The sequence below is a fragment of the Theropithecus gelada genome, chromosome 20 (assembly GCF_003255815.1).
Source record: "Theropithecus gelada isolate Dixy chromosome 20, Tgel_1.0, whole genome shotgun sequence".
Lineage (NCBI taxonomy): Eukaryota > Metazoa > Chordata > Mammalia > Primates > Cercopithecidae > Theropithecus > Theropithecus gelada.
In genome coordinates this window covers 70,956,951-71,100,212 of record NC_037688.1, presented here as the reverse complement: position 1 = coordinate 71,100,212, position 143,262 = coordinate 70,956,951, and the positions used below count along the sequence as shown (strand labels likewise).

Here is a 143,262-nt window from a genome sequence, read left to right as displayed (position 1 = left end):
GCTTATATTCCACTTTCCCTTTTTTTTTTTTTTTTTTTTTGGGACAGTCTCAGTCTGTTGCCCAGGCTGGAGTGCAGTGGCATGATCATAGCTCACTGCAGCCTTGACTTCCCGGGTTCAAACCACCCTCCTGCCTCAGCTTCCTGAGTAGCTGGAACCACAGGTGCATGCCACCACATCTGATTACTTTTTAAAAATTTTTCTTTTGTAGGGATGGGGTCCTGCTATGTTGCCCAGGTTGATCTTAAACTCCTGGCCTCAAGCAATCCTCCCACCTTGGCCTCTGATATAGTTTGGATATTTGTCCCAGACTACATCTCATGTTGAAATGTAATCCGTGGCTGGGTGCAGTGGCTCATGCCTGTAATCCCAGCACTTTGGGAGGCCGAGGTCAGTGGATCACCTGAGGTCAGGAGTTCAAGACCAGCCTGGCCAACATGGTGAAACCCTGTCTCTACTAAAAATACAAAAATTAGCCGAGTGTGGTGGCGGGCGCCTGTAATCCCAGCTACTTGGGAGGCTGAGGCAGGGAGATTGCTGGAATCTGGGAGGCAGAGGCTGCCATGAGCCAAGATCGTACCACTGCACTCCAGCCTGGAGGACAGAGTGAGACTCCATCTCAAAAAAAAAAAAAAAAAAGAAAGAAAGAAAGAAAGAAAAGAAAAAGAAATGAAGAAATGTAATCCTCCACAATGTTGGAGGTGGGGCCTGGTGGGAGGTGTTTGGATCCTGGAAGTGGATCCCCCATGATTGGCTTGGGCCATCCCCTTGGTGATGAGTGAGCTCTTGCTCTGAGTTCACAGGAGATCTGGTTGTTTAAAAGAGTGTGGCCCTCTTACCGGGTGCAGTGGCTCATGCCTGTAATCCCAGCACTTTGGGAGGCTGAGGCGGGCGGATCACCCCGAGGTTGGGAGTTCAAGACCAGCCTGACCAACATGGAGAAACCCCATCTCTACTAAAAATACAAAATTAGCCAGGCGTGGTGGCTCATGCCTGTAATCCCAGCTACTAGGGAGGCTGAGGCAGGAGAATCGCTTGAACCTGGGAGGCGGCGGTTGCAGTGAGCCGAGATCGCATCGTTGCACTCCAGCCTGGGCAACAAGAGCAAAACTCTGTCTCAAAAAAAAAAAAAAAAAGTGTGGCCCTCCTCCCAACACTCTCTCTTGCTCCTATTTTCGCTATGGGACATGACTGTTCCCCCTCTGCCTTCCACCATGACTGTAAGCTTCCTGAGGCCTCTCCAGAAGCTGAACAGAGGCCAGCATCATGCTTCCTGTACAGCCTGCAGAACTGTGAGCCCAGTAAACCTCAGTTCTTTATAACTTATCCAGTCGCAGGTATTTTTTTGTTTGTTTTCTTTGGGGTTTTTTTTGTTTTGTTTTTTGTTTTTTTTTTGAGATGGAGTCTCTCTCCATTGCCCAGGCTGGAGTGCAGTGGCACGATCGCAGCTCACTGCAAGCTCCACCTCCCAGTTCACACCATTCTCCTGCCTCAGCCTCCCAATTAGCTGGGACTACAGGCGCCCACCACCACGCCTGGCTAATTTTTTGTATTTTTTAGTAGAGACAGGGTTTCACCCTGTTAGCCAGGATGGTCTCGATCTCCTGACCTCGTGATCCGCCCACCTTGGCCTCCCAAAGTGCTGGGATTACAGGCATGAGCCACCGCACCCGCCTACCCAGTCGCAAGCATGTTTTTACAGCAATGCAAGAATGCCTAAAACAGCCTCCCAAAGCACTGGGATTACAGACGTGAGCCACTGAGGCCGGCCCACTTTCCCACTTTTGAAGGTGATGTGGAAAAATAGGTCATTTCTATTCTGTGGAAAGAATTGGCAGCACAAGTATGACGATATTAGGAACTTATTCTCAGCCTCTGGTCACGGAGACAGACAATAGGGAGTGGTGGGGACTGTGACAAACTGAAGGGCAAGGCCCCATGTAACAGGCGCAGCAGGCACTGTCATGGTCCCGCCCACATCTCCCTCAGCAGCTGCTGCTCCAGGACATGTCAACACTGCACGCTTGGCTCGCCATTTGTGACTTTTCTTTTTTGAGATGTTCTCACTCTGTTGCCCAGGCTGGAGTGCAGTGGTGCCATCATGGCTTACTGCAGCCTCAACTTCCTGGGCTCAGGTGATCCTCCCACCTCAGCCTCCTGAGTACCTGGGACTACAGGCACACTCCACCACACCCAGTTAATATTTTTTTTGAGATGGAGTTTCACTGTTATTGCCCAGGTTGTAGTGCAATGGCGCAATCTCGGCTCACCGCAACCTCCGCCTCCCAGGTTCAAGTGATTCTCCTGCCTTAGCCTCCCGAGTAGCTGGGAATATAGGCATGTGCCACCACGCCCAACTAATTTTGTATTTTAAGATAGGATTTCTCCATGATGGTCAGGCTGGTCTCGAACTCCCGACCTCAGGTGATCCGCCTACCTCGGCCTCCCAAAGAGCTGGGATTACAGGCATGAGCCACTGCACCCAACCCCAGCCAATTTTTATATTTTTTGCAGAGATGGGGTCTTGCTATGTAGCCCAGGCTGATCTTTAACTCCTGGGTTCTAGCCATCCTCCTGCCTCAGCCTCCCAAAGTGCTGGGATTACAGGCGTGAGCCACCGAACCTGGCCCACCCATGACTTTCTATTTGAAGTTTTCTTCCTGGCCTACGTGCAGAACAGACTGATATTAACTCCCCCCAGAAGCAGCCCTCCACCAAGGATAGACAGGAGTCAGAAGAAAACATCCCAGCCCCCTTTACCCCTCAGGAAGCACAACCCGTGTTCTACACAGCTCCCCTGAAGTCCCCGGCAGGATGCAGCCCCAGCTGCCCACAAGAGGGGCCAGCTCCCTGACACTCTGTAGTATGTGTTGATTCCTTCCCTGCCCGGACTCTCTTCCCAGCTGCTTGTGAGTGCTTCCTGAGATCCCCTGCCTAGTAAACCACTGGCGCCCAGATCCTAAGATCCTGCTCTCAGAGCCTCTGAGGCAATGCAAACTAACATAAGACACCAGCTGCTACATCTCTGCAGCCCATTTTTGCTGGGTGGGAAGGCAAGACCTTCCCATTTTTTTCCAAAAGAAACCAAGATCCAAAGTTTCCCGTGAAACCTTCTGAGGGTTCATTGCCAGCTCAGATTAAACAGTGCAAAACAAAATGAAACAAAACATGTCTGCAGGCCCGCTCCAGCCCTTGGCCTTGCCAATTCAGAGCTGCTGGTGGCTGATGAGGGTGGAGGCAGTGGGGATGTGGACAGAGGGTGTGCTTGGGAGACTCGCCCTGGCAGCCTGGTGGGGACAGCCCAGAGGAGGTACCACCATAAACCAGGCCGTGTGGCTTGCTCATGGGACCCCAGCTGGAAGCATCTGGACCGCCTGGCACGGCCGCCCTCGGGCTGTCAAGAGACCCAGAGTAAACACAGTCTGAACGCTTTCTCAAACACGCAGACCCCAAGCCGCCTGCGGCCTCCCCCTGCTCCCTGGGTGGAGAGATATCCCAAGACCCCTCTGCCTGCCTGACATCTGAGCTCAGGCCCAGGGAAAACAAACCCGGGGCAGCTGGAGTGCCCCAGGGAAGAGGCAGCAGTCGCGGGAGAGTCACTTCTAGACCGCACACTTGTGAACTTCGTTTTAATTCTGTGCAGATGGAGGAGGCTGTCTTTACAGATTTCCACCTCCCTACACAACCCCCTTCTTTCCTCTTGCAGAGAAAACAAAAACGGTATCTCTTGAGATTGCTTTTGCACCGTTTCACGGGGTTATTTAAAGTCATTGCTTTTCTGCTGTCTTTTCAGAATGTAAATTAAGAATACAAGGTGTCCTGAAGGATACTGGAGGGGTAGGTGGTGATGTGAAATTTCAGTTCTCTGTGTTTATTGTTCTGAACCGCCCATACCCACCCATGCCTGCTCTAAACTGTGGAATACGCTTAGTGGATTTTCAGTTGGAGCTACATTCACGAAAGAGAAAGAAATTTCTCAGAGCAGACCTTTCGTGGGCCTCTGTGAACCAGGTATTTCGTATATCATTAGTTCATTTAACCGTCATCATGACCCAATTAGTTGTATAGTTTCATATAATGAATATATATATATTTTATATATATATATATTTTATATATATATTTTTTTTTTGTAGTGGAGTCTCACTCTGTTGCCCAGGCTGGAGCGCAGTGGCATGATCTCAGCTCACTACAAGCTCCACCTCCAGAGTTTACACCATTCTTCTGCCTCAGCCTCCCGAGTAGCTGGGACTACAGATGCCCGCCACCATGCCTGGGTAATTTTTTGTATTTTTAGTAGAGACAGGTTTTCACGGTGTTAGCCAGGATAGTTTCGATCTCCTGACCTTGTGATCCGCCTGCCTCGGCCTTCCAAAGTGCTGGGATTACAGGCGTGAGCCACTGCGCTCGGTCGAATATATTTTTTAGATAGCAAAGGGAATTTATTTGCTCATATAGTTGGCAAGTCTGTGGTAAGGACTTCAGGCATAGGTGAATCCAGGAGCACAAATGCCATCATCAGGAATTTCTCAGGCTGGGCGTGGTGGCTCACACCTGTAATCCCAACACTTTGGGAGGCTGAGGCGGGCAGATCACGAGGTCAGGAGTTCAAAATCAGCCTGGCCAGCATGGTGAAACCTCGTCTCTACTAAAAATACAAAAATTAGCCAGGCAAGGTGGCGCACACCTGTAGTCTCAGCTACTCAGGAGGCTAAGGCAGGAGAATCACTTGAACCCAGGAGGCAGAGGTTGTGGTGAGCTGAGATCGCACCACTGCACTCTAGCCCGGGCGACAGAGTGAAACTTTGTCTCAAAAAAAAAAAAAAAGATCTCTCTCGGCCAGGTGCAGTGGCTCACCCCTGTAATCTCAGCACTTTGGGAGGTCGAGGTGGGCAGATTACCTGAGGTCTGGAGTTCGAGACCAGCCCGGCCAACATGGTGAAACCCCGTCTGTACTAAAAATACAAAAATTAGCTGGGTGTGGTGGCAGGTGCCTGTAATTCTAGCTACCTGGGAGGCTGAGGCAGGAGAATCTCTTGAGCCCAGGAGGCGGAGGTTGCAAAGAGCCAAGATTGTGCCATTACACTCCAGCCTGGGTGACAAGAGCAAAACTCCATCTCAAAAAAAATTTTTTTTAAATTTTTTTAAAAGAAGAATCACTCTCTTGGCCAGATGTGATGGCTCACACTTGTAATCTCAGAACTTTGGGAGGCCAAGGCAGGAGGATCACTTAAGCTCAGGAGATCAAGACCAGCCTGGGCAACACAGTAAGACCCCATCTTTACCAAAAAAAATAAATAAATAATTTCTCTCTCTCCATTTTTTGCCTCTGCTCTCCTCTGTGATTATATCATTCATTATCAGGTAGGCCTTTCCCTCAGAGGGGCAAAGAGGGCCTCCAGCAGTTCCAGCCTTATCCCCAACCAACTAAACATTTTTGGTGGAAAGATAATTTTTTTTTTTTTTTTGAGAGAGAGTCTCGCTCTGTTGCCCAGGCTGGAGTGTGGTGGCGCGATCTCGGCTCACTGCAAGCTCCGCCTCCTGGGTTCCCGCCATTCTCCTGCCTCAGCCTCCCGAGTAGCTGGGAGTACAGGTGTCTGCAACCGTGCCCGGCTAATTTTTTGTATTTTTAGTAGAGACAGGGTTTCACCGTGGTCTCCATCTCCTGACCTTGTGATCCGCCTGCCTCGGCCTCCCAAAGTGCTGGGATTACAGGTTTAAGCCACCGCGCCCGGCCTAGAGAATATTTATTTTCCAATAGTTCCAGCCAAAATCCCACGACTGAATCTCACTGGTCCAGTGTGGGTCACGTGCCAATCCTCTGGTCAATATCTATGGTTACAGCGATAGAATTCATGATAACAAGCCCCTCCCTGGAGTCTGAGACTGTCAGGCTCACTAGAATAGAAATGGAGATGGGTAGTTTACTGTCCTCAGAAGGAGCACTAGATGCTGACATTCAAAAATAACAGATGCCTACCAAAGTGGGGCATGTGAGAAGAATAGGTGAGTCCCACGACATCTTGCACAGCAAGGCTGCCGTGACAGTTGCACAGGTTGTGCACTGCACATCTCTAGAGGGGCTCCATTTATGTTCACTGTCACCCTATGTTTATAGATTTATCATGATACATTTCCAACAGACTGCAGTAAACATCTTCAGGAAGGGAAGTGTGATCAACTAAAAATGAAAAACATGGCCACAGTATTTTGCAACTCTTCCCGTCAAGAGGTAGAGTCTATTTCCTCACCCCTCAAATCTGGGTGGCCTCAAGACTTGCTTTGACCAATAGACTATGGTGGAAGTGACACTATAAATTTTGAGGCTAAGCCTTAAGAGGCTTGGTTTCCACTCTGACCCTCCTGGCATGCTGCCTGAGACTGCCCCATAAGACTACCCCACAAGAAGGCAAAGAGCCCCCAGGAGGGTGAGAGGTCACGTGAAGGAGACCCAAGGTGTCCCAACCAACCAGCTCTAGACTGGAGGACCCAGGAAGGTAAAACGAACTGCTGGCGTGAACTGTGCTGTGTCAACTCATCGAAGCTGATAACTCAATTTCCCAGAACTCCCTCCCCATGTGGTTCCGGTTAGAGTTGTCCAAAAGAGGAAGACTGGTGAAATTTGGAGGGTGGAGATGAAGCAGTGGCCATGACTCTCTGAAGGTCAATGTGGTCTGGTGTGATGATGGTGTCTCCCGAGATCACCTCCCAAATAACCGTTTTTTGTTTGTTTGTTTTGTTTTGTTTTTTGAGACCGGGTCTCACTCTCTCACCCAGGCTGGAATGCAGTGGTGTAATCTTGGCTCACTGCAGCCTCTGCCTCCTAGGCTCAAGCAATCCTCCCACATCAGCCTCCTGAGTAGCTGGGACTACAGGCACATACCACCATTCCCGGCTCACGTATGCATTTTTAGTGGAGACAGGGTTTCGCCATGTTGCCCAGGCTGGTCTTCAACTCCTGGGCTCAAGCAATCTGCCCACCTCCACCTCCCAAAGTACTGAGATTACAGGTGTGAGCCACCATGCCTGGCTCCAGATAAACTACTTGTGCCCAAATTTCTGTCTCAGTATCAGCCTCTAGGGGAACGAAATCTAAGACAGGCTTCTTAGGAAACTCTGAGTTCCCCTAGGTTGTGTGCTGAAGGAATGCAGTGACAGAAATCAGAGCAGAAAGAGATCAACCTTCCCTTTTAATCTTTCATTTATTCATTCATTTTACAGTCAATGAGCCACTGCCGTGTGCCCGCGCTGGAGACAGAAAGAGCTCAGAACTTGGAGTCAGCCAAGCTAGTTCTAACTCCAGCCCTGAGACACAGACAAGTCCCCTGAGCTCTTGGAGCCTCAACGGATCCTCACAATGGTCCTACGAGACAGGAAACCTCATGATCCCCAGTGCCCATGAGGAAATGGAACCACAGAGAGGTTGGGTGACCTGCCTAAGGTCACACAGCTAAACAGTGGCAGAGCCAGGATTTGAACCTGGGAGTCAATTCCAGATCCCATGCGCTTAGTAACTTTCTCAGGAGTTCCAGAGACTGGGCTGACTGATGAAAGTTCCAGAAATTAGGACTTGTTCCAATAAATGGTATGAATTAGTTCCCCAATGCTTATGAGAAAGATCCCACTACTTTACTTTAAAAAACAAAACAAAACAAAAAACTTCTTTTTATACAGTGAGTCAGAGTCTTGCTGGAGTGCAGTGGTGCAATCTCAGCTCACTGAAACCTCTGCCTCCCGGGTTCAGGCGATTCTCCTGCCTCAGCCTCCACCTGCGACTACAGGTGCCTGCCACCACGCCCAGCTAATTATTTGTGTGTGTTTTTAGTAGAGACAGGGTTTCACTGTGTTCGCCAGGATGGTCTTGATCTCCTGACCTTGTGATCTGCCTGCCTCAGCCTCCCAAACTGCTGGGATTACAGGCATGAGCCACCGCACCCAGCCTTTTTTTTTTTTTTTTTTGAGACAGAGTCTTACTCTATCGCCTGGGCTGGAGCTGCTCACCTCAGCTTTGACCCCCTTGACCCCCTGGGCTCCAGTGATCCTCCTGCCTCAGCATCCCGTGTAGCTGGAACTACAGGTGCACACCACCACACCCGGCTAATTTTTCTGTATTTTTTGTAGAGAGGGAATTTTGCCATGTTGCCCAGGTTGGTCTTGAACTCCTGAGATCAAGCAGTCCACTGACCTTGGCCTCCAAAAGTGCTGGGATTTACAGGCGTGAGCCACTGCACCTGGCCGAAACAATTTTTGTTTTGTTTTGTTTTGTTTGAGTCGGAGTTTCGCTCTTTTACCCAGACTGGAGTGCAGTGGTGTGATCTCAGCTCACTGCAGCCTTTACCTTCTGGGTTCAAGCGACTCTCCTGTCTCAGCCTCCTGAGTAGCTGGGATTACAGGCACTTGCCACCACATCGGGCGATTTTTTTTTTATTTGGCATTTTTATTAGGGATGGATTTTACCATGTTGACCAGGCTGGTCTCAAACTCCTGACCTCAAGAGATCCGCCCGCCTCAGCCTCCCAGTGTTGGGATTACAGGTGTGAGCCACCACGCACAGCTGACAAATTATTTTTAAAATCCAAAATGTTTCTATTTCCTATTTTAATGCAGAAAAGTGTTACCCTGAACACTGACCTAATGCATCACGTATAACATGGTTCTAGGTCAACTACAAAGGGCCTCTCCACTTTGATTTTTTCATGCGTCTTACATTTCAGTATCTTTACTCTTCCATGGAAACTTCGCTTCTTTAAGCCGGATGGAATCGGAGCGAGCCCCCCTTGCTACAGGGGGAAAGCCCTTGCCTCTCAGATGCCTACCTTCCCAGACACCCCCTGCCAAGCTTCTTTTTTGTTTTTGAGTCAGGGTTTGCTCTGTCACCCAAGCTGGAACACAGTGGCACAATCTTGGCTCACTGTAGCCTCTACCTCCCGGGCTCAGGTGATCCTCCCACCTCAGCCTCCCAAGTGGCTGAGGCTACAGGCATGCACCACCAAGCCTGGCTAAACAAGCTTCTTCCAGCCTGATCCCATCCCCCTAGGAACCCAGGTGTAGACGGCCTCTCTTACCTTTGCTGCAGATGCGTCCCTCCTTCCTAGCCCCAGGGGCTGTGTCATGCACATGACCAAGGCTGGCCAGTCGCTACCCAGCATCTCCTGAGCCTCAGTGATTGCTCCAGTGATGGGCATGTGATCCAAGCTGAGCCAGTGACAATCAACCCCAAGACCCTTGCTGGAGCTCCTTGAATAAGACGAATTGTTTACAAGGCTGGTGAGATGAAAGCCTGGAGCTGTCCGGCACCATCTTTACCAGCAGGTAGAGCAAGCCCACTGGAGAATGAATCCAACATGGAGAACAGCAGGGCTTGGAGATGGAGACAGATCCCTGACAGCATGGTCCGAGCTTCTGGATCCAGCCAGGCCTGAAGCTCTTGCCCTCCCCACTTCCCAGTGACACAATACATTCTGCAATGGCATAAGCCAATTCCAGTGGGATTCTGGTTTTTGCAGCATTCTGCTATTCATCCTGACTAATGTACTAGACTTAAAAAAACACAAGGCCTGGGTGCGGTAACTCATGCCTATAATCCCAGCATTTCGGGAGGCAGAGGTGGGCAGATCACCTGAGGTCAGCAGTTCGAGACCAGCCTGGCCAACATGGCAAAATGCCATCTCTACTAAAAATACAAAAATTAGCCAAGTATGGTGGTGCACGCCTGTAGCCCCAGCTACTCTGGAGGCTGACGCAGGAGAATGACTTGAACCCGGGAGGCAGAGGTTGCAGTGAGCCGAGAACGTGCCACTGTGCTCCAGCCTGGGTAACAGAGCAAAACTCCATCTCAAAAAATAAATAAAAATTCAAAAATTAGCTGGGCGTGGTAGCACACGCCTGTAGTCCCAGCTACTCGGGAGACTGAGGCAGGAAATCATTTGAACCCAGGAGGCGGAGGTTGCAGTGAGATTGCATCAGTGTACTCCAGCCTGGGCGACAAAGTGAGACTCTGTCAAAAAAAAAAAAAAAAAAAAAAAAAGCCTGTGATTCTTCATTGGCCCAAAACAAGCACAGTCCTGCAGAACACAAAGACACAGTTGCTCCTTGAAAGATTCACAGGAAGGGAAAAATACTTCCCATTCTGTTGTAATGAATCAATACCCAAATAAGACCTGGTTCGTTTCTCAAGCAGGTAACCCTGCCCAACAGCCATGACTCATCCCAGCCCCAACCAGCCCTGAGGTTGGTGGGGCCCCAGATAACTCGCTATACCCGGGGCCGCCCCAGATTTTCCATGTTTGCGTGTCTTCTCTCCTTTCTCTTCTAGCTAAGAGTCCTGGGAACTCTTTCTAGAGTTCCAAGTAAACACTTTGCAGAACGCCCAACCCAGATCAACACCCAGTAGATGCTCTCAGCGCACAAGGAGACATCCGGAGATCTTGCTTTTACTGAAAGGGAAAGGGCTTTTTCTTTGAGTAAAAGCCCTTTTACTGAAAGGGCTTTTACTCAAAGGGAAAAGGCAAAGTTGGTCTTGACCCTTTGTATTTTTCTAATTTTTTTTTTCTTTTAGCCAAGATCTTGCTCTGTTGCCCAGGCTGGAGTGCAGTGGCACGATCATAGCTCATTGCAGCCTCAAACTCCTAGGGTCAAGGGATCTTCATGCCTCAGCCTCCAAGTAGCTGAGATTACAGGTATGTGCCACCACGGCTAGCTGTTATTTTTTCTTTTTTTTACTTTTTATTTTTTGAGACTGAGTCTTGTTCTGTCATCCAGGCTGGAGTACAGTGGCGTGTTCTCGGCTCACTGCAACCTCCACCTCCCGGGTTCAAGTGATTCTCCTGCCTCAGCATCCCTAGTAGCTGGGATTTCAGGCACACACCACCATGCCCAGCTAATTTTTGTATTTTAGTAGAGATGGGGTTTCGCCATGTTGGCCAGGCTGGTCTCGAACTCCTGACCTCAAGTGATCTGCCCGCCTTTGCCTCCCAAAGTGCTGGAATTACAGGCATGAGTCAACGCTCCTAGCCTATTTTAGTTTTTTTAGAGAATGGCATCTCACTATGTTGCCCAGGCTGGCCTTGAACTGCTGGCCTCAAGTAATCCTCCCGCCTCACCCTCCCAGAGTGCTGGGATTACAGGCATAAGCCACGGCACCCGGCCTCACCCCCTCTTACCAAGTGCTGGGCTGGCACCCAGGACCTCAGCAGCAAAGGGAGCTTCACAGACATCAGATGAGGAAGGCTCAGAAGGCTGAGCGCAGGGAAGGAGGCTCTGTCTGCAGGACACTGAGGACTTTGGGGAAGGCACTCAGCCGGGAAGTCAGACATGACCTCATCCTAGTAGAGGTTCCCTAGAAGCAGAGCCTGGGATGGAGATGTGGGTGCATGTGGTTTTCTGGAAGTGAGGGTTCTCGGAAGAGGGGAGTAAGGAGACAAGGGGCAGGAGGAAGAACAGCAGACAGGTCCCAGCTGGAGACCTGATCCCAGGGCAGGTCTGAAGCATGAGTTTTCTGAGTCAGTCTTGCCCGGAGGCAAGGGGGCCCTGCTGAGGACCTGTCCTCGGTCAGTCGGTCCCTCTGGGCTGCCAAGAAGGGTGAGTGAGGGGTGGGAAACAGCTGTGAGCAGTGTGCGGCTACACTCGAAGCCGCCGGCCCCTTCCTTCCTCTTCTTGGCTGCACACCTGCTTTTGGGGAGGGAGCTCGTGAACCGGTTGCAGCCGGGGTGGGAAGAATTAAAGAGATACTCCCGAGCTCAGTGCTTGAGGGCCCAGGGCTTCAGAGGCAGAGGCAGCTGGGTTCGAATCTTGATTCTGGGTTGACTCAAGTGTCCTGCGTGGAGCTCCAGGGGCGCACAGCTCATGGGGTGCGGTACGGATCACCATGGCCATGTGCTAGGCGCTTTTTCCCCAACAGCCCGGCGCATGGCAAGTACTCAACGAATCATGACTTTGCAAACATCTCCAAGTGTCACAGGCCTGGCCTCTATGGTCGGAGATTTACCATCAGTCGCCAGGTGTTGGGGAGGGAAGAGAAGGAGTTCGGGTGTCTTCCTGAACTCATTCCAGCACCCATAGGCGCTGAGTGCACTTCTACCTGGGTCAGGTCTTGCTCCTTCTCATCGAGTGCGAAGCAGGCACACAGGACCCCGGCAGAATGGAGGTCATGGGAGTCCAGATAGGAACCAGACCCGTGGCCTTGGGGGGATCCAGACCTCTGTGTTTGGGAGTCCTGGTTTCCCCAACTTCCCCTCCTAGCCTCAGCCCCTATGGATGGGAAAAGTACTCCCAACTGGCATGACCAATCGATTGGTTTGGGGCACAAATCTGGGTCCTCTCTGAGGAGCAACTTGGCAGGAGGTACAGGCAGTCTGGCCTTGGCCTTGGCCAGAGTGCTACTTTGAAAGTGCTTCGAACTCGCCAATGATGTCCTAAAGCCCTGATGACAAATCCCAGCCTTCCACAGGCCCTGATCTGGTGGGGACACCCCTTGGGCCTCATTGCAAACCACACGACCCACCTCCTGTGCCCCGCCTGCTTCAGGCACACGGGAGTCCCTGTTGCTCTACAGCTTCAGGTCTCTCGGGTGGCAGTGCCTTCCCCTACCTGTCCGTGGCCAACTTTTTTTTTTTTTTTGGTAGTCAGACAGGGTCTCATTCTGTTGCCTAGGCTGGAGTGCAGTGGTGACATCAAAGCTCACCTCAGCCTCACCACAATCCTCCCACCTCAGCTTCCTAGATAGCTGGGACTACAGGCACCCACCACCACATCCAGATAATGTTTTTATTTTATTTTTTTTCTAGAGACAGGGGTTGGGGTGGTCTCACTATGTTGGCCAGGCTGGTCTTGAACTCCTGGCCTCAAGTGATCCTCCCGCCTCAGCCTCCCAAAGTGCTGAGATCACATGCATGGGCCACAGTGCCCGGCCTGCCATTACCTTTGACGCATGGACAAGAGGTAGCCTCCCGTGAGTAGCAGTAGCCACGATAATAGCAATCATTTCTCTTTGCACCCGACTCATTTAAGCACTGTCTGCTTATTTTTGATATTATTGTCCCTGTTTTACATTTGCAGAAACCGAAGCTTAACAAAGTTAAAGTCACCTGCCCGTAGCATGTGGTGGACTTGGGGTTTGGACTCAGGGCTGCAGAAAATAAATAACCAGGTTGCCATGGGGTAAGTGCACTGCAGGAGAAGTTGCTTACAGGTGAGGTATCAATGTCCTGGGGCTGCAATTATCACATTACCACAAACTGAGGCGCTTAAAACGACAGCAGTGTATTCTGTGTTCTAGAGTCTAAAAGCTTGAAATCAAAATGTCATCAGGACCACCTCCCCCTGGAGGATCTGAGGAGGGTCCTTTCTTGCTTCTTTCTGCTTCTGATGGCTCCAGGCATCCTGGGACAGGGGGCTGCATCACTCTGCACATGGCCTTTTTTTTTTTTTTTTTTTTTTTTTGAGATAGGCTCTCACTCTGTTGCCCAGGCTGGAGTGCAGTGGCGTCAAGACCTGGGTCAGGTCTTGCTCCTTCTCATCGAGTGCGAGGCAGGCACACAGGACCCCGGCAGAATGGAGGTCATGAGAGTCCAGATAGGAACCAGACCCCTGGCCTTGGGGGGATCCAGACCTCTGTGTTTGGGAGTCCTGGCTTCCCCAACTTCCCCTCCTAGCCTCAGCCCGTATGGATGGAAAAGTACTCCCAACTGGCATGACCAATCGATTGGTTTGGGGCACAAATCTGGGTCCTCTCTGAGGAGCAAGTTGGCAGGAGGTACAGGCAGTCTGGCCTCGACCAGAGTGCTACTTTGAAAGTCATTATCAAGCTTATATTATTTAGACGGGGAAATGCTATGTCAGGGGCGCCAATTATTAGGGGTACTAGTCAGTTCCCGAAGCTTCCAATTATGATGGGTATGACTATAAAGAAGATTATGATCACCTCCTGAGCTTAGGTGACCCTCAGCCTTCTAAGTAGCCAGGACTACAGGCACACGCAACAGCTGGCTAATTTTTTTGTATTTTTGGTAGAGAGGGGTTTCACTACATTGCCCAGTCTGGTCACGAATTCCTGGGCTCAAATGATTCACCCTCCTCAGCCTCCCAAAGTGCTGGGATTACAGGTGTGAGCCACGGTGCCCGGTCACCACATGGCGCCTTCTCTCCCGTGTGTCTGTAGCTTAAAGGTCCTTCTTCGTTTTTCTTAGGCAGACACCTGTCATTGGGTTTAGAACCCACCCTAAATCCAGGATGATCTCATCTCGAGATTCTTAACTTGATGACATCTGCAAAGACCGTATTTTCTTTCTTTTCTTTTCTTTTTTTGTTTCTTTGTTTTTGTTTTTTTTTTGAGACAGAGTCTCGCTCTGTCGCCAGGCTGGAGTGCAGTGGCACAGTCTCGGCTCACTGCAACCTTCGCCTCCCAGGTTCAAGCTATTCTCCTGCCTCAGCCTCCCGAGTAGCTGGGATTACAGGTGCGTGCCACAATGCCCGGCTAATTTTTTTGTATTTTTAGTAGAGATAGGGTTTCACCATGTTAACCAGGATGGTCTTGATCTCCTGACCTCGTGATCCGCCCGCCTCAGCCTCCCAAAGTGCTGGGATTACAGGCGTGAGCCACTGCGCCCGGCCTGGCAAAGACCCTACTTCCAAATCAGATCACTTTCACAAGTGCTGGGAGTAAGGACGCGGATGTGTCTTTTGGGGGAGGCGTCATTATCAAGTCACTACAGCTGTGCTGGGGAACATGATTAGGCAATCTGCTGCCCACCCTCCCCACCCCCCATGCACTGAGAAATGTGAGGACGATTGGCTCAACCCTGGAGAGAAGGTGAAGGAGGCACCGAGATGATAGGGACAGAGAGAGCTACCATACTCCACTCTCTGCTGGAAACCCTGTTGACAAAGGAGGAAGCAGCCCAGGGAAGCTCCCGCAGGTCCTAGCTCAGAACAAAACAGCTACGCCTCACTCTGTGGGCCCAGAGCAGATCACTGCCAGCCGGCCCCTGCAGGCTCTCTGGTCTGAGCTCCCTGGCATGTGGGATCCCTTGGCCCCATCTGGAGGAAGCCCCACCGAGCCAGAGCCAGGGGAAGAGCTGCTGGCTGGACCCCAGGCCCAAGGCAGACACCACCCAGGCCCTTCTTTCGGTTCTGCAAACGCCACTGGCTCTGCTGGCTCTGAGAACAAAGAGTCCAGCCCCCATGCACATGACTATGCGGTGCCCTCAGCCCCCGCATGGGTCAGAGTTTTCCGTGTGCCGCCTCCTCGTCCTTCTTCTGCCGAATGCCTGGAATTCCACAGGAATTTCCACAGAGGCCCACCCCGCTCCGAGCCCCCTAGTGAAGGAAACAAAGGCCAGCTCTGAGGCCCGGGGCTGGGAGGGCTGTGCTGGCGGCCACTCCAGAGATTTGCTGTCTTAGATAGGAAAGGACGGCCTGGGATCCTGTACCCCAGGGATCCTCTTGGAGGCCCTACTTTGGGGCCTGGGAAAGGAGGTCTCTCCAGCTCCCTCACCCCTGCATACACATAAGTGCATCCCCCAACACACGGGCACACAGGAACCAGAGACATGCCTGGCCACACAAGCACACATCACGCTGGAGGCAAGATGGGTAGACCTGTTCCCAGGGTGCCCCCATCCCCATGGACCTGGAGCAGCCCAGGGCCACCTGAACAGGGAAGTGGCACAGCCTGAGTATTGCCTTGGAGTAAGCCAGCCAGGGCTCCAAACTCAGCTCTGCAACCTCAGGCAAGTTACTCAACCTCTCTGTGCCTCCCTCACCTCATTTGCAAATAGTCATGTCAGAGGGGTTTGAACCAGAGCAACTCCATCTTGAATAGGGGCTGGGTAAAATGACGCTGAAACCTACTGGGCTGCATTCCCAGACTGTTAGGCATTCTAAGTCACAGGATGAGATAGGAGGTCAGCACAACATACAGATCTAAAGACCTTGCTGATAAAACAGGTTGCAGTAAAGAAGCCGGCTAAATCACACCAAAACCAAGATGGCGACGAGGGTGAGCTCTGGTCTTCCTCACTGCTACACTCCCACCAGCGCCATGACAGTTTACAAATGCCATGGCAATGTCAGGAAGTTCCCCTATATGGTCTGAAAAGGGGTGGCATGAATAATCCAGCCCTCGTTCGTTCAGCATATAGTCAAGAAATAACCTTAAAAATGGGCAACCAGCAACCCTTGCATGGGGCTTCTCTGTCTATGGAGTAGCCATTCTTTATTCCTTTTCTTTCCTAATAAACTTGCTTTCACTTTACGGACTTGCCCTGAATTCTTTCTTGCACGAGACCCAGGAACCCTCTCTTGGAGTCTGGATCAGGACCCCTTTCTGGTAACAGTAGGACCCACCTGAAAGGGTTGTTGTGAGGATTAACTGAGTTGATGCATAGATAGCACTCAAACCCTGGAACACAGGAAGTGCCACGTATGTGTTTGCTGTGATTAGCAGCACCACACACACAGACATGTGTAAGGCCACTTAGCGATACACAGACACATGCAGAGGGACATGCGGAACCTCAACAACTCACACACAAATAGACACACAGACATGTGGGACATAAGGGGCATTTCTGAGCCACGCGCCCAGTACCTACATGCAGAGACACAGGCACTTATACGCACATGCACACAGATGAGACCATCTTTGCAAAAATTATAACAGTGAGAAAATTGTGACAGTGAAGGGGATCTGATCTAACTGACTCCCATCTTGCCTTTCACCCCCAAACTGCTCCTCATCATTCCTGGGCTTGGGCCACACTAACTCTGGGGAACACTTAGTTGATAGTTTAAGTGATAACTTTTATTTTTAGTGCATAGTTTAATGATAATGATTCCCTTCCTCCAAACACAACCGCCTTTGTGAAGCTAACAAAAGGCCACCAGGTTACGAAGCTAAGAAATAAGAGAAAGCTAAATTCTGCTAAGCTATAGACATACATGATTACCAGCCATTATTCCAGAGGCCACAAGATTTGTAACTTTCCCTATTGCCCCTGCAGATAACATCACTATTGTGAATCTAAGGTCAGCCTTTTGAAACGTCTTCTCAGGTTTTTGCATTTCTGACAATCCACTGAGGACTCAGTGCACATGAGGACCGTTTTCCACAACCCTATGATTGCATCCCCTGCCAATCAGCAGCACCCATTCCCTGGCCAGTCAAACCATCCTTGAAAAACCCTAGCCTCTGAATTTTCAGGGAGACTGACTCAAGTCATAAAACTCCAGTCTCAGTCAGGCACAGTGGCTCATGCCTGTAATCCCAGCAATTTGGGAGGCCAAGGTGGTGGGTCACTTGAGGTCAGGAGTTCAGGACCAGCCTGGCCAACATGATGAAACCCCATCTCTACTAAAAATGCCAAAATTAGCCAGGCATGGCGGTGGGCGCCTATAATCCCAGCTACAGCTACTCGAGTGGCTGAGGCAGGAGAATCGCTTGAACCTGGGAAGCAGAGGTTGCAGAGAGCTGAGATCACACCATTGCACTCCAGCCTGGGTGTCACAGTGAGACACCATCTCAAAATAATAAAATAAAATAAAACTCCAGTCTCCCATTCAGCCAGCTCTGTGTGAATTAAACTCTTTCTCCCTTGCAAATTCCCATCATGATAAATTGGCTCTATCTGGGCAGTAGGCAAAATGAATCCATTAGGTGGTTACACAGATACACAAATGCATATTCAGAGCCTAAAGACAGATGCACCCACAGTGATTTCGCAAACACTTGCATAGACACACATTCATGCATGCATGCAGATACCAAGCAACGCTGGGGCGATGTCTGCAACCAGCCCTCCAGCCAGAGCCAACCCCTGCAGTGGTTCATGATGGTTCCCGTGCTTCCTCTCCCTCTCCCCTCCCTTACGCCCTCCACCCTGGCTCACCTTTGTCCAGGACACACCTGGGAGTGGCCATGGGAACAAGAAGACTTCCATGTCCCTCAACAGGCTCCTTTGTCACCTCTCGGGTTATAATACACCGGCTCACACACAGGCCAGTTTCTGTCTGCCTGACTGCAGATACCCCCAAAGCGCCCACTTCAAGGAGGAAATGAAACCTGGGCTCCAGTAGCCTCTGACCCCATATCTGTCTCTCTGACCAAGGGGAAGAAAAACGCCCAAACTGCAACAGCTCCCACCTGTCTCCCCTCCTCTGGGCCAGCGTCCCCAGAGGGACCCTTTTTGTCATCAGCGCCTCAACCCAGACCACGTGGATTAAAAGCTTTCTTCTGTGGGACATACGGAGCATGTCTGAGCCCCGCTCCCAGTACCTTTTTGACTCCTCCCAGACCTGTGTCGCAGGCGGCAGGGTTCCACACCCACACGGGCACATGGGGCCAGACTTGGGCTCTGGGTAGCACAAAGACACGGGGCATTTACAGGGGAGGTGGCTGGAGGCTTTGGAAGACACTCGGGCCATCACAGGCTGGGTTCTTTTTCCTCCCCAAGGCTCAGTCTGCTCATCTGTAAAAGGGGGTGAGAAGAACTGCCATCTGCATTGGGCATGAACATTGTGTGGGGCTACCCAGGCTCTGAGCTCCATCCCAAGCATGGAGAAATTTCCCTCCTTAGAAGGCTTGCAATTCTCCAGCCTCCTTGGAGCCAGGCTGAGGCAATCAGGTGTGCCTGCTCCAGATGGAATGGGTGCTAGTGAAGCAGCATTGTTGTCTGACGTAAATACGCGAGATTTGTTGTCTCACAGCCATGGAAAACTAGGACGCGGACGCACCACAGTGAGGTTAAGAGCAGAGGTTTAGCAGGCGAAAGAATGAGCTCTCTGCGCAGACACAAGTCCCAGAGAAAATGGGTTGCTGCTTCCGCAGTGGAATGCAGAAGGTTTTATAGATGAGCTTGAGAAGGCAGAGTCTGATTTACATAGGGCACGAAGATTGGTCGAACCAGGTGTGCTATTTGCATAGCACGTGAAGAACTGGTTAGGACTAGGTGTGCCGTTTGCATAGTGCATGAAGAAGCTGGCTGTCCCACCCTAATCTTTCATTATGCAGATGAGCTCTCTACCTGGCCAACGCCAATGTTGCCTGTTCCTTTACTGTACACACAGTGACGAAGAAAAGGGAAGATAGAGCCCCCGTTTTGAACGTACCTGGCCTTCAGGTAGCCCTTCCCTATTGGCACAGCTGCCGGAACTCACCTGTGCAAGCTTCCAGCTTGCTTAACTATGTCTGCAGCTCGATTTTCCAGCCTGCTCTTTGTTAGAAAAGAAATGATTTGGGGGCTACTTTTTATTAAAATGGAAATTCTACCAAGGACTCTGTTGCCCTTACTATCTGCCTAAATATATATTTTTTCTTTTTTTTTCTTTTGAGATGGAGTCTAGCTTTGTTGCCCAGACTGGAGTGCAGTAGCACAATTTCAACTCACTGCAGCCTCCGCCTCCCGGGTTCCAGTGATTCTCCTGCCTCAGCCTCCCGGGTAGCTGGGATTATGGGCACGCACCACCAGTGTGCTCATGTGTAAAAGTGAGCCCAGCTAATTTTTGTATTTTTAGTAGAGATGGGGTTTCACCATGTTGGCCGGACTGGTCTCGAACTCCTGATCTCAGATGATTCACCCACCTCGTGCTATGATTGTAGGCGTGGGCCACCATGCCTGGTCTGCCTAAATAATTTCTATCTCCTGTATCACTAGCAGCACAGAGAAGTGGAGAAGGGGCCTCGCGGTAGGTGGCAGGAACACCCACCTCTTGGGGCCAGTGTGGCTGCCATAGGTCCAGGACTGCAGCCTGGGAATGGAGCCCCAGTAGAGAGGTCCGGTTCCGGGCATTCATTGGCGGCTCACTCTCTATCCCATCTTCAGCGCTGGGGCAGAGCTACTCAGTCCTCTTTCTGTAAATTATTCTTCTTACATCAGCCAAGTCTATTTCTGCTGCTGGCAGCTGGGGACCAGGGGCTCATCTATGGCCTCGTAAAACTGCCGTGAGGAGCAAATGAAACAATCCACCAAAGACTCAGCACAGTGCCTGCCCACGAGGGGCACTCAGCACGTGGACAAGCCTGCTATCCACAACATAGGCTGCACGCAGCGGCTCACGCCTGTAATCCCAGCGCTTTGCAAGGCTGAGGTGGGAGGATCACTTGAGCCCAGGAGTTCAAGACCAGCCTGGGCAACATAAGGAGCTCCTGTCTCTACAAAAAAGTTTAAAACTTAGCCAGGCATGCTAGTAGTGCCTGTAGTCCCAGCTACTCCAGAGGCTGAGGTGGGAGCATCACTTGACCCCAGGAGTTTGAGGCTTCAGTGAGCCATGATTGTGCCACTGCACTCTAGTCTGGGTGACAGAGTGAGACCCTTCCTCAAAAACAAACAAACAAAATATATATAATAACATATATGATCATATATATTACAATATATAATATATAATCATATAATCATATATAATCATATATTATATATTGTAATCATATATATTATATATTATATATGATTATATATTATATATGATCATATATAATCACATATATATGATTAGCCTAGCTCTGTCACCTGCCAGCCAGGAACCTGAGTACGTCACATCACCTCTGGGCCTCAGTTTTCTCAGCTGTGAGATGGGAACAGTAATAGTCCACTTCCCCATGGGTTTGGGGTGATGATTAAATGAGATAATGCACATAACAAGTGCTCAGTATTTCCCATTGATGATGGTGCTTTTGCCTTAACTTGGTAACAGCATGATTTATTTGAGTTTTATGAAATAAGAACTGAGTAGGTGTCCTCAAATTCAGAGGAAAAAAATACATTGGGGCTGGGTGTGGTGGCTCACGCCTGTAATCCCAGCACTTTGGGAGGCAGAAGCAGGCGGATCACGAGGTCAGGAGTTCAAGACCAGCCTGACCAACATGATGAAAGCCAGTCTCTACTAAAAATACAAAAATTAGCCGGGCATTGTGATGAGTATCTGTAATTCCAGCTACTCAGGAGGCTAAGGCAGGAGAATCACTTGAACCCGGGAGGTGGAGGTTGCAGTGAGCCGAGATTGTGCCACTGCACTCCAGCCTTGGCCAACACAGTGAGACTCTGTCTCAAAAAAAAAAATACGTTCTGTATTTTCACTAACCTGCAATTACAATTTAGCATCTAACTGTAATTTCTACTTTTTTTTTTTTTTGAATCGGAGTCTCACTCTGTCGCCCAGGTTGGAGTGCAATGGCACAATCTCTGGCTTAATACAACCGCCGCCTCCCAAGTTCAAGCAATTCTCCTGCCTCACCCTCCCGAGTAGCTGGGATTACAGGCACCCGCCACCACGCCCGGCTATTTTTGTGTTTTTAGTAGAGACAGGGTTTCACCATATTGGCCAGCCTGGTCTCAAACTCCTGACCTTGTGATCCGCCCTCCTGGGCCTCCCAAAGTGCTGGGATTACAGGCTTGAGCCACCGCGCCCGGCCTCTAACTGTAATTCCTAATGGAGCAATTCTCGTGTTAGTATTAGCAAGATTCCAATAGGAATCACAGGTATTTTTAATCCCACAATCTCATTTTAGGTATACATACCTGGCTACCTTTGTAACCTGTGTATTTTTTTTTTTTTTGCATTGAAAAAATATTCTGGATAGTAAACTTTAGTTATTTAAATGCACAACAAAGCTGGGCGTGGTGGCTCACATTGTAATCGCAGCACTTTGGGAGGCCAAGGTGGGCGGATCACGAGGTCAGGAGATGGAGACCATCCTGGCCAACATGGTGAAACCCCGTCTCTACTAAAAATACAAAAATTAGCTGGGCGTGGGGGTGGGAGACTGAGCCAGGAGAATTGCTTGAACCCGGGAGGCGGAGGTTGCAGTGAGCCAAGATCGCGCCACTGCACTCCAGCCCGGTGACAGAGCAAGACTCTATCTCAAAATAGAAAAAAAAAAAAAAAAGATCATAACAAAGTGTTCAAGGAAATGGGTACTGACGTCAACAACTTATTGTGAAATACATCCAAAAAGTAAGATGTGTAGAGTGATGGATGTATCACTCTCACATCTCATAATGTGCATTATGAGATTGGTGAATGATTAGGTAGAGAGAGGGATGGATGGATGGACGGATGGATGGATGGATGAATAAACAAATGGGTAGAGTTTAGAGGTATGGTTAGAGGGAGACAGGAATGGATGCATAGATGGTCAGAGCTAGGGATAGATGGATGAATAAATGGATGGGTAAATGGATGAATGGGTAGATGGATGAATGTTTAGAGGGAGAGAAGGATGGATGGGTAAATGGTTAGAGGGAGGGATGGGTGGATAGATGATTGGAGGGAGGGATGGATGGATGGATAAATTGATGGATGGATGGGTGGTTAGAGGGAGGGAGGGATAGATGGGGCCTGGATAGACGGGTAGATGGATGAATGATTAGAGGGAGGGAAGGATAAATGGGTGAGTGGTGGATGCATGGGTAGATAGATGGATGGATGGCTGGTTAGAAGGAGTGAGGGATGGATGGGTGGGTGGGAGGCATGCATGGATGGATGAATGGATGGACAAATAGGACAAAATATTATCTGGGTGATGTGTACATAGGTATTCACCATGCTGTTCTTTCAACTTTTCTTTATATTTGGACATTTTCACAACAAAACTTTGGAAGAAAGATTTAAAAAAGAAAAAAGAATAAAACAGAGAGAAAAGGACATTCAAAGTCTAGGCAAAGAAAAAAGATTCATCTTTAAAATAATCTTTATAGGCCACGTGTGGTGGCTCATGCCTGTAATCCCAGCACTTTGGGAGGCAGAGGAGGGTGGATTACTTGAGATCAGGAGTTCAAGACCTGCCTGGCCAACATGGTGAAACCCCGTCTCTACTAAAAACACAAAAATTAGCCGGAGCCTCTGCCTCCTGGGCTCAAGAGATCCTCCCCTCTGAGCCCCCCAAGTAGCTGGGAGTACAGACGAGAGCCACCGTGCCTAGTTAATTTTTGTATTTTTTGCAGAGATGTGGTTTCACCATGTTGCCCAGGCTGGTCTTGAACTCCTGAGCTCAAGTGATCCACCCGCCTTACCCTCCCAAAGTACTGAGATTATAGGCGTAAGCCACCGCACCCGGCAAACAATGTGTCCATGTAGATAACCTTGTTTGTTGACTGTCCTCTCACTAGAAAGGGAGGTCCACTCTGCCAGGGCTGGGTCCTTATTAGGCACTCATGGCTGGATCCACAGGGCTGAGCACAGCATCCAGCACATAGTAGCTGCTCAACACATGTGGGTGGCATGATTGAGTGCGTAAGTCAGTGAACGGACAAACGAATGAAGGGATTCTCGCCCTGATACTCGTTCTGCAGCCTGGGAAACTGAAGCTCAGAGACGAAGTGACTTCACCGAGGTCACATGGACAGTGGGCGGCAGAGCTGGAGCTACCTACACGATTGGGATTACGAAATATTTCACAAGTGCCAAGAAGTGCACGTGATGCAGGGCTCCAGAAAGCTTCCTCTTCGATTTGCCGCAGTCCCTGCAGCAGAGAGGCAGCCCAAGGCTCTGCAGATCACTGCCCCTTCATCAGAGGTGTAGCCACCCTTGTGCAGGCCCCGGCTCGAGGTCTTCCCACTCGATGCTGGTATGGGGGTGATGATCATCCATCTGGCAGGTCACAAGGACAACCCTCGGGATGGGAAATCTGATCCTAACTGCTGAGTCACAGCTAAACGGCAGAATGACGTCATCTGTAACCAAGGCATGCATTCCAAACTCAGCCCCAGCTTGTCTTCTCCTCAAGTCCGAGTGAGACCCTCTCAATCTACACCACCCCTCCTCGTGTTCGGCTGTTTTCAAGCCCACACACTGGCAAAGACGCTGCCAGGAAGGAAGCAAGCCAAGCCCAGGGAGAGGAGAGAGCTGGTTTGCTGTGGGTGGCCGGGAACAAGGTCCCGGGTGGGAAGGAGACAGAGCACAGTCATGATACCAGGCCGGGAGCAGTGGTTGACTCCCGTAATCTCAGCATTTGGGGAGGTTGAGGCAGGAGGATCGCTTGAGCCCAGGAGTTCAAGACCAGCCTGGCAAACATAAGGAAACCCATCTCCATTTAAAAAAAAATTAGACAGGCATGGTGGTGCATACTTGTAGCACCTGCCACATGGGAGGCTGGGGCAGGAGGGTCGCTTGAGCCCAGGAGGTTGAGGCTGCTGTGAGCCGTGATTATGCCATTGCACTCCAGCCTGGGTGATGGAGGGGGACCCTGTCTCAGAGAAAGAAAGAAAAAGGGCGGGGGGGGAAGGGTAAAGGCCCCATACTGGCATGTACAGCCTCCTGCCCGACCGCCATTTCCAGGAGCCCCTTTCAGAGAGTAAAGAGAGCTGGAACAAGGGCACAATGCTGACGGAAGGACAGACGGACAGATGGACAGACTGCGTGGAGGGCAGAAGGGCCGGCAGCCTCCAGAGGAACACGATAAGCAGGAGAAAGCAGGCCATGCACAGGTGATGTGCGTGCCAGAAGCAAGCTAGCAGATAGAGAAATTCCAATAACCGCACAGCACTCAAGTGAGATTAACAACACCCTGACTTCTCAGCAGGCCAGCATGGCCCCCTAGAGGCCAAGGGCAGAATTTTATTTTTATCTCTCTCTCTCTCTATTGTCTATTTATTTTTGAGACAGAATCTCGCTTTGTCGCCCAGGATGGACTGCAGTGATATGATCTTGGCTCACTGCAACCTCCGTCTCCAGGGTTCAAGTGATTCCCCTGCCTCAGCCTCCCAGGTAGCTGTAATTATAGGTGTGAGCCATCACAGCCAGTTAATTTTTGTATTTTTAGTAGAGACGGGGTTTTACCACGTTGGCCAGGCTGGTCTCTAACTCCTGGCCTCAAGTGATTCATCCGCCTTGTCCTCCCAAAGTGCTGGGATTACAGGCATGAGCCACTGCGCTGAGCCTGTTGAGGCAAAGCATAACCCCAGATCTTCCTAGCCAATGGACCCCTCGCTTCTGAAACAGTTCCGGTGGTCAAGTTCTGGGCATGGCCTGGACTTCTTGGTTTTGTGGGGAGGAATCACTAGTGCTGGGTGTTGATAGACACCAAAGCTTTTCCAACTGTGCATGTCCGGGATACCTGACTTGCTGCGTTGGCTCAGGTGTATCTGCCAGGTAACATGACCTTCTGTTATCAACAGAGTAGGGCCAGTTTGGGCTGGTCTTGCAGTTATGTTTTCTCGAGGAACAGTTTGGGCTCACCCTGTCTTTCCAATCAGCTGAAACTGGAGCATCCCTCAGCCTCAGTTTCCCCAATATCCTGAACTCTGCTCCCTTCATCGTGCACAAAGGCCAGATTTCCTTTGAAATCTGTTTCCTGTGAAACCATGTGGTGCAGGGTTAGGAAGAGACAGCCCTGGCTGGGCATGGTAGATCATACCTGTAACCCCTGCACTTTGGGAGGCTGAAGCAGGCAGAGCACCTGAGGTCAGGAGTTTGAGACCAGCCTGGCCAACATAGGGAAAGTCCTTCTCTACTAAAAACACCAAAAAAATTAGCCAGGTGTGGTGGCCCATGTCTGTAATCCCAGCTGCTCTGGAGGCTGAGGCAGGAGAATCTCTTGAACCTAGGAGGCGGAGGCTGCAGTGAGCCAAGATCCCAGCACTGCACTCCAGCCTGGGCGATATAGGGAGACTCTGTCTCAAAAAAAAAAAAAAAAAAAGAAAGAAAAAAAAAAAAGAAAAAAGAAAGAGACAGTCCTTCCATGCCCCCTGCCTGGGCAAATGACACCTCCACCCACATAGGCTCAAAGCTGGGGAGCAAGATATCCTCCTTACCACTGCCCTCTCCCACCCCCCACCTTTCCCAAACCCTCACAGAGCACAACACAGACTACTCTGCACCCCAATATCCACTCTCCCCTTCTTCCAAAGCAATAGGACTTCCAATACATAGCTGGGCATAGCCAGCCAGAAATAAGACCACATTTCCCAGCCTCCCTTGCATATAGGTGTGGCCAAGGGGTTAAATTCTGGCCAACAGGGTGTGCGAAAAAGTGACCTGCGCAGCTCCCTGGATGTGTCTTTAAGGGAAAGGGCAGGTCTGCCTCCATCATTACCTTCTCTTCTCCTTTCCCCTTCCTGGTAGTTGGAGTGCAAGAGAGGGTGATCATCTGATTTGGACAATAAGAGCAAAGACAATCGTTTAGGGATAATGGAGCAATAAGGTAGGAGGAGCCTGGGTCCCTGATGCCTTGGAAGAGCCAAACCAGAGCTGGGACACTTACTTACACCAGGACTGACTTGGTGTTAAAGGGAAACAGAGGCCAGGTGTGGTGGCTCATGCCTGTAATCCCAGCACTTTGGGAGGCCTAGGAGGGCAGATCACTTGAGGCCAGGATTTCGAGACCAGCCTGGCCAACATGGTGAAACCCCGTCTCTACAAAAAATACAAAAATTAGCCAGGTGTGGTGGTGGGCGCCTGCAGTCTCAGCTCCTCAGAAGGCTGAGGCAGGAGAATCATTTGAAGGAGACTGAGGCTGCAGTGAGCTGTGATTGTGCCGCTGCACTCCAGCCTGGGCAACAGAGCAAGAACCTGTCTCAAAAAAAAAAAAAAAAAAAAGAAAGAAAGAAAGAAAAGAAAAGAAAGAAACAATCCTTTCATGTTTAAACCAGTTATTTTATGTCTTCAAAATGGCAGCTGAACCAATATCCCAACTAATAAAGTCACCAAGTTCTGTGCATTTTGCCTCATGCTGGTCACCTAAATTCATCTACTTCTTTTCTCCTGCTTTTTTTTTTTTTTTTTTTTGAGACAGAGTTTCGCTCTTGTTGCTCAGGCTGGAGTGCAATGGCATGATCGGCTCACTGCAAACTCCGCCTCCTGGGTTCAAGTGCAATTCTCCTGCCTCAGCCTCCAGAGTAGCTGGGATTACAGGCCTGTGCCACCACACCTGGCTAATTTTGTATTTTTAGTAGAGACGGGGTTTCTCCATGTTGATCAGGTTGGTCTCAAACTCCTGACCTCAGGTGATCCACCCGCCTAGGCCTCCCAAAGTGCTGGGATTACAGGCGTGAGCCACTGTGCCTGGCCATCTACTTCTTTTCATCTCCACTGACCCCAACCCAGGCAAAGATATGGTCCCCTCCATCCCTTCCCTCACTTCCTGAGCTGCAGCCTCACCAGCTTTCTGTCAAATGTATCAGGCTCACTCGGGCAGCAGAGCCTTCACACATGCTACTGCCTGCTTCTTTCTCTCTTCATCTAATCACCTGCTATTTTTCCTTCAGATCTCAGCGTGACCACCAGCTCCTCTTCAAGAACAGCCTTCAGTGACCACCCTGATAGGGCAGAGCCCCTGTTTTGAAATCCCAGAACACCATGAACCTCTCCTGCATAATATATATCATAGTTAGGATTTAAAATCCCCTGAGGGCAACTAGGAATCCATTCCCCACATCACAGACACACAAGGTTTTTTATGGCGGCACTAGTAGTGACAGCAAAACACCAGAAACTCAAACATCCACCAAGAAGGAACTGGTTGAATAATCTATGGCAGAGCCATACAAAAGAGTACTATGCAGCAATATAAAGAAATGAGTCTGGGCATGGTGGCTCACACCTGTAATCCCAGCACTTTGGGAGGCCGAGGCAGGCAGATCACGACGTCAGGAGATCCAGACCATCCTGGCGAACACAGTGAAACCCTATCTGTACTAAAAATACAAAAAATTAGCTGGACGTGGTGGCACACACCTGTAGTCCCAGCTACTCAGGAGGCTGAGGCAGGAGACTCCTTTGAACACGGGAGGCGGAGCTTGCAATGAGCCAAGATCGTGCCATTGCACTGCGGCCTGGGCGACAGCGGCAGAGTGAGACTCTGTCTCACAAAAAAGAAAGGAAGAAAGGAGGAAAGGAGGAAAGGAAGAAAGGAAGAAAGGAAGAAAGGAAGAAAGAAAGAGAAAGAAAGAAAGAAAGAAAGAAAGAAAGAAAGAAAGAAAGAAAGAAAGAAAGAAAGAAAGAAAGAAAGAAAGAAAGAGAAGGCCAGGCATGGTGGCTCACGCCTGTAATCCTAACACCTTGGGAGGCTGAGGCAGGCAGATAGATCACCTGAGGTCAGAAGTTCCAGACCAGCCTGGCCATCATGGCAAAACCCTGTCTCTACTAAAAATACAAAAATTAGCTGGGCATAGATGCCTGTAATCCCAGCTGCTCAAGAGGCTGAGGCAGGAGAATTGCTTAAACCCAGGAGGCAGAGGTTGCTGTGAGCCAAGATCACGCCATTGCACTCAAGCCTGGGCAACACAGTGACACTCCGTCTCAAAAAAAAAAAAAAAATAGTTTCCTTATCCTACAATGGAGTGGTCTCCAGGATATATGGTTAAGCAAAAAATAAATAACTGGTCACGTGTGGTGACTCACACCTGTAATCCCAGAACTTTGGGAGGCCAAAGCAGGTGGATCACCCGCGGTCAGGAGTTTGAGACCAGCCTGACCAACATGACAAAACCTTATCACTACTAAAAATACAAAAATTAGCTGAGCATGGTGGTGGGTGCCTGTAATTCCAGCTACACAGGAGGCTGAGGCAGGAGAATTACTTGAACCCTGGAGACAGAGGTTGCAGTGAGCCGAGGTTGCAGCACTGCACTCTAGCCTGAGTGACGGAGTGAGACTCTGTCTCAAAAAAAATTTTAAATAAAATAAATAAATAAATAAATAAATAAATAAATAAATAACAGTATCCAAGGATCAGAACTATGAATGCAAAGCATGCTACCTACCTTCTGAATATGCCTGTGGTTTGTATATGTTTGTTCATATTTTCTTTTTTTTTTTTTTGAGACAGAGTCTCACTCTGTCACCCAAGCTGGAGTGCAGTGGCATGATCTCAGCTCACTGCAAGCTCTGCCTCCCGGGTTCGCGGCATTCTCCTGCCTCAGCCTCTCAAGTAGCTGGGACTACAGGCGCCCGCCACCATGCCGGGCTAATTTTTTGTATTTTTGGTAGAGACGGGGTTTCACTGAGTTAGCCAGGGTGGTCTCGATCTCCTGTTCTTGTTATCTGCCCGCCTCGGCCTCCCAAAGTGCTGGGATTGCAGGCGTGAGCCACCGCGCCTGGCCTGTTCATATTTTCCAAAAAAAAAACAATGAAATAATAAAGCCAACATGGGCATTTAGGGGCTAAGAGGTGGGAGACTGGTGATGGGGGGTGGAAGCCCAGCTTCTCTGAGTGTGTCGTGTTTTAGAGTTCCTATTTGGTAAATGTAAATATTTTACAAAATTACAAAGTCAAATCAAAGACTAAAAGACCAATCCCTTAAAATAAAAAAAATTAAAAGTAAAAAACCGAGAGTATATGCCAACTTGGCATAACCACACTAAGAAGCATTATTGGAAGTGACTTTTTTTCCCTTTTGTTTTTTTCAGACAGAGTCTCACTCTGTCGCCCAGGCTGGAGTGCAGTGGCACAATCTTGGCTCACTGTAATCTCTGCCTGCTGGGTTCAAGCAATTCTCATGCCTCAGCCTCCCGACATAGCTGGGATCACGAGCAGGCATCGCCACGCCCGGCAAATTTTTTTGTAATTTTAGTAGGGACGGGGTTTCACCATGTTGGCCAGGCTGGTCTCGAACTCCTGACCTCAGGTGATCTGCCCGCCTTGGCCTCCCAAAGTGCTGGGATTGCAGGTGTGAGCCACCGCACCCAGCCTCTTCTTTTTTTTTTTAACTTTTACTTGAAGTTCAGGGATACAAGTACAGGTTTGTTACATAGGTGAACCTGTGTCATGGGGGTTTGTTGTACAGATTATTTCACCACACAAGTATTAAGCCTAGTACCCAGTAGTTATTTTTCCTGATCCTCTCCCTCCTCCTACCCTCCACCCTCCAAAAGGCCCCAGTGTGTGTTGTTCTCCTCTATGTGTCCATGTGTTCTGTCATTGAGTTCCCAGGAAGTGACTTTAAAATAGCATTTTGAGGCTGTGCACGGTGGCTCATGCCTGTAATCCCAGCACTTTCGGAAGCCAAAGCGGGCACATCATGAGGTCATGAGTCTGAGACCAGCCTGGCCAATATGGTGAAACACTGTCTCTACTAAAAATACAAAAATTAGCCAGGTGTGGTGGCACGTGCCTGTAATCCCAGCTACTCGGGAGGCTGACGCAGAAGAATCGCTTGAATCCAGGAGGTGGAGGTTGCAGTGAGCAGAGATCACACCACTGCACCCCAACCTGGGCGACAGAGCGAGACTCTGTCTCAAAAAACAAAAATAGCATTTTGAGCCAGGCACAGTGGCTCATGCCTATAATCCCAGCACTTTGGGAGGCCAGGAGTTCCAGACCAGCCTGGCCAACGTGGTGAAACCCTGTCTCTATCTACTAATAATAAAACTAAGCTGGGAGTGGTGGCACACAAATGTAATCCTAGCTACCCAGGACGCTGACACAGGAGAACTGCTTGAACCCAGGAGGCAGAGTCTGCAGTGAGCCGAGATTGTGCCACTGTACTCCAGCCTGAGTAACAGAGCGAAACTCTGTGTAAAAAAAAAAAAAAAGCACTTTAATTGTATTATATCAGATATTATATATCTCTAGTGGGTTTTACCCTAAGAACAAAAGAACCACCATAAAAGAGAACCACAATGAAATCCTCACCTGTACTCAGTTATCTTACAGGTAGTGATTATATTAGCATTGTGACATTGAAGCTGTCAGGTGTTTGCCATCTCTTGCTTCCTCTCTCACCACATGATCTCTGCACATGCCTGCTCCCTCTTTGCCATCCACCATGAGTGGACACAGCCCAAGGCTCTCACCAAATCCAGCTACCCAATCTTGAACTATTCTTTTTTTCCTTTTTTTGAGATGGAGTCTTGTTCTCTTACCCAGGCTGGAGTGCAGTGGCACGATCTTGGCTCACTACAACTTCTGCCTCCTGGGTTCAAGCAATTCTCCTGCCTCAGCGTCCCAGGTAGCTGGGATTACAGGCACCCACGACCACACTCAGCTAATTTTTGTATTTTTAATAGAGATGGGGTTTCACCATGCTGGCCAGGCTGGTTTCGAACTCCTGACCTCAAATGATCCACCTGCCTCGGCCTCCCAGAGCGCTAGGGTTACAGGCATGAGCCACCACACCTTGTCCCAATCTTGAAGTTTTAAGCCTCTTTTCTTTGTAAATTTTAAAAAAGAAATGATTATCTTTGTAATATAGGATAAAGAAAATAGGAAATTGGGGGAGCACTGTGGCTCACACCTGTAATTTCAGAACTTTGGGAGGCCAAGGCGGGTGGAACGTTTGAGCTCACAAGTCTGAGATCTTGTCAAACTGGTGAAACCTTGTCTCTAAAAAAAAAAATACAAAAACTAGCCAGGTTTGGTAGTGCATGCCTGTAGTCCCAGCTACTTAGGAGGCTGAGGTCTAAGGATGGCTTGAGCCCAGGAGATAGAGGTTGCAGTGAGCCAAGATTATGCCACTGCACTCCAGCCTGGGTGATACAACCAGATCTTGACTCAAAAGGAAGGAAAGAAAGAGAAAGAAAGAAAGACAGAAAGACACAAGGAAGGAAGGAAGGAAGGAAGGAAGGAAGGAAGGAAGGAAGGAAGNAGAAAGACACAAGGAAGGAAGGAAGGAAGGAAGGAAGGAAGGAAGGAAGGAAGGAAGGAAGGAAAGAAGGAAAGAAAGGGAAATTGTGTTAATGCTGATAGAAACCCAGATTTTCTACGTTAGAAAAAAGAAGATATATGCCAGGCATGGTGGCTCACACCTGTAATTCCAGCACTTTGGGAGGCCGAGGTAGGTGGATCACCTGATGTTACGAGTCTGAGACCAGCCTGGCCAATTTGGTGAAACCTCATCTCTACTAAAAAGTACAAAAACTAGCTAAGCGTGGTGGTTTGCACCTGTAGTCTCAGCTACTCAGGAGGCTGAGACAAGAGAATCCCTTGAACCTGGGAGACAGAGGTTGCAGTGAGCTGAAATCATGCCACTGCACTCCAGCGTGGGTAACAGAGCAAGACTCTGTCTAAAAAAAAAAAAAGAAAGAAAGAAAGAAAAACAAAAAAGGCCAGGCACAGTGGCTCATGCCTATAATCCCAACGCTTTGGGAGGCTGAGGTGGGCAGATCACAAGGTCAGGAGTTCAAGACCAGCCTGACCAACATGGTGAAACCCTGTCTCTACTGAAATTACCAAAATTAGCTGGGTGTGGTGGTGCACGCCTGAAATCCCAGCTACTTGGGAGGCTGAGGCAGGAGAATCACTTAACCCCAGGAAGTGGAGGTTGCAGTGAGCCGAGATCATGCCATTGCACTCCAGCCTGGGCAACCGAGCGAGACTCAGTCTCGGAAGGAGGGAAGGAAGGAAAGAAGGAAGGGAGGGAGGGAGGGAGGGAGGGGAGGGGAGGGGAAGGAAGGGAAGGAAGAAAGAAGAAAAAACAAAAGGAAAGAAAACAAAACAAACTCTCAGAGACTACTGAGGTCCCATCAAAGGTAAAGGACATCATGCAAAGACGTTCCTGTACTGACTATGATTCTGAGTGCTTTACAAGTTTTTATTTATTTATTTATTTTATTTTTTGAGATAGAGTCTCATTCTGTTTCCTAGGCTGGAGTGCAGTGGCATGATCTCGGCTCACTGCAACCTCTGCCCCCCAGGTTCAAGTAATTCTCCTACCTCAACCTCTGAGTAGCCGGGATTACAGGTGCACCACCACACCCAGCTAATTTTTGTATTTTTCATAGAGATAGGGTTTCACCATGTTGCCCAGGCTGGTCTTGAACTCCTGGCCTCAAGTGATCCATCCACCTCAGCCTCCCAAACTCCTGGGATTACAGGCATGAGTCATTGCACCTGGCCCTTTACAAGTATTAACTCACCCCTAGGAACATTATGCTTAACCTCATTTAATCCTGGTAATGTGCCTTCTAGGAGGGCACGTGATTATGCTTCTTTTATACATGAGGAAACAGAGTCACAGGGAGATTACTAAAAAAAACTGCCCAGGACCATGAAGCCGGTGGGTGGCTGAGCCAGTATTTACATTCGGAAAGTCTGACCCTAGAGTCCAAGGCCTTAACCATTTTCTGAGCTAACGTAGGTGATTTCACATTGAAGTAGAAAAGGAAAACAAAGGAGGCCAACTATAGGAGCTCATGCTGGCCATCCTAGTGCTTTGGGAGGCCGAGGTAGGAGGATCACTTGAGGACAGGAGCTTGTGACCAGCCTGGGTAACATAGCAAAATCCTGTCTCTATGAAAAAAAAAAAAATTTGACTTAGCCAGGTGTAGTGGGGCACACCTGTAGTCCCAGCTATTTGGGAGGCTGATGCGGGGAGGATTGCTTGAGCCCACGAAGCTGAGGCTGCAGTGACCTGTGATCTCACTACTGCACTCTAGCCTGGGCAACAGAATAAGACGCTGTCTCAAACAAAAATTTACAAATAAAAATTTAAAAGAAAAGGAAAATAAGCTGGGCACAGTGGCTTCATGCCTATAATCCCAGCACTTTGGGAGGCTGAGTTGGGCGGATTGCACGAGCTCAGGAGTTCGAGACCAGCCTGGGCAACATGGCAAAACCCCATCTCTACTAAAAATACAAAGATTATCCAGATGTGGTATGTGGTGGTGCACACCTGTAGTCCTAGGCACTCGAGGGGCTGAGGTACTAGAATCGCTTGAAACTGCAAAGCAGAGGCCTTAGTAAGTCAAGACGGCCCCACTTTACTCCAGCCTGGGCAACAGAGTGAGACTCTGTCTCCAAAGAGAAAAAGAAAAAGAAAAGAAAAGAAAGGAAAGGTCCATCCAGAGACTTGACAGAAACTGGGGAATGGGGGGTGGTAAAGGGGTGGAGTTCAGAACCATGGACAGCACCCTCCCCCCGTCCCCCCCTTCGCTCCCCCCCCCACCTCCCCCAACCCCGCTCCCATCTTACCCACTTGGTAGCACACAGTGCCTATAATCAAGGCTTTCAGAGGCTGACACCAATGGGATCAGAGACCAGCTGGGATGTACTCGGCCCCATATCTTTTTTTTTTTTCCCCTGAGACGGAATCTGGCTCTGTCGCCCAGGCTGGAGTGCAGTGGTGCCATCTTGGCTCACTGCAACCTCCACCGGGTTCAAAGAATTCACCTGCCTCAGCCTTCCGAGTAGTTGGGATTACAGGCGCCCGCCACCACACCTAGCTAGTTTTTGTATTTTTAGTGGAGACTGGGTTTCACCATGCTAGCCAGGCTGGTCTGGAACTCCTGACCTCTGGTGATCTGCCCACTTCAGCCTCCCAAAGTGCTGGGATTACAGGCGTGAGCCATCGCGCCCGGCCTCGCTCCTCTATCTTGATTAGTTGCTGACCAAGCTTCCATGACACCCAGCCTCCCTGCCAGTCACGTCTCACCTCCTCCTGACCTGCCTGGGGCCACCTAGGCTCTCTTCCTCAAGGCCACCCCTTAATAATAGGGGTCACCATTTAATTCCTGAAAATGCTCAGCCAGGTGGGATTGAGTATTCCCACTTCCCAGATGGGGAAACTGAGGCTCAGAGATGTATCCAACTGCCGAGTTCATGCACCTGCGAAGCGGCTGCTTCTGGTACTGGGCTCTTGTGGCTCCCCATTGCCTCCCTCTTGTTGGCTCATGCTCCCCAGGAGGGTGAGCGTGGTGTGCTGCTGGCCCTTGCTGAGAAGTGAGTCACCCTCATTTTGTGTCTGTGTCATCCCCACAGCTGCAGCTGGGAGCTGGGAGGAGGCATCTGAGCCGATAAACTAGGGGTAAGAAGGCTGCTTCTCCCAGCGAGAAAGGATCCAGCTCTCACAGCACCTGACAATTCTACCTCCGGAAGATTCCTGGAACCTGTCCCTATTCCCTCCTCCCCGAAGCCCCAGGCCATGATCAGCTCTTGCCCACACTGTAAGGAGCCACCTCCCCAGTCTTCCTGCCTCCTCCTCACCTCCCCAAATCTGCTTCCTGCAGGAGAGATGCAGACAGATTCCAGATACACTTTGAAAGTGGAATTGACAGGGCTTGTGACGAAATGGACAAATGAGTATATTTAGCTGCCACCAACGACAGTGTGACTCCCTTCTCTAACCAGGCCTAATTTTGTTTCTTTCAAGATAGTTACCCAATAAAGCGGGATCCTCAGGCTCACCACAAGTCCCAGGCTGGAAGCCTTTCTGCTGGAGGCCATGTCAGGGGCAGCAAATCAATGATTATGAGTGAGGATTCCGTACTTTCTCTAACAATTAACAGGCCAGGAAATACAAAGGAGGGAATCATCATAGACCAAAGGGGCTCTAAGAGATGTAGCAACCAAATGTGACATTTGGACTTTGTCTCTTGCTTTGACCCAATGAACCATAGAAATATATTTAGGAAACAACGGAGAGGAGATGGCATTTTTAGACAATATTGGTGAGTCATATCAAATGATACAATGCTGGAGACCTGAAATAGAATGATTCAGCAAGGGGCAGGTGAGGAAGTGGGTGAGGTAGAGCTGAAAAAAGGTTGTCCAGAGAAGGTTATACATTTCTCAAAAGACACACTTCAGGCCAGGCTCAGTGGCTCATGCCTGTAATCCCAGCACTGTGGGAGGCCAATGTGGGAGGATCACATATTCATTACAGTGGTTCATGCCTGTAATCCCAATCCTTTAGGAGGCTGAGGCAGGATTATCTCTTGAGGCCAAGTTCAAGAACATCCTGGGCAACATAGTCTCTACAAAAAATAAAAATTAAAAAAATAAATTAACAAAAAGAAAAGATTGCTCTCAAACCCTGTGCGGCAGTGTACACCCGTCGTCCTATCTACTTGGGAGGCTGAGGCAGGAGGATCACTGGAGCTCAGAAGTTTGAGGCTGCAGTGAGCCGTGATCTTACCACTGCACTCCAGCCTGGGCAACAGAGTAAGACTCTGTCACTAAAAGAAAAGAAAGAAAAATAAAATAAGATACACTTCCCATGATCACAGTAAATAGAGTATGTCTGGAAACTGGGCCAGCCAGCAGCTCACCGGTGCGAGAATATGGGGGTGGTCCACCCCAGCGTAGTGTTACTTGTTGATTATTGTTTTTTTGTTTTTCTATGGAGTGCAGCAGTGTGTGATCTTGGCTCACTGCAACCTTCACTTCCTGTGTTCAAGTGATTCTCCTGCCTCAGCCTCTCAAGTAGCCAGGATTACAGGCGCCTGCCACCACGCCCAGCTAATTTTTGTATTTTTAGTAGAGACAGGGTTTCACCATATTGGCCAGGCTGGTCTGGAACTCCTGATCTCAGTTGATCCGCCTGCCTCAGCCTCCCAAAGTGCTGGGATTACAGGCATGAGCCACCGGGCCAGGCCAAGAGTGAAGGTTTTAGAGCCAACCTGCTTGGTTCAAACCCTGCAGTGAGACCTGTGGCAACTCACGTTCCCACTCAGTTTCCCCATCTGTTAAATGGAGGGACAACAATCTCTGCCTGACAGGGTTGTGGTGAGGGTTCCAGGACTTGAAACTTAGAACAGGGCCCAGCAGGTCAAAAGCACTAAAGAAATGTCAGTTCTGATTCTTGCTATTAGGAAATATTGGGGTGTTTTTACGATTTTTTTTAAACTTTGTGTTCATCTGAACAGATTCAGACCCCCTCCCTTTCTGGGGGAACATACAGGGAACCTGGGGGGATTGCTTATTTATAACAGATTTATTTAGCTATAATTCACATAGAATTCACCCATGTAAAGCGTACACACCAGTGGTTTTTAGTGTATCTCTGGAGTGGTGTAAACTGCGATTTCATTTTAGTTTTGAGACAAGGTTTCCCTTTGTCACCCAGGCTGGAGTGCAGTGGAGTGATGATAGCTCATTGCAACCTCGATCTCCTTGGCTCAAGTGAGCCTCTGGCCTCAGCCTCCCACATAGCTGGGGCTACAGGCATATGCCACCACACCCAGCTAATTTCTGTGGGGTTTTTGTTTTGTTTTGTTTTGTTTGTATTTTTTGTAGGGACAAAGTCTCACTGTGTTGCTCAAGCTGGTCTCGAACTCCTGAGCTCAAGCAATCCTCCCGCCTTGGCCTCCCAGGCATGAGCCACCGTGCCTGGCCCATCATTGCAGCTTTAGAACATTACCCAAAGTAGGGTATGGCTTCAATGTGGGTAGGTGGCTAGTGATTCTGATCTCTCTCTCTCTCTTTTTGTTTGCCTCGACCTCTTGGGCTAAAGCAATCCTCCAGTCTCAGCCTCTCCAACAGCTGGCATTAAAGGTACCACCATGGCTGGATAATTTTCTTATTATTTTTTGGTAGAGACAGGGTCTGGCTATGTTGCCCAGGCTGGTTCCAAACTCCGGACCTCAAGATATCCTCCTGCCTTAGCCTCCCAAAGGGCTAGGATTACAGGGGTGAGCCACTGCATGCAGCCCCCTCAGCCTTCTTATGATTTCTCTTATGGCCAAAAGTATGGGCCATGGGGGCACCATCTGCCCACTGCTCCCCTGGGGTGGGACCAACAGGCAGTTTCCACAATATTATTATTATTATTATTATTTTTTATTTTTATTTTTTTGAGAGGGAGTCTGACTCTGTTGCCCGGGCTGGAGTGCAGTGGCCGGATCTCAGCTCACTGCAAGCTCCGCCTCCCGGGTTTACGCCATTCTCCTGCGTCAGCCTCCCGGGTAGCTGGGACTACAGGCGCCCGCCACCTCACCTGGCTAGTTTTCTTTTTTTGTATTTTTAGTAGAGACGGGGTTTCACCGTGTTAGCCAGGATGGTCTCGATCTCCTGACCTAGTGATCCGCCCGTCTCGGCCTCCCAAAGTGCTGGGATTACAGGCTTCAGCCACCGCGCCCGGCCCCCACAATATTCTTTAAGGCACCCGTGGGCTGCCAGCTGGCCCAGCTTCCAGGTGCATTTAGTTACTGCAACCACGTGAAGAATGTCTTTAGAGAAAGGTGCCCACAGACCTCAGTGTGGCTTTCTCTAGATCAATGATAACCTGCCACAGTTTAATTTCCTTCTTTTCTGTCTCAAGGGAGGGAAAAATGATTACAGCCTACATGGCCAGTGTTAAAGTCACTGGAAGGCCCATCGAGGGCCACTGAGTGATTGGCACGCCATTGACTGCCCTGGAATAGAGGGCAGCAGAAGAGAGGAATCAAGAATGGCTCTGGGGTCGGCTGGGCACTGTGGTTCACACCTGTAATACTAGCACTTTGGGAGGCCAAGTCGGGTGGATCAGTTGAGGTGAGGAGTTTGAGACCAGCCTGGCCAACATGGTAAAACCCCGTCTCTACTAATAATATAAAAATAGTAGGCCGGGCGCGGTGGCTCAAGCCTGTAATCCCAGCACTTTGGGAGGCCGAGACGGGTGGATCACGAGGTCAGGAGATCGAGACCATCCTGGCTAACACGGTGAAACCCCGTCTCCACTAAAAAATACAAAAAACTAGCCGGGCGAAGTGGCGGGCGCCTGTAGTCCCAGCTACTCGGGAGGCTGAGGCGGGAGAATGGCGTGAACCTGGGAGGCGGAGCTTGCAGTGAGCTGAGATCCGGCCACTGCACTCCAGCCTGGGCGACAGAGCAAGACTCCGTCTCAAAAAAAAAAAAAAAAAAAATAGCCAGGTGTAGTGGCCACGCCTGTAGCCCCAGCTACTCAGGAGGCAGGAGGCTGAGGTGGGCGGATCTCTGGAGCCCAGGAGGCGGAGGTTTCAGTCAGCTGAGATCTCACCACTGCACTCCAGCCTGGGCAACAAAGTGAGACTCTGTCTCAAAAAAAAAAAAAAAAAAAAAAAACGCCGGGCACGGTGGCTCATGCCTGTAATCCCAGCACTTTGGGAGGCCGAGGCAGGTGGATCACGATGTCAAGAGATCAAGACCTTCCTGGCCAACATGGTGAAACCCCGTCTCTACTAAAAATACAAAAGTTAGTTGGGCATGGTAGCACGCACCTGTGGTCCCAGCTACTCGGGAGGCTCAGGCAGGAGAATCGCTTGAGCCTGGGAGGCAGAGGTTGCAGTGAGCTGAGATGGCGCCACTATACTCCAGCCTCATGACAGAGCAAGATTCTGCCTCAAAAAAAAAAAAAGAAAAAGAAAAAATTGAGAATGGCTCTGGTGTGTCTGGCTCAGCAGCCAGTGGCTGACGGTGCCATTTACCGAAGGGGGCAGGTAGGAAAGGGGCAAGTGAATCCACAACCCCAATTTTCACAGAGTTGCTGCGAGGCTCAAATGAGATCTCACAGGCCTTTGGGGTCAGATGGAGCTGGGTTCAAATCCTGCCTCCCGCCTTCTGAGCCATGTGGTCCTGAGCGAGTCACTCTGAGTCTGGGTCTCCCGGTCTGTGAAATGGACCGTGAATCCTGCCTCCGACAGTTGCGGTGTGAGCGGCAGAGAGGTCCAGGCCTGCGCTGCCCCCAGCACAAGACCTGGCGCGTGGTAGGTGGTACATGCCTGGCGCAGAGTACGAGGTCCGTGGCCTTAAGGGAGATGAGTATTCGTATCTCACACTGGCCGCAGATCCTGCTCACACCCTTGGGGGAAATTCCAGCTCAGAGAGTACCTGTCTTGCGGCTGGGAGGGGCAGAGACCATGGAAAGACCCCGAGAGACAGGGAACTGCCCGTTAGGGGTTTTCCAGGCTGCGGGGAGAAGAGTCTGATGGGCGAGGGGAGGTGAACACACCACCCCCTGCTTGAAACCCTCCATGCCTCCCCAACCAGGGTCACACTCCCCAATGTCACTCACCTTCCCGGCCTGGCCCACATCTTCCAACCCCAACTCCTCGCCCTCCCAGCCACCCTAGCCCTCTATGTTCCACCTCAAGCCTTTGCACTGGCCCTCCCTCCTCCAGGAATGTTCTTTCTCTCTTTTTTTCTTTTATTTATTTATTTTTTTTGAGATGGAGTCTTGCTCTGTCACCCAGGTTGAAGTACAGTGGCACAATCTCAGCTCACGACAACCTCCACTTCCCAGATTCAAGTGATTCTCCTGCCTCAGCCGCCCGAGTAGCTGGGACTACAGGTGCAAGCCACCACGCCTAGCTAATTTTTGTATTTTTAGTAGAGACGGGGTTTCACTATGTTGGCCAGGATGGTCTCTAACTCCTGACCTGAGGTGATCTGCTCGCCTCAGCCTCCCAAAGTGCTGGGAATACAAGCGTGGGCCACCACACCTGGCCTTTTTTTTTTTTTTTTTTTGTCCTTTTAATGAGATGGGATTTCACTCTGTTGCCCAGGATGGAGTGCAGTGGTGCAATTATAGCTCACTGTAGCCTTGACCTCTTGGGCTCAAGAGATCCTCCCACCTCAGCCTCCCAAGGACTGGTAGTGCTGGGACTACAGGCACACACTGTCATGCTTGGCTCGTATTTTCTTTTTTTTTTTTTTCTTTTTTTTTTTTTGTGGGGATGGGGTGGGGGGGGGTCTCCCTATATTGCCCAGGCTGGTCTCAAACTCCTGGCCTCAAGCAATACTCATGCCTCAGCCTCCTAAAGTGCTGGGTTTACAGGTGTGAGCCTCTTGCTCTGGGCCCCAGAAATGCTCTTTCCATGACTGGCTTCTTGGTGCACTTTAGGCTCTACATCCTCAGGGAGTCCTACCCTGGCCCCTTCGCTATTGAAGTCCCAGCCCCACACACCAGCTGTGCCTCTCTGAAACTACATTACACAATGTATTAATTAACTTACACGTTCCTATGCTGACGACCTCCCCCACCAGAAGGTCAGTGCCGTGGGGGCTGGAATCTCACTCTGTCGTCCAGGCTGGAGTGCAGGCACCATCTCTGCTCGCTGCAACCTCCGCCTCCCAGGTTCAAGCAATTCTCCTGCCTCAGCCTCCCGAGTAGCTCAGATTACAAGCGCCTGTCACCACACCTGGCTAATTTTTGTATTTTTAGTAGAGATGGGGGTTTCACCATATTGGCCTCGAACTCCTGAACTCAAGTGATCTGCCTGCCTTGGCCTCCCAAAGTGCTGGGATTACAGGTGTGAGCCACCGCGGTGGGGAAGGGGGTTTGGAATCTTGTCTTGTGCATGGCTCCATCTGTAGGCCTTTTCTTGTGCTTCCCCAGTGGCTGAGCCTGGGCTGGGGCTGCCTGGGAAGAATCCTCCAGGAGTCCCAGGTCCCCAACGAGGCCTTGGGAGGGCACCTAGGCTCTGAGTGACCCAAAGATGGTCACTCCACAGCTCCAGGGCAGGGCGGGGCTCAAACCTCTCCTCTTAAAGAATTCCATGGGCCTATTTCCTGCCTGTTTCCGGGAGGCAGAATGGTCTTCGTTCCTGGAATATGTTTTCATGTTGTCACCTCCAGTGTCCCCAAGTCCATGGCTCCGCCCATGGCTTCACTGACTGCTGGCCACTAGATAGGACTTGGAGGCTCCTCCGACCCTGTTCCTGGGATCGCCTGCAGCTGGCCTCAGCCTGATCCCCTGCTCTCCTCTGCACAGCGACTCCACCACTCGTTCTGTTGGCTCTTTGCTACCAATCCTCCTGTATCTATCAGCACCTCTTCATCTCTGCCTCAGTCCAAGGAATCAACCTTGCTCACTCAGGGACTCCAGGGGCCTCCACCCTGCTCTCCTGGCCTTGCTGTACTATTTTCTATACAGCAATCTCAGCCAGCTCTTTCAAATTTAATGTGGGACTGGCCACAGTGGCTCATGCCCTTAATCCCAGCACTCTGGGAGGCCGAGACAGGGGTATCGCTTGAGTCCAAGAGTTTGAGACTAGCCTGGACAACATAGAAATACCCCGTCTCAATTAAAAATAAAAAAGGGGCCAGGCACAGTGGCTCACACCTCCCAGCACTTTGGGAGGCCCAGGTGAGCAGGTCATTTGAAGTCAGGAGTTCCAGACCAGCCTGGCCAACACGGTAAAACCCCATCTCTACTAAAAACACAAAAATTAGCCAGGCTTGGTGGCCCGCACCTGTAATCCCAGCTACTTGGGAGGCTGAGGCAACAGAATCGCTTGAACCCAGAAGGCAGAGGCTGCAGTGAGCCGAGTTCTCGCCACTGCACTCCAGCCTGGGTGTCAGAATGAGACTCTGTCTCAAAATAAAATAAAATAGAGAGAGAGGATGGGTAGAAGGCCACATCACTGGAGAGGGACCGACTCCCCACACCTACTAAACATGAACCTGCATTTATTGAGCGCCAGTTACAGGCATCACCCTGTGTTAGAGACAGATATGGTCCTTGCCTTCAGAGACAAAGTTTGGGGCTAGGGGGCACCTTCCTTGTTTGTTTCCTCTCTGCCTGCCTACATCCATTCATTCGTTTCCTTTCAATAAGTATTTACCAAACAGGCATGATGGCTCACGCCTGTAACCCCAGCACTCTAGGAGGCTGAGACGGGCAGATCACTTGAGTTTGAGACTAGCCTGGCCAACACGGTGAAACTCCGTCTCTACTAAAACTACAAAACTTAGCTGGATGTGGTGGCATGAGAGTGCAATCCCAGCTACTCAGGAGGCTGAGGCAGGAGAATCGCTTGAATCCGGGAAGTGGAAGTTGCAGTGAGCTATGATTGTACCACTGCACTCCAGCTTGGGTGACAGGGTGAGACCTCGTCGCAAAAGATAAATAAACAAATAAAAGCCTTCACCAAGAATCCACAGTCCCTGGGTTACAGAGCTGGCACAGACTAGCAGACTTTTTCCCAGCCCTCAGGGGTCTCAGAGCCTGTTGGGGTCCACAGGTGAGATCTGGGCTGGGCTGTGGGAACACAGAGTGGGGTTGTGGGGCTGGTTTTTCCAGGCAGACTCTTGACTGGTGAGAAGGAGTCTGCAAGGAGGGGGCAGGAAATCCCAGGCCTCGGGAGCAGCTTGTGCAAAGGCTGGCAGCCCAAAGGAGACACAAGGAGCAGGGGACCGCGTGGCTGGCATGGAGTGAGGAGGCAGGAGGAAGAAGACAGGGCACGAAGGCAGTTGGAAATGCTGTGGGAGCCTCAGTGGCCCCACGGATCTCAGAGGGAACCAGGGACCTGGAGCTGCTGTCCTGGTCCTGCCCAGCCTCCCAGCCAGGACAGGCCAGGGCCTGCCTGAGACAGCTCACCAGGCTCCAACCCTTCCCTCAGGGGCCAGAGCAGAAGGGACAGGGCTTGGCAGGGTGCCCCGAGCAGGGCGGGCCATTCTTCCTGAGTCAAGAATTGCCCTCCCGGGGAGGCCTTGGCTCTGCTTGGAAGGGGTTCTCATTTCGTCCCATGCTCCTCCCCGCCAGAGTTCTAAGCAGGCGCTCAGTCTGCCGACGCACCAAGCCCATGCTACAGATGGAGAAACAGGCGCAGCGGAGTTGAGCTCAGAGCCAGATGCGGCAGAGCCAGGCTTGAACCCAGAGCCTGTGTGGCTCAGAGCCCAGAAAAATGTTGCCTGGAGAGCTGGTCCCAGGCGGGGCAGTCTGGTTCTAGAGCAAAGATCTCTCCCTGAGCCTTGCAGGGCCTGGCAGGCTCGTCGGGGCTCAGGAAGATCACAAAAGCATCAACATCAGCTCCCTTGCTTTTTCCCTTTCTTTTTGTTGTTGTTGTTGCTGTTGTTGAGACAGGGTCTTGCTCTGTCACCCGGCTGGAGAGCAGTGCTGCGGTCTCAGCTCATTGCAGCCCTGATCTCCCAGGCTCAGGTCATCCTCCCACCTCAGCCTCCCGAACAGCTGGGACTACAGGTGCTCAACCACGCCCAGCTAATTTTTTGATTTTTTTTGTAGAGATGGGGGTCTCGCTATGTTGCCCAGGCTAGTCTCAAACTCCTGACCTCAAGGAATCCTCCTGCCTTAGCCCCAAAGTCCTGGGATTATAGGCGTGAGCCACACACCTGACCTATGTCAGTATTTTAGTATAAAATGCTAATTATTTACTATCAACCATCAAGAAGAGCTCGCCTACCATTTGGAAGTGCCAAATTCCAGGGCTTGACATTCCTTCAAGCTAGTAGTTTTGATTTTTTACTTTTTTGAGACAGGGTCTCTTACTCTGTCACCCGGGCTAGAGTCCAGCGGCACGATGATGACTCACTGCAGCCTCAGGTTCCCAGGCTTAAGTGATCCTCCTGCTTCAGCCTCCCAAGCAGCTGGGACCATGCCCTGCTAATATTTAAATTTTTTTGTAGAGACAGGGGTCTCACCGTGTTTCCCAGACTGGTCTCGAACTCTTGGCCTCAAGCATTCCTCCCACCTTGGCCTCCCAAAGTGCTGAGATCACAGGCATGAGCCACCACACCTGGCCCTCAAGCTAGTCATGTTTATTATCCACCTGTTTACAAATGCTGTGTGTGAACCTGAACCGTTTTTTGGAAATGGCCTTACATCACAGGGTTGTGGTGAGGATCAGATGTTGGAGTAAACTCCAGCTTCTGTTATTCTAGCTCAGCAGTACCGAGTCTTTATATGTTTCCAATTATTTGTTAAAATCTGAAATCTATGTGTGCCGATGGGGAGTAAGTTTCAAGATATATTTTCAAGTGAGAAATGGAAGGAACAGAACAGCATGTATGGAACATGGCCATCTGTGTTTTTAAAATGGGAATATATATATATATATATATATATGTATTCTATATATGCCTGTGTTTGCGCAGATCTCTGGAAGGATGCACAGAGGAAATGGATTGTGTATCCCCCTACCCCCACACCCACCCCTTCCTCTCCTTCGCTCTTCTCCCCGGAATGTATGCAGCATACGGTGCATTTTCCTCTTTCTTTATTGTCTGTCTCTTCCAGGAAAATGGACGCTCCATCAGGGCCGAGGGGTTTTGGGGTGTGTTTGCTGCTGACTCCAGCACCTAAACTTGCGCAGCCCAACCCAGCAACCCCAGCCGCGTGTGGTGACCAAGCGCTGGAAACATGGCTGGTCTGAATTGAGAAGGACATGAGAGTAAAATACATGTGAGTTTGTTTTTGGTTTTTGTTTTGTTTTGTTTTTTGAGACGGAGTCTCACTCTGTTGCCCAGGCTGCAGTGCAGTGGCACGATCTCAGCTCACTGCAACCTCTGCCTCCCAGGTTCAAGCGATTCTTCTGCCTCAGCCTCCCAAGTAGCTGGGATTACAGGCGTGCATGTGCCGCCACACCTGGCTAATTTCTGTAGTTTTAGTAGAGATGGGGTTTTGCCATGTTGGCTAGGCTGGTCTTGAACTCCTGACCTTGTGATCCACCCGCCTCAGCCCTCCAAAGTGCTGGGATTACAGGCGAGCCACTGTGCCCAGCCTATACCTGTATCTATGTACTTATACATGAATACATAATGTGTGTGTGTGTGCGTGTATATACATATATATATAGAGAGAGAGAGAGAGAAAGTCTAAATACCATATCTGTAAATGTGACCTTATTTGAAAATAGGGGGCCATGCATGGTGGCTCATGTCTATAATCCCAGCACTCTGGGAGGCTGAGGTGGGAGGATCACTTGAGTCCAGGAGGAGTTAAGACAAGCCTGGGCAACACAGTGAGATCCATCTCTACAAAAATAAAATAAAATTAACCATGCATGGTGGCATGCACCTGTACTCCTAGCAACTTGGGAGACTGAGGTGGGAGGATCGCTTGAGCCCAGGAGTTGGAGGCCACAGTGAGCTATGATGGTTCCATGGTGAGAGAGAGAGAGAGAAAGAAGTTACGTAAAAAAATAAAAATAAAAAGATTCCAGTCCAGTCAGGCACAGTGGCTCATGCCTGTAATCACAGCACTTTGGGAGGCCAAGGCAGGGGGATCACCTGAGGTCAGGAGTTTGAGACCAGCCTGCCCAACATGGTGAAACCCCATCTCTACTAAAATACAAAAATTAGCCAGGCATGGTGAAGCATAGCTGTAATCCCAGCTACTCGGGAGGCTGAGGCAGGAGAATCACTTGAGCCCGGGAGGCGGAGGTTGCAGTGAGCCGAGATCGTGCCACTGCACTCCAGCCTGGGTGACAGAGTGAGACTCTGTCTCCAAAAAAAAAAAAAAAAAAAAAATTCCCTTCCCAGGACCAGCTCATTGTCCATCCACCTCCACACCTGTGAGCTTCTCTGGTTCCAGCACTAGGCTGTATCTATCTGGCGCCTGGCATCTTCTCAGAGAGGCCCTACCTACCTCTGTCCTGCAAGGGCCCCCTCACCTCTTACCTTACTCTTTCCTTTTCTCCATAACATGTACACCTGTTTCTGCATTTATCATCTGTCTTCCCTCGGGAGAATGTAAACCCCACAAAGGCTGGGTTTTGCCTGCCTGGCTCATGGCTATCTCCCCAGCACCTAGCACAGTGCTTAGAACATAGTAGCTGCTCAGTTAAAACCGACAGAAAAGGCTGGGTGCGGTGGCTCACACCTGTAATTCCCACACTTTGGGAGGCCGAGGTGGGAGGACTGCTTGAGCCTAGGAGGTCAAGACCAGTGTGGGCAACATAGAAAAACCCTGTCTCTACAAAAAACATACAAAAGTTACGTAGGCGTGGTGGCACGCACCTGTGGTCCTAGTTACTCGGGAGGCTGAGGCAGGAAGATCGCTTGAGCCAGGAGGTGGAGGTTGTAATAAGCCAAGATCGCACCACTGCACTCCAGTCTGGGAGACAGAGTGAGACCCTGTCTCAAAAAAAAAAAAAAAGATTGGCAGAAAGGACGAATAACTGAATGAGTGAATAAATGAATGATCCAGTAGGTAGATGATGAGCAGACGCCACTGTTCAGTGAGTTTGGGGGAGGGTACGGCAGAAGGAATCACAGGCCAGGCTGGGGGCAGGGAGCACCCTGGGCAGGGCATGCTGTTCCCCTCCCTCGGTCCTCTCCTTATCACATGGACCCCAAAGACCCCAGAGATGAAGGCCAGAACCAGCCCAGGCCCCGCTCAGACACGACAACCCAGATGGACTTTTCCAGGGGATGTAGAGACCTGTGGGATGGCCGCATCTCCTGACTGAGGCTCTGCTGTGCCCACCAGGAAGAGGACCCTGAGGTGCCCGGGCTGTGATCACTCAGCTGTTTCATCTCACTTTAGTCACTCACCTGCCACTGTCCCCGTTTTTCCACCTCCCGCACCATCTCTTCAGTTACTGCCTTCATACTTTGCTTTAACTCATTTGTTCTTTCCCAAACACATTGATTTAAAAAGCAGTGGGGGCAGGCTGCAGTGGTTCACACCTGTAATCTTAGCACTTTGGGAGGCCGAGGCAGACAGATCACCTGGGGTCAGGAGTTCGAGACCAGCCTGGCCAACATGGCGAAACCCCATCTCTACTAAAATTATAAAAAGTATCTGGACATGGTGGCAGGGACCTCTATTCTCTGCTACTTAAAAGGCTTAGGTAGGAGAATCAATTGAACCCAGGAGGTGGAGGTTGTAGTGAGCCAAGATCGCGCCACTGCATTCCAGCCTGGGCAACAAAGTGAGACTCTGTCTCAAAAAAAAAAAAAAATAAAAAATAGCAATGAGGGCTGGACGCCGTAGCTCATACCTGTAATCCCAGCACTTTGGGAGGCTGAGGCAGGCAGATTGCTGAGCCCAGGAGTTCGAAACCAGCCTGGGTAACATAGAGAGATTCCATCTCTGCAGAAAAAAATAATAGGCTGGGTGCGGTGGCTCATGCCTGTAATCCCAGCACCTTGGGAGGCCAAAGAGGATGGATCACTGAGGTCAGGAGTTCGAGACCAGGGTGACCAACATGGAAAAACCCCGTCTCTACTAAAAATACCAAAAAAATTAGCCAGCGGTGGTGGCTGGCATCTGTAATCCCAGCTGCTTGGGAGGCTGAGGCAGGAGAATCGCTTGAACCCGGGAGTCAGAGGTTGCAGTGAGCCAAGATTGCACCACTGCACTCCAGCCTGGGCAACAAGAGCAAGACTCTATCTCAAAAAAAAAAAAGGAAAGAAAGAAAAAGAAAATAATAAAATTAGCCCAGTGTGGAGGCACACCTGTAGTCCCAACTACTCGGGAGGCTGAGACAGTAGGATTGCTTGAGCCTGGATGGCAGAGGATGCAGTGAGCCAAGATCACGCCACTGCACTCCAGTCTGGATGACAGAGTGAGATCCTGTCTCAAACAAAAACAAAACAAAACGAAAAGCTGAGTGGGGTCACACACACCTGTGGTCCTAGCTACTCAAGAGGCTGAAGTGGGAGGATCCGGGGAGGTCAAGACGGCAGTAAGCAGTGATTGTGCCACTGGACTCCAGCCTGAGTGAAAAAAAATCAAGACCCTGCCTCAAAACCAAAGAAAATAAGAAATAAAAAGCAATGGGTATGTCATTACCATATACAGAAACACAATACCCACATCATACACAGAAGGTAACTGAAACATACACACACAGAAACCCACACATTGTTCAATTCTAGCTGCAGAGTGTCAACTGCCCGGGATTCTGAGTCTGAGGTCTGTGCTCTCTCGAGGACGTAAGGGGGCTGAGCCAGCCTTACAGAGATGCTCAGGCCACACTAGCAGCAAGGGAGGCCTTGCCCCTAGAATGGGAGCTGCTACGGGTTTCCGAGCTGGGTGATGTCCTCTTTTCCTTCCACCTAACCTCACCCTGCAGACCTCACCAGTGGTTCACATCTCACCCTTCATGAAAAATCCCCTCTGGCCACGCAGTTTTCATTTTGTTCTCAGGCCTGGATCCCCTATATAGATGCCCCAGGAGCAGAGGCCTGCCCACCCGAGCAGGGAGTCCCAGCTGTAGAGTCTCCCTTGAGGCTGAGGCCTCTCCACCCCCGAGCAATATCCTTCCTTGTCCTGGCCCTTATAGCGGATAGGGGAGTGGGGAGAGGGCCAGGCTGGCACAGGGCACACCAGCTGGACCCCAGCAAGCCCAGGGAGCTGGGGTGAGCTCATCCCAAGTCCTTAATCATCTTCCTGGCTAATGAGCATCCGAGAATCTCCATCCCATTCTATAAGGACGAAACCCCCGGGATGTAAGGCCAGATGTCACCACAGAGGGAGGTAGAGGAAATGGGCTTGGGGGAAGGGCGCGATACTTCCTGCCTCCTCTTTGTCGGGGAGAGAAAGGTGGGACTGCAGCAAGCAGTTTGGGTCGTGGTTAAGTGCAGGATCCTGTACCCTGTCTCATGGGCTCCAATGCAGGCTTGGAGCCCACTACTTTGTGACTTTCAGCAAGTGACTTCCCCATTGCTGCTCAAAGTGCATTCCCGAATTATCACCACCACTCGGGAACTTTTGAAAAATGCAGGATTTCGGGCTTAGATCTACTGGGTCAGAAGCTGGATATTTTATTTTATTTTACTTTATTTATTTTATTTTGAGACCGGGCTCAGCTCACTCTGTCACCCAAGCTGGAGTGCAATGGTGTAATCACAGCTCACTGCAGCCTCAACCTCCCAGGGTCAAGGAATCCTCCTACTTCAGCCTCCCCAGTACCTGGGACTACAGGCACACAACGCCACGGCCAGCTAACTTTTCTTTTTTAGAGATGAGGGTCTCACTACATTTCCAAGGCTGTTCTCAAACTCCTGGGCTCAAGTCATCCCCCTGCCTTGGCATTCCCCAAAGTGCTGAGATTACAGGTGTGAGCCACCGCACCCGGCCTCATCTCCATTTTTCAGATGAAAAAACTGAGGCACAGAAATGTTCGGCTGTTTTTCCAAAACCACCCAGCAGGAAAGGCTGGAATCTGGCAATCTGACTCTCAGCTTCTATGCCATGCTGAATCTCCCTCACTATTTCCCCCCCAGAATCTTTCCCCTCTAAGTGTCCCTGCCTCCTCTGTCATCATGTTGCCAGTCCTGGCCCTGAGTCACCTCCCAGGTCCTCACTGCCTTCATACTTTGCTTTAACTTATTTGTTCTTTCCCAAACACATTGATTTAAAAAGCAGTGGGGGCAGGGTGCATTGGCAGAGACTAATGAGGTCTCTGCCAACTTGAGGCAGGGACCACAGAAGCTGCTGGAACTGGCTTTGTGGGAAGAACCTATTTCCTTCCACTCTGGGCTCTCAGGTGTAGCTGATGGGGCAGCAGCTGGGCAGACATGGGTGCGGAGCTGTCCTGAGACGCCTGGCGCTGGACTGTGGGGCAGCTGGCTAAAGTTGGGCTCTCCTCTGCCTTTCTGTCCTACCTTCCTGCACGACTCCCAGCTCACCTCCTGGGCCTGGCTTCCTGGCTAGGCTGCCGCTGGACCTGGAGTTCTGCAGTCTGATCGTTCATTCATTCAGCATCCATGTATTCAGCAGATGTGTGTCAGGCACTGTTCTGGAGACACAGCAGTGACTGCAATATACCTGGTACTGGGAGAGAAGACCAAACGTTCATCACACATTGTCAAAAATATACAGTTTCACAATGGGCAGGCTGGGCATGGTGGCTCATGCCTCTAATCCCAGCATTTTGAGAGGCCGGGGCAGGAGGATCACCCAGGAGTTTGAGATCAGCTTAGGCAACAAAGAGAGACCCCCATCTCTACAAATAATTAAAAAGCTAGCCGGGCATGGTGGCATGCGCCTGTAGTCTCAGCTACCTGGGAGGCTGAGGTAGGAAGATCGCTTGAGCCCAGGAGTTCAAGGTTACAGTTAGCTATGAGTGCACCACTGTACTCCAGTCTGGGCGACAGAGCAAGACCTTGTCTCTAAAAAAGAAAAAAAAATAGCTTTGTCAAATCCGCCCACATTCATAGATACAGGCTGAGTGGGAGGATGGCTTGAGCCCAGGAAGGAGTTGGATGGAGGCTGTAGTGAGCTGTAATTGCACCACTGCACTCCAGCCTGAGTGACAGACCAAGACCCCGTCTCAAAAGCAAAACCAAAAACCCCAAGGCAGCTCCCCTTGGCTAGGCGATCAGGGAGGGCCCTCCTGAGGAAGGGGCATTTAAGCTGAGATCGGGAAGATGAAGTAGAAGAGTTCCAGCTGCAGGGAACCACACAGGCAAAGGCCTGGCGGTGGAAAAGCCTTGGTGCACCGGGCGCAGGGAAGAAAACCCAGCCAGGCTGAGTGGAGGGAGTGAGGGCCTGGCTACCTTGGCCTCGTGAGCCCAACCCTCCATGCTCTTCCAAAGCCTTCTGCTTGAGAATGGGAAAGAAGTTTCCAGCAAATAAGGCCCCCGCTCCCGGAAGGAGGTCCCACCTCGACCTTACCCCCTCCTGTCTTCTCAAGTCCCCTGGGACACAGAGGCCTTGAAGGACCCATCCTCACCCCTTCTGTGGGTCCCAGGGCTGGGGTGTCCTCTCGTTGATGGCTTTTTTGGGGTGGATGAGTGGAGATTACTCCAGTAACTGGCGCCCCTGTCTTCCCAGGCAGACAGGCCTGGCCTCAAATCCCCTCTTCATCAGGAGCAGGCTGTGGGACTTCAGCTCTTTGGAGCCTCGGGTTCCTTATCTGTAAAATGGGAGGATTCTTTCTTCCGGAGTCATCTTAATAAAATGTGTTGGGCTGTTTATACAGGGCAGGCAGGCATTTGGTGGGGGCCAAACCACCGGGTTATCATGCTAAAAATAACCATGATTATAGATGGCCGAGGGGTGCAAATGCCTCACAGCCCCATTCCGCAGAGGAATGAGAGCTTCGTCAGGGCCTGGACCTTGTCTAGCTCGTGGCTGCTCCCACGACGACTGGCGTGGCAGGCACGTGGTCAGTGTTCCGCCATCGACTGACTGGGCGGATGAATGATAGATACACAAATGAATTCGCGAACGAATTCCCAGCTTCCTCTGGAAGCAAGGTCATTCACCTCAGCGGTCGCGCCTCTCCCCTGCCCCGGATTTCCCACCACTCTCAGCTCTCGGGGAGTATGCAGCACTCTTCGGTGCGGCGTGCCTCAGTTTCCTCTGCTGTAAGCGGGCGGGACCAGGGCAGCCTACGGGGGTCAGGATGAGGCTGGCGGAGGAAGGGCGCCTGTAGAGGGGCCCTGTACCCATGGGCGCCCAATCCGCGCTCTCCAGGGCCGAGCCCGCCCCCCGCCCCCGCCCCGCCCCCAGCCCCGCCCCGCCCGCTGCGCGCAGCCCCCGCCCCACCGTCCGTCGGCCCCGAGCGCACGTGACTCCGCCCCGGCCCGCCCCGCCCCGCCGTCCCAGCGCGGGCTCCCATTGGCTTCTCTGGGAGGCTCCGCCCCCAGCCGGGGAGGTGCCGGGCCCCGCCCGCCGCAGCGCGGGGCTCCTGCGTCCGGAGTGCGCGGCTGCCGGACCGGGCGGGCGGGCGGAGCCGGGCCCGCGGGGCTGCTGCGGGGCGATCGGGCCGGGTCGCGGCCGCGCCATGGTAAGCCGGGCGGGGCAGGCTGCGCGCTCGGGCCGGGCGGGGGCGCGGGGACCCGGGAGCGGGAAGGGGGCGGCCAGGACGGGGAGGGGCGCGCGCGACGGCGGGGCCGGGGTCTGCGGGCGGGGGAGGGGCGGACCGGCGGGCGCGGCTCGGGGGAGGGTCCGTTCCAGGGGCCGCGCCCGCGGGCCGGGGTTCTTTGTCAGAGGCGCTGCGGCGAGATCGGGACAAAGAAGGCGGCGGGGGGCGGAGGCCGCTTTGCGGGGATCGCGGTCCGCTAGCCCCCGCCCGTGCAGCCCCCGCCCGTCCGCAGCTACGCGCCCGCCCGCCCGCCTTCCCCCGGCACTTCGGGGTTCTTCAAAATTCTGGGAGCTCCGGGAAGGGCTCCGGAGGATAGGGGTCCAGGTGACGTCCGGCGCCCGTCTCGCGGGTAGGGAAACTGAGTCCGGGCCGCAGCGTTGGGCGCCCTGTTCCATGGGCACTGGCTGCGCGGCGTGGGCATGCTTGGGTCCCGTGGTCCCCGTCCCACACCCCGCCCCCGTCGGGCCGACTCGAGCTACCTCCCCAGCTGCCGTCCCCCGTCCAGCTGTCGCCCCCTGGGCCGAGCCCCCTCCTCCCTGGAGCCTCGCTTTGCTCCTCCGTAGAGTGGGGGAGACGCCGGCGGCGCCGGGCTGGGCGGAACGGGAGGGTGCGTGGAGCGCGCCTGGCACCGCGCCTGCCTAGCCGCCCGCGCTCAGCATTTGGGAGCCGCCGGGGCGCTGTCACCCCTAAGTCCCTAGCACCCAGCCCAGGTCGCCCAGCCCGCCCCAGCGAGGACATCATTGGGGTTCACCTGTCCCCGGCCCCTCAGGCATGTGGGAGAGGAGGTGGGGAGAAGGTGGCATTTTAGAGTCAGGGTCGAAATGCGGGATTTTGGATGCAGGTTGCCTGGGTTTGAATCCCTGCGCGTCTACTTTTGAGCTGTGTGACCTTGGACAATGCACTGAACTTCTCTGAGCCACCGATTTCTGTATCTGCCAAGAGAGAACAGTAATAGCTCAACTGCCCTGTTGTCTTGAGGCAGAAAGGAGACGTCAGTGTGAGCTGTTTATCTCAGTGTCTGGCACATATAATTGCCACCAACTTTCTCCGGCATCTACCAGCAAAGTTGTTTGGCCAAACAGGCCAACCCTGGGCCAGCCTGTGAAAATGTGATTCACAGGGTGGGGGCATGAGCCTCTGGCCTGGGCCGAGGAAGACCCCGACTGACCTTGGGGCAGTCCCGATTCAGAGCTCTGCCGGCTCCCGCTTCCTCTTTTGCCACTGCGGAACCTAGGGGGTTCTGGAGCGAGTTTCCTCTTCTGAGGATGGCGGTGTCATGGTTCGGGGTGGAGGATGAGATGACACTGGCCAGAGAGCTGGACACAGCCCCATCAGTGTCAGTCCTACTGGCATCCGGCTGTTCTCTGTCCTGGCTTCTGGGGGGCCAGGGCCTTGTGTGATGCGTCCTTGTGTCCCACTGGCTGCCCAGGGCCCAGGGCAGAGCGGACGTCCCACCTTGTCCTGGCTGTGTCCAGCAGTGCCCTCTTCTCCCTACAACCCTGTTTTCCCAGTCAGAACCTGGGGCAGGAAATGTTTCTGGTTTGTGAACTGGGGTTCGCTGAAGAGTTTGTTGGCACCCTTGGCAGGTGGCTTTATGGGGGCAGTGTTGAAAGCTCCGTGGGGATGGCTGGCCCCTGTAAGCAGGGCAGCCCTCCTGGCATCTCTCGAGGAGCCTCAGGAGGTGGCGGCTGCCAGCCGGGGGTGTTTTGCTGGTGGTGAGCCCGGTAATGCTCGTGATGTGCCCAGTTGAGTTAGGAGGAGGCAGCGTGTCCCTGGGGAATGGGTGTTTGTGGCACTGGGCCTAGGCCACGCTCTGTGCCCTCCTGGTCCTGGAGGTGGGCTTGGGGGTCCCTTGGGCTCAGTGTTCTCCCTTTGTCCCTCCTGTAGCACACAGGAAGGTGTAGCTGGTGACATGCAAACCTAGGTGACCTCATGGCCCTTTTGTTTTCACTTTTCTCACCACTTCTTATCGTCCCCATGACCTGGTAGATGAGGTCAGGGACTTGTACCCACTTTGCACATTGAGAAACTGAGGCCAAGAGGAGCAGCTTGCTTGGCTGGGAGGAAGCAGGCCACAAAAGTGAGTGCTGGGCTGGGAGGATGGAGGGGACTTCAGCCTGCTCTGCTGCAGGCTGTGGGCCCCCCGGGCCTAGAGCAAGTGGAGTGGCCTCTAGAGTGGGATCAGGCTCAGACAAGCCAGGGCCCTGGGAGGGAGAGCAGGACAGGAGGATACCCCTCCCCTCACTGGTAGCTGGGGCAGGGACTGTCCATTTGAATGGCTCTGACGGAGTGGGGTTCACCCCTGGCTCTGCCCCCATGCTCCTTGGGTCCCAGTTACTGATCTCTGTGGACCTTGGCAAACCAGGTAGGACAGTGTCAGTAACACCTGCAAGCTTGGGCGGCTGTGGGGAGTGGCTGAGGGTGGTGCGGGCCCCCGCTCACATGGCATGGCTCAGGCTTGTCTTGCTGTTATTATTCCATGGGACGCATGTGGGCTCTGTCAGAAGACAGAGCGTGTCCCGTGCTGCAGTTGAACCCCGTTGGGGTTGTTTGAGGGTGCTGGGGCAGGGGGTTCTGGAGAGCCTGGGCCTTGGAGCTTGCTTTTATGGTGGGTGTGTGGGATCTGAGAGTCAAGACCCCCTTGGCAGAGGATGGCAGGACTGAAGGCACATGGAGCAGGAGGGTGTGTGTTTGGGGGATCCAGATGGCCTTGGGCTTCAAATCCCAAGCAGAGGGGACACTCCAGCCTGCCCAGAGATCGAAGGCCCAGGCTGTGCTCTGGCCCCTAGCCCCTGGCCCCTCTGCACTTGGAAGACGCCCCCTTGGCTCTGCCGGGCTCCGCTCTGGGCTCCCATCCTGCCTTCTGGCTTTTTGCTTCACCTCCCTACATGCACCTCAGTTTCCTCACCTGCCAGATGGAGATGCTAGGGTGAGCAGAGGTGGCCGCAGCCTTGCTGGATCAGATGCTGGTGGGAATGATGGTTGCTGGGTGGGCCAGGATTCCCATGTGCCAGCCTGGGCATCCCCCCAACCCAAGCTGTGGCCCGTCTCTGTTCCCTGCATCCTGTGGGCTTTACTGGATCAGGGCGAGGGGTTACCCAGCTTGCAAGACACAGCTTTGCTCAGAGCGGCTAGAAAGGAAGAGCAGACAGGTGGGGTCCAGCCAGGCACAGGGCTTGTGGAGACCTGCTGCCCTCCGTGCTTTGAGTTTCCCTGGGCTCTGCTTCTTGGCCACCCCCTTCCCTCCCTGCCTGCCAGCAAGCATGGAGCCAGCTGCCCCTCCATGGGCTCAGGCCTGCCAGAATCCACTGGCACTCACCACTCTACCCCCACACTTGGCCTGCGGCCCTCTCCCACTCAATCTGCGGCTTTTCTGAGTCTGTTGGGACAGAACATGGGGACCTGTCCTCAGGGTCCTCGGAGTGCCGGGGTGTCAGGGACCCCCCACCTATGATCCCTGTGAGAACAGGGTCTCCTCTAACTCATCACTATCTGCAGGGTGGGAACACGCAACAGACATTTACTGAGCACCTACTGTGTACCCGTGCAGGGCGGGGTACAGCTGTGGGTGGGACAGACGGTGCTCTCCTTGGACAGCCTTGGAGTCCAGTGCAGGGAGTGACACAGCAGCCAGAGGACGGCCCTGAGCCTAGAGAAGGGCAGCTAGCAAGGAGAGCAAATGAAGTAGGGCAAGGCTGTAGTGGTGGGGCGTGGGAGGAGGGGCGTCTGGGGCCAGTGGTATGGGAGGGCAGCCTGCAACAGGCGCCTTCTGAGAAAGTCCCGAATAGGAAGGTGCCAGCCATGGGGCAGTCAGGGCAGAGCTGGGAGCGTGAGCTCACAGCGGAGGGTGTGGGGACGCCTAGGGAGGCAGGGAGCTTGGATTCTCTTGTGCTGGGGAGGGTTCTGAGTGGGGATAACGCCATCTCATTTTTGCAAAGATAGTTTCTCAGGAAACATTTGCTGAGTGAATGAAGGAACAGATATGCACTTGGGAGGGCCGGACCACAGGCCAGGTGTGACTGTGGCTCGGTCACTAGGCTCTGTGCTCACGGTGGGGGCAGAGCCCCACATCTGGCCCTGTCCATGCCTCCTGGCCTGGGGTCAGGGTGGCAGACAGGGTTTTGAGATCACCACTCCTCTTAGAGAATCCCTTTGAGCTGGGGCTGCCTGTTCCTCAGTTTCCTCATTAGTCCTGGGGCCACTGAACTCACGTGCCTCCTGGCCTGCCCACCTGGCTTTGCCCTGCCTACCCCAGGTCATGGTGCCATTGTTTGATTTTCTACTTCCTGTCCCTGAACCACCCCCACCCCCAAACACACACACTTCCCCTTCCGAATTGATACTGACTTGCCTTCCTGTCCAGAAGCCCCAGTGGAGGGCAGGTGCCCCAGCAGGCCCTGTGGACCAGAGGTACAGGGGAGAGGGAAGCGGGAGGTGGGAGGCACAGGGCAGATTGGTGTTCTCCCTGCAGGGAGAGAACACAGAGGTTGGTAGGGACAGGTGTAGACAGGCTCACCCAGCCATGGTGGGCAGGCTGTCTGTGGAGTCAGAGGGGTCCCCTGTCCAGTCTGGAGGCGTGAGAGAACAGCTAAGTGGGGTTGTGGGACTGGACGGTGGCAGGGGAGAGGCCAGGGTGGTCTGTGCATGCAGGGGACAGAGCAGGGCCACCGGGGAGCTCATGGTCCGCTAGAGGGGGAGGTGGGCGCTAATCAGGTGGCCATGCTCCAGAAGCCAGGGCTACACGCCAAGGCCACTGCTCCGGAGGGAAGGAGCCCGACCTGGACTTCCGGGTTGGGAAGGCTTCCCTGCCAGAGCTGATGTTAACCGGTTCAGGGTTTCTTTCTGCAGCCAGGCCATCTGTGTGGTGGGGGCTGCCCTGTGCACTGTGCCAGCAGCATCCATGGTCTCCCTACTAGATGCCAGGATTGCCACCTGCCCCCAGTTGTGACAACCAGAATTGGTGCCAGACATGGCCAGATGTCCCCAGGGTGGGGGCAGAGTGGCCCCCAGTTGAGAACCACTGAACAAGGGTAAGCCGCCAGAACATTCTGGGCAGGGGCAACAGCCTGGGCCAGGGCCTGGTGGGAGGGTTCGTGGGGGGTCAGCGTGGCTGGTGAGCAGGGCATACTGGGGATGTGTAGTGTTCGGTCCTGCAGGTCATTGTGAGGACTTGGAAGGTGTCCTGGCTGCAGTGGCCCCTGAGGGTAGACAGGGAGATCCTTAGCGCTGCAGCAGCCTAGCTCCTGGAGTCAGGGGGAAGGCAGTGGAATGGAGGGAGGGCGCCTCCTCTGCCTAGGGCCTCTGCAGAAGCTGCCCGTTTCCCGGTTCCTGGTCCCTGGTCCCTGGACAGATGCTGGGGGCGTTGACTTAACTGCCTTTGACCTTCAGGCAAACCTCGCTTCTGGGGAACCTCCTGGTTGGGTAAGAATCATTTCTCCTTAAGGCTGCTGTTCCTCAAGGACGCAGCAGGTTTGACCCTGTTTGGAGGGAAAATCTTCCAGTGCCGTCTGCCTGCGCTGATGTCAATCTTATCCAAAGGGAACAAAAAGAAGCCAGACGTCTCATTCTGAGTGCCAACCGCACGCCCAGTCCTGTGCGGAACGCGTCCCCGGCCTGTCCTCATCCTCCCTGACCCTGGGCGCAGTAAGCGTTTGCTCTGTTTGTGGCGAGTGAGGCAGGAGAGGGAAGAAAGTGCGGGCCAGAGAACCTGCCAGCATCAGCACTGCGGGGCAGCAGAGGCAAAGCCCTGGCCTCAGCAGTCTCACTGGCTGTGCCTTGGGTGTCACCTAGAGGGCTGACAGGGCGCCTGGAGCCGGGGACTCTTAGACCTTATGTGCATTCCACAGCCACACTGTCCTCAGCCACTCAGCAGGACCACCCCCGGGTGAACTCCGTGGCTTGGCCAGGTGGAGATGGTGGTCCCAGCCCTCCAACTTCTGGCACCATTCCTTCAATATGCGGAGCACAGGCTTGGCCTGGCCTGGGAGGGGCCTCGTCCCCGCCCCCACCCAAATCAGCTGGTGCCCCGACTCCTGGCACTTGCGGGGGGACCCTCTCCGCCTTCAGAGCCTTAGCCCTCACTGTGCTCCCTGCCAGGAACACTCTTCCCCATCAGCACCACCTCCCTGCCTCTCACCTGCCCACCCAAGTTAGCATCTTGGCATCTGGTCACTGTGTTCCTGACAATGGCACCCTGCATTGCAAGTGATGGGCATTTGGGGTACTAACCAGGTGCAGTCTGGCTCCCGCACTAGATGCTAATAAGCACCATCAGGGAGGGAGCCTCTGTCCCACCCTCCCTGCCTCCCTGAAACTCTCCCAAGTGCCTGTCTTCATCTCCCAGGACACTCTACCCTGTTGCTTGCTTGGTTGGCCTCCGTCCAAACCACACAAGGGACTCTGCCGCCCAGCTTCTTTCTCAGATGGTGTGCCGCGTTCCAGGGGTCTTCCCAGGCCAGCTGCAGTGTCTGGTGACAAAGGCTGTTGTCCACTATACCCTCTCACAGGTGTCCCCAAAGGACCTGCCTGTTCCGTATACGATGCCTGTTTGGGAGAGGGGCTGATGTCATTTCTTTTTTGTGTTTTTTTTGGAGATACTCTTGCTCTTGTTGCCCAGGCTGGAGGGCTAGAGTGTAGTGGCGTGATCTCGGCTCACTGCAGCGTCTGCCTCCCAGCTTCAAGCAATTCTCATGCCTCAGCCTCCCAAGTAACTGGGATTACAGGCATGTGCCACCATGCCCAGCTAATTTTTGTATTTTAGTAGATACGCGGTTTCACTATGTTGGCCAGGCTGGTCTTAAACTCCTGGGCTCAAGTGATCTGCCCGCCTCAGCCTCCTAAAGTGCTGGAATTACAAGCATGAGCCACTGCGCCTGGCCATTTCTCTGCTTTCAAACCCCCATCTCTGGCCATTAGGAGACCCTGGCTCCCCTCAGTCCCTGAGTGGTCATGAACACTGAGTGGGGGACTGGGCTTCCCAAAGGCGTACCTTCAGCAGAAGAACCTGAACCGTGCCTGGCCCTCTGGCATTCTTTGCTGCAGCTGTCACTGTCACAGTGTTCTGCAGCCAGCGAGGGTGACTCGCCTGCCTGGTACAGCAGCACTCTTGGGGTTTCAAAGGTCATGAGCAGGAGCTGGGTGAGGACGGGCAAGCAGACACCTTCGAACACCGGCCAATATGCTTTTTGGCAGGGTGAGGGTGGGACGGGCAGGTCTGAGAACAATTAAAAATAGACCACGTGTTAGTGCCAGCCGCAGCTCGTTCAACCTGCTTTGTCTTTCAGGACTCCCGTGTCCAGCCTGAGTTCCAGCCTCACTGAGTGGCCACCCCCAAAGCGCTTCCATCCGAGGAAGCCCCCAGCACTGACCATGTCTATTATGGACCACAGCCCCACCACGGGTGTGGTCACAGTCATCGTCATCCTCATTGCCATCGCGGCCCTGGGGGCCTTGATCCTGGGCTGCTGGTGCTACCTGCGGCTGCAGCGCATCAGCCAGTCAGAGGACGAGGAGAGCATCGTGGGGGATGGGGAGACCAAGGAACCCTTCCTGCTGGTGCAGTATTCGGCCAAGGGACCGTGCGTGGAGAGAAAGGCCAAGCTGATGACTCCCAACGGCCCGGAAGTCCACGGCTGAGCCAGGATGCGAGGCTCCTGGTCCTGTTTGCAGCCGGCCGAGAGGCGCTGGGAGGGGCAAAACCACATGGACGCGCTGCTGTCTGAGAGGAAGGGCTGACACTTGCTGGCATGGCCTCTGCGGGCTTCGTCATCGCATGCACTGATGCCCGGGGACCTGGCTGTCCTGGGCTTCGCCTCGGCCTCCGGGTGAGGCTGCCCATTGCAGGCACTGGGCAGGCCTGACCTTGCTGGGTCTCATGGCCCTGTAGCGCTTTTGTTACTTGAATGTCTAGCTGAGCCTGTTTTTGATGGAGCTACTACTGTAATGCGTGAACTAACAAACCTGTGAACTGTAAATAAGCCCCTGGAAGCACGTGCTTAAGCCCTTTTGCTGATTTTTAAAAATATCATCTAGCGCACACGGGACTGGTTTGATTCTGGCTGTACTAATGACAAGCTGAGTCAAGACCCTGGAGGGTCATAGGCTTGTAAAGGCCCACGCCGCACTCGGCAAGGGTCTCTCATGTGTGTCCGTCTGTGTGTATATCAAGGAAATGAGATGCCAGTTTGGGGTCTCGTGGCTGACCAGTTGGGGTGCTTGGGTGATCTCTGCTTGGTTAGTCATGGGTGGAAGAAGAACCACACCCCCCACACCCCTCTGTTCTTTCTCCAGATAGACTCACTTGTTAAATAGCAGTTTTGTTGAGTGGAGTTACTGCAGGGAAGCTACTGGACCTGCCTGGGAGCCAGTGAAGGGCGAGTCAGGGCACGTGTCCCAGAGGCTGCCAGCGTCCTTGTAGCAGAGCAGTTTCTTGCCGCTTTGGTCTTCAGCATGCCGGGTCCCCCATCCTGAGTGCAGGCTTCGCTGAAATTGCTCTGGTCCTCGTAGAACCTGTGGTGGCTACTTTTGGTCTGAAACCCAGCTGGCCCAGCAAAGAGAAAAGGTTGTATGTTTTGTATTGGTATTTCCTATTTTCTGCACTGGAGGGGAGGGGACTGTTGAGGTTCTGTCTTTTTTCCTTTTTTTCCTCTTACCTTTTTACACCACTTGGCTTCCTTTCCTCTCTGATGACTGCCTGCCTGTGGGGTCCTGACTTCACTTTCCTCAGTGGGTCTCCAGTCCCCTGACCCAGCTCTGAAGGCACTTAGGACCCAGGGAACATTTCTTGCGTGCACATTCCCACAAGAGCCACCAGACTGCTTCCTGCCAGCCTGTGCTTGCGGCAGGGAGCCGGGGCAGGGCAGAGGTGAACTTTAAGTTCAGGACTTGTCTGTCCCACAGGTGGCTCTCGGGTGAGCTAGCATCTCCACAGCCTGTCTTCAAGGCCTCCCTTGTGTACACTTCAGTGAGTGAGCTCACTTCGATTTTTAATCCCACCACCATAAGCACATACTAATTTTATTTATGATTCAAACATGACTCGTGCCGGCCATCCCTGTAATAGATGGAAGGTCAGCCCGGGCTTAACCACACAGAGCACTGGCCCTTAATGCCTGAGCTCAGAGCTCTGGCCTCCTGCTCAGACTGAAGGCACCTCCTCTGGCCTCACCTAAGCCTCTTCTAAAATACGTGTTGAATGAATCCATGTTCTGGAACCCTGAGGGCGGGAGAAGTAGGGAGGACTTTGTTTAAGCAGCATACACCTAAATTGGGGGTTTAAACATTTAAGTAGGAGCTTGGGGTGGGAAGAGGGACGGCTGGCTGGGCCATCTGAGCAAAAGGTAGTAATGAAACACCTCAGTTGGGCTCTTGAGATTCCTTAGGAAGCAGGAGAAGCAACACCTCTGGCTACTCTGGTGTGGCCAAGTTCAGAGGAGGTGGTGGTGGGGCAGGCGTGATGTCAGCAGAAGCCCTGCAGGCTGGGTGGGCAGGACGTGTGGTTGGGGCCACTGAAACTAGGTCTAGGAGGGAGAACAGAAGTTCCAAAGGTGCCGACTGAAGATGGGGGAAAAGGTTTGCTTTGGTGAGTGAGAAAAGGCTGGGTGTGTGATCCATCCCCTCACGTTTCAGAACTTCCAGGCTTTCTACCTCGACTCTCACCGCAGCCAGCACATACACCTAGGCTGTTTTTCTTTCCTCCACACCCGAGGGACACAGGAGCAGCTAGGATCTGCATTTTCAGGTTCCGAGCCTGACCCCTGGAACTGACCAGTGCTCGATTGTCAGACTTGGCCTATGGTTTTGACCTTGCCAGTGAAGTTTCAGTTTTGAAGTGATTAAATGTCACTTTCTCATCAGTTTCACTTCTGGAGGTTTTCTGATCCCACTCCCTGGTGGCAGGGATGTACCTGGGAGTTTGAATCAGGCCCATTTGAGCGTGGTAGCCGTGTTGGGTGAAGGTCAGGGGCTCAGTGAGGCACTGGGGGGGTTTTCAGGAGGAAAATGAAAATGGCTGTACAACCAGTGAACCACATCATAGCTCTCACTGTTCTTATTTTTCAATAGCTTTTTTTTTAGCATAGACACCAGAGCCACATTCAAATGGCTTAGTAGGTTATGACCTCTCTTTGAATTATTTCTGAATGCCCAACTGTTGCATTCAAGTTTTCTGACTAATCAAGAAATTAAGCATTCATCCTTCGTATCACTGCAGAAGCAACAGTGGGGGGACAGGGAGGGAACTCTGACACTGAGCCACTAAAATATGGACTAATTTTTTGGACAAATCTTCAAACGGACTGTGCTACTGTTTTTGTTTCAAAGCTACCAAGTTTGTGCAATAAGTGGAAGGGATGTCATCTCTCTTCAATAAATGCTGAATGACATTCAAGTTGATTTTCTAGACCACTGAGAAAATCTTTATTTACAATAAATTTCAATAAAATTTGCATAAATATATTCCCAATGTACAATTTTCACCTCTGATTTCTTCACGTCATTTAAAAAGTTAGTCTGTCCTGTTCTCGTTATTCCTTTCAGACACCAGTGTGGCACTGACGTTGGCAGGTGGAGGGGAACTGCCAGGGAGCTGGGGGGTGCCTGAGGGCTCCGGCTGCTTGGGGCGGACCTCTTTCCGGGTCGCCAGGCTTTCAGCTCCATCCCTGCCTTCCAGTTTCCTCTCCATGGTCGCCACCAGGATCTTGAGCCATGTGTTCTCGGTGAGGAGGTTTTCCGAGGCATCAGCCAGCTCCTGTAGCTTGCGGGCCAGCTCCTGCAGCTCGCGTGTCTTCTGCTCGTAGAGGGCCTGCAGCTGCTCACTGTGGGCGCGGAGCAGGCTGTGCTGCTCCTCCAGGGCTCGCTGCTGCCGCCGCAGCCGGTGCTCATCTCTGCGGGCGCTGGAGAGCTGGGACTCTACCTGCACTTGTGCTCGCTGGAGGCTGCTTATTTCTGCTCTCAGTTTCTGGATCTCTCTCTCCAAGTGGGAGATGTGCCCCCGCTGTAAGACTGCCTCGCTCTGAAGACACTCCTTGGTAGGATAGTTAGCCATGTTCTGGGGGCTGGAAGCAGGATCTGAGTGATGCAAAATGAACTTCAACAGGTTTGGAAGGGTGATGGGGAGGTCTTCAGGGTATTTCACACTTAGGTCCTTTCTGGAGAGAAAGGGAAAGGAAGCAAAGACGGGAGTCATACCAACACAATTAGTCCAAAAGCAGACTACCTGAGGCCTGGCCATCTACTTCTCACCAAGAAAAGACATTCTATGGATTTTACTTACTGAAAGTGAGGAAAATGTTGCCTGGGCAAGAAATTCTCTACAAAGCTGAGGCTGTCCCATATGCTCATTCTGCAATTAAGATGGCTTATCTGTTCCTGAAGCCAGAGCTCAGCTTCACCCACACCTTCCAAGAAAGACAAGAGCTCCTAGGCCCAGGCCTAAAGCCAGTGATGCAGGGCCCCAGGAGTGTGTGGGCATGGGGCCTCTGTGTGCTGGGAGATGCCCAGCGGCTGTGTCAGGAAGAGCGTCCAGGGGAAGCAGGATTGTCCCACCTATGTCCCTCTTGTGCCTACTGACAGTGCCCAGAGGAATAGGAAGAACTTCAAAGATACTCAGTTTCTTCAGCAAGCATTTATTACACATTATCTAAGGCAGGGGTTCTCAACTGGGGGTGATTGTACCCCCACTCCCCGGGTACATCTGGCTCATACCTGGCAACCTGATACCTGGCAAACAGCCCAACCAAGGGACTATGAATTCAGGCTGCCTGGCCCTGAGAGCACAGAACAAGGAAGGAAGGTGACATAGGAAGGGGTTTTTCATATAGCTTTGTTCCAGGTCCTGATCTAGAGATCTAGAAAATTCCTCTTCAGAACTTGTCATTTAATCATCTGATGATGTTTGTCTCACATATCTATTTACCTGTGCCTGTACAGTCTTGCTACAATCGATCAAAACTACCAGCTTTATGCACTTAGGTATGAGGTGGGCTGCCAGCAGCCGGGTTTGTCTCCCTCAGGTATTAACAGAATGGAAGTCAACAGCAGGGACTCCAGAGCCTGGCTGCCCAGGGCCACTGCACCTGGCCGTAAATTGTTTTATAATTTTGGGGTAAGCATTCAACCATCCCCTCCTTTAAAGCTTAGTTTTCTTAACATACAAGCTTTCTTCAAGTGGGGCATCCCAGCCATTCAAATGACAAAGCTGGGTGTGGTGCTGTGTGCCTGTAATCCCAGTGCTTTGGGAGGCTGAGGCGGGAGGATCACTTGAGGCCAGGAGTTTGAGACCAGCCTGGACAATATAGTAAGGCCTCATCTGTATAAACAATAAAATAAAAAAATCAGCCAGGCAAGGTGGCACACGCCTGTAGATCCAGCTACTTGGGAGCCTGAGGTGGTGGGATCACTTGAGCCCAGGAGTTCAAGGCTGCAGTGAGCCATAATCACACCACTGCACTCCAGCCTGGGCAACAGAGTCAGACCTTGTCTCAAAAACAGAAAATAAAACCCCACAACAACTGAAAACATATCGTGGCCCTGTCAAGTGGGCCCATGGAAAAATACCAGATGCTGGACCTGCCCTCACGTTCTGCGGCACAAGCCTGGTCTTATAAGGCAGAGTAAAGGTGAATTACTCCCCAGAAAAAGCTGCCAAGGTCCCTCAGGATATCTACCTCCAGGCATATACAGGACATGACATTTGTGAGCATGCTCTCTGCTAACTAAGAAGTCTTGGTGCACTCTCCATGAATGTCCCTAATGGGCATGCTAAAATGCTACCACACTTTGGGAAAGTAGAGGGACACAGAATGTCAACAGTCTACCGCCAGGAAAGCAGTCATGTGAAAGTTTGGTGGGAAGAGGTCCCCATGTCTATGCAACTCTCCTCTAACCCTGAGGGAGTGGCAGGGTACACCGCTAAAAAAGTGTGATTCTTCCCCTGGAACACATCAGAGTCTCTTGGTGGACAGGGGCACCCATCTCCCCTTCATCACCTGGCCCAGGGCTAGGTCAGAGCACCTATATTTTGAAATGTCACACAGAGTCTGATGCAAGTGCTGGCTGGAGGAGCACCTGCTTGGTGGAGCAAGTGGCTCCGAGACGCCTCTGCACAGGAAGGCTATGTCTCCCTCAAGGCCCCACCCCTTCCTCTTCCTCCCGAGGACAGCTCTTGCATTTTTTTCCTTCACGATTTTTATAAATCAGGACATGCTCTTTGTAGACAATTTGCAAGAGATGTAAAAACATACAAGCAGCACCTTCAAATCATTTGCAATCTCACTCCTCTGAAGTCATCAATGTTAACACCTCAACACTTTCCCCTCTGTGAACATCTCCACACAGCATTAGTTTCTATTTTATCACAGTAAATATACAATTTCATGTTCTTTTCACTAAAAATAGCATAAGCAGGTGGACAGTGAAAAAGGTCTTATTACATGTTATCAAACAGCCTTTTTCATTTCCTCTTTTGCAAGCTGTCAGCTCACGCTGTTTGCCCATTTACCTTCTGGCTAAACCAAACACTCGCTTGGGACCAGCTCATGATGAGCATACTTTACTTCTACCATTTCTTTTTAGGAAATGAGAAAAATTCCATTCCAAAGCCATAAAGCTTTGGTTTACCAACCTCCTTACATTAAAAGAGAAGTGGACAGCCTTCTTATGTTCGAGATTTAGAAACGACAAGGGTGAGGGCTGCAGCAAGTATCCAGCCTGGGGCCGGAGAAATGCGCTCATCTGCACGTTTCCCACAGCAGGCAGCCTAAGAACGAAGGTCACTCAGCCCAGACGCCGGTCTCCAGATGATGCCCCGCCCTGCCACCTGTTCCGCCTATGTCTCTCTACACAGATGCATTTCTGCCAGCTGCTGAGAACTTCTTCATTAAAAGGCATGTGCTGGGTGCTAAGATTTTAATATTTTTTCTTTTCTTTTTTTTTTTGAGACGGAGTCTCGCTCTGTCACCCAGGCTGGAGTGCAGTGGCCGGATCTCAGCTCACTGCAAGCTCCGCCTCCCAGGTTTACGCCATTCTCCTGCCTCAGCCTCCCGAGTAGCTGGGACTGCAGGCGCCCGCCACCTCGCCCGGCTAGTTTTTTGTATTTTTTAGTAGAGACGGGGTTTCACCGTGTTAGCCAGGATGGTCTCGATCTCCTGACCTTGTGATCTGCCCGTCTCGGCCTCCCAAAGTGCTGGGATTACAGGCTTGAGCCACCGCGCCCGGCCAAGATTTTAATATTTTTTCAAACTATGCTTGGAATTCAAAAATTATACGTCATTAAACTACATGCTCAACTCCTGTCCCACACAGATGAAACTGTTAGTGTTAATATCCATGATTCCTGGACTATGTGGTAATTTAAACACTTCTTAGAAAGAAAAAGCCTCATCACAACTCAGTCGGCAGTAGAAAGGGTGAGTCACATTCTGTTTTTAGTGCATGACAAGACCCTACTACCACAGAAGTATTCCAGCAAAAATTCTTTGAGATACAAAGCAAAAACCAAGGGAATGATTCAATAGATACGAAGGAAACACTCTCCTAGAGAAACATGACAAGCTGAATCGCAAAAGGGAGGCAGGAAATTAAAACAGCAAACGTCATACATGCGAGCCAGGGAACTCCCTAAATGATGCTACAGACACTTTCCCTGGTGAGAAGATATTGTCAAAGCCATGTGAGTGGGTCCCCAAAAGGACTAAACTTTCTAAAAACCAAAGGGAACCTATAAAAAGGGAGCAAACATCCAGTGTATTAGGCTCTAAAGGACCAAGAGTTAATTTCTTTTTCCACTAAAGCATCTGCATCTACGTTCACTAACTGGAAGTCCGCTCCCCCTTGTTCATGTCCTGCTTGCCGGGGCTTTCGGGGTAGTTGCTGTTAAGAACTGTGCCTGGAATACTGATTAGGCAAGCGTGAAAAAATCAAGCGACAACCCCATGGCAGACGTTCACAGCAGTCTGCATGCACGGGAGAAAGCCCCTTTGCAGGGCTCCTGGAATCCGAGGCAAGGATGTGCCACGGATAAGAAAGCCACCCTATCCTCTGTACGAGAGGGATGAGGAGCTGCTGGGAGGCCAACTGACAGACAAGCATGTGGAAGGCTTGGGGCAGGCAGAGCTCCACAGATTCTCTGCTGCTTTACCCCACACAAACATGGGGCCTTTTTTTCCTGTCAGTCTCTGCGTCCTCCATATGTTCACATAGGCCATGAAAAGCTAAGAATTCTCACAGCCACATTCAAGCTTGGTAAGAGATAGGCTGTGAGAAGAACCACCTTTAAAAGATCCATACCACACATAACATCCTGACACTACAACCCTTTTAGTCTATGCCCCTAAGGACACTTTTTTTTTTGGAGACGGAGCCTTGTTCTGTCTTCCAGGCTGGAGTGCAGTGGTGTGATCTTGGCTCACTGCAACCTCTGCATCCCAGGTTCAAGAGATTCTCGTGCCTCAGCCTCAGAGTAGCTGGGATTATAAACATATGTCACCATGCCTGGCTAATTTTTGTATTTTTTGTAGTGACGGGTTTCACCATGTTGGCCAGGCTGGTCTCAACTTCTTGAGCTCAAGCAATCTGCCTGCCTCAACCTCCCAAAGTGCTGGCATTACAGGCGTGAGCCACCGCGCCTGGTTCCCAAGGGAACATTTTTTGAACATAATGAATGATTTACATCTTAAACCCATTTCAATTTCAGACCTCCACAAAAGAATCCCAACTGCCCACTAGTGAAAAAAATTCGGCATTACCTGTTGCAGGGAAAAAACAAGACAGTAGGAAGACGATCAACCATAAATTCCCAAGGAAGGTCATTCTGAGACACGTCAATCCTGGCAAAGGGGAAGAAGAGAAATGGCAGAAGATCAGCCCAAGAAACGCCAACTTGAAAGAACCTTCTCAGATAACTTCAAGAACCTGGTGCATTTTTTACACCCCACATTGGGGTAGCCCCTTCTCGATGAGTATACTACCAGGTGTGAGCTGGGCGCTGGTACTCCCAAGACATGCAACATTCCGCTATGTGGACGCTTCCCACTGAGTGGCAATGCAATGTCCTGAAAGTAAAAATGAACTTGCAGAAAATGCCACACTGACACCTAGGGAGTCGTTCACTCCTCACCTGACAGGAGCTAGCCAAGTATTTTAATCCCTGAATAGCTCTGGGAAAAGAAAGGAAATAATTGAGCAAAATACATCAAGCCTCTCTGAAGATGGAAAATTATACCCTCTTTATGTTGTAAATCTGGATAGAGGCCAAAAACAGCCTATTTTCTTAGCAGATTTGACATTAATTTTCTAACACAGAAAGTGACATGTGTACTAACTCACCCAGCCTGTGCTCAATCACAGTGGGAGCTAACTGCAACTGCTCTAGAGGCCTGCCCTGGGCAGCTGGCACAGAGCTGGGCACACAGCTGGGCGCCCACACTCAGGCCAAGCAGACATGGGGCCACAACAGCACCCGTGATGGAAGGGGCTGCATCCTCCTTGCGGAGGGGCTACTCAGCTACTATTCATAAACAGTGCACACAAAAGATGAACATGTTTTCAATCATTACTTTGACAGAAGGTTTTAGAAAGCATAACTGGGGGAAGTGAGGGTGGGGTAAGTGCCATGTATTTGTCCAAAACGATGAAATTTCCTTTTTCAAAAATGGCACAACCAGGCTGGGCACAGTGGCTCATGCCTGTAAACCCAGCACTTTGGGGGGCCGAGGTGGGTGGATTGTTTGAGCCCAGGAGTTGGACACCAGCCTGGGCAACATGGCGAAACCCTGTCTCTACAAAACATTGGCCGGGTATCCTGGCACATGCCTGTAGTTCAGCTACTTGGGAAGGTGGGAGAATCACCTGAACCTGGGAGGTTGGGGCTGCAGTGAGCTGTGATTGCACCACTGCACTCTGGCCTAGGCAACAGAGTGAGACCCTGTCTCAAAAAAACAACAACAAAAGGCATAACCAAATGAAAACCATTTACCAAAAGTTTACTAACAAAACAGCACACTCCTGCCTCACCTGTGCCAGCCTACCTAAAACATTAGTGTTCCTTTCTAAACAAGTGGTATAGAACACTATATTCCATAATTAAATGCTTTTTCTCACCTGATTTTTACTTCGAAGAAAGCACAAACTATAAAATTAAAACATTGTAAAAATCCACTCAGAATTCCACTGGGCTAATCAGGCCCCCCTTTCTTATGCAGGCTTGGTCTATATGCTTGCTTTTTAAAATTTTTTCTGAGACAGAGTCTTGCTCTGTCGCCCAGGCTGGAATACAGTGGTGTGATCTTGGCTCACTGCAGCCTCCGCCTGGTGGATTCAAGTGATTCTCCTGCCTCAGCCTTCTGAGTAGCTGGGACTACAGGCACGTGCTGCCACACCTGGCTAATTTTTGTATTTTTAGTAGAGACAGGATTTCACTATGTTGGCCAGGCTGGTCTCAAACTCCTGGCCTCATGTGATCCGCCCACCTCGGCCTCCCAACGTGCTGGGATTAGAGGCATAAGCCACCGTGCCCGGCCTATATGCTTACATTTTTTTTTTTTTTGAGACGGAGTCTCGCTCTGTGCCCCAGGCTGGAGTGCAGTGGCGCAATTTTGGCTCACTGAAAGCTCCGCCTCCCAGGTTCACGCCATTCTCCTGCCTCAGCCTCCTGAGTAGCTGGACTACAGGTGCCCGCCACCGCGCCCGGCTAATTTTTTGTATTTTTAGTAGAGACGGGGTTTCACCGTGTTAGCCAGGATGGTCTCGATCTCCTGACCTTGTGATCCGCCCGCCTCGGCCTCCCAAAGTGCTGGGATTACAGGCGTGAGCCACCGCGCCCGGCATTCTTACATATTTTTAAGAATAGTTGTCATATATTGCATACTCTGTTCTTTTCCATTAATTGTGTGTATGAAAAGCATTGTTAAAGGATAAAAACTCCATTAAATGCCCAGCCATAATTTACTTAAACATTCATCTCCTGGTGGATATAAACAATGCTATAATGATGAGCTCATGCTTCTTTGGAATTCCTATTCCATTACTTCTCCAAAGTAAAATTAACTGGGTCAAAAATGTGTTAACTGTTTTTGTTGATTTCTTGCAAATGTTGCCAAATGCTTTCCAAAAGAGTTATGGCAATGTACTCATTCCATTAGATACATTTGACTGCAGTTTCCATTTTATTTTATCAACACAAGATTCTGTCACTTAAAACCACTGATTACTTTAATATGTTAAATGACACTTTGTTACTGTTTTAATTTACATTTATTAGATTATAATTTCCCCACATGTTTACTTACTCTCTCCTCTTAAAAGAAAAACCTGTTCACGTCCTTTGTTCACAATGGAATCTGTCTCAGCCGTTTCCTAAACCATTTTAATTTCGGGGGAGGCTGGAGTATGAATGCCTGATTCAATCCTGGCCCCTCATTTGCAGGTTGAAACTCTGGGCAACTTGTCTAATCTTTCCAAGCCTCAGTTTCCTCCTCAATACAAATAGCATTTTCTTTTTTTAACCAGAGTGCCTTCACTAAGCGTCACGAGGACTCAGTCAGGTAATATGTATATCGAAAACTCTAACTCTCCCAGCATAGTAACTTCTCAGATCTGGCTCTGATTATTACTCACAGTGCATGTAACAGGTGACACAGAGACACTGCAAAATTTTTTAATGGTCCCCCTTTTCGTCTGCTTTCCCTGTTTTCTTTCACTGCACGTATTTCTAGTGGAATCTGACCATTTTTCTTTCTTTATTTTTCCAACTGCTTCCATTTTCGAAACTTTCCACCACTCAGAGAAACCAGCAAATCCTATTTTTTGTTTTGATTTTTCATATTTAACTCTTATCTATCTGTAGGGATTTGGGGGAGGCGGGGGGTTAAATTTGAACAGTTTTCCCCACCCAAAACTGCTTACTACCCCATCTAAAAACTCTGTATTTGAGCCTTCTTTTTCCAAAAAATATTTTTTAAATTTTTACTTTTTCAAAAGCCCACATACAGTACCCATGGAATCACAATACTAGAATGTGGATATCTACCGACCTTTCCTTTTAATTTCACAAATGAGGTAAACCAGGGCTAGTGGAGAGATCTGCTTGGGATCCCAGGACCCACTGGCATTGCCTGTGGCAACTGTTCCATGGAATTCCAAGGGGCCATCCTGGCAACCAGGTCAGTGCTCTCCCCACAGAACTGCACTCAGCCACCTACGAATCTAGTCAGGGCTAAACATCAACATCATGGAAGGAACACTCTGAATTCATGAGGAAAAGTCCGGTTTCAAAGAGGCTTTGCTCATGGCTTCAACCTGACAATTAAATCCAGCCAAGTCCTACCAAAGGTTAATGGAAAATGGGCAGACCCTCGCACATCATATGGCTAAGCTGCAAAGAAGAGTAAAAATGGGCATACAGCCCAAAGCACTGCAGAAAAGGCCTGCTTACCTTGCCACAGTGAATGTGTCCATGGGCAGGTTCCGAGCTAGCTGGATGAAGACGTGATTGAGGGATGGACAGAAGCCACACCACGGAGCGTAATAGAGCAGGAGAACATCCTGTGGGAAGGGGAAGACAGCTGTTACTTGCACCAGGAAATGGGCTCTTCTTCATTTCTTTCCTTATTGCTTAGAATCCAGCAAGCACTCGATAAATGCTACCTATGCAAATATTACAGTGAAAATTTTCATCTTTAGGTCTTTCCAATTCTGTGCTTTCTGAAGCACTTTTTTGAAATTTAAAAACCACATGTAATTCATTCACGGTCCACAATCGGACCATCACGTGGTTACTCTTCTGTACATCAAAAACAGCTGCTCACCCCAACAACTGCAGTCTGGAAATTATTTTAAGAGGGACAGATGGCTTAACTTTTGCCTCTCATGACTCCATACCTGTTTCTGAAGGACTACTTCCCAAAAGGTATCAGTTGTCACTTCAGTGATTAAATGCTGAGACGGGAACTGGGCAGAGTCACTTCCAATGAGATGCCTTTTCAAGGGACTATAGAGAACGCTGAAGTTTTGAATAAAAGACTCTAAAAATAAAGAGAAAATGAGATCAACTCTTCTCTAGATACAAGAAGAATAGCTGGCCTACTTTTAAACTCCACATTTTAAAAACTCGAATGACTTCACAGGCTCACATTTTTAACATTTCACCTATCAGCAAAACCCCAAACAAAGCTGCCCGGGTGGCATCAGGTTTAGCTCTGGTAGTATTAACTCAGCAGACAGTAATGCAGATATCAAAACATTATGCAGTGTTAGATGCTCTAATATTCATAGATCATTCTTTTTTTAAAAGGACTGGTCCACAAATAGACACCAAGTGAGACTGTATAAATCGTCAAGAAGCCACAATCTTTTCAAGAAATTTCACCCTATAATACTAAAACCTTTAGGCTTAACTACAAAAGTAGCAATTGCACAAGCTACAGTAATGTGGAATGTGTTTAAATGTTCATTAGTTTGGGGACAAGGAGCTATAGTTTTTTGTTTCCTTTATTAAGGTTAAGTTTCTTTTTTTAAAGGTTAAGAAAAAATTATATGTAGTGGAAAAATACATAAAACCCATAATAATAAAAAACCTGGCTTGAACCAACAGTTTTACCACAAATTCTGCCATCTTCAGAGTCCTTTGCTTCATCTGAAACAACAGTAATTTGAATTTCACTTTCTTTTTTTTTTTTAACAGACAGGGTCTCACTGTGTCACCCAGGCTGGAGTGCAGTGCTGCAATCACAGCTCACTGTAGCCTTGAACTCCTGGGCTCAAGTGATCCTCCTACCTCGGTCTCCAGAGTAGCTGGGACTACAGGCTTACACTATTGCACTCAGCTAAAGTTTCAGTTCTTTTTCTTTCTTCTAACTCCCTCCATTTTGAGGTGCAAGGGGCAATGCAGTGTGCAGAATGGAGGAGGAAGTGAAGAATGTCATGTGAATACGAAAGAGAATTCACGATCAGCATCTGAATAACACTTAGCTGGCTATGTTTTTGAAACATGAAACCAAGAATTATTTCCTACTCTGAATAAAGCCTAAATTCTGAAACTGCCCTAGAGACAGCTGACTTATGAATTAACTCTCTAAACCAACAATGACACACAGTAGGTGTTTTTTACAAGCTCCCTAAAAATTCTGTCACCAACTACAGGACAAAGAACAGCTAGGCTAAACATTTCAGAGAAGATACAGAAGATGGAAAGAAATCTAAAGAAGGCTTCTTTCAATTACCCTTAAATTCAAAGTGAACACATTATGAGGTCATTAAACACTTGAGCATTACTGAATGGAATTCAGGAAAATCTAATACAGACTACCTCAAAAATACATGCTTGTGGGAGCACTGACCCCATTTCTCTGGAGTCTGTTTCCCATTTTTTAAAAAGTGCTTGTTTCATTTTAAGAAAGCTCAACACATCAAAATGACTTTAGAAAACATGAACTGGGAGTAATCTGTAATATCAACAGATTATCCCCTCCAAAAAGTGACTGGTCACAAGGTTCTTTTAAACACTGAAGAACTCTTGGATTTATAATATGCAATTGATATAGAAAAATCAGTACTTACATAAAGCCTTTTCACAAATGTGTCTAATGTAAGAAACGAGCTTCACCAGGATTTGAAAGAGCATGGCTAAAAGGACTCATATGTAGAAGCTCTGAGTCTACAGTTGATTTCATACTTTGTAAAACTTGAAATGAAAGGTTTCCTTCCCTACCAAATTCCTCCTTTCTCCATTCGGCATACACTGACCCTCCCTCAGGTTTCCAATGAGGCTGAACTAACGTGGCTTTTGAATTCTCACTTCATTGTGTGTAGTCAGGGGCGTCAGCAGAGCCCTGGGGAACAGGCCAGTGTGGGTCAGCCCAATGTTGCTGCCAAGCCCCGGGGGCAAGCCCTGGATGCTTTCTCATCATGGAGTCTTACTCCTCAAAAAGTGGGGTTTGCTGGTTTGCAACTGACACTTATTTATTTGCACTTTACACTTGTTACAATCTAGGTACCCCAGGTCCCAACAATATTACCCAGTACATTATGAAACAGCAGCAGAACAAATTAGGTCTGGTGGCCTTGATCCTTAGACATTTAAGCCTGTGAGACAAAAAGGGAGGCAAGATGGCTCTACTTCCTTCTTCACTGCTTCTCTTTAAGCTCCTTTAGAACAAAGCTGCTGTCAAGGCTCCCTTTCATCAGCCCCTAGGACATCCTACCGGAATGGCTCTCCACCTCCCTGCCGGTTCTACTCCCCAAGTCCTCACTGCCTGCAGCTGGTTCTACCTTAGACATGTGACAGAAATCGCCAATTTAGAAAGTGGGACTCTTACCCCCACCATGGGCTAAATGACAAACTTATCCAAAATTTAGAGTGAGGAAGTTTCTGCTCCATTTAACAGACAAAATTACCTTCTTTGAAAATTACGACTGATGGTGGTCTAAAGACTTAAAATGAGCTACGAAGCTGACATTACCCCACAACTAAATGTAATGAGAGCCATCAATAAAATGTACCAATATGAAATCAAGCAAAATGTACAATGCTTGGGGAAATAAACTGCCTACAGTACCCAGGGTGAGCTTCATCAGCGCTTGCTTTGGATCCAAGATGTAGTGAGACTCTTCTTTCACGTCAACAATTGCCGCAAATTCTTTCACCTGAGTGGAGCTCGGAGCACCCAGTCTCTCTGCGTATAACCAAAACAAATTTGAATCCAAAAGGTAGATGTTGAGAGTCTTGTTGGTTCTGCAGCTCAGGCCTGTGAAGTTTGTGCTAGTCATGTTCACTCCTGGAAAGAGATACCTGTTCTCCTCAATGTGAGGAATGGAGCTTGGGGCATCGACCTCACATTTCTTCTCAAGGGAAGAAAATGCAACGGTAGGGGCTTCAAAGACACCTTGTTCAGAATCGATGAAGCCTGCCACACCCCTGCTTATGGTCCTGCAACATGCAGTGTAGTAGCTGAAGGGGCTATAGGAAGTTAAAAAATTGCTGCATTCTATGCTGTCTGATGCCACGTGATAAAAGGTCTGCTCCTTGAGGTAGAAAGAATCCAGAGCTGCTGCCATTTCAAAAAAGCTGCACTGTGGCATGCTGACCGAGCTCGGCTTCACACCCCCGGCAGTCTGGTTGACACAGAGTTCACAGACGTTGTGGGTCCTGGAGAAGGAGTGCCACTGGGGCAGCACCACAGTGTTGCAGCAGGGGGATGCTGTGATCAGCGGCGGGTCTGGCAGCTGTGCCGGGGCTTCCAGGGCCAGGGACTCCAGCATTGGAGCGTCCACCCGCCGCAGGTGCTGAAGGAGACGCTCCACCACCTGGTCCCCATGACAGTTGTTGTACTCCAAGGCCACTTCGGTGATCTGAAATACAGGGCAGAGTTGGTGAGGGGCCTGGGGATGACTGAGGGACTAGTAACCCCTTAGCCACGTTTCACTTTCTGCAATTTCAGTTATCCATGGTCACCTCTGGTTCAAAAATATTAAATGGAAAATTCCAGAAATAAACAAGTCGTAAGTTTTAAACTACACGTCGCTCTGAGTACTGTGATGAAATTTTTGTCATTACAAAAATTGCGAGCCATCCCTTTGTCTAGTGTGTCAGTGCTGTGGATGCTACTAGCCTGTTACTTAGTAGCCAACTCAGTTATTAGATCAACTGTCTCAGTATCACAGTGCTTGTCTTCAAGTAACCCTTTATTTATTACAAAGGCCCCAAAGTGCAAGGGTAGTGATGCTGGCAATTCAGATATGCCAAAGAGAAGCCAAAAATGCTTCCTTTAAGTGAAATGGCAAAAGTCTCAATAAGAAAAAAAAAACAAACGGTAAGGTTGCTAAGATCTTCGGTAAGAACGAATCTTCTACCCATGAAATTGTGAAGAAAAATGAAATTTGTGTGTAATATATACAGGGTTCAGTATCATCTGTGGTTTCAGGCATTCATTGGGGGTCTTGGAACATATCACCAAGAATCCGCAGGGGGGTAGATGAGACTGCAGGGGGAGATGGTTACTGTATTTTTAAAAATACAACCCCAGGCATGGCACTCCTGGGCCAAATTATATGCTGCCCATGAGATAAAACCTCCATACAATCTGGCCCGTTTGGCTTTCCAGTCTCACCCTACCCTCTTCAGAACAGACCAGGCCCTCCCGCAATGCCACGCTGTTACAGAGGCCTGGCTGGGGACACCGCCTCCTCCATCTGTTCCTAAGGCCCAGCACCAGGGCAGCTGCTTCAGGGAAGCTAGCCCTACTCTCACTCCAGGAAGAGCTAGTTTCTGCACCTCCAATGTCCCTGAGGCCCCTTCTATAGTCTCACAAGCTTCTGCTGAGACAGACCTCTTCCCCACAAGCTTATGGAACCTCACGGGCAGAAGCCACATTGGATTTATCCTGCCATCCCCGGGGTCCAGTACATGGCCAGGCACATAACAAATGCTCAGTAAACCCTTGATGAATGAGTGGCAGCTCAGGGTAATGCACACAATCCCCTTTCTTGGTAAGATTTGCCACTTTACCGTCAGACCAGTATTGGCAATTTGGATTTACATTTTATTCTAAGGTTCTTCCATTTCCAAAAAGAATATTTCATTACCCACCTCCCATTCTGGTTTCCTGAGAAAGACAAGTAAGTTACAATCCAAAGGCATTTACTCTCTAAAACAGAAGTGTGTCAACTTGAATCAAATCTCACCACAGTTAGTTACGGGGTGCTGTCACTCAGGATTTTGTTTCGCTGTGTGTGTGTAAAACAATTTAATGAGTGTAATTTCCAATTAAAAAAAACAAGTTTTATAAAAATAAAAATGTTTTATAACATGTAATATTTGTAGTTAATTCAAAACATACATATTTGTACAGAAGAATAAATTGTTCCAATAGTTCTTGGCATAAAAAAAGTCACTTTATAACCCACCAGAAAACTACTGGGTAAAGAAAAGAAGTCACTTTAGATGATAGGCCAGTGCTTGAAATTTTATTTCCCCTGCACAAAAACATCTCAGTGGTTTTTGGATGAGGCTCTGACAGCATGCAGCACTAACAAGGTCAAGCCTATATAATCCATGAAGAGCCCAGATGCTCTCTGGCCCCATCCTGGTACTGCTTTATATTCAAAGACGCAGTAATAGACAACTACTCCCACCCACTCCCCCCAAAACCTCTATAAGACTTCAAGATTTACTGTAATCTTTTACAGAAGTCCAAGTAGGAGATCATTAATTATATTGTAGAGAAGAAAATTCCTTGAAAAGTCTTTCTTCATTTCTTTTCTCTTCAGTATCTCATAAACAAAGCAGCCACATAAAGAATATTTTTAATTGAAGAAAGTATTCGGTCTACAGCAATGCTTTTTTTTTCTTTTTTTGAGATGCAGTTTCACTCTTGTCGCCCAAGCCGGAGTGCAATGGCATGATCTCAGCTCACTGCAACCTCCGCCTTCTGGGTTCAAGCAATTCTCCTGCCTTAGCCTCCCAAGTAGCTGGGATTACAGGCGTGCATCGCCACGCCCAGCTAATTCTTTCTATTTTTATTTCGCCTGGCTAATTTTTTTGTACTTTTAGGAGAGACGGGATTTCACCATGTTGGCCAGGCTGGTCTTGAACTCCTCATCTCAGGTGATCCACCTGCCTCGGCCTCCCAGGGCTTGTAATCCTGCTGGGATTATAAGCGTGAGCCACCACACCCAACCAGTAATGCTTTTTTTGAGACGGAGTTTTGCTCTTGTTGCACAGGCTACAGGGCAGTGGCACGATCTTGACTCACTGCGACCGCTGCCTCCCAGATTCAAGCGAGTCTCCTGCCTCAGCCTCCCAAGTAGCTGAGACTATAGGCGCACACCACCATGTCTGGCTAATTTTTGTATTTTCAGTAGAGACGAGAGTTCACTATGCTGGCCAGGCTTGTCTTGAACTCCTGGTATCAGGTGATGTGATCTGCCCGCCTCAGCCTTCCAAAGTGCTGGGATTACAGGCGTGAGCCACCGTGCCTGGCCAGCAATGCTCCTAAAGAGTTAGGCGTTATCATTTTTCTCCTATGAAGGGGTATTTATGTTTCTATTCCTTTTTACATAACAGGCAGTTTTGAAAACACAACTCAAGTTACGTCACATTATGTGTATCACTTGATATCATTTAATTTCATGTGAATAATTAAGGAAATCTTGGCAAATAACTTTAACTGTTCGCAGAGTAGATGGTTCCTTCTATTTTCTTTAATCAGGGAAATCTGTGAGTCTGAACATGCTAACCGCGCCTTTACTTACAAGATTCAGACGATGTGAATGCCTCAAATAAATGCTTTTAAAATAGAAAACAAGCCACGAAGACTCTTTGCTGGCTGAGGTAAGCATTTCCTTTGATTAACGAGTTGTGTAATACACACTGCAATGTCTTTTTTTTTTTTTTTTTGAGACGGAGTCTCGCTCTGTCGCCCAGGCTGGAGTGCAGTGGCCGGATCTCAGCTCACTGCAAGCTCCGCCTCCCGGGTTCACGCCATTCTCCTGCCTCAGCCTCCCGAGTAGCTGGGACTACAGGCGCCCACAACCGCGCCCGGCTAATTTTTTGTATTTTTAGTAGAGACGAGGTTTCACCGTGGTCTCGATTTCCTGACCTTGTGATCCGCCCGCCTCGGCCTCCCAAAGTGCTGGGATTACAGGCGTGAGCCACCGCGCCCGGCTGCAATGTCTTATAACTTCTCTAGAACTCTCTAGAGACACCGGGGTGTCAGTGGCCTTACATCGGTGTCAGGATCTGTGCTTTTGCGTGTGTGTGTACACACAGGCATGTGTCTGGGTATGCATGCAGGTATGCATGTGTGCAGAAGCAGCTACCCAGTATGGGCTTGGTACGGCCACCATATGGTCACTCCTGACTGGCATCCTACACGCACCACAGCACAATTATCTAGAATGTTGGTGCTTGGTATGCCCGCAACTTTATTCCACTCACTCTAAGATGACCTCTCTCTTCTCAACAATGGAAGCATCCTCAACTTTCTGCCCAATATAAGGCCTAAGGTACTAATGGAAAAATAAAGCCACCTAACTCTTTCACGGTCAACAAGCTAATGAATTTACAACTCATCTTGCGTAAGTACAGCGTTCATCCTTCCCACCTTACCTGAATGCCCAAAGGCTTCTTCATCTCTAGTCACTGTGTCACAATTTCCCGGATCATAGACCCTACTTTCCATCCTCCACCTCTACCACTCAAGTTCAGGTTCTTACTACTTCGCAGTTTTCTGGAACCCTGCTGCCAGAAAAACTTTCATAATGATAATGCACAGCTCTGGCTGCATCTCTTCACTGTCAGTAAGACTTGTATGGGCCGAGGGCAGTGGCTCATGCCTGTAATCCCAACACTTTAGGAGGCCAAGGAAGGCCAATCGCTTGAGCCCAGGGCTTTTGAAACCTGCCTGGGTAACATGGCGAAACTCCATCTCTACAAATAATACAAAAATTAGCCAGGCGTAGAGGCGTGCACCTGTAGTCCCAGCTACTTGGGAGGCTGAGGTGGCAGGATCACTTGAGCTCAGGAGGCAGTGAGCTGAGATCGTGCCACTGTACTCCAACCTGGGCAACAAAGGCAGACCCTAACTCAAAAAAAAAAAAAAAACAGAAGACAAAGACTTGGATGACTATGATTAATCTTGAAATCCTCAGAGAATTCTGCAAGGCCCTCTCCTCCAAAGGCTTTTTCAAGATCTCTCCCCAGTTAGCCCTTCCTGCAGACCACAAACTCCAGCCTCCTTCCTAACACCCAAACCTGCGGCAACTCCCATCCCTCATGCCTCTGCTCAGGGTCCTCCTTCCCATAAGTTTTTCTCAACCCATGAAGATCCTGGCTGCCCCTACAAGACTGTCTAGAATACTTCACCCATCCAAAGCCTCTGCTAACCCCTCCCCTGTCCAGGACCCCGCTTTCTGAGATGGCACCCTCCCTCCTTCGGTTCCTCCTGACCCTGGGCCTGATCGTCCTCTACTGTGAATTATAGGCAGGCTTTCACTCCCTATACTGGACAAGCCTCTAAGACCACAGGGCAAGATGGTGTTGCATCCACCCTTTCTCCCCTGGAGCTTCCCATCGCAGTGCTCAGTAAACATTTGCCAAACTGACCTGAAACAAAAAGGGAAATGTGCTGGACAGGCACTTTGCTTGTCTAGTAGTTCATAATACGGTGAGATGCCGCGTGGTGTTCGGTTATCTCACCCACATGCTGAGGTTAAGGGAATGCACTTACCGCACAGAGACAATGGGAGCCCCAAAGAAAGGAGTCACAGGCAAAACCATGATAACAAGGAGGCCTGTTGGTAGGTAGAGGATTTGCGGACTGCTGGAGGGGACACTCATTGAGAAACAACAGGCGAGAAAGTAAGAGTCTTCCCACCAGGTGCCTAAATCCAGCCACAACCCTCTGGGTAGACAACCCCGCCAGGACCACTACACACCCAAACCAGACAGGAGAGAACTCTCCAAATCCACAACCATAGCCAAACCACCTTGATTGAAAACCTTCCTTTCCTACAACGAGCTTTAAGGCTATTAATATTAGATACAGTAAAGGCCTAGTCATTTGAAATGGTGTCTCAGTTCACAAAAGATCCATGTAGTGAAAATTTTCTAAAGAAATAGTTTTATTACTTTGAGTCCTCCCTAATTAGAGGGGAAGAAACAAAGCTATTTCATTTCTTTCTTCTTTCTTCCTCTAAGCCAAAGAGCAGCATTCATTCAGAATACTCCCCGGGGTAATCCTAACTTGAACAAAAAGACTCCAGCACAGCAAAGGGAGGGATCCAGCTGGGCGAGAAGTCCTGCCTCCCTGTCCCTCCAGGCAGGGGGCCAGGCCAGCACTGAGGGCCTCAGGGACAGGTAGCATCTGCTTAGCTGGCCAGTGGTACGCTGGCTGTCTGAAATTGGTTTTGGCCAATTAAGGGATCCTTGAGGGAGAGAAAAAATAAAACCTTCAGTAAATGCAATTTTGCCACCCCAGGCTCGCTCTGCATACTATGCCTGCTGTCTCTAAGTGCCTCCAAATGCTCCGTGTAGAAAATAAACTCACACCCAGAGAGAGCGCACCAGATGAAGCCGAAGACAGGCAGGAACAGCAGGCTCCAATGGCGCTGCCTCTGAAAACCACTCTGGCTTCTGCACGACAAGGAAGGTTCAGAGAAGCAAGGTGTCCCAACATCACTGCTGCTGCTTGCTCTCCTCTGCTGTCCTGAGGATGGCCAGGGCTGGCAGTCTGGCCAAACCCCAAGACAATGGCACCTCCTAGGCCTCACTAAGCTCGGCCTGTGTTCCTACCACTCCCTATTTCACCTCCCAAACCGGAGGCTCAACAGCAGTCACATCAGAAGAGGGCATTTGGTCCTTCTCTAGAGGGGCACAGTATGGCTTCCCTGCCTCTTCCCACTCACTCCAGACACTAACAGCTGTCAATGAACACGGCCACAGAGGCTGCGGCAATCCCTGTCCTAGACACGGGCTCTCTCCTGCCCATATGGAGGGGCAAAGAGCAATGCTCAGACCATAGCTGCCAGAGTAAACGACTGAGTGCGGGATGAGAGGGGCCAGGTAGATGAGGCTTCCTGACTCCTCATGAGGTGCTTTTCTATCACAGCTCTTACCTCGTCTATTAAAGGATGACTTTCGGCCAGGGGATTAAAAGGTATGAACAGAAACAGTGCTGGTCCTTTCTTCAGCTCATTATTCAGCAAGAGACTCTTGCCTCCGTGTGGCTGCAGCCACCGAAAGAGCGTCTCCTGGTTTTCTAAGGCCCACTTACAGATGTTCTCAGCTGTGTAGTTCAGGACCTCCCTAGGGAAGACCTGTAAAGGACAAAGAGAGGAAAAAGGAGAGCTCAGTGAGGTAGGGCAAGCTCAAGGCACATCAGTGCTGTCCCAACCCCACCACTGCAGGTGAGAAAACCCAGGCTCGGAGTGGGGCCTGGCCCCACTGTGCAGCCAACACCTGCTTCTCCAGAGACAGCATTTCCTCACGAGTGGTTGAAAAAACAAAAGTGGTTGCAGGAGGTGACTTCCATATTGTGTGATTCATCTTTCTGTCTTGAGACAGATCCACCTATCAACAAATAATTCTCCCTGCCAGCTGGTGGTGGTAACAACCTCTATCACCCTGTCCAAGGACAGGTATTAAACGTCACTGGGTATTTATAAAAGGACCAAGACATATTTAAGGGAACAGAAATTATGGAGTCAAGGATCACTTCGATTTTGACCTTGGTCCTTCAAATGCTGCCCCCCAAGGGCAGAATGGAGCCTCTGTGCGGCACAGGCTGTCTGTGCTGTTCACTTGTATCCTCTGGGACTAGACCAACACCAGGCACAGAGCAGGAACTCAACACATGTCTTCATCAATCAAAAATGACCTAAACTTGCACAAGGCCACGGATCATATTTTATGTGCACAAATAAACAAAAGAGACACTTAGATTTTTTGCTTTGTTTTGCTATAAACAACCAATGTATGTGAACATAAAATTAGTTTTGAAATTCTAACAATATAAATCACTGGCTTCAAACAGAACTACCAAAGGGGTGCTTCAGAGGGTTTTACAAAATGAGATATTTAAAACTCCTCAAAACGAAGATTTAAATTGACTCATAACGAAGATAACCACTGCTTGTGTTTTTAAAAATAATGGTATCCCAGTATTCTTGCATTTGATAAAAGGAATTCTACTGCTACACAAACCAACCAACCTTAAACACTACCAAATCGAAGCAGTAAACCTGATATATTTTTCCATCTCACAGTCCTCCCTTTTTTTCCCCATCTACTTTTAATTTCTTTCTCAGTGCCCTTTACTATAAATAAATATATGGAGGCTGTGTAACATGCTAAAAATGAAGGATGTAGGAAAATGACAGATAGCAAAAGTAGATGATGTCAAAGCAGCTTAGGCAGAGGCACAAGGAGCGTAGGTGGGCAGCAGAGAAACAACTACAGCAGTGATTGTCAAGGTGGAACAGTGGGAGTTTGAAAAACCATACTCAAACTACACTCAAACATTTCTATTTGGAAAACACAAAAATACATTTGACTTTTGGAATATAAACTGCAAGAAGTAAAGCACAACATCTGGGCTACGAAGATATGCAGAAGCCAGGGCGACTGGCAAGCAAGGGGGCACCCTTGGAATGGGCCCAACAGTCCCTCCGAAGGCACAAGACTCAGACATTGTGCCAAGGGGGGCACAGGTTTTAAAGGCTGGGTACGCTGGGTGCAGGGAAATTGATCTGTATATGACATGTAAGTTACTGACAATGATGCAAGAGAGACAGACTACTTCAGGAAAGTCAGCTCAGTGATGTGACTGAGGAAGCAGCAACAGAGTAGAAGCACAGGACTGAGCAGGACACAGGTCAATGCTCAGAAGCAGCTGAGTTCAGGCTGCTCCACAGAAAGCAAATGAAATTGGGGAACAAAGGCGACAATGGAAAACTGAGGCTCTCTGGGATGAGAAGCCATCAACTTCTCACTGTGACTTGACAAGAACATCAAAAACCCATTACATCAGCTAAGGAGAAAAGCATGTCACATTACTACTCATCATAAAAGAAACAGATAAACAGAGAACATCACTTAGTGGAAGCCTAGCTTCTGAAAACACAGGCTCAGAGTAACAATTCTCCAAGAGAGTAACTCTGTAATTTTATCCAGGAACAAAAACTTTCAAGTCTGTACCAAAATCTAAGAATACAAATAAAGAATTTCTGCACATTAATTTCAAGAGCCCTCTAATGCATGGGTTCTTAATCTGGGGCCTGGGCTCTAGGGTGGGGCTGGAAGAACTCTCCATTCATATATAAAATCATGTGCGCTTTTCTAGAGAGTGTCCATAGATTTTATCCAATTCTCAAAGGAGTCCGTGACCTAAACAAGGTTAAGAACCACTGCGCTAATATAAACGTGATTTCAAAATACTTACAAGTGATGTGTTGAAATGTCTATGTAAATACACACTTCCAGAGTGTACTAAGGATACCAGTTTCGCAAGATGTTTATTTGTGATAACCCCAAATCGTACTGTTCCTAGGTAATCTGAAACAGAAAATTTTCCTTTATTAAAGAAAAGGCCTGTGCCTTAAAACAACCACAAAACCCAACGATCAAGTCTTGAAGCATAAACCCCAGGAGCAAAGCTCCTTCTGGTAACCTAGCCTAGAGAGGGAAGGAAGAGCAGTTGAGGAACCTCTCCCCCTGAAACCGACCTCAGCCTCTCAGATGTCAAGCCTGCTCCTGAGAGGATGTCTCTAACGCCTCTGACAATCACTTGTGTTGAGGAGTCCCCTGTGTCCACCTATGATGGTCTGACTTGTCCCCCTTGATCACAGGCTGAGGCACACTATGTTCTCTGTCTGGACACTTCTTGTGGCTGGTTCCTTCTTATTACTCATCTCAGCTCCTACTTTCTCTGAGAAGCCTTCCCTGACCACCCCACCTAACACCTAATATACAGGGGACAGAGTTTACAAAGGGAAACTGGGCTCCCGACCCATTCAGGTACTCTCTTTACCATTACCCTATTTTTGATAGCACTTATTAACATTTGCATAATCTCATTCATTTATTTAGATTTCCTTTGGTCCAATGTCCTCTTTTTTTTTTTTTGAGATGGAGTCTCGCTCTGTGGCCCAGGTTGGAGTGCAGTGGTGCGATCTCAGCTCACTGCAACCACTGTCTCGTCGTGGGCTCAAGCAATTCTCCTGCCTCAGCCTCCCGAGTAGCTGCAATTACAGGCGTGCACCACCACACTCAGCTAATTTTTGTATTTTTAGTAGAGACGGGGTTTCACCATGTTGGCCAGGCTGGTCTCGAACTCCTGACCGCAAGTGATCTGCCCGCCTCTGCCTCCCAAAGTGCCAGAATTACAGGTGTGAGCCACCACGCTCGGCCCAATTTCCTCTTCTGACGGTAATTTCTGTGAAATTAGAGATTTTGTTTCATGCTAGATGTATCCCAGGACCTACAGAAGTGCCGGGATGTATAGTTAAGAGATCAAAAAATATTTATTAAATGAACAAATCTAGCATATATAAAGTCTTATACACATCAACAAGAAATGAAAAATTGTTAAAATGGGCAAACCACAGAAAAGGAAATGTGTATACATGGCTAATAATTACTGGAAATAAACTCAACCTCACTATCCCGAAAGAAAGCAAATTAAACCAAAAGATTATTTTTGACCCTCAAATTGCCCAGAATTTAAGACATAGGAAACATCAAGTATTGAACAGTAGAGAAATGAGTATTTGATGTGATGCTGGTGGAAAAAGGCAAAACGGCACAGCCACTCAGGAGAGCAGCTGCTGTACTGACTAGAAGAAGAATGGACACAGCTGGGATTTCCACTGCTGAGCATCCACATGTGTGTTGGAGCCACACGCAAGGACATTCACCAAGAAACACTCTGCAAATGTTAAAAACAATGAGGCAGGACTATACAGCAGAAACAGAAGCTGAAAAAGTTACAGTAGAACTTTGATGTTAACCAAAAAAAAAAAAAAGGAAAAAAAGAACTCACACTTATAAATTAGTTTTTTATATATATATATTTCCCCTCCTACGGGCACATATGTTTAGAAATGTACAAAGAATCTAAAAGGATAATAAAAGTGGTCTGATGTTGGAGAACAAACATCAACAGGGACCTTATCCTTATGTGTGAAGCTTTCATTTTTTTTCATGGAGTAAAATATTTGTGTGATTATAAAGTATTTAGTGTTAAAGGAGGGTGAATAAGATACTGCAGAAAAAGGTACATTCTTTCCTATCCCCTATTGCTTTATTAGCACATGCTAAATAAAACATCAGTTAAACTTTAGGCCAGGTGCAGTGGCTCATGCCTTTAATCCTAGCACTTTGGGAGGCCAAGGTGGGTGGATTGCCTGAGCTCAGAAGTTTAAGACCAGCCTGGCCAACACAGTGAAACCCTGTCTCTACTAAAAATATAAAAATTAGCTGGGTGTGTTGTGGTGGGCACCTGTAATCCCAGCTACTTGGGAGGCTGAGGCATGAGAATCATGTGAACTCAGGAGGCAGAGGTTGCTGTGAGCTGAGATCCCAAGATCGTGCCACTGCACTCCAGCCTGGGCGACAGAGTGAGACTCTGTCTCCAAAATAAATAAATAAGTAAACTTTAAAAAAAAATCAGTTAAACATCAAATGTTACCAAATTATATACAGGTAGCTAAGATATAAAAATATTGAGGTGCTAAACCCATAAAGTTTCTAGTTTTATCCCACGACCCCCACCTTTCAGTGGTGTGGTTCTCTCTCCCTCAGGTAAGGAGTGGTTGATGAGGTGGGAGTGAATATGTCCCTACTGCGAGAGTCAATAATTTTTCATACAAACCTGATAAGTTTAAAATGGCACAAAACAAAAGAAATACAGGACAAATAAGCCAGAAATTAAACAGACTGATAACTTATGGGGTGGCTGGGGAAAAGGGGAATGGGAACGGGAAAGCAGGGCTGAGGAGGCCTGGCACTGAGTAGGTCTTTTTGTATCTGACTCCTAGGGCCACAGTGATGTATCACACACCCTTCACACACTCCAAAATTAAACCATTAGTTAAAACCAAGCGAGATGTGGCAAACCCAAAGTGGAATACAGTATGTACAAATAACCCTAACTATTGCAAATGGGTTAACACCATGGTGAATGGGATAGGAAGAAAGAACTAACCTAAGTAACTGGAAAACAGTATCTTGACTGGATGCTGTAAAACTAAAGGCAAAAAGAATTGTACATAAATGCTGTAAATCTGGTAGTAAATGTGTTTCTTAAGGAGGTATAAGTTAGCAATTCTGAAACTATGAACTTATTTACTTCTTTGTAGTAAATACATCATAGATAATTATAGCCAGGACTCTCACTGTCGCAGTAAGAAATTATATACTAATAAGAGAAGGCTAAAATAAACTCTGTAATGTTAAATTGAAATCAGAGAGAATGAATATAAACTTATGGTTTTTGATACATACATACACACACACACACAGAGGGAGAGAGAGAGGATGGATAGAGAAATACAGATATATGCATATGTGTGGATATAATACACTTCCTAGTTCTATCTACTGAGAAGACCTAGAAGTTATGACATCCTGATACCAAAGAGCATACCTAGCATGTAGATCTTGGTTTCTAAATGCCATTCTCCAGTAAAAGAAACCAAGGCCCTTGGAGAAGAGGTTGATTCCAGACCTGGGGCAAAGAAAGTACAAGATAAGCCTGAAATACCTTGTATCAGAAGTAAAGAAGTGGGCATGGTGGCTCACACCTGTAATCCCAGCACTTTGGGAGGCCAAGGCGGGCGAATCACCTGAGGTCACGAGCTCGAGACCAGCCTGGCCAACATAGTGAAATCCCATCTCTACTAAAAATACAAAATTTAGCCTGGCATGGTGGCACACGCCTGTAATTCCAGCTATCTGCGAGGCTGAGGCAGCAGAACCGCTTGAACCCAGGAGGTGCAGGTTGCAGTGAGCTGAGATTTCGCCATTGCACTCCAGCCTGGGCGACAAGAGTGAAACTCTGTGTCAAAAAAAATAAATAAATGAAGTAAAGAAGTGCTCATAAAAGGATGGGGATTTGTCCAAAGGACCCAGGAGCCAAGCGGAAGCCCTCCTAGTAGCCAAAGCTGGAACAATTTGAGCAACAAAATAAACAATGACAGTACACAGAATAAGATAAATACTCATGACTCCATAATAATATTAATGAGAACAGTCAGCTCTTCTTTATAGGAGAATTCCACTAATAATGAAAAATGAATGAAGGAAACAGAAAATAACCATTTGAACACCAGAGTAATTGTTGCAGGCAAGATCCACCGATGGCGGCTAAAATTCTTGAGCAAAAGTTTGAGGATATATTTATATAGTAACAAATGATCTTCCCCCAAGGTTATTTATTTACTAATTACAAAGGAAGAGATAGTAACTTTTCAGTGGAGAAACACAGCAGACACTACTTTAACCAAATGATCACAGTTAATGTGACCAGTAGGAGACACACTGACATCCTATGAACCCCCCGATAAGAAGTGCTGAGAAGGACCTATTTCTATGGTATTGTTGTCAAAAGACATGACCTATTCCAATAACAAGAAAACAGACAAAATTGAGTGATTTTCTACAAAATGCCTGAGAAGTATCTTCAGAAGTGTCAAGGTTATAAAGGACAAGGAAAGACAGAGGATTTGTCATAGGCTGAAGGAAACAGAAAAAACCAACCCGTTGCGATATGGGATCCCAGACTGGATCCTGAAACAAAAACAGGCACTAGTGGAAACACTAAGACAATTCAAATGAGGTCTGCAATTTAGTGAATAGGACTGTACCAATGTTAATTTCTTTTTCTTTTCTTTGTCTTTCTTTCTTTTTTTTTTTTTTTTTGAGAGACAGATTCTTGCTCTGTCACCCAGGCTGGAGTGCAGTGGTGCATCTCGGTTCACTGCAACCTTAAGTGATTCTCCTGCCTCAGCCTCCCGAGTAGCTGGGATTACAGCCATGCACCCCCACGTCTGGCTAATTTTTCTGTATTTTTAGTAGATAAGGGTTTCATCATGTTGGCCAGGATGGTCTCGAACTCCTGACCTCAAGCGGTCCACCTGGCCTCAGCCTCCTAAAGTGCTGGGATTACAGGTGTGAGCCACCACGCCCAACAGTAATATTAATTTCTTATTTTGTACAAAACCACCTAACAATTGGTTATGTAAGATGTTAACAACAGGGGAAACTGGCTAAAGGCAGGTAATTATGGAACTCCCTGTTCTATTTTTGCATCTTTTCTCTAAGTATAGAATTAAAAATTTTTAAGAACTTTGTTTAAAGGGCATGGCATATAAGTCCAGATCCCAAAGCTGTCAGAAGAAACAGACCAAAGAGAGGATGTGAATTAGCAGGACCAAAACACCACTCTCTCAGAGGCAACTGATCTTGGCGGACAGTCACAGTTAAAAGAAGAGAAGGAAAAGCAGCCAGTAAGGAAATTCATTTGATAGCCTGCCAAAGTCACCATCGCAATTTATTAGAGCAGAGGAACAAGAAGTGACAGCCTGACCCCAAAGTTAAAAGGGGCCATTCAAAAACCTGTTTAACTGCATTAATAAGAATGGACAGTCTGCCCACACAGAACAAATTCTAACATGCTCAAACATATTACAATTTCAAAACTGCATTTTTCACACAAAGAGAAATTTACAAAAATCACACTTCTATTTCAGTTCTAGCATATGGTGGAAAACTTGCTGGAAGAAGCAGCTTAAATTTGCAGTCTCACGTGAACAAAGAATACTTAGATTAGCAGAGGAAGTTTATAGCGTAAAGATGACACAAAAAAACCGCATGTCACATCTTATCCAGAGTGTTCTCTGATAAGCAGAGCTCCAGGGCTTTCTACCATAGAGGTCTTAATCATTTATAAAATGAATTATTTTGTCCTAAAAGTCACGAAGTTTCAATATTTTAATTAAGAACCTGGAATCTGTTGGACAATTAAAAATAAACTAAGACTCATACTCTCCCCTCCTCTACCCAAAAAGGTCTAACAACTGCAGTATCCCATTCGATCAAAAAAAAAAAAATTCTCCATTAGCCTGGTAATTGGCCAGTTCAAGATCTGTGTTAACCACACAGTGACAACTGGTGTCAATGATCACTGCAAGATGTAACGAGATCTTGAAGAAACATTTGGGTAAAAGAATTAGTTACTAAGCAGTTTCCACAGCTGCTCAAGCAGGTGGCTAAGAAGGTCAAGGTGACCATAGCATGTCTCTTGGCACCACTAACTTCTCAGGGAGGGAGGGTGCTCCTTTGCTGCTTGCTACAGAGGGTACTGAGCCCTGGGCCCCGTGATCATCGGCTACAAGGCCGTGCACACAGGCACCATCTAGACCCATCACAGCACATCTCCCGTGGGCATGGGCTGGGGAACCAGCACTATTATGTTGATGCTAATACTGTTTGCTGTGCTTTGAGTAGAAATGGTCTTGTGCTTTGACCCATCAAATCTTGCCTACTTTTGGCAGGCAGGCAGGTTTACTCCTGGTCATCTCTTGTGAGTGGGATTCTTCTCTGCCCCTAACAGAATGCTCCCCTCTTACTTCCCACACCCTCCCCAGGTATAGCTTTGGCTGCCCTTCTTGTGCCTCCCATGCACCGCTGTCACCATTCACCTCATGGCAGCTACCAAGGGTGCCCTGAAAGGCCTGAAACTCCATCTGGTTTCCACTCACATTCATCTGGCTCACTCTCCTCTAGTTTGAATAGAAGCTTTTTGGTTTTGGACAAGGTTTTAATACACAACTACAGCTGACCCTTGAACAACATGGGTTTGAACCGCATGGGTCCACTTACATGCAGATTTTTTTTTAATCAAACACAGTTCCAAAATACAGTATTTGCAGAATTAAAAACTCACCTATATGGAGAGCCACTTTTCATACATGCAGGTTCTGAAGAGCCAACTGTGGGACTCGAGTATGCAAATTCTGGTATATTTGGGGATCTTAGAACTAATCCCCAATCTATAACAAGGGACAACTGTATTTTAGTTTAGTATCATATGACTTAAATTTAATTTTAAATATTAAAATGTCAGTTTAGGGCTGGACATGGTAGCTCACGCCTGTAATCCCAGCACTTTGGGAAGCCGAGGCGGGTGGATCAACTGAGGTCAGGAGTTCGAGACCAGCCTGGCCAACCTGGTGAAATCCCATCTCTACTCAAAATTAGCCAGGCTTAGTGGCAGGCGCCTGTAGTCCCAGCTATTCGGGATGCTGAGGCAGGAGAATCACTTTAATGTGGGAGGTGGAAAAAAAAAATTCATCATTTTTATACTGATTATATGTTGAAATAATTTGGATACACTGGGTTAAACATTAATTTCACCTGTTTCTTTGATTTGCCCCCCCCCCGACCTTTTTTTTTTTTTTTTTTTTAAGGACAGTCTCATGTTGTCACCTAGCCTGGAGTAAAGTGGCCCGATCTTGGCTCACTGCAACCTCTGCCTCCCAGGTTCAAGCGATTCTCCTGCCTCAGCCTCCTGAGTAGCTGAGATTGCAGGTGTGCGCCACCATGCCCGGCTAATTTCTGTATTGTTAGTAGAGACAGAGTTTCACCATGTTGGCCAGGCTGGTCTCGAACTCCTGACCTCAAGTGATCTGCCTACCTCAGCCTCCCAAAGTGCTGGGATTACAGACCTGAGCCATTGCACCCAGACTCACCTACTTCTTTTTAATATTTAGTGAAGCTACTAGAAAATTTTAAATTAGGCTGGGAATGGTAGCTCACATCTATAATCTCAACAGTTTTGAGAGGTTGAGGCAGGAGGATCACTTGAGGCCAGAAGTCCAAGACCAGCCTGGGCGAGAGAGTGAGACCCTAGCTCTAAAAAAATTTTTAAAAATTAGCTGAGCGTGATGATGTAAGCCTATAGTCCTAGCTACTCAGGAGGCTGATGCAGGAGGACTGCTTGAGCCCAGGAGGTCGAGGCTGCAGTGAGTTATAATTGCACCACTGCACTCCAGCCTGGACAACAATGTGAGACCCTGTCTCAAAAAACAAAATTTAAAAAAGAAAATTTTAAATTAGCTATGTGGTTCATATTGTATTTCCACTGGATTATGCCAGAGTGGTAATGATGAAAAAGCAAGATTCATGTATCTCAGGAAGAAAATTAGGCTGAGATGATAAATCCAGCAGCCAGCAAGTCTTAGTAATTGGCACTTATCCGGTAAGATCACATGAGACAATGTTTCTTGAATTTTTTTCATGAAAATCCCTCCAACAGCAAATAATAATTATCTTTAAGAACGTGTCCCCTTTTCTTCAAAAAGGAAAAAGTGGGGCTCTAGACCTATGACTCTAGCCTGAGCTTCTGAAGTTAATTCTCTCTCACAGGCCTACAGTAAATAGCACTTGGTGTACTACAAAGTACCCAAGGATACACTGAAAGAACAGACAGAAACTACAGATCTGAACAATGTGGAATTCCTTAAATTAGGGAATGTCATCTGCTATCATGGAGACTTCTGTGTGAGCTCACCTCTAAGGCATCATGGAACAAAATAGAGTATCAGGTCAAGAAAAATGCTCATAAAGGTAACTGCTAACAAACCAACATACACTTCAAAACAAAATACCACTGGATTAAGTCACATGGCATTTAATCAGCATGGCTAAGAAGTCATTTACTCCATGGGGAAATTCTTCCCATTTCTTTAAACTGGAAAACAGTGATATCCCAAAAGGCAAACCTGTATCATGCTACCTTCCATCTGTTGGGAAACAACTCTCATTTAAGTCTGTTAATTTTAACTTTTACTTTCCCACTCTTCTTTCCAAAGTCAGAATAAGGAGAACAATAGGATTATTTTAAAAGGGATTAAAATAACCCCTCTAATTTTAATCTTTACAGAGTGATTCACTTTTCAAATTCTTCATAACCATTTACTAGACAGTGATGTCATACATTTCCAATAAAGAGTCCATTAAAACGAAAAAACCTTCGAAGAAATGTAACATTACAGAAATGCTTGTTTTCAATGTATAAACTATCATTACTTGGATTTTCCCCCTAGAAATGAGACAGTGAAATGTGCATAGTTTCAAAATTCTTTTTTTTTTTTTTTTTGAGACAGAGTCTCGCTCTGTCACCCAGGCTGGAGTGCAGTGGCCGGATCTCAGCTCACTGTAAGCTCCGCCTCCCAGGTTTACACCATTCTCCTGCCTCAGCCTCCCGAGTAGCCGGGACTACAGGCGCCCGCCACCGCGCCCGGCTAGTTTTTTTTGTATTTTTTAGTAGAGACGAGGTTTCACCGTGTTAGCCAGGATGGTCTCGATCTCCTGACCTCGTGATCCGCCCGTCTCGGCCTCCCAAAGTGCACGGATTACAGGCTTGAGCCACCGCGCCCGGCCTTCAAAATTCTTAATATAAAGCACAAAGCAATTATCTAGAAAAAAAAAATCTGGCATTTGGACATCATAGACACACTGTGGTGTTTGCCAAGATATTACTAAACTAACACGTAACTTATAAGCTGTGATTCTTTTTTTTTTTTTCTCTCTTTTTTTTTTTTTTTTTTTGAGATGGAGTCTCGTACTGTCCCCCAGGCTGGAGTACAATGGCGTGATCTCGGCTCACTGCAACCTCTGCCTCCCAGGTTCAAGTAATTCTCCTGCTTCAGCCTCCCGAGTAGCTGAGATTACAGGTGTCCACCACCACGCCCAGCTAATTTTTTGTATTTTTAGTAGAGATGAGGTTTCACTATATTGGTAAGGCTGGTCTCGAACTCCTGACCTTGTGATCTGCCCGCTTCAGCCTCCCAAAGTGCAGGGATTACAGGAGTGAGCCATCGCGCCCGACAGCTGTGATTCTTTTTGTGTGTGAGCTAGGCAGGAAGGAAAGAGAAATGCAGTTCCAAATACATGATTTTAGGAGGGAATAAACTATAGTACTAAATACGCATTGTTACATATACTTAACCTGACAGTAAAATAAACACCCTCACATCAGCTGTTCTCATTTAGTAAGTCTAAAGAACCATATTAAAATGATCAATTCAGGCTGGGCACAATGGCTCACACCACCACGGTGAAACCCCGACTCTACCGAAAGTACAAACATTAGACAGACGTGGTGGCGCATGCCTGTAATCCCAGCTACTTGGGAGGCTGAGGCAGGAGAATCGCTTCAACCCGGGAGATGGAGACTGCAGTGAGCCATGATCACACCACTGCACTCTAGACTCAGTGACAGAGCGAGACTCCATCTCAAAAGAAAAAATAAAATAAAATAAAAAATAAAATAAAATGATCAATTGAAAAACTTCCCTTGTATGCACCTCAATAAAATTTTTTTTTTTTTTTGGTAGCCCTCAGGGGAAGGAAGGACTCTGCAAACTAAATATATCCACTGAGAAACCTCCTCCACCCCATTTCAGGCTGTTCTTAAGGTCTAACACAGGAGTCAGCTAGATGAGGTCTCTGTCACATGTTCTCTTTTTCCCCTCCAAACAATGCTTTAAAAATGTAAAAAACATTCTTAGCTCCCAGGCCTACAAAAATAGGCCAAGGGCCATTGCTTTTTCAAGATGATGTGTCCCTTACAGGTAACTAGGGCAAAGCTCCCTTATTTTACAGATGGGAAACCTGAAACCTGAAGGCCAGTGAGAAAACGCCGCTGGGCCATGATTACACCAGGATACTTGCTATTAAAATGACTACAGGGCCAGGCGCAGTGGCTCATGCCTGTAATCCCAGCACTTTGGGAGGCCAAGGTGGGTGGACTGCTTGAGCCCAGGAATTCAAGAGCAGCCAAGGCAACATGGCAAAACCTCATCTCTACAAAAATTAGCTGAGTGTGATGGCATGAGCCTGCAGGAAGATCACCTGAGCCTGGGAAGTTGGAAGCTGTAATGAGTCATGACTGTGCCACTGCACTCTAGCTTGGGCAACAGAGTGAGACCCTGTCGAATAAATAAATAAACATTAAATAAGATAAAACGACTTCAGGACTCACTGGCCCCTGCCTATCTATGCTTATTGTTAGGAAGATACCACTAAAGCCCAGGGAAAACTAGAAACCAAGACAGGCTGCTAAGCAGAAGACACAGCCTGTTTGTCTATTAGTGCAACAGGAGCTCCAAGAAAGAAGCTGGGGTAATGAGAATCACAGGACATCCAGTGTGCCGGACGTCACGCTAGGTAGTCAAGAGTTATCAATCCACAGAACTTCCCCTAGGCCTTGAAAAATTAGGAAGGCAGACGTTAGCCAGGGAAACACATGACATTTAAAGCAGTATCACAGGCAAAGCCAAGAGGGAATCACCGTATCATACCACCTGCTGCACCTCAGTAAAGCAGAGGAGCTGCAGAGAAAACAGAGTAAGGGTGGAGTAAGTGAGCTCTGCACCAGGGTTCTCATCTCAGCTCCCGTATTTACCGGCATGTGACGGTACCGGCTTCCTGTTGCTGCTGTAAAAAATAACGGCAGACACAAATGTATTTTAAAATTCTGGATGTCAAAAGTCCAAAATGAGTCTCACTGGGCTAAAATCAACCCTGGCCTGTTAGCAAGTCATGTTCCTTTGGGAGGCTCTAGGAGAGAATCCATTTCCTTGACTTTTCCAGCTCCAGAGGTCACCCACATCCCTTGGTTTGTGGCCCTTTCCTCCTTCAAAGCCAGTGACAACTGGACTGTCGGTCTCACATTACACTCCGTTATTTTACCTCCAATTTTCATTCTTAAGAATCCTTCTGATTACACTGAGCCCACCCCAGTAACACAGGATAACCTCAGGGCCAGCTGATGAGCAATCTAATTCTCTTTGCTACCTTAATTCCTCCTTGCCATGTATCTAACCTATTCACAGGTTCTAGTAAGTAAGAAGTGGAGCTTTTTAAGGAGCCCTTAGGAGCCCTGCCTACTACATTAACCCCCAAGTTAACAACCTCCTCGAAGCTTCAGTTTCTTCATCTGTGAAACTGGAATAATAAACAGTTCCTACTTCAAAGGGTGACAGTGAAGACTGTCATTCAGGTAAAGTGACTGGCTATGGAAGTGCTCAGTCAAGTATCAGCTTATCTGGTTCAACTGTATATAAAAGGTGGCCAAGGACAGACTAGAACTGGGCCTTTCTGCATGGAGTTGTGTGACTGTAAGTTTCTGACTTTATTATGTGATCCCTAAGATTCTTCTCTAAGATTGTAATGCTTCTGGTTCTTTATCTAGGAGTCTTATCAACTTCCAAATATGAAAAAAACAAACTTGGAGAAATAGGATCAACACCCACACCCATACTCTTTTAAAAGAGGACAAGTTTAAAAGGGTAGAAAATATCACTAAATAATTAGAAAGTTAAGGTGCAATTTTTCAAATACCTGGGATCGAGGAATCAAAATCTCTCTACATGAACACGAAATTTGGCTCTGAGCTTCCTGAAGCCAAAGCACAAGTGAACACACCTGTTGCTTTCCCCCGCCCCATCAATCTTCCACTCTGCATGTGGTTTCTTCCACCCTTACCTGCAGGCTGACCCTCCCACCCCCAAGCACCCATCTCCACTGAGTCATCTTCCCATCTCCACTGAGTAAGGAAGGCTGTCACAGACCCATCACCAAATTCTCATTGTGAGCAACCCTACTTCTTGGCCACACTGGCTGGTGGCTCCTGCTGATGGCAGGAAATGAGGTGCATTCATCATTACAGCTATATCACACACCAGATCCTCAAATGGTTGTTGAATTATTTAATAAGAAATCATAGTTCTGATTCTAACCTCAAGTGCTGGAAGGACCTTTTTTGGCCTTAGTTCTTATTTACAAGACTTAAGAAATAAGTCATGGAGGGGCACAGTGGCTTACGCCTTTAACCATACCACTTTTTGAGGCTGAGGTGGCTGGACTGCTTCAGCCCAGGAGTTCAAGATCAGCCAGGGCAACATGATGAAACCACATCTCTACAAAAAAATAGAAAAATTTGGCCAGGCGGGGTGGACGCCGCCTATAATGCCAGCACTTTGGGAGGCTGAGGTGGTCGGATCACCTGAGGTCAGGAGTTCGAAACCAGCCTGACCAACATGGAGAAACCCCATTTCTACTAAAAAAAAAAAAAAAAATTAGTTGGGCGTGATGGCACATGCCTGTAAATCCCAGCTACTCGGGAGGCAGGAGAATCACTTGAACCCAGGAGGCGGAGGTTGCAGTAAGCCAAGATCGTGCCATTGCACTCTAGCCTGGGCAACAAGAGTGAAACTCTGTCTCGGGGGGGAAAAAATTGCCAGGCGTGGTGGTGCATGCCTATAGTCCCAGCTCCCTGGGGGGCTGAGGTGGGAGGATCACCTGAGCCTGGGGAGGTTGAGGCTGCAGTGAGCCATGATTGGCACTCCAGCCTGGGCAACAGAGCAAGACTCTGTCTCAAAAAAAAAAAAGAAAAGAAAAGAAATCATAACGGAAATAAAAGCATCTCCCATAAAATACACAAGGATTCCTTTGCTAAAATAATGGCAACTGACTTAAAAAGTCAGGTTTTTTTTTTGTTGTTGTTTGTTTGTTTTTGTTTTTTTGACAGAGTTTTGCTCTTGTTGCCCAGGCTGGAGTGCAATGGCATGACTTCAGCTCACCACAACCTCCGCCTCCCAGGTTCAAGCGATCCTCCTGTCTCAGCGTCCCGAGCAGCTAGGATTACAGGCATGTGCCACCATGCCCAGATATTTTTGTATTTTTAATAAAGACCAGGTTTCTCCATGTTGGCCAGGTTGGTCTCAAACTCCTGACCTCAGATGATCCACCCGCCTTGGCCTCCGAAAGTGCTGGGATTACAGGCACGAGCCACAGCACCCGGCCCAAAGTATGAAATTTTTAATATATTTATTCTAATCTGATTTAGTCAGTACCTAGAAGGGTCTCAATGCAGGCAGATAGTTAGAAAAAGATTCCCCCCATGAGTGGGTATAGTGACAACAAATGAAATTACCCAAGAAAACAAAACGATCCTAGAACCCATTCCACTTGCTGAGAACTGTTAGACTCAATGTCTGGTCCAAAGACCCAAGAGTTAGGTCCAAAAACCTGAGAAAATAAAGCAATCTCCAAGCCAGGCTTGCTTGTCAGTCCCTTGTTTTTCTAATGCCTTTTAAAATGTCACATACAGAGTAAGAAAACCCTAGCCTTCAGCTCTCTCTCTCTCTTTTTTTTTTTTTTTTTGAGACAGGGTCTCACTTTTGTCACCCGGGCCAGAAAGCAGTGGCATGATCTCAGCTCACTGCAGCCCTGACCTCCTAGGTTCAAGCGATCCTCCCACCTCAGCCCCTACGTACCTGCAACTACAGGCTACTTTTTGTATTTTTTGTAGCGATGGGGTTTCACCACACTGTGAAAGGCGGGTCTCAAACTCCTGAGCTCAAGGGATCCACCTGCCTCAGTCTCACAAAGTGCTAGGATTACAGGTGTGAGCCACCACGCCCCGCCAAGATCTCTTGATGCTGTATAAAATCTCACAATCTGACAGAATAGTGCTCCAGAAAAGCTTTCTTCATGCATAAGGTCTTGGAGGAGGGCACTTTTTGTGTGTACTGACTCAGTTCCACAAGCAAATCTCAGCAGCATCAGACGCCACCTGGTGGACTAAAGAGACACTACGCCGGAATCAAAGTTCTTCCTCCATTTAATACATTTCCTCTAAAACACTATTTCACAGAGGGAGTTCCTCAGAAAACTAATGCTACAAGATTTCCTCATCAACTGAGTTTAGGAATTCCCAAAGGTGAAAGAAAGGAGTGGAAATAGTATCTTTAGTTAACAGTTTAGTGTGGCCGGGAGCAGTGGCTCACTCCTGTAATCCCAGCTCTTTGGGAGGATTGCCTGAGCTCAGGAGCTTGAGACCACCCTGGGCAACACAGTGAAACCCCATGTCTACTAAAATACAAAAAAATTGGCCAGGCATAGTAGCGTGTGCCTGTAGTCCCAGCTACTCGGGAAGCTGAGGCAGGAGAATTGCTTGAACCCGGGAGGCGGAGGTTGCATTGAGCAGAGAACGTGCGTCTCAAAAACAAAACAAAACAAAAAAATTTAGTGCATTTCCAAGATGACATTTAGGTACCATGTGAATTCAATTTGATCTCTACCAAAAAAAAAAAATTGTTTTAACTTGCTGATGTGGTGGTGCATACCTGCAGTTCTAGCTACTCAGAAGGCTGAGGCAGAAGGATTGCTTGAGCCCAGGAGTTCAAGGTTACAGAGACCACCACTGCATTCCAGCCTCGGCAACAAAGTGAGACCCTGTCTTGGCAAAAAAAAAAAAAAAAAAGAACCAGGCAGGGAAATTCCTACACTATGGTCTATGGAGCCTGAAGGGACGGGCACAAGAAGTGGAGAAAGTGGTGAGAGGGGATCCAAAGTGATGTTTAAAATCCCGTAGCTAAAATCTTTCTCACGTGTCCTTTACCAGTCATTCATTCACCCTCTTAGCTACAACTATGCTCAGGCAGGGTATGGAGTTATAGGAGCAATAAAACAAAACTCTGCCATCAAGGTCCTTAGTAAATATTATCTGAACAAATTAGATCCTATTCTGGTGGGAGAGAGATTCAGTCCATTAGACAGGGAGAAACCCATGTGTTACAAACAGAAGCAGGTAGGAGGTGCACAGGAAAGGGGAAGAGAGAGACTGTGCCTGCTGGTCAGTCAATGACATCATTTCTTGTGTGGATGTTTTTACTAGAATAGGTAAAATACTTATCTGAGGTGCTTTCAGCCAGATGGCTTCGTTTCTAATTAAGGTATAAAGACTATTATTTAACTTACACACAAAGTATTTCTTTACTTAATCACTTTACTCACACACAAAATATTTCACATGATTTGACCTTATAAAGATTTATATACTTACCTCTAATCCTCCCCAAATTTACAGATAAACAAACTCAAACACAGAAAGGTTAAATATTTTGTTCCAAGTTTACAGACCCCACCAGGAGCAGACAAAGGGTAAGGACCAGGCACTCCTTGCTCCCAGCCCACTGTTTTTCTCCCTAAACTGCACTGCAAGCCCTTTTGTAGATCGGATGAAAAACAGGGTCAGAATTTGCTGCAAATCTTCTCTTTTAAAAAAGCCACTGAATTATAGTAGAATATAACAACATTTTACCAGAACACATTTTTACAGCAAATAATGAAATAATCATCAGATTTTTAAAAATCAAGCAAGCAACTTCAGAATATGACCCCTCTACCAAATTTTCTTTTGGCAATAAAGTAGCCTCTCTGCCAAGATCAAATGTAAAAATGTTCCAAGAGGAACAGCCTTTGCAGTCCTGGAAGAATACAGAAGTATAAGAGAGCTGATTTCCTCCAGGCTTTTCAAACATACACAAAGATTGCCAGCTCACAATTAATCATCTAGCACCGTGAAACGATTAAACATTAATGAGAGGTATGTAAAACCTACTATAAAAAATTAAAAGGAAGTTTTGAATAAATGAATAATCATGCTGTGAACCTAGAAAGGAAAGCTAAATGTTATGAACATGTCAATTATCTTCAAGTCAATTTATATATTTAACATAATTTCAACAAAATTCCAGCCAAAGGCAAGGATGGACATAAAAGAATATTCCACAAAACACAAGAACTAGAAGAAGTCCAGACTTGACCAAGTAATAGCAATTTACAAAGCAAGAACTTAGATTGTTTACTCAGACAAAAATAGGTATCTAGACCAAAATAAATCACAGAAATAGACCCAAATGCATGGAAAAATATGTTCTGTAGTAAAGCAGAAATCATCAAGGTTAGAGAGAAAGGAAACATCATTTTATAAATGAGAGGGGGAAAAAAATCAACTGTGCTCTATATTTTAAGCCAAAGTAAAGCCAGGGAGCATAAAGTGCTAAATAATTTTTAAATTTAAAAAAGAAGAAAATAAACTAATATAGTCATCAGATTTTCAGGAAAAAAGAAAAAAGGAAAACTAACCAGAAGGCTGGGCACAGTGGCTCATGCCTGTAATCCCAGCACTTTGGGAAGCTGAGGTGGGTGGATCACTTGAGGTCATGAGTTTGAGATCAGCCTGGCCAACATGGCAAAAAACTGTCTCAACTAAAAATACAAAAATTAGGTGGGATGGTGGTGGGTGCCTGTAGTCCTAGCTACTTAGGAGGCTGAGGCATCAGAATCCCTTGAACCTGAGCCGAGGTTGCAGTGAGCTGAGATCACGCCACTGCACTCCAGCCTGGGCAAAAGAGAGAGACTCCAACTCAAAAAAAAAAAAAAGAAAAGAAAAAAAAAAAAGGCTAACACAATAATGGACAGAAATATGTGCAAGAGTTCCTGTCCACAGCACCTAACAGCTGGGCCAAGGTAAACTGACAGACGAGCACTAAGGCCGAGCCTTGGAGAAAAAAGGAAACAGTTAAAACAACAAGAGAAGGCAGTTACTGTTACAGTGCTGAGGTGGGAAGTGAATTTCCTTTCTTTTACTGTGTAAAAATAGCAAATGTTAGACAAGTTTTGTTAAGTGGGGGGTAAAGGACCACAGAACCTGATGTTACAACCCAAGCCTCGCATGCTGAGGGGCAGGAATAAGCTCTCCTCACAGCACACCCTACAGCCCTGTGATGCTTCAGACGTGGTACACTCACAAATTATTTATGCACTGATGACCAGCTAGCTTCAAAAAACAAATGTAGAACTTGCAAGTGGCCTGGCTATTTCTAAGACAATTAAAAAAAAAATCATTAAGGCAGGGCAAAGGCATGTGCATTGTATAAATGCTTGTGGCCTGCTGAACCAAGGTATCTGCTTTCTGCTACAACAGTCTAAACACTTCTTCAGTTCAGCTCTCTATAACTAAATGTTAGATGTGTCAAATGTTTCTCCAGCCTTGATCTGTATACACAATCTAAACATGACATTGACCTAGAATTTAATTCGAAACTGTATCTTTTTTTTTTTAAGCGTGCATGTGTGTTTCTCCTACCTCCTACTGCACATCTGCTGTTAAGGAAAATACCATTTGACTTCAGGGTAGAAGAAAGGGAGAAAAACCCCAGATGCCCAAGACAAGATTTACTGTAGGGAATCCTTCATAGTGCACATATTACAGAAAATAATCATTTCCAAATGTGTGAATTTAGCCACAAAAAAATGGGGTGAAAAGGATTAATCAGAATTCATCTCGGCTCCTGCAAACTTGCATATGCAACAGAATTTTACAAGATCCAACTAGAATCACAGGATAGGGAAGAGACGCAGAGAAGGTAAATCAGACCACATTTATTATGAAAACAACTTGCATATAAATTTGTCAAAAAAAAATTTTTTTTTTTTTGAGACGGAGTCTCGCTCTTGTTGCCCAGGCTGAAGTGCAGTGGCACGATCTTGGCTCACCACAACCTCTGCCTCCTGGATTCAAGCGATTCTTCTGCCTCATCATCCCAAGTAGCTGAGATTACAGGCATGTACCACCACGCCTGGTTAATTTTGTATTTTTAGTAGAGACGGTTTCTCCATGTTGGTTAGGCTGGTCTCGAACTCCTGACCTCAGGTGATCCGCCCATCTCGGCCTCCCAAAGTGCTGGGATTGCAGGTGTGAGCCACCATGCCCGGCCAGGTATAAATTTGTCAAAATTAGTGATTTGACCAAGGAGGTTCATTTTGTACCTCTGAGTAATTTTTAACCATTTATCTCTTTCAACCTTGTTTTATTTATCACTATTTACCCTTCTTTTGCTTAAAGAAAGGAGAAAAAAGCTACTGTCTCGTATTAGAAGGGTATTCCTAAAAGGAGCACCATTTTAGAAACCTCTGAATGAAAAAATAATTTAAAATGAGTAATGTATTTCTAATATGGCATAGCAGCACATAATACAAGCCAATCAAATAACAAAACATGCTTCTACGACCTTGAAATGGCCTCTTCAGCTTACAAACTTGAATGCTACCATCACTTTAGTGACTGACTCTAGGTTACCCTTTTATATAATCTTCATTAAGGTCTGTCTTCTTCTGTGAAGGGCTTTATTTAATTTTCCATGAAGATCTTTGAATGCTTATTTAAGTTGCTTATCTTAAGCTTATTTAAGTTGGCAGTATTTTGTTTTCAAAGTTCAAACTTTTATTTGCTAAGTCTTCTTAGTCACTTGAAACTGTGCAGCTCAAAGTCTTTCAATTAGACAGACATACTTATATGACAGCTTGATTTTCTCCCCCTATGTCTCCCAGACAATGTGAATATAGTAGATTCTCTGTGCTTTTAAATAAAACCTTCAAGGTATATATTTAAATGGCCAGTCATATAATTGTATCATAAATACTGTTTTAATATTCCAAAAATAAAAATAATAAAAGAATAATTACATATTTTTGGTTGATCTCCTGGGGGAAGATGGTAGGGCCATTAATGTGATCAGTTGCTTGGCAAAGACTGACTGAGCCCCTGCTTTATGCCAGGCTATACAGAAAGAACTCTAACATGAGGAACATGGTCCCTACCCTCAGAAATCTTACAGTCTAGGGAAAAAGACATTAAATAAATCATCTTGTAACCACATATATAAATGCAATCTGTGTTAACTGTTACAAAAGAAACAACAGGGTACCCAAGTTAGACTGGGGTAGAGGTTTCAGTTATTTAATTGTGGAAGTGATATTTGAGCTGGGCCCTGACAGGTGGAGAACTGGGACCTAGGGGTGGAGGCACATTCCAGGAAGAAGGACTAGCATGTGCAAAGGCCACAGTCCGAGGAAGGAGGAGTGAGTGGATACCAGTTACGTGTCCACTGGTCTGGTCTAGGTGTGGGTGAAGGGGCGCAGACTAGAGTGGTAACAAAGGGGATGGAGACAAGCGAGCAGATGAGAATGGATCTGACACAGAACTGACAGACTGTAGAGTTAGGACTGAGAGAGAGCATAGAACAACATAAAACAATTGGGAGAATATGACCTTTCACTTAAAAACCAGGACACCAAACAATATACAATTCAACTAAGTCCAAAGAAAAATACAGATATGAGAAGCTGGCAGTATCCCATGCTGTAAAGTGACATGAGTTTTATACCTGGAAAAATACTTCTCAAAAGAAATGCATTGCTAAATTACAACCTATCTAACTGACAGACAAAATAACCACTAAAAATGCTGACAAAAACCTTTAACTATACATACAGAAAAAGATTATGATATAACAAATTTTGAAGTACAAAATATATAATTACAGATACAACGTGAAGTTCTCTTTCTCTCTTTCTCTCTCTCTCTCTCTATATTTTTGTTTTGTTTTGTTTTTAGGTTTTTTTTTTTTTTTTGAGACAGAGTCTTGCTCTGTCACTCAGGCTGGAGTGCAATGGTGTGATCTCGGCTCACTGCAACCTCCGCCTCCCGGGTTCAAGGGATTCTCCTGCCTCAGCCTCCTAAGCAGCTGGGACTACAGGCGTGTGCGACCACGCCTGGCTAATTTTTGTATTTTTAGTAGAGACAGGGTTTTGTCATGTTGGCCAGGCTGTTCTCAAACCCCTGACCTCAGGTGATCCGCCCGCCTTGGCCTTCCAAAGTGCTGGGATTACAGGTGTGAGCCACTGCACCCAGCATATAGAAATATAAATATAAATAAACAAATATATATATATATATATATATTTGAGACAGGATATTACTCTTTTCCCCAGGTTGCAGTGCAGTGGCACGATCTCGGCTCACTGCAACCTCTGCCTCCTGGGTTGAAGCGATTCTCCCACCTCAGCCTCCTGAGTAGCTGGGATTACAGGTGTGCACCACCACACCTGCCTAATTTTTGTATTCTTTGTAGAGATGGGGTTTTGTCATGTTGGCCAGGCTGATCTCAATCTCCTGGACTCAAGTAATCCACCTGCCTCAGCCTCCCAAAGTGCTGGGACTACAGGCATGAGCCACTGCGCCCAGCCTCAAGCTATATTATTAGAAAGCTAAACATTTGAGAGACTATATGTGAAATAGAACAGTATTTCCTGTTTGCTAATGATGGAACATTAAACAGTGTAATTATTAAAAATACAGTGACGGCCAAGCGCAGTGGCTCATGCCTGTAATCCCAGCACTTTGGGAACCGAGGCAGGTGGATCACCTGAGGTCAGGAGTCCGAGACCAGCCTGGCCAACATGGTAAAACCCCATATCTACTGAAAATACAAAAATTAGCCAGGCATGGTGGCAGGTGCCTGTAGTTCCAGCTACTCAGGAGTCTGAGGCAGGAGAATCACTTGAACCCGGGACACAGATTCCAGTGAGCCAAGATCATGCCACTGCACTGCAGCCTGGGCGACAGAGTAAGACTCCATCTAAAAATAAATAAAATAAATAAAAATACATTGAGAAAAGGAATCAAGCAAAGTAGAATATATATTAATAATAATACATGGAAAAGATGTAAATATCAATTCTACTGAAGTACCAATGTCTTAATATGAATCATTTTTTACCTTTCTTTAATGAATGTAATGCTGAGGTGAAGAAGGTCAAATAACCAGGAGGCTGGGGTGAGCCGCTGAACTCAAAGTACCCGAGTACTCCAGGCTGCAGGAAAAAGAGCAGAATTAGGTAAGTGAGGCACTGTCAGCCACAGTGTAATGGAGGGTATTTTAAAGCAAGAAAGACATATTATAATTTAACAATTAATGCATCTTGTTGCATTTCCTTTTTTCAAAAAGCCTAAGCACATGAGAAAAATTTCAGGTTGGGGTTGAACATCCCCTCCATTTAAACAACAAACAGGGTAAGGGATGGAGTTGCAGCAGCTTTGACAGGATTGCACAGTGGTCATTCAGGGGCATTCAAAGCTGAAACTTCCTTCTGTCCCCACGAGTAGGTCTTTCCATACCCTGTTGACAGTACAATTCTCCCAGACTCAAAACTTCATCAGTAAGTTATGTCCTCAATCGCTTTTAACAACTCCAGACAAGCAGTGGCAATAATTTTCTTTTAACCTTTCTTAAGTTTCTTCTTGAATTGCTTTCTCTCATTGACTCCAAACATACCTTCACACTTTGCTGGAAATCAGGGTTAATCTTCACCTGTAATCAAGCCCCTTCAATGGGAAACAAACCATAGAACCGCCCCCCTCAAAACCCAGCATTCCACAGTGGCAACTCTCCTTTCCCTCAGGTCTGCAGAGGACCTACCTCCAGCCCTCTGGGCTCCTCCACCCTACATACTCATTTCCACCTGCTCATTCCATTCCTCTAAGCTGGGCGTAGAACTCTCCTACATTCTGCCAAACCAATTAACTGTCCCCTACCAGATACGTTCTGCCTTCCTGTTTACAATCACTTCTTCCTTCTTTGAAGGCCCTATGGCACTCATTCAGTCAGGTTTTGTTCTGTAATAATCGTATCTGCCTTAAAAGTCAAACTGTGAGATCCCTGAGGAAAGAGTGCTGGACTTGGAGTCAGAAGACCTAAGCTCAAGACTGAGATCTAGTGGCTGAAAGAACAGCCTCAAGAGAACCCTTCAATATGAACCCTCAGTTGCCTGATGTGGAAATAGGAACAATTCTTCACAGGGTTAGGCAAAGAGCAAGCCTGATGAACCGTAAAGCACTAGGCAAATGAAAAGAATCCTTTTAAGCCCAAAAGCACTTGGCACCACACTCTATATTAGTAAGTCATTGCGGAAGCGAACTTGATCACTGAAACAAAATTGCATCCAAAACTTAGGGTAGAAATTTAATCTGTTGGTAAAATTTAAAATCAGTATGCTATATAAAAGAGGAAACTTCTGGCCGGGTGCAGTGGCTCACGCCCATAATCCCAGCACTCTGGGAGGCCAAGGCAGCACCTGAGGTTGGGAGTTCGAGACCAGCCTGACCAACATGGAAAAACCCTGTCTCTATTACAAATACAAAATTAGCTGGGCGTGGTGGCACATGCCTGTAATCCCAGCTACTAGGGAGGCTGAGGCAGGAAAATCTCTCGAACCTGGGAGGTGGAGGTTGCGGCGGTGAGCTGAGATTGTACCATTGCACTCCAGCCTGGGCAGCAAGAGTGAAACTCTGTCTCAAAAAAAAAAGAAAAAAAAAAAAAGAGGAAATTTCTGATCTGTAGTGGAATATACTATCTTTCCAATCTAAACCACTTGCTTGTTCTAAGATTCAACTGTAAATGAATCAACTGGTTTTCATTCTGATAGAAACTTAACATCTAGGCTGGGTGCAGTGGCTCACACTTGTAATCCCAGCACTTTGGGAGACCTAGGTGGGAGGATCATTTGAGGTCAGGAGTTCGAGACCAGCCTGGTCAACATGGCGAAACCCCGTCTCTATTAAAAAATACAAAAATTAGCCAGGTGTGGTGGTACGTGCCTGTAGTCGCAAATACTCAGGAAGCTGAGGCAAGAGAATCCCTTGAACCCTGGGGGCGGAGGTTGCAGCGAGCTGAGATCATGCCCCTGCACTCCGACCGGTGGGGGACAGCGCAAGACTCCATCTCAAAAAAAAAAAAAAAAGAAAAGAAAAGGCCGGGCGCGGTGGCTCAAGCCTGTAATCCCAGCACTTTGGGAGGCCGAGGCGGGTGGATCACGAGGTCAGGAGATCGAGACCATCCTGGCTAACATGGTGAAACCCCGTCTCTACTAAAAATACAAAAAACTAGCCGGGCGTGGTGGCGGGCGCCTGTAGTCCCAGCTACTCGGAGGCTGAGGCAGGAGAATGGCCTGAACCTGGGAGGCGGAGCTTGCAGTGAGCCGAGATCGCGCCACTGCACTCCAGCCTGGGTGACACAGCGCGAGACTCCGTCTCAAAAAAAAAAAAAAAAGAAAAGAAAAGAAAAGAAAAAAAAAAGAAACAGAGTCTCACTCTGTTGCCCAGGCTCACACCTGTAATCCCAGCACTTTGGGAGGCTGAGGCAGGAGGATCACTTGTGGTCAGTTCAAGACCAGCCTGGCCCTCATGGTGGAACCCCATCTCTATTGAAAATACAAAAATTAGCCAGGCTTGGTGGTGCATGCCTGTAATCCAGCTACTCGAGAGGCTGAGGCATGAGAACTGCTTGAACCAGGGAGGTGGAGGTTGCAGTGAGCCAAGATCGTGCCACTGCATTCCGGCCTGGGCAACAGAAAGACTCTGTCTCAAACAAACAAACACAAAACTATGAACTAAGAGAAACAGTGCGCAACATTCAGAGTAGAATTTTACAAACAATATGACAATGTCGGGTACCAGCATTCTACAATTCTGTCAAAATGCTCAAGTTTTCTGTCATCTGGCAATTTTACTTAACTCTCTTCTTCCCCCTAAAAGATTCCTGAGCCTTTCCCCATCCCATTTAAATTTAAAACAATTTTGTTACCAAGCTGTTAGGAATAAATGAATGAATGTATGCTAAATAAGTGTTCTTAAATGGATACAGAAATTCACAAAAAGATTCTTAAAATATTTTGCCTGCAGATAGAAGATAAGAGTTTGAAATAATAATACTCTTAGCATTTGGTGAGTAAATTATACGGCACAAGTCAAACGAATCTGTCAAGTGCTTTAAAAAATAAAAAAGAGGCCAGCAGCTGGCTCATGCCTGTAATCCCTTCAGATCACTTGAGGCCAGGAGTTTAAGGCCACCCTGGCCAGCCTGGTGAAACCCCGCTCTACTAAAAATACAAAAATTAGCCGAGCATGATAGTGGGTGCCTGTAGTTGCAGCTACTTGGGAGGCTGAGGCAGGAGAATTGCTTGAACCTGGGAGGTGGAGGTTGCAGTGAGCAGAGATCACACCACTGAACTCCAGACTGTGGAAGAGAGTGAGACTCTGTCTCAAAAAACCAAATAAATAAATAAGAAAGCAACCACTATTGATGTAGAAGCTACCAATACCTAACACAATGATGTCCAAACAATACTGAAATTAGAGGAGCCAGAAAATCAGTCACTGAAAATTAAATTACCATTGCTCAGTCCTATTCCCTTTCCAATCAACTTAATATCCACTGAAATTAAAATGACACTGGCCAGGTGTGGTGGCTTATGTCTGTAATCCCAGGACTTTTGGGGGCTGAGATGGGAGGATCACCTGACCTCAGGAGTTCAAGACCAGCCTGGGCAATATGGCAAGATCTCATCTCTACAAAGTAAAAATAAAAATGACACTGGTTCTGTTAGAATACGTTGTTCACAGTAATCGACTTCATTTTCCTCTCTGTATTTAAATTGGCAGGAAGAACATTCGAGGAAGAGGGATTCCACAATTGGAGTAACTGAAGTAAGCAGAATTTCTTTTTTCTTTTTTTGAGACAGAGTCTTTCTCTGTCGCCAAGGCTGGAGTGCAGTGGCGCGATCTCGGCTCACTGCAATCTCTGCCTCCCGGGTTAAAGCAATTCTCCTGCCTCAGTCTCCCAAGTAGCTGGGATTACAGGCGCCTGCCACCATGTCCGGCTAATTTTTTGTATTTTTAGTAGAGACGGGGTTTCACCATGTTGGCCAGGCTGGTCGTGAACCCTGATCTCATGATCTGCTCGCCTCGGCCTCCCAAATCGCTGGGATTACAGGCGTGAGCCATGGGGCCCGGTAGAATTTCTTAACATGGTTTGCAAGGAAATGACATAGAGCTCTTAATCTCCCTTTATGGGATCTCCTGGCAAGTTCATTTCAGTTTTTTAGCTACATTCATCATTTATAAGGTAAACACTGTAGTGCTTACCTGGATAGAAAATTCTAGACCCTATCCTGCCTCAATATTGTGACTATCATACACAGAATAATCCCAGTTCTGCAGAATAAATGTGAATGACCCAATTAATAACAGGAAAGGGCAAAACTCTGCTGCTTCAGAGCCATGGCATCATCCTTTATCCATATTTATTCTTTTAAGTATTCATTTAAAAAAAAAAAAGCTACAGCCAAATTAAGGAGCCAATATCTTTAAAATGTTCTATCATGAAAGAAAAAAGTTTCAAAAAATGACATTAAATAGTTAAATGTTTGAAGTTGTAAGCCCTAGGTAGATACTGAAGTTTCAATTCAGGAACCTTAAATATCGCTTTGAGGAAGGAACATGATAGACAAGAATTTGGGGAGCCACAAGGCTGGGCTATCATCCAGTCTCCACGTAGGTAAATCACAGCCTCCCTGTACCTTAGCTTCTTAATCTGTTCGAAGGATCTACAATTTCCATCTACCTCACACGGCTGTTTGGAACATTAGAAATAAGCACTTGAAAACTAAAGAGCACTTGACAATGCATAGTTTATGCTTTACTTCTTTGCTAATAACAACTAAAGTATTTCAGGGTTTACAAAGTTAAGAATTTTTAGTATTCACCCTTTCATGTCTTTCTACGATGTTGAAGTAAATTAAAGGCAAAACTGTTGTCCTAGAAATTGTTTCTGGGCTCAGAGTCTTGTCTTTGTTTTGTTTTGAGATGGGGTCTCACTCTGTCACCCAGGCTGGAGTGCAGTGGTGCCATCATAGCTCACTGTAACCCCAAACTCCTGGGCTCAAGCAATTCTCCAGCCTCAGCCTCCCAAGTAGCTGGGACTACAGGCATGTGCCACCATGTCTCGCTAATTTTTAACATTTTGTTAGAGAGACAGGGTCTTATTTTGTTGCCCAGGCTGGTCTTAAATTCCTGTTTTCAAGCAATCTTCCCACCTTGGCCTCCCAAAGTGCTGGGATTACAGGCCTGAGGCACCTCGCCGGACCTCTTAGAGTAATATTTTTCGAACATAAAACCATGGTTGATGATTAGCAATCTGATATTGGTAGGTTTGAGATATCTAAGCCAAATAAAATATTTTCCATTGGTTAAAAACTTCCACTCTTCGGCCGGGTGCGGTGACTCACGCCTGTAATCCCAGCACTTTGGGAGGCCGAGGCAGGCGGATCACGAGGTCAGGAGATCGAGACCATCCTAGCTAACACGATGAAACTCCGTCTCTACTAAAAATACAAAAAATTAGCCAGGCACGGCGGCACATGCCTGTAGTCCCAGCTACTCAGGAGGCTGAGGCAGGAGAATCGCTTGAACCTGGGAGGTGGAGGTTCTAGTGAGCCGAGATCACGCCACTACGCTCCAGCCTGGACAAGAGAGAGACTCCATCTCAAAAAAAAAAAAAAAAATTCCACTCTAAGTAATTCAGTATCAAATCATCTGAATAGGCCTTTGAAACAGTTCAACTATAGGATTTCTAAAAAAATAAATAAATAAAGATACAATTAGAACATTCCTTTTTCTAACAATAGAATAAGCATATATGAATAGAGTTCCATATACATATAACAACAGTTTACGTCAGCCGGGCACAGTGGCTTACACCTGCAATCCTAGCATTTTGGGAGGCTGAGGTGGGTGGACCGCTTGAGGCTAGGAGTTCAAGACCAGCCTGGTCAAATGGTGAAACCCCGTCTCTACTAAAAATACAAAAACAGCTGGGCGCGGTGGCACATGCCTGTAATCCCAGCTACTCAGGAGGCTGAGGCACGAGAATCGCTTGAACCCAGGAAGTGGAGGTTGCAGTGAGATGAGATTGTGCCACCACACTGGGAGACAGAGCGAGACTCGTCTCAAAAAAAAGTTTATGTCAGTAGAGAATATTATTTATTTCAAGACATCGTTGCTTCCCAAATAATGAATGCTAATTATATTATTTTCTAATGGTCCAAAATGCTCACAAATGTCTGAATTAGAGACAAATTTATAACTAACCAATATTTTTTTTCCTTCCTTAAAATCCAGATCCTACACAAGAAATTTTTTTTTAAACAAGCAGGAAATTATCACACACACTCCTACAAGATGTTACAAACACATCTAATAGACATTAAGTCAAGCAAAAAAACACAATCCTTCATTATGTCAAACCTTAGAAGTGCCATGAAAACATTAATTATTTTGACCCAATTTTGATATACTTAAATTTAAACACACTTGATACTGAAATCCATATTGATAAAAAACGTAAACTGAGATAAGGCTCTTGACCAAAACAAGTATCTTTCTTAGTAAGATGTCTTTAAATTAGCAAGCTCCTTCACATATTTAAACTGTATAGGGTTTTTTGTTTGTTTTTTGGAAAAAATAAGGAAAAAAAAATGAGTAAAAAGTTGAGTATCAGAGATAGCTCTAGTGATGACAATCTAACTCACCCCTAGCTATAATTCCCCCCGATAACTTTCCAGCATTCTCTAGTCAAGGCACTGTTTAGTTTTCATCTTCTCTCTACTGTCACCATTATAAGCAGATAAACTTTTAATTATTAAATTAAGGCCTTTTGAGAGCCACATGAAAAAAGATGTGTTTTCTTCCTCTTAAGGCCTTAATTGGGAAAACTCAATTATTCAGAGCAGTAGTTCTTAACTGGGGGAATTTTGCCCCCTAAGGGGTATTTGGCAAGGTCTGCAGATATTTTTGGTTGTCACAACTGAGGGCAGAAAAGGGTGCTACCAACATGCAGTGGGTGGAGGCCAGAGATACTGCTAAATATCCTGCCAAGAACAGGACAGTCCCCCAAACCACAGAATTATCTGACCTCCAATGTCAACTGTGCCAAGGTTGAGAAACCCAAACTTAGCAGAATATTCAAAAGCTGATTGTGCTCTACTCCAGGGACTCCAAAAATTCCTTAACTTTCCTAATCATTCAACCGTCAAAACCACGACAGTGGCTTCATTTCCTGATCGAGAATTCTGTGTCTATGTTATAGGCAATGTGTGTGAAACTGACACATTTTCTAGGCTGTGCTATTTGGTATATTTTGCAAGACAAATGGTTTCACAAGTGTCATGCTGGGCTTGACTAGTGAGTTATTTCACAATTAATCAAGTACTATCTATCTCTTGCTAATGAGACAATCTCATCTCAGTGAGAAGCCCAGCAAAAGATGACACTAACCTGATAAAAGCCACAGCTTTTGGGAGGAAGTCATTTTAAAGGCTGACAGAAGTGATCGAGGGACCCCATCTTGGTAGCACTCTTGTGGTTCCCATTTTAAAGGCAGTCCAGCTTAATCACTGTTGTACATCACTCTAATTCAGTGGGCTGCCAAAAAACTTTAATGTAATGTTTTAAATGTTATCAGCAGTAATATAATCAGATTAGTGAGTCTAACATGAACTCCAAATCAATACTTGGAGCACAGTCTTTTAAAGTACTGCTGGGCTGGGCACGGTGGTTCATGCCTGTAATCCCAGCACTTTGTGAGGCTGAAGCAGAAGGATCGCTTGAGCCAAGATGGCACCACCGCACTCCAGCCTAGGTGACAGAGTGAAACCCTATCTCAAAAAAATAAAATAATCCAGCCTGGCCAACAAATTGAAACCCCATCTCTACTAAAAATACAAAAAATTAGCCAGGTATGATGGTGCATGCCTGTAATCCCAGCTACTTAGGAAACTGAGGCAGAAGAATCACTTGAACTCAAGAGATGGAGGTTACAGTGAGCCAAGATCACGCCACTGCACTCCAGCCTGGGTAACAGAGTGAGACCATCTCTAAATAAATAAATAAATAAATAAATAAATAAATAAATAAATAAAATAGAGTACTGCTAAAAGCAGGTCTGTCTGACTCCTGATTCTTCACCATTTTGCTGTGCCATCTCGAGTCGCTCTGGCTGTAACCCACTGCAGATCCATGTCAAAACCCACTTATCACAACTTTACTATTAGAAGGAATCCCAAGGACACCCTGGCCCAGGCCCCTGATGCCCAGGAAGTAAGTAACCCGCCCCAAGTCACAGACCCAGTGAGTGTGCCAAAGGGATCAGGCCCCAGTACCCTGTCTCTTCATACAGCCCTCACCCACCAGCCTGCCCAGGGCAAACGAGAGGCAGGCCTCTGAGGTGCACAGACATCCATCTGCTATCTATGTAATTAAGGAATATTTATTCTGATGCATAGCTAAGAACTATAAGCAGAATAACTAGATATTCATACTGCTGCTTGGGGAATCTCTCCTAACATTTTACACATATGTAGAGTTTCTAACACGATTGAAAAAAGCTATACTGATGTTCTGGTGAAAAAATTTGTATCTAATCTACACAGAATATAAATAGTGCGAACAGTAAAATTCAACTAGCCACAATTCTAAACTGTCGGGAAGGTCTGGATTTACATGGTTTTTTATCTCTGTCAGATATTTACGGTCTTGATTTTGTCGTACCTAGGTATCTTTTTACTTGTACTCAAGTATGATTTTATACTTGCTCCAGTGAATTTTTTGCAACTACTTTTTTTTTTTTTTTTTTTTTTGAGATGGAGTCTCGCTGTGTCTCCCAGGCTGGAGTGCAGTGGCGTGATCTCAGCTCACTGCAAGCTCCGCCTCCCGGATTCACACCATTCTCCCGCCTCAGCCTCCCAAGTAGCTGAAACTACAGGCGCCCGCCACCACGCCCGGCTAGTTTTTTTTTTTGTATTTTTGGTAGAGACGAGGTTTCACCATGTTAGCCAGGATAGTCTCGATCTCCTGACCTCGTGATCCACCCGCCTCGGCCTCCCAAAGTGCTGGGATTACACGCTTGAGCCACCGCGCCCGGCCACAGAACTACTTTTACAATTTTTGAGGTTACATATTTTAATAATCCCAATACTGGCCTCACAATAAGAAGTCATTCTTAACTAGCATTAAAGATCCTATAGGGCTGGGCATGGTGGCTCATATCTGTAATCCCAACACTTTGGGAGGCCAACACGGGAGGATCACTTGAGGCCCAGAGTTCAAGACCAGCCTGGCCAACACGGCGAAACCCTCTTTAGTAAATACACAAAAATTAGCTGGGCGTGGTGGCACATGCCTGTAATCCCAACTACTTGGGTGGCTGAGGCACAAGAAGCATTTGAACCCGGGAGGGGAGGCTGCAGTGAGCTGAGATCACACTCCAGCCTGGGTGTCAGAGCAAGACTCTGTCTCAAAAAAAAAAAAAAAAAAAAAAAAAAAACAACTATAAAAATAATTTACCAAGGGTTGAAGTTGGCAATGGGGAAGCAGGAAAGAAGCTACATTAGTAAAGTTAGAAAACTTTCTGTAAATAAGACCTTGAAATAGTTATATACTTCATAACATGGAAGGAAACATATTTCCAGTTTTCAAAAAAGTCAAACTACAACTAACAAGAAAAACCAGGTATCTCATAGTACAATGCTATGAGAAGTGTCAAATAATATTCTTAGAAATTTGCAGCTGCACAGAAATTGTAAGTTAATTCTCATCTACTCTAAGTTAATTGTGAGGCAAGATGAAAATCTGTTGAAAATTCCCTAACAAAAAAACAAAGATTTTGCTAGTACTCTATTCTCTTAAAACTCTCTTGGACAAACCATCCTTACAGTCATATCTCAGAAAGCATTTAACTGGGGCTGATGCATCACATGACCTTCGACTTGCTGCAATTCAGGAGGTTTTTTTTAAAACCCCTTTAATACAAACAATCCAATACAACCCAGTGAAAGGCCTTGAGTATGGAGGAGGAGATATGAAAGACAAGTACCTCGTAGTTTGAGAGAAAATCTAGTAATTCTGATTGAGATGGGATGTAGAGAAGTGGTTTCATCACCCGGCGGACAAACTTCTCAATGTAAACAGCACTCATGGGGCCTTTGTATTCGATTGGTCCAAAACTAGTACCAAAAAATAAAAATAAAAATAAAAATAATACACCATGCATTAAGCCTGTAATGTAGAACTAAAATCATCACCACCACAAAATGAAAATGTCTTGCTTTGGGATCCAACCAAGTCACAGATCAGTAGCCTGCTTTGCTCAGGAGGTGACCAGAGAATTAAGAATAAGCATTTTAGGTGAGGAGAGGCGGAAGCAGCCCCTATCCTTCTATGATCTTGAATTCAACTGCAAACTGAATTGCCAAACAAAAAACATTTATTCTTGTCTCTTAAAAAAAAATTAATTCCCACAATATTTCTTTTAAAAACAAAACAGAAAGACAACCCTGGAAATTGACCTCATGCTAAGGGATTCTAGGATTTAACTATACAATTCAATGTAGGCGGGCAGATTTTCCTTCTACTAGTCACTGTAAGGTAAGGGACAGGTTGAACAGTTGGCCCTTGCCCTACTAAAAAGAAATAGGCGGACAAAGGATCACTGAATGAACCTTAAACTCATTTGAAGCTTTATTACAACAACAACAAATTATGTGAAGGTCTGAAGTCAGTGACCAGTATAAATGATCTGTCTTCCTTTCCCCTCCAGTTGTGCCTGGGAACACACACAATTTGATTCAGTGCCACCAAGTAATACCACCACCATTCAGTTATCCTTCTAAGCTAATCAGAATTCTCATGTGCCTCTCTTCAATCTCACGCAATACAGACACTGCCCATATATAATTGGATGGTAGGTGGCAAGGGTGGGGGGTTATGGTGAAATTCAACAACTGCATAATCATTCTTTTCTCTAAACAGAAATTGACATTAAGCTTACTGTTAACAGTAACAATAGAGCCCAGTTAAGAATTTTATAAAGGTTGTGATTATAATACCAGAATACATGGTTACAGAAATTCACATAGACACACACACACACACACACACAGTGATGAGATAAACACAATTCTTCAATGTGCACTGCAGAATGATGTCAAAGGAATATTAGCATGAAAAAAAGTGAAAACAGCATTCTCTACATGTACAGCTGGGAGACAGTTAAGAATTCGACCAAATCAAGACTTACTACAAATTAGTTCAGTCTAAAAATTACCACCACCACCAACCCCATCAACCACCAATAATTTTTAATTTAAAGGAAGAAATCAAAAAAGCATCTAACTCATCCCAGAAAAAGGGGCCACCAATCTGGAAACCTCAACTACTCAGGCCAAGAGGCTTTGCTGAGTTTTCCTGGTGTGATGTTACAAGGGTCCTAGTGACTTATAAAACCCAACAACGCAAAGACAGGGGTGTGGAGGCAGGCATTTCAAGGTGCATGCCACCTCAAATTCCTCATCTGTAAAATAAGAACGTTGGACATATTTCTAAAGTTCCTTGGAGGTCCCTTCAATCTTTCTGCAAAAGCTAAGCAAACAAATATACATACATATATGACAATACTGTATACCCACATATCCCAAAATGACATTTGTACTTGATTCCGTGGAACTCTTCTGATTTTAATGTCACATCACATTAAGTCCACCCCTGAGCAGCCTGAAAGGACTATACCCCCCTACTAGGCTTCCATGCCCTTTTTCAAAGCCAAAAAGAAATGCAAGGACTTCAGCAGGGCAAGCTCATCATCCCATTACAGACCACAGAGTTAAGTACACCACCTTACACTTACCTTTAAAACAAAAAGAGTAACTCTGAGAAAGTATTCCTGTATCCGAAAACGCCTGTACTTGAACCTTCCACATAAAGGCAGAACCTCTAAGTTACTGGCCAAAAAGTGGGGAAGAAATCTGAAAATCATCTTAGTGGTCCCTAAGCAAACACTGGCTTGTTACTACAAATATTAAAATACAAACTTCTAATATCCAGAGGAAAACGTGGGGGTAGAGATGGAGTAAGAAAGTGTGTTTTTGCCCAAATACCAGCTAATAGTTCCTGGGAGTCAATACTGTGTGCCAGACAACAGCTTATGTTACAGACACAGAAATGGGATGGAATGTGACAGATAACCCACAAATCATTGTTTGTTGATGTCTGCTGTAAATCCCCAGTGATTATGGCCCAAGAAGTTTAGAAGGAAAAAGCAAAGCTCTCTATTAATCAAATCTCCTTTACCCATTTTACCTTCAACAAACTTCAAGCCAATTACCCTGAACAAAGTCCAAAGTCCTATCTCCTGTCTCCAAAACCCTTCAAGTCAGATTTTTAGACATTACTTATCATTCACAGCAGGGTCTGGGCTGTACTCTAGTACAGCCCAGGTTGAGACCAGCCTGGCCAACATGGTAAAACCCCGTCTCTACTAAAAATACAAAAATGAGCCAGGCATGGTGGCAGGCGCCTATAATCCCAGCTACTCGGGAGGCTAAGGCAGGAAAACTGCTTGAACCCGGAGGCGGAGGCTGCAGTGAGCCGAGATTGCACCATTGCACTCCAGCCTGGGCAACAAAAGCTAAACTCTGTCTCAAAAAAAAATTAAATAAGATAAAATAAAACGCTTTCCATTTTTCAGCCCTCTTTGTGACTTCAGAATTGTGGACATGGGACTGTGTACCTGTAGTAATTTTCTTCCCAATAGAAAAGATGGTAAGATACACTCTGGACTCTGCTATGCCTCCAGGTGAAAGGATAAGACACTTGGTGGATTTTTACATTACAAAACACTCTTACAATATCTGAAATACATTGGAGTAATTGGTACTTTGAAAAACAATGCTGTAAAATGTGTAATGACATGAAAAGATGCTCAAAAAAGTGAGAAAAGCAGTTTAGGAAAGAGTATTACTGCCTGATCCCACGTTTAGCTTTAAAAAGGGTGGTGGATTATCCAGCTCTTTTATTTTTGCTTATCTGTATTATCTAAATTTTCTGTAGTGAGTATCTAATATTTTAATATAGAAAAAATGCAAAATTCATTTATGAACTGGCAAACCAAACTGGAATGAGAAACCTATTTAAAAAGTTCTTACCTCCGATGATATAGATATATTACAGGAAAATAAAAGAAGTGTTTCTGTTTTCTGCATTTCCCCTGGTTCCACCAACAGTTAATTGCCACAAACAACACCTGCAGAGCCAAAAAAGGGTTTCAAATGACTGTGAATAACAACTGAAAAGTTACCAAGATTTAAAAGATGAAATTAAAAATGGAACTATTCCTCTCTCACTGAAACAGAAAGTACGAAAAAAAAACTGTTTTGAGTTTTCAAAGGTCATCATTTATCACTAAAATAAAAAAGAAAGACATACTCTTATCTATAATGTCCAGCCAGGACTTGGACCATGTTTACCAATCTTACCATGCAGTAAAGTTCAAAAGATTTTTATGTGTTTCCAAAAATAAACCAACTTTTTTCCCTACTGAGTACATGGAATAGTAAGCTCTCAATTTGGAAGAAGCTGAAATCTTTTTTTAAAAAAAGCAGCAGCAGTCGCTGGATTGCACTATAACCCCCACAACCTGTCACTATGTGATCGTAAACAAACTGCTTCACCCCTTACGCCTGCGGTCCTGCTTCAGAAAAACAGGGCTAACAGCATCGGCTTGCAAGTGGTTGAGAATTAGCACAGGGCCTGGCGCACCAGAGTATCATTATTATTATACTAATGCCATCACTCAGAAGGACATACTGCTTAGGTTGACAGTAAGGTAGCCAATTCACACTTATTAATAAAACACAATAGATTTCCCTCTTGTGCCCAACATGGGCAACATGAACTTTGTTCTCTAAATTTGGAAGGCTCCACAGTTTCTAAGAAAAACCAACTGAGAGTTCCAAATGAACTTCTGGAACTCGGCTGCCTACACACGTTACTTCAGATCAGTGGTTCTGAGCAGGAGAGTCTCAGAAATCTGTGGGACGCTTTTTGCTTGCTGCAATGACTGGGGGAAGCTACAGTACATATGTAGGGCAGGGCCATTGGTAGATGTCCTGCTACACTCAAACCTGCTTTGCACACAGAAGAATCATCCATAGCATTTCAAAGGAGTTCAAAATGCCTGCCAAACACTAATGTTGGGGAAAAACTGTTATTATCCAAGCCCAGAACCTAGCTCCATTTTACATGTGAATCTAAAGCATGCTTTTTGTGTTCACTGGATTTTTCAGGAAAGCAACTTCTATGTAAACTGAGAGCAGAAAGGGCTTTGTGTGGTTCAGGATTTTACCAAGATTGTTCACCATTTAGGATAATCAACTACTAAGAGCACTGTCCCTATGGCAGGTAAGTCACCAACATATCACCTTTATCAGTCTACATTTGTAACTATCCCACTCACAGCGGTTCTACATAAAGGTATATGGACCCGTTCTGACTGTGCACTTATATACTAAAATATATACAATTTAGTTACAAATTACTTTTTCCCCCCCAACTTTATGTTCCAGTCAGTGCATTAGATTATTTTGAAATTACATGTATAGGAAAAATTTATCATCTATGAATTCCTTTTCAGGAAGAAAAGGGGACATCAAAAAATACTTATTTTCTTTTTTTTTTTTTTTTAACCGCCATTTATTTTTTATTTTTATTTTTTATTTTTTTATTTTTTATTTTATTTTATTTATTTATTTATTTTTTTCAGACGGAGTCTCGCTCTGTCGCCCAGGCTGGAGTGCAGTGGCCAGATCTCAGCTCACTGCAAGCTCTGCCTCCCGGGTTCCTGCCATTCTCCTGCCTCAGCCTCCCGAGTAGCTGGGACCACAGGCGCCGCCACCTCGCCCAGCTAATTTTTTGTGTTTTTAGTAGAGACGGGGTTTCGCCGTGTTAGCCAGGATGGTCTCGATCTCCTGACCTTGTGATCCGCCTGTCTCGGCCTCCCAAAGTGCTGGGATTACAGGCTTGAGCCACCGCGCCCGGCCAAAAAATACTTATTTTCTAAAGTGCAACTGGGGTCCACTGGGCTGAAAACCACTGCCATAACAGGTGACTTATTTGCCTATATATCTTTCTTACCTAGCCCAAAGGTGGCATTCCTTATCTGTTGAATATAGTTCTGGTCCAAATATTAAAAAGGTCGGCCTTGTTACAATGTAGTCATATCATACATAAATTTTCTTACCTGAAATACCTAACTAGCGGCTGAGCGTGGTAGCTTAAGCCTGTAATCCCAGCACTCTGGGAGGCCAACGTGGGTGGATCACAAGGTCAGGAGATGGAGACCTCCTGGCTAACACAGTGAAACCCCGTCTCTACTAAAAATACAAAAAATTAGCTGGGTGTGGTGGCGGGTGCCTGTAGTCCCAGCTACTCAGGAGGCTGAGTCGGGAGAATGGTGTGAACTTGGGAGGCGGAGCTTGCAGTGAGCTGAGATCGCGCCACTGCACTCCAGTGACAGAGCGACACTCCGTCTCAAAAAAAAAATAATAAAATATAATATAGATAAATAAATAAACCTAACTAGCAAGTATCAAATGGATATGCAAGAACTAGGATTTTTAGTCCCTCTACCTTTTTTAATGCTTAAACCAAACAGTATGGCACCCCAGGATGAGCACTGGCCTGTGTTATGAGATTCAGAATCTGCTCTCACACTTGCCTCGGACTACAGTCACCACATTTGGAAATCCTTTCTTTTGCTTTACAGAAGGCTCTGTAACTTAGAAAGGACTCTCAGAGTTCACCTTGGCAAAGTCTGCCCATTGGGCAAGGTGTCTCTGTGGGGACATCCTGCCCTACATACAGGACTGAAAGTCATTTGATTCTTAAGCTGAATGTGAGCATTACCTGGTCTGAAAGCCGACTTGCTGCTTGCTGAATTTCTGCCCTGGCAGCGATGGACTGTCCACACCAAGGGGCATAGAAGAACAGCAGTACCACCTCTGAGTCCCGGCGAATGTACTCTGCATAGTCCAGCTGTCCCTGGAAGAGGTCAAGCACTGGAGACCTCGGGGAGAAAAAGCTGACAGGTGGCTTTGCTGGTATTATCACATCTTTTGCTCGACTAAAAAAGAGCAAACACAGAAAAGATTGCTTAGTTTATCTCCTTCTAAAAATAGCTCTGTGGAAACAGAACGAAGCTTAAAAGAAAAATCCTCTTTTGAATAAGAAAATGGAGTCCCAAAATCACTGCCCTAGAAAGGCAACATCTGGCTAAGCAAATGCAAGACATGAATAATATGTTGGAAACAATTCTCTGAGATTCTGTCCCCTAGGTATAGGCTGGAAGGGCAGTGGAGAGCAGAGGAGGATGTCTTTGAATAATCCATATGCCTGCCCCCCATACCTCAAAGACTTCATCCTCCTTTTTCTGCAGCCTGGCTCTCCAAAGAAGCCACTTATCTCCAAGGGTTTAGAACCACCAGCATGCGAGCTCAGAATTACGGTGAGGGAGCATGTACACTACTACTAATGATTTCCATGGGAGATGCTCACAGTCAACTCAACTTTGAGAAAACATTAAGCTTATTAGCTGGAGTTGGCTTGTACTTATCCAGGACATTCAGCTAACAGTAACAATTAAACAATAATATACATTCCTCCAGATATATATCATAATCCTAAGACTAATGAAGATGAGTAACAAAGCAACAGCCTATTTAACTGGAAAATGGGCTTTTTGAACACTTGAGTTTCCCACAAGAAAGAGATCAGGAGGAAAAAGAAAATAACACTGGACAAACAAGAGGTCAGAAGTAACTTTCCTCATCAAGACCTAAAGGTCTAGGCCCAGGCTGCATTCCACCAAGTAGAAGGGCCCTAGTAAACACCCTGAGCTGTCCATGTAGCTGCACTCACATACTATAAAACGATTATAGCAGGTTTGCTAAGAAACAACGGAGACCCAATTATGCACTATCTAAATGAGATAAATAGAGAATATAAACATGGAAACCTAAAAAACGATTAGATTAACCCCAAAGAAAGTAAAGGAGGCCAGGCGCGGTTGACTCACACCTGTAATCCCAGCACTTTGGGAGGCTGAGGCAGGCAGATCTCCTGAGGTCAGGAGTTCAAGACCAGCCTGGCCATGGTGAAACCCCATCTCTACTCAAAATAAAAAAGTAGCTGGATGTGGTGATAGGTGCCCGTAATCGCTTGAACCCAGGAGGCAGAGGTTGCAGAGAGCCGAGATTGCACCATTGCACTCCAGCCTACGTGACAAGAGCAAAACTCCATCTAAAAAAAAAAAGAAAGGAAGGAACAAGAAAAGAAGCCAGATGGTACAAATGGAAAACGAGGAGCACAAAGGTACACTTAAACCCAACTACATCAACAATTACGTTACATATAAAAGGAGGGGCCAGGTACAGTGGCTCACGCCTGTAATCACAGCACTTTGGGAAGCCAAGCTGGGCAGATCACGAGGTCAGAAGATGGAGACTATCCTAGGTAACACGGTGAAGCCCGGTCTCTACTAAAAAAATACAAAAAATTAGCTGGGCGTGGTGGCTGGGGCCTGTAGTTCCAGCTACTTGGAAGGCTGAGGCAGGAGAATCGTGTACGTTGCAGTAAACTGAGATCACACCACTGCACTCAGCCTGGGCAACAGAGCAAGACTACGCCTCTCAAAAAAAAAAAAAAAAAAAAAAAAGGAAGCAACCTAATTGGGAGGAACAGACTGCCAGACAGGATAAAGCAAGACCCAATTATGCACTATCTAAACGAGATATACTTTAAATATAAAGATGTAGGATAAAGGCATAAGGATAAGAAAAGAAAAACTATGTAAACAGTAAGCATAAGAAAGCTGGCATGACTCATGAGGTAAAATGATAAACTGGGGTATATTCTTACCCCAGTTTACTTAATTGTTACTCCACAATAAAAACGAAAAACAAAACCTACTCATATATATTATAACTGGGATGAGTCTCAAAATGATTATGCTGAGTGAAAAAGGTGCTAAAGAGTACATGCACTATGACTGCATTTATATGAAATTCCAGAACAGGCAGAAGTATTCAACGGAGCAAGTCACCTATTTATTCACTCAAATATTTTAACTTTCAATCAGAGAGCTTTCAGTCTACGCAGAATGCCTTCATAACCCGAAAAACTCAATCACTTACACAATTATTCAAAAATTCTTTACTGAGCAGCTGTGACTATGCTTTGGGAATGAGCACTGAGGCTGCAGCAGCTAGCACTGTGTGTTGTCGAGGAGATCACTTTCTAAGGGAGGAAGACAAGAAAAACATCAAATGTGTAAAAAATAAAAATATACAACATGCTCGCTGCTATGTGAAAAATTTAACAAAGTGATATACAGAAGGACACGGCAGCTACTCTGATGGCGTGGTGGTTTGGGAGGTGCTATAATTTAAGCTCTGAGACCTGAATGACAAGAAGATAGCCATGCAAGAGGTGAGGAAAGCACTACAGGGAAAAAAAAAAAAAAAAGGGACATGTTTTCAAGAGATCCAAAATTCTACTCTTTGGAGAAATTATTTTTCTACCATTCAAACTGCATATGGCCAAGCGTGGTGGCTCAGGCCTGTAATCCCAGCACTTTGGGAGGCCGAGGCGGGTGGATCACATGAGGTCAGGAGTTTGAGACCAGCCTGACCAACACAGTGAAACCCCATTTCTACTAAAAATACAAAATTAGCCGGGCATGGTGGTGCACACCTGTAATCCCAGCCACTTGGGAGGCCGAGGCAGAAGAATCGCTTGAACACGGGAGGCAGAGGTTGCCGTAAGCCAAGATCACTCCATTGCACTCCAGACTGGGAAACAAGAGCAAAACTCCATCTCAAAAGAAAAAAAAACAAAAAAACAAAAAAAAACACGATGTAAGCATCAGATAACGCAATCTGAGGAAAAATGTAGGTCTGACAGCAGAAGAAAGGATAAAGAGCAACTCAGTAATTTTGCTCTGCATATTCAGAAGCATTCCCAAATGGGCCAGAGAAAGTACAAGGCCAATCAAAAATCAAATATTAGCCAGGGAGAAGAAACACTGGCCTCAATTCCATCAGAAACACTGGTGAGTTTCTATTTAACTCATCAATCTGCTTCATGTTTTAGAGAAACTATACCTAGAGCAAAGATTTCCTGCAGCGATGAGGGTTATGTCTCGTGTACAAAAAACTCAAGAGTTGGTTGCAAATAAGGTGGCCTGTTGTTGCTGAGCCAGTGGCATGTGCCTATAGTCTCAGCTACTACTATACTTTGGAGGCTGAGGCAAGAGAATTACTTGAGCCCCGCAGTCTGAGGCTGTAGCATGCCATAACTGCACCTATGAATAGCCACTGCACTCCAGCCTGGGCAACATAAAAAAAAAAAAAGCCTGTTGAAACCCCAATTTTCATATGAAATTCATACCTTACATCACTTCCTTGCAAAGACCATTTGAGGCAGCTTTGAAATTACAAAATGGAATAAAGCAAAATAAATACATGTATACATATATACGTATCTACACACAACTTTTTTTTGCCTCTAAATCAAGGTAAAAGAAAGGTGAGCAGGATGAAGAGACAGAGGTAAGTAAAGATTAGATGCCCAGAAATGCACAATTATTCACTGTGGCTCAACCTCAAATCAACCTTTTCCATATTATCTGGTTTGAACTCAGCCGAGCCACAGACATTGAAGAGAGCAGTCATTTATTTCAAGCCTGGAGCTGTTCGTAAAAATTAAAAAAAAAAAAAAATTCCTAGGCCAGGAGCGGTGGCTCACGCCTGTAATCCCAGCACTTTGGCAGGCTGAGGTAGGAGGATCACCTGAGGTCAGGAGTTCGAGACTAGCCTGGTCAACATGGTGAAACCTCATCTCTACTAAAAATACAAAAATTAGCTGGGTGTGGTGGTGCGCACCTGTAATCCCAGCTACTCGGGAGGCTGAGGCAGGAGAATCACTTGATCCCAGGAGGTGGAGGTTGCGGTGAGCTGAGATTTAAAAAAATCCTATTCTCCCTGAAGCCTTATTAAAGGAAAGATCTTAAAAGTGAAAGAGGAAAAGGGAGGTAGAAATGTTAGCCAGCTGTACATCAATAAATAGTATCATCACATCATTCAAAGATGACCCTAAAAAAATTAATCTGAGTCTATTCAAAGATGGTCAAATTTGCCAGTGACACAGAAAGAAGATGAAGCAGCAGCCATTTACTGGTTCACGCTCCTTGTCTGAAGCAAGAAAGGATTTTATTTTGCCTACTCTAGTAAATGGATTTACTCTCTTCCTTCTGAATCTCAAAGGACTTCCATATCAATTAAGTCATGCTGTCTCAGAACAAACATTAACCATTATTTCCATACTTTAACAAACCGATGTAAATAAACTCCACACCCCTGGAGTGGGGAACCTCTCTTCCTAATCTGAACCTAAATATCACCTCGCAACACTCTACCTTCTAAAATACTTTGTACATTGTCCTTGTGGGAGACAATAATAAAGTACAAGGTTAAGAATCTAGGTCCTGACAATAAATGATTCAAATTCCAGCTCAGTCACTTAACATGTGGGTGTGATTTGGGGCAGGTTCTGAAACATCACCAAGGCTGGACTCCTTCATCTGTGCATTGGGAAAGATAACAGTATATTCGAACTTTAATGGGTTCTGTGAGATTTAAATGACACCCATACTAGGCTCTCAATTATGTATTAAATGAATAAATGCATTCATGGAAACAGTGGTTCCCAAGCAGGCAGTTCTGCTCCCAGGGGACATCTAACAATGTCTGAAGCCATTGGGGGTTCTTACATCTTGTGGGGTGTGCTACTGGTATCCAGTGGGTAGAGGCCAGGGATGCTGCTAAACATCCTACAGTGCACAGGGCAGCCCCCACAACACAGAACTATCTGACCCAAAATATCAACAGTGCCAAGACTGAGAAACCCTGCTGACAGTACAGTACCTGGCCCATGGAAAATGCTGAGAGTTACTATAATTTATCTTTGCACTAAAATCCCCAATCTTTTGACACCTCTTTGACAACCAGCCGCATATCGTGCTAAATAAACTAAAAAATGTTCCAACGTGAAATCACAGATTATGATCATAGCAGCAATACAGATCTCACAAATTGGGATCCCAAAAGACCCACCGTTGATTTGGGAGACCAGAAGTACACCTGAAATACAAAGTCAATTTTGTATGTGTGTACATTCCTGAAAACACAGACATGAGCTTTCATTTACCTACTCCCTACACCCCAGCCTACTGTCAGGTCTTTTTATCAATTCCAGGGAAACACCAAGCTTGTCCAGCCTCAGAACCTCCACATTTGCTGTTCGCTACCTTGGACACGCTCCCCCCAGATCTTCCCAGCGCTGGTCCCTTCTCCTTTTTGTATAAGCTTCAAATGTCACTTCCTTAGGAAGTCTTTCCTCACCGCCATCGTTTCTATGCCCTGCATAGCACTGAAGCTTTAAAAAATTATATTATGTTTACTTGCTCACTGTCCCATCCACTCAAGGGAGCAAAGAGTTCGCCTGGACAAGTGTCCGGCACATAGTAGGTGCAGATAAATAATCGTTAGATCAGGCCGGGTGCCGGGGCTCTAGGCTGTAAATCTCAGCATTTTGGGAGGCCAAGGCGGGTGGATCACGTGACGTTAGGAGTTCGAGACCAGCCTGGCCAACATGGTGAAACCCTGTCTCTACTAAAAACACAAAAATTAGCCAGGCATCGTGGCGCGAGCCTGTGATCCGAGCTACTCGGGAGGCTGAGGCAGGAGAACCCCTTGAACCCGGGAGGCGGAGGTTGCAGTGAGCCGAGATCGCACCACTGCACTCCTGCCTGGGCGACAGAGCGTGACTCCGTCTCAAAATAATAATGATCGTTAGATCAATGAGAGCGGGAATTCTAAAAGCGGTCTGGAACTCTCAGACGGTTGTGGATCTCTTACACCGGAAGCTTAAGGGGAATAAAATCGGTGAGAAATGAGGGTCCTACAGCCTGGGCCGAAGTGACAGGTCCACCCCTAGAGACTCCCACAGGTGAGGAGCACCCCGACCCTCCTCCCTCGGCACTAAGGCGGGACGACGGGGCGCGGGGCTGCACCCGGAAGCCTGGCCATAATGTCCGCGGGCGGGCCGGGGCAAGGGGAAGGTGGGAGGCCGTGGCTGCAGGCTCCAGGAGGGGCCAGCAGTCCTGGGCAACGTCAGGCCCGACTTCCCCGGCGGAGGCCGCTGCGACCCGGCCCTGCAGGCTCCAGGCGGCAGAGCAGGGGGAGCGCCGCACCGGGGCCCCGGGGTCCGGGCCGCCTCACCTGCAGGTGAACTTGAGGGCGAGGAGCAGCGCGCAGCCGAGCGCCACGGCCCCGCAGAGCAGCTCGGGCCGCTGGCGCGCCATGAGGGAGGCGCCACGCAGCCCGCGACGGAGTCGCCCCGCCGAGGACGCTGTGGCCGGGGCCGGGCTCGGGCTGAGGCAGTCGGAGCCCGCGGGGCCGCCGCCACCCCCTCCCTCGTCCTCGGCGTCCTCGCTGCTGCTGCTGCCGCCGCCGCCGCGGCCTCCGCATTCCGACATTACATGCTCCCCGTCGCCGGCTTTATGCCGCCGCCTCGGGCCCGAAGGCCCGGCCCGGCCCGTCGCTCCCCAATCCCGCAGCTCGCCGCGCCCGCTAACCCGGACACTCCACGTCAGCCTCGCCGCCGCCTCAGGGTCCGCCCCAGCTCACACCCCAGAGCACACGGCTCCTCCCACCGCTCACGGAGTCCGCGCGGGCGCCGACACTGCCCAAATCCCCGCCCCCAACGGGCCACGCCCTACACACTACGTAAATTCGTGGAAGCCGGCCCCGCCCGCAGCCCCGCCTTTGTCTCACCGGCCGCGACCCGTCTGCGCAGGCGCCGTCGCGGGACGTGGAGAAACTGCGGCTTTGGGATCAGGCCCGCGGGGGACGTTTGGAACGTTGACACCACTGTAGTCTCGTCTCGCCGCGCTGGGTTTTAGGAGCCGTAACGACAGCAGCAATCGTGTCCATTCTCACTACAGGCCCCGAAGCACGTAGGTGCCGTTTTTTATCCCCACTTAACTGAAGGAAAAAAAAAAAAAACACGGCCGAGCGCAGTGGCTCGAGCCTGTAATCGCAGCACTTTGGGAAGCCAGGGCGGGCAGATTATATGGGACCAGGAGTTCGAGACCAGCCTGGCCAACATGGTGAAACCTCGTCTCTGCTGAAAATACAAAACTATTAGCCGGGCGTGGTGGCGGGCGCCTGTAATCCCAGCTGCTGAGGCAGAAAATTGCTCGAACCCGGGAGGCGGAGGTTGGCAGTGAGCGGAGATCGCGCCATTGCACTCCCGCCTGGGCAAGAGAGAGAGAGAGACTCTGTATCAAAAAAAAAAAAAGACTTGTCCTCCAATGTCAATAACTACAAACTAGACAAACTTTCGAGGGCATTAAGACAATATGGTGTTATGCCACAAACAAAAGGCACAGCAAACAGCCAGTAGTTGAGACGCCACCGCTGCCACAGGTCAGCTATGTGACCCAGGTGCAAATCTCATCACTTCCTGTCTGGTTCTGCTTCTGTGGATGTAGAATGGGGCAATCAATGGCTGTCTTGCTCGGTTGGCCATTTAATGTGTCAACCACCCAGGCCCAACATGTTGGGAGTTCATGTACACCAACCATTTTCCTACTTGTTTTCTGTATCTCCTTTTTTTTGGTTGTTTTTTGATACAGGGTCTGGTGTCACCTAGGCTGGAGTGCAGTGGCGCAATCATAGCTCACTGCAGGCTTGACAACCCCAGCTCAAGCGATCCACCCCCCTCAGACTCCCAAGTAGTAGGCAACACAGATGTGTGCCGCTACGCCCAGCCTTTTTTTTTTTTTTTTTTTTAGTTTTTTGTAGAGACAAGGTCTCTCCATGTTGCCTAGGCTGGTCTTGAACTCCTGGGCTCAAGCGATCCTCCTACCTCGGCCTCTCAAAGCGTTAGGATTATGTAAAAGCATGAGCCACTTCACCCACCTGTCGCATCTTTTTGTTCCTTCTTTACTGCCTTATTTTGCAGAAAGTAGCTATTTTCTAGTATAACATTAATTCCTTTAATTATTTTTAACTTGTCTCTCATCCCCTTTGTTATTATTACCCTTATTATCTATGTTACAAACCCAACCATACAGTGTTAATCTTGTTTTAAAAAGCTAAGAGAAAAAATATAGAGTTTTTTTAACCTTCTAATATGCCATTTATACTTCTGTTGATTCCTTTGTGTAGATTAGAATTACACAATTTATTGCTAAAGAAAATAAATATGGTCAAAAGTCACCTTGTCCTCATTCACTGTAGGTTGCTGGAACAGAATTTACCCTACACTTCCGTAAGACATCTGACATTTGCACAGGGCTTCGTAAGGTCCAAAGTACTTTTGTTGTCTGTGGTTTGTCTCACAAAACCCACAGTCCTTTGTGAGCAAATGCAAGGCAGTGTCTTACTGGCCGGAAAACCACCCTGGATTAATAAAAGAATGCCTCCTTTCCTCTTCACTTTCTGAGCAACTGGGGCGCTGCTCTGGCAGCAGAACGTTCTTTTTTATTTTTTGTAGACATGGGATCTCACTGTGTTGCCCAGGCTGGTCTTGAACTCCTGACCTCCAGTGATCCTCCTGCTCTGGACTCCCAGAGTTCTGGGATCTCAAGTATGAGCCACTGCAGCTGGCCCAGAATGTTCTTCCGAAACAATTATAAATTTGTTTCAAAATACACTAGGCCTTTGGGGTCAGGCTGTACTGCTTTTCAAAGGTTAGGTTAGCCCTAACTTGTCCACACCACCTTGTATCTGAGCTTTTCCTAGCCACTTTTTTTTTTTTAATTTATTTATTTATTTTTCTGAGATGGAGTCTCACTCTATCGACCAGGCTGGAGTGCAGTGGCACCGTATCGGCTTACTGCAACCTCTGTCTCCTGGGTTCAAGCAATTCTCCTGCCTCAGCGTCCCGAGTAGCTGGAATTATAGGTACCCACCACCACGCCTGGGTAATTTTTATATTTTTAGTAGAGACAGGGTTTCACCATGTTGGCCAGACTGGTCTCAAACTCCTGACCTCAGGTGATCCACCCGCCTTGGCCTCCCAAAGTGCTGGGATTACAGGTATGAGCCACCGCTCCCAGCCTCTTGGCTACTTTTTATACCAAGATCAAGTTGCTGGGGGTTTGAGGAGGGAATGGGGCAGAGGAATATACGTGTCATGTGCTGTAACAGTGGTCCCAGAAAATTATGATACTGTTTTTATTGTACCTTTTCTTTTCTTTGACAGAGTCTTGCTCTGTCAACCAGGCTGGAGTGCAGTGGCACCATCTTGCTTCACTACAACCTCCACCTCCTGGGTTCAAACAATTCTCATGCCTCTGCCTCCCAAGTAGTTGGGATTACAGGCGTGTGCCACCATGTCTGGCTAATTTTTGTATGTTTTATAGTGATGGGGTTTTGCCATGGTGGCCAGGCTGGTGAACTCCTGACCTCAAGTGATCTGCCTGCCTTGGCCTCCCAAAGTGCTGAGATTAAAGGCGTGTGCCACCAGGCCCAGCCCACTATACCTTTTCTATGTTTGGGTAAATTTAGATACACAAATACCACTGTGTTACAGTTGTCTAAGATATTTAGTATAGTAACATGCTGTACTGGTTTGTAGCCTAGAGCACATAGTATATAGCAATAGCCTAGGCATGTAGTAGGCTATATTGTCTAGGTTTGTGTGCGTGTACTCTATGGATATTGACACACCACTGATATCCCCTAACAATATGTTTCTCAGAACATGTCCCTGTGATGCATGGCCATGTATTTCCTCCATATTAATCCTTCCTTGCAGCCAGAGAGAACTAATGCTTATTAATTTTGATTTTGTTTTTTTCAAGACAGTCTCGCTGTGTCGCCCAGGCTGGAGTGCAGTGGTGCAACCTCAGCTCACTGCAACCTCTGCCTCCCAGGTTCAAAAGATTCTCCTGCCTCAGTCTCCCGAGTAGCTGGGACTACAGGCATATACCACCATGCCCAGCTAATTTTTGTTGTTTTTTTTTTTTTTCTTGAGACGGAGTTTCACTCTTGTTACCCAGGCTGGAGTGCAATGGCACAATCTCGACTCACCGCAACCTCCGCTTCCTAGGTTCAAGCGATTCTCCTGCCTCAGCCTCCCGAGTAGGTGAGATTACAGGCACACGCCACCACTAATTTTGTATTTTTAGTAGAGACGGGGTGTCTCCATGTTGATCAGGCTGGTCTCAAACTCCTGACCTCAGGTGATCTGCCCACCTCAGCCTCCCAAAGTGCTGGGATTACAGGCATAAGCCACCACACCCGGCCTAATTTTTGTATTTTTAGTAGAGATGGGGTTTCACCATGTTGGCATGTTGGCAGTGCTTATTAATTTTGAAAGCTTCCAAGCCTTTACTTGGAATGCCTAACAACACAAGACAGCAGATTATGCAGAAGAAAAGGGCAGGCCCTTGGCCTGGGTACTCTGGACAATGGTGTTTGTGTTCTTGGAGACTTTGTATCATCACCACAGAATGGGTTTTCTAGAAATGGGCATTCATCCCTTGCATCAAATAAAGCAGTGCGTATTCTCATCTCCCCAGGCCAACTAAAGTGTCTGAGGCATCAGGCATGGTGGTTCTCACCTGTAATCCCAGCACTTTGGGAGGCCAAGGTGAAAGGATTGCTTAAGCCCAGGAGCTGGAGATCAGCCTGGGCAACATCGTGAGACGCCAACTCTACAAAAAATAAAATACAAAAAACATTAGCTGGGCACGGTGGTGCATGCCTGTAGTCCTAGCTACTCGGGGGGCTGAGGCAGGAGATCACTTGTGCCCAGAAGGTTGAGGCTACAGTGATACAGTGAGCTAAGGTTTTGCCACTGCACTCCAGCCTAGGGACAGAGCAAGACTGTCTCGAAAAAAACCAAAAGAGTATTTGAAACCTGCCCTAACTGCCCTCCTTCAATTTCCCAATTGGTGCAGGTCCCTGGAGCTAAATCAAAACAAAGGCTGGGGGCTCTGTGCAAACAGTCCTCACAGGATAGGAAGCTCCAGGAAGGGTGAGTGATGGAGAGGGGTGGGCATCTCTGGGCAGTGGCCCCCCTGTCCAGGATGCCTCGGTCACAGAGTGGGAGCACTGTGCAGAGAAGGGGTCCCTGAGGGTAGGAAAGATTCACCTACAGCCTCCACACCTTCAGGGCAGATGAGATAGCTCACTACAGCCAAACAAAACTGAGGTCACAACTCTTGCACAACAGTGTTGATATTCACAATAGCCAAAAATCAGAAACAACCCAAATGTCCATCAACCGACAAATGGATTTTTAAAAAATGTGGTCCATCCAAATAGTGGAGTATTATGTGGCTATAAAAAGTAATGACGTACCACTGGACACAGTGGCTCATGCCTGTAATCCCAGCACTTCGGGAGGCCAAGGCTGGTGGATCACCTGAGGTCAGGAGTTCAAGACCAACCTGACCAACATGGTGAAACCCCCGTCTCTACAAAAAATACAAAAAAAATTAGCTGGGTGTGGTGGTGTATGCCTGTAATCCCAGCTACTCAGGAGGCTGAGGCAGGAGAATTGCTTGAACCCAGGAGATAGAGGTTGCAGTGAGCCAAGATTGCGCCATTGCACTTTAGCCTGGGTGACGAGCGAAACTCCATCTCAAAAAAAAAAAGTAATGAAGTACTGATACATGCCACGACACAGGTGAGCCTTGGAGAATTATGCTAAAGAAAGAAGCCAGTCGTAAAAGGCCACATATTACATGATTCCATTTATACGAAATGTCTAGAACAAGAGAATCCCTGGAGACAGAAGGCAGGTTAGCTTGAGAGGCAGGACGAGTGTATAGATTCTGGGAGTGATGGCTAAGGCATGTGGATTTTATTTAGGTAATGAAAATACTCTAAAATTGATTGTGGTGGTTATAGCACAACATTGTGAATATGCTAAACACCACTGAATCATATGCTTACAAATGGTGGTTTGTCAACTGAATTGTATCTCAATCATTTTTTAAACATTAAAAAAAAAATGAGATAACATGCCTAAGTTGACACACTAGTTATTACTTTCCTCTACTAATAAAATGGGATTGGAGTTTGCTTGTTCACTTTTTTTCCCCTTTCTTTTTATCCCCCACTGTGCACCACATTCTTCTCCAAAGCTGCTGCAGTAAACCCCGCACTTGTAGGATGGGGTGTGATCTCACCGGAGTAATTAACATTGACTTCCTAATGCTGAGACCAAGGCTGTGTGGCAGGCAGGGTTCTTAGCTGCAAACCAGAGCATGAAACTGGCTGAGTTAGCAGAAATGGAATTTACCAAAAAGATGGTTCAGAGTTTAGAGAATTGCTGAGAAGGTGGAAAGCTGAAGCACAGAAAATGTAGGGGGAGTTTGGGGAAAAAATCTCAACACTCATAGGATCGTCAAAGGTTGTTTTTAGCCTAGATTCCAAAGGGTAAAGCAACTGGCTTTTTAGTCATTAAGCAGGCTGGGTGCGGTGACTCACACCTGTAATCCTAGCACTTTGGGAGACTGAGGTGGGGGAATCACTTGAGACCAGGAATTCGAGACCTATCTAGTGAAGCCCCCATCTCTACCACAAATACAAAAATTAGCCAGGCATGGTGGCGTATGCTTGTAATCCCGGCTACTCGGGAAACTGAGGTGGGGGAATCACTTGAGACCAGGAATTCAAGACCTACCTGATGAAGCCCCCATCTCTACCACAAATACAAAAATTAGCCAGGCATGGGGGTGTGTGCCTGTAATCCCGGCTACTCAGAAGACTGAGGTGGGAGGATCGCTTGAGCCTGGTAGGTGAAGGTTGCAGTGAGCTGAGATCGTGACACTGTACTCCAGCCTGGGCTACAGAGTGAGATACTGTCTGATCTCAGTAACCTCCACCTCCCAGGTTCAAGTGATTCTCCTGCCTCAGCCTCCCAAATAACTGGGATTACAGGCACCCGTCGCCACACCCGGCGACTTTTTGTATTTTTAGTAGAGACGGGGTTTCACCATGTTGACCAAGGTATTCTTGAACTCCTGACCTCAAGTGATCCTCCCTTCTCGGCCTCCCAAAATGCTGGGATTACAGGTGTGAGCCATTGTGCCTGGCCCAGAGACAACTTTTTATTATCTATTCCCCCTGGAAAAAGAGGACATAAGGAGTTTGGGAGAAAGTACACGGAAGGAAAAAAACGTAACAACCATCAGCAGACTTAGGGAAACTCAGCAGAATAACACACCATTTCATTCTACAGAAAACATCACCCTAACACACGATTATTTTTTAGTTAAGATGCAATCCTGAGGTCAGGCGCCGTGGCTCAACGTAGTCCCAGCTACTCGGGAGGCAGGAGAATGGCGTGAACCCGGGAGGCGGAGCTTGCAGTGAGCCGAGATCGCAGGAGAATGGCGTAAACCCGGGAGGCGGAGCTTGCAGTGAGCCGAGATCGCCCCACTGCCGCTCCAGCTTGGGCAACAGAGCAAGACTCCGTCTGAAAAAAAAAAAAAAAAAAAAAAACCACTCCGGGCCAGGCCGGGTGGCTCATGCCTGTAATCCCAGCACTTTGGGAGGCCAAGCCGGGTAGATCATGAGGTCAGGAGATCGAGACCATCCTGGCTAACGTGGTGAAACCCTGTCTCTACTAAAAATACAAAAAATTAGCCGGGCGTGGTGGCAGGCGCCTGTAGTTCCAGTTACTCAGGAGGCTGAGTCAGGAGAATGGCGTGAACCTGGGAGGCGGAGCTTGCAGTGAGCTGAGATTACGCCACTGCACTCCACCCTGGGCGACAGAGCCAGACTCTGTCTAAAAAATAAAAAATAAAATAAAATTTTAAAAAAGATGCACTCCTGATGCCTCTTGTTCAGTGACTGGCCTCCACTGCCCCCTGACACATGGAGGGAACCAGAGACTCTCCTAGTATTTTTGAAGAGTCACAGATGGCATCCCATGTCACTCTACTTCTCTAACGCCTTGCAGCCATGCCCTCCTCTCCATTGGTCGGCTCACACAGAAAAAAGACCCTTTTCTATTTCCCCACATCCCACACGTTCAACGTTCCCATGAGGAAGTGACTTTGCTTAAGGGTTTAAAGGCTTGCTACATCACAGCCCAGTAGATCCTGTCTTTAAAGTCTCTGAGCCCTATCAAAGGTGTTATGCCAAACAGCCATCTTGGTGGTATTCCACAGCCCAAGTCTTACCAGCTGACCATTTTTCTCCCTGCTCATGTAGCTCATTTGAATGGAACACGGGAGCCCCAGGAAGAGCTACCTAGACGAATCGATCAGTGAGAGTCCCACAGCCCAAATTCAGAGGAGAGGAGGGCAAAGTCAAAAGCTGCTTTCATGTCCCAATTTGCATTCTGTCAGTCACTGCCTAAATGAAAATGTTTTTGAAAAAATCAACTTGATTTTTGTACCCAGTTTCAACAATTCTTTGTGGGAAAGGACCACAGGAAAAAAATGAAAGGCATCTATATATAAAATCTTTATTACAGGCAGTATTGGTCCATACACTAACACAATACCAACAGTACAAGTTTAATCTTTCAAAATCATCATTTAAACAGCAAAAGACCAAGAAATAAAATTTGAGTCAATTAATTATTTTTCAAAATATTCTCAATGCACATTATCCTTAATTCCCTTATTATAGTGAAACATACAAATACAGAAAAATACCCCATTTAACAAATACTAGTGTTAAATGGTTATTTGGCTTAAAATCTGAGTTAAGAAAATCCTTTTTAGCAACCTACATACAGATAAGTAGCAAACTTTATTATATTAAACAAATTCATTCTGCTAAAACATGTAAAGAATTTCATCCATCATGTATTCTGACCCCAGTACAAGTGTTTATTCTCTTACCGTCATGATTCTTATATGAAGGACCAACTCAAAGAGTTGTCCTAGATATAACCTTATCCTCTTCCCCAACATACTTCATCCAAAAGTCTGTTCAACAGATGGCAACCAGGTAGCAGTCACTTCACCATCTGATGCCAATGGTTCCGTGAGAGCGTGGCCAGGCCTGTGAAACAGCCCATTTTCCTACCTACTGTGGGTTGCTGCTCAGGAGGAACGATATACGCCAATACAAGCAGAAAATCTGCAGCTCCTCTGCTATGTGCCTTAGAACACTTTCAATTTTTCTGGTCAATGCTCTGATTAGGTATCATACATAAAAGCCAGCATATTAGTTTAAATCTTTAAACAAAAAACTATATTTTCCAAAGTCATTATCATTTGGGCCAATTAAGTGATCTTTTCGTGCTTTGTTGAGCTTCATCTTTAGGGCATCTCTTCTTTCTTCCCATTCATGAAGTTCGGCGTTTCCGTGTGCAAATTTACAGCTGTTTCCTTCTGGGCAGGTGCCATTCATATACCTGTGAGGACAAGTCAGGTGCTCAGTGTCCACAAGTTGTTTCTAAAAATCGTGTCATGATTCTTGAAACCGTATACTTCACTAGCTTTATGATTTGCATGCAACTTTTAGTTAGGAATCTCAAGCCTAGAAAGGTAATTATTTTATAGCCATGACATCTACAATAGAAAAATCAGTACTTTATTTAAATGTACTCTATGAAAAGTACTGACTGACAGGAGAAAAAAGACTACAGTTGTTCCTGATGTAGTAGAAAGAAATCAGAGGTGGCATAAAGGAAAAAAATGTCTTCAATAGTTTTAAGGATCACATGGATCTAAATTAGGGAATTAAATATTAACAGTGATTTAATAAAATGAGCAATTCAGAATTACTTAGTTTTTCACTGAAAAACTTTTTTTTTTTTTTTTTTTTTTTGAGACAGAGTCTCACTCTGTTGCCCAGGCTGGAGTACAGTGGTGCAACCTCAGCTGACTACAACCTCCGCCTCCTGGGTTCAAGTGATTGTCCTGCCTCAGCCTCCTGAGTAGCTGGGATTACAGGCACCTGCCACCACGCCCGGTTAATTTTTGCAGTTTTAGTAGAGACAGGGTTTCACCATGTTGGCCAGGATGGTCTCAAACTCCTGGCCTCAAGTGACCCAACCACCTCAGCCTCCCGAAGTGCTGGGATTACAGACGTGAGCCACCATGCCCGGCCGCGTTGAAAAACTTTCTAAGAAAACTTAAACAAAGGAGTGATACATACCAACATCTTCCTTTGATCTAAGTTCTAGATTTTAAATATAATGTAAAAGCCATCTCAAATCTGATGAACATTTACTGTGAGCAAAGGTTGTGGCAAAGGGTTTGAGAATCACAGCTGTGAACACAAAGGTCATTTGGGCAAATTGGAATGAACATGCTTCTCTATTCAATTATCCTAAGACATTTCAAATTAGTATTGGAAGACTATTAAATCTTTTCATATAATCTAAGAAGAGTGAAAGGAATGGTTTGATGAGCAACGAAACACTTTGAGCCAAAACCCAAGAATTTTTCAGGGTCTGTCAGAGCACAGCAACATTAGAACTTTAACACCCAGGTATTCCGTGTCAGCTGACATGTCCATGAAAATTTGAGATCAGCAATTCTGACATGGAAAACTGTAGAAACCTACATACCTATCACAAATACTGAAATAGCCTGTTGGGAAGCGGTGCTGCCAGCAGTACTGGTCGTCCTCGGTGTGGAAAACCTTCTCTTTGTGCTTCTCGGAGGAGATGTGGCCCTGCCACTGCTTCTCACTGTTGCAGTTTTTCCCACACATCCAGCAGTGAAAGTCCACCTAATGTGCAGCAAAGACACATGTCCCATCAGTCACCTGATCTAAGACCCAGACTCAATTCCAGGGAGCCCAGGCTGGTGGGAGAGCCAGGCAAGACATACAACTCAGGTTAGAAATAGGGACAAGGAAAGGACCGCAGCATGGGGACGCAAGCCAGTACTCAGGACACAGAGAAGAAGGGTGACAAATGCTGCCACCTGTCCAGGAAATCGCGGGTCAAGAGGCAATAGGAGCTGGTGTGCAAACAAGGATGTTTGCTGGGAGAACAAGAGGCAGGTGCAAACAAGGATTCAAGGAAGAATTAACACCATGAGGAAACTCAGAGAGGATGGGAAAAGACTAGGACATGCCAACTCCAAAAGGACGAGCAGCAGCTCCACTCAGTGTATGTGAACTGAGCCTCTGCTATGGCATCAGGAATGTAAAGACACTGCCCCTGTGGGGAACAGACCTATGCAAAAGGAACTGTGATGGTGGGATTTAAGTGTTACAACAGATGCAAACTGTTAAGTGTTGGATAGTATTTCCCAAATGTCCTGGGCAATAATTATCTGCAACACTGGATAAAACCAGATTTGAACTCATTCAGTGTAGGGTATAAATGAAGACTTTTTATTACTTTATTTTTTTAGAGACATGGTCTCGCTGTCATCCAGGCTACAGTAAGGTGGTGTGATCATAGCTCACTGTAGTCTCGAACTCCTGGGCTCAAGTGATCTCCCACTTCAGCCTCCTGAGTTGCTAGGATTACAGGTGCAAGCCACCACGCCCAGTTCCAAGACTCTTTATTATGAAACACCCCAGGTAAGCCTTATTTATTTATGTGTTTATTTTTGAGACAGAGTCTCACTCTGTCACCTAGGCTGGAGTGGAGTGATGCGATCTTGGCTCACTGCAACCTCCATCTCCCAGGTTTAAGCAATTCTCCTGCCTCAGCCTCCTAAGTAGCTGGGATTACAGGCACCTGCCACCATGCCCAGCTAATTGTTTGCATTTTTAGTGGAGAAGGGGTTTCACCAAGTTGGCCAGGCTGGTCTTGAACTCCTAATCTTAGGTGATCCACCCACCTCAGTCTCCCAAAGTGCTGGGATTACAGGCATGAACCACCATGCCCGGCCCCAGGTAAGCCTTATGATCTAGCAAGTCGAGGTGACCTGCTCTAGAAACACCAAGGAGCAGCCAGGCACAATGGCTCACGCCTATCATCACAGCACTTTGGGAGGCCGAGGCAGGAGAAGTGCTTGAGCACAGGAGTTTGAGACTAGCGTGGGCAACATGGCAAAATCCCCATCTCTACAAAAAATACAAAAATTAGCCAGGCGTGGCAGTGAGCACCTGTAGTTCTAGCTACTCGGGAGGCTGAGGTTGGAGGATCACCTGAGCCCAGGAGGCAGTGGCTGCAGTGAGCCATAATCGTGCCACTGTACTCCAGCCTAGATGACAGAGTGAGACCCTGTCTCAAAAAAAAAAAAAAAAGAAAGAAAGGAAGGAAGAAAAAAATACATATATATAATAAACACTAAGGAGCACTTAAGTAAAGGTAGCAAGGGAATCAATGTGACAAAGGTAGAAATTCACAGGGCATGTCACAAGCAGAGAGACGCTGCGCAAGGCCAGGCCACACACAAGCCCTGTAATGGGCGGTGAAACTGGATCCGACTGAATCAACAGAGAGACTGAGGTGCCAAAAAACAAGAAATAAGGGCAGTAACACATATGCTTATGTAAGCTTTTAAAACCACATCAAGCAGAACTATAGATTATTTAAGAATAAATGCAGCCAGGCATGGTGGCTCACGCCTGTAATCCCAGCACTTTGGGAGGCTGAGGCAGGCGGATCACCTGAGGTCGGGAGTTCAAGACCAGCCTGACCAACATGGTGAAACTCCATCTCTACTGAAAATACAAAAATTAGCCGTGCGTGGTGGCCGGCGCCTATAGTCCCAGCTACACGGGAGGCTAAGGCAGGAGAATTGCTTGAACCTGGGAGGCGGAGGTTGCAGTGAGCCAAGACCGTGCCACTGCGCTCCAGCCTGGGTGACAGCGAGACTCCATCTCAAAAAAAAAAAAAAAAAAAGAATAAATGTGTCATCCATAGGTAAACATGGCCTGGAAAAATACACACTGGATTGTTCCTCTGGGAAGGGTAACATATGGGGCTCCAACTTTATCTGTAGCATTTTATTTTACAGTAGTAATTACAACAAATTGTTAACATCAGTTAACTTGTGATGGTGGGCTCAGATATTTGTTATATTATCCTCTTCACTTTTTTGAAAATTTTAAAGGAAAACCAAAACAGTTAACAGACCACTGGTAACTTAATGTCCCCAAGAACCATAGAGAGAGAGGCCAGACTGCAGGCGGTAAGCGGGGAATGTAAGGTCCAGCGGGGTAGACAGCCCACATCGCTGAGCCACCTGCTGGGGCCTCCCACTAGGGAAGAGTCACAGACTCCTCATACTTCACTAATCCATCAGGAGAACCCCACTCGGAGACATAAATAATCTGCCCAGGGTGCCAGGCAAGTAAGGAGAGAAACCAGGACTTGGACTTACAATTCTCTGGCTCCAAAGTCAGAAGGATTGAAGAAAGGATTTTTTCACATGAGGAGACTTAAGCTAGTGGCAGGAAACCACTACAGAGAGAAGATGAAGACACAGGACAGAGAAGGGCAGGCAGTGAGTGATGGAGCCAGGTTTTGGAGAAGATGGGAAAGAAAAGAAAGGCCGGGCATGGTGGCTCACACCTGTAATCCCAGCACTTTGGGAGGCTAAGGCAGGCAGATCACCAGGTCAGGAGATCGAGACCATCCTGGCCAACATGGTGAAACCCATCTCTACTAAAAATACAAAAATTATTTTGTATTTTTACAAAATAATTGCTGGGCATGGTGGTATGAGCCTGTAATCCCAGCTACTTGGGAGGCTGAGGCAGTAGAATCGGTTGAACCAGGGAAGCAGAGTTTGCAGTGAGCCAAAATCACACCACTGCACTCCAGCCTGGCGACAGAGCAAGACTCTGTCTCAAAACAAACAAACAAACAAAAATGGAAAAGAAAGGCTCCATCAATGGCTCAGCAAAGGGGGGAATGACCCATGGTACTCACTGTAACTTCAGCATAATCTGTTGGCATGTGAATTTGTTTTCCATTTTCCTTGTTTGACTGACTGGCTACATCTTCACTTTTTTCATTTTTTTGACTCTTTAGCCATAGTTCGTAAAATTGCTCCATATCTTGTACTAAAGAAAAATGAATTACTTTCAGCAGCACCAACTAAACACCACTTAAATACACACAACTGTGCGCACATTTTGTATCAGTCAGCATACATTTCAAAAGAAACTCGAAGGGGCTGAAGGAGACTATTGTATTAGACATGGAGAGATCACCCAGTTCAAGCAGCAGGTAAACTCTCATGCATAAGAACTACTTTCAGGACTCTTAGATGGCAAATATTAGTTCTCAAGATTAATGAACCCCTCCTTGCATTTGCACGACACTTTGGGGATGTTTAAAACTCAGAAACCATTATAAACGGCATTGTCACCAAAGCCTCACCACTGCCTATCGCCCTGCATTTCACACTCAGTGTCAGAGCTAGAACCACACAAGGCTACTTACGTGGCTTGGGGGACTTGGAGCTGATACACTCCTCACTGCTTACTGAGAAAGATGAGAAACATACTACTACTGGACCAAGATCCTGACCCTGATGGGAGTCCATCAGTCAAGCCACAGTCCCAGAGGGTGGACATAACTGACAAGACAACCATGACCAAGTCCTGGACAGCGGCTGCCAGTTGCTTCCTATGGTAAGAACAGGTGTATTCTGCATTATTGCCAAGTGCTAAAGCCGAGGTTTCTCAACCTCCATGCGGTTGACATTCTGGCTAGAGAATTCTTTGCTGGGGGCATGCCCTGTGCGTTACAGGATGGTGAGCAGCATCCCTGACCTCTACCCACTAGATGCCTGAGCAACTCCTGCCAGTCATGACAATGAAAATGTCTCCAGACATTGCCAAATGTCCCCAAGGAAGGGGAGTGGCAAAATTTGTTCCCAGTTGAGAACCGCTGTGCTAAAAATTCTGGTGATGAGGATCTGGTCAAAACTTGGCTTTGTTGTCTGCCTAATGGTTTCTAACAATGTATCATCAGGCAAAGATTAGAGATAAACTAGAAATTCTTCTTCCTTAAGACCAGTGGTGGCAGGGGTCACTGCAAAAGCCTGGTATGCAAGGGCATCTTCAGTGAGGCCAGACTGCATGGCCTCACTCCTAGCAAGACAGCTAGAGGGAATCCCCTCCACATACCACTAACAATCTATGTGGTTGAAACACGGCAGGCAACAGTCAAATCTGGTTGGTTCTTATAATCCGGAGACTGCAGTCAGTATACCTTTCATCAGTTTACTTAAGATTAAAGAATAATGACCCTTGTAGTAAAACATTTTATGGTCAAAAGTGAAAGGCTGTCTGCGGCTCCTCTCAAAGTCTCCCACAATAAACTTGGAATTTGACCAGAATAAACATTCTTCCCTTGGACCTCTGATTCTGAGCCTGTTTGATTACTAATGCCTCCCTGAAGAAACCCCAATTTTAACCTGGTTAATTCAGAGGGCAAACTATTTCCAATATGAGCAGATGATCTGATTGAAACAGTCAAGGGAGTACTGAACTTCCCAGGGCCATTTTTTAGGAATACATCTATTACACATAAGGATGCAGACCTATATATTTATATCCAAATCTGACCTAACCAAACACAGATCAGATGCCAGATCCTACCCCACTGAGGCTGTGCCCACATTTTCCAGGCATCGCCACCAACAGAGCTACTGAAGAAACGGGGCAACCGTTTAGAATGCAAACTGCTTTCTGCATTCACAGGAAGCTGGCATATTTATAGAGAGGAAAGGAACTTTCAGGCAAGCTAGCTCAAGGACACAGCTCAAAAGATTAACTTACTCCCATTCTCCTTCATGTAAGTCCAAACTTCTCTTTCCTCAGGACTATGAGCAAAGGAACAGTTTCCAACATACTGACATTTTTTCCCAGAAGCAATATGGTTGCACAGCTGTATAAAAAAATAGGAATATGATTAAGACAAAGTACACATAGTAAAACTGCCTAATTTTTACATTTTTCAAAAGAAGCATTATTATCCATGCTAATACTTAGTAATCAAGTTCTAAAGATTAATTTGATTCTATTCAAATTAACTATATGCCCTAAATATATGAGATGATATTAAGGTTTCTATCTCAAAATTTTTCAAAAGAAAATGTCCAAAACAAAGTAAAGCATAGAACATTTTCTAACAAGAAAATGTCTACAAACTCACTTACTCAGAACATTTAATCTCCACAATGAGCATCCCTGGCCCTCTCAGTCTGACAGCTCCTGTTTCCCCTGCCCAACACTAATGATTCCTCCACATCAAGCACTTGAAAGCAGTAAAGAAAC

At 47.4% G+C, this 143,262-nt stretch overlaps 4 protein-coding genes across 10 annotated transcripts in view; 1 reads left to right on the top strand and 3 right to left on the bottom strand.

Moving 5' to 3' along the window:
• Window positions 1–11,244, bottom strand: part of LITAF (lipopolysaccharide induced TNF factor) — an 82,523-nt gene extending 71,279 nt beyond the window's left edge. The window contains exon 1 of the mRNA XM_025371576.1: window positions 11,163–11,244. The gene's annotated coding sequence lies outside the window, so the exon portion shown is untranslated. The remainder of the gene's footprint in view (window positions 1–11,162) is intronic.
• A 40,657-nt stretch (window positions 11,245–51,901) lies between these two features.
• Window positions 51,902–62,569, top strand: SNN (stannin). The gene is made up of 2 exons (XM_025369535.1): window positions 51,902–52,025; window positions 59,387–62,569. The coding sequence occupies exon 2, from the start codon at window positions 59,472–59,474 to the stop codon at window positions 59,736–59,738; it is 267 nt and encodes an 88-aa protein (XP_025225320.1). The 5' UTR covers window positions 51,902–52,025; window positions 59,387–59,471; the 3' UTR covers window positions 59,739–62,569.
• TXNDC11 (thioredoxin domain containing 11) lies at window positions 62,492–127,799 on the bottom strand. 5 transcript variants are annotated; one of them, XM_025369527.1, is made up of 13 exons: window positions 127,354–127,799; window positions 120,923–121,139; window positions 118,165–118,262; window positions 115,059–115,188; window positions 105,072–105,165; window positions 87,239–87,319; window positions 84,035–84,147; window positions 81,711–81,911; window positions 74,654–75,446; window positions 71,979–72,121; window positions 71,533–71,642; window positions 67,847–67,927; window positions 62,492–63,250 (listed from the first exon to the last, which is right to left on the bottom strand). In XM_025369527.1, the coding sequence occupies exons 1-13, from the start codon at window positions 127,608–127,610 to the stop codon at window positions 62,608–62,610; spliced, it is 2,961 nt and encodes a 986-aa protein (XP_025225312.1). In that variant the 5' UTR covers window positions 127,611–127,799; the 3' UTR covers window positions 62,492–62,607. The 5 variants fall into 5 exon arrangements, with proteins under 5 accessions (XP_025225312.1, XP_025225313.1, XP_025225315.1 ...); XM_025369528.1 differs by lacking the exon at window positions 87,239–87,319; XM_025369530.1 differs by lacking the exons at window positions 84,035–84,147; window positions 87,239–87,319 and having other exon boundaries at window positions 127,354–127,752.
• Window positions 127,800–135,546: 7,747 nt separating this feature from the next.
• The window catches only part of ZC3H7A (zinc finger CCCH-type containing 7A), a 49,027-nt gene continuing 41,311 nt past the window's right edge, over window positions 135,547–143,262 (bottom strand). For all 3 annotated transcript variants that reach the window (XM_025369532.1, XM_025369534.1, XM_025369533.1), the window contains 4 exons: window positions 142,765–142,873; window positions 140,906–141,039; window positions 137,633–137,796; window positions 135,547–136,471 (listed from right to left, as the gene is read on the bottom strand). In XM_025369532.1, the coding sequence (XP_025225317.1) occupies window positions 136,282–136,471; window positions 137,633–137,796; window positions 140,906–141,039; window positions 142,765–142,873 (597 nt within the window). In that variant the 3' untranslated portion in view covers window positions 135,547–136,281. The remainder of the gene's footprint in view (window positions 136,472–137,632; window positions 137,797–140,905; window positions 141,040–142,764; window positions 142,874–143,262) is intronic.

Excerpts from the sequence above, each read along its gene's own strand:
- SNN (XM_025369535.1), top strand. The coding sequence starts at position 59,472 with ATGTCTATTATGGACCACAGCCCCACCACGGGTGTGGTCACAGTCATC.
- TXNDC11 (XM_025369527.1), bottom strand. The coding sequence starts at position 127,610 with ATGTCGGAATGCGGAGGCCGCGGCGGCGGCGGCAGCAGCAGCAGCGAG. Across the intron at positions 71,643-71,978 it reads AAGTAGTCCTTCAGAAACAG|GATGTTCTCCTGCTCTATTA; the intron begins GTATGGAGTCAT and ends CCCTTCCCACAG. Across the intron at positions 63,251-67,846 it reads TTGTTTTTTCCCTGCAACAG|AAAGGACCTAAGTGTGAAAT; the intron begins GTAATGCCGAAT and ends CTTTCTCTCCAG.